Below are 144,179 nucleotides of genomic sequence, written 5' to 3'. Positions count from 1 at the left end.
GTTATATGGAGGCCTTAAAATATAGGGCCACCCGATGTTTAAATTTTGGTTTAAGATAAATTTCCTTCTATGTGACTCCACATTATTCATGTATCCTTGGCAAAGTCATTGCTGCCTCAGGATGGAACTAACACTTTTCTTAGAAACCAATGCTGGCCCAGAACAGGATTTAAAAACAAGAAGCTTTGATATTACCTTATAGTTCCTATAATGGAAATAAATCCTGAACCAGAAAATCCAGCAAGAGACTAGTTCCATAGTTATCAAGGCATCGCCCAGGTGTCTAGGTGTCCCTTACTAGACACCTATCTCTTTATCTCCTATTCCTACGTAACAAAACATGATAAACAAAAAGACATAAAGGCTAACTAAACTACTACCAACCCTTAATAGACCAAAAAATGAGGTTGGGCCGGTTCCGTCTGGGTTTGAGTTTCCAAACACGGTCATAGTGGTCCAACCAGTCAAGTACTATTGAATCACTCCCTCTCCCCCTTCCATTGCTGAGAATTTTATGGCGAAGCAGGGTAGTAACCCTCTTGTAGGAAAAATTAAGCCGCATAGCACAAGTCTGTTAAATCTCTTTTGCAGGATTGCTGAGATCTTTTTTTTTTTTTTAATGTTGACAGGGTCACTTTCCCCTGGTTGATGCCACAACATTCAGCTCTGGTCATTCCACCTGAAGTGCATTGGTTCATTGAAAATGCTTTTAGTTGTATAGGGCTTGTCATTGTAGTAGAGCTCAAAAATGGAATATGAGGGCATTCGGACAATCATCAAAATATATGTTTATGTTTTTCCTTCTTTTTTTCAATCTCTTGGTGCTTTTTAGCACCCACCTTTAATGTATTTTACCATGGCCGAGAAATGGTTTTCAGAAATTCTTGATAATTAAAATAAAACCCACTTGATACCCAAGACATTTTCTATGAGAGTGTTTGTTAAAATTACCCAAAGAGAGAGTAAGGGGGAGAAAACTGGGAAGGACGATCCAAACAGATTTCTCATCCTGGACCACCATGTCAAATAAGCAACCAAAACATTTCTGTTTCTTGCCCAGAAACTGTTCTAAAACCTCTTTGAGAAAGCAGAAATAATATCTTAAACCCTTACTGATTTTTCTAGTCAATGACCACCCATCACAAGTTCAGAGTGGACTCAATGAAATAAAAGTTGCATACTGATTGAAATCCTCCACTTATCAGCAAAAGGAGTACTAATTATTTATTAAACAATGTGAGCTAGATAAAATCCGCATGTTAAATCTCCAGATCTATTTCTTCCAAAAGGGGGGGGGACTTCAAATATAATCAGAGCAAATGAATTGAAAAAAAAGAAGAAAAAAATAAGCATGCATAAATGAAACAGAAAAAGAAACAATGCAAAAGAAAGGACACTTATTGAACAGTTTAGAAGAGAGTCAAGCACGAGCTGGAGCCTCCAGCCTTGCACACCATACAAAAGCTAGATAATGTAAATGAAGTATTAATCAGAAAAATAGTTTTAAGTACAAATTATTCCGTAGTAGATTTATCATTAAACCAAGAATATGTAGTAAATGGACTTAATTCTTAAGATTGGGTGGAAACTATGGATTATTAAGTGCAGAAAATTATTTGAAGGTAGCACTTACTACTTTACGAACAAAGGGTTCCATAATTGTCTGAACAGCATGCATCTTCAGCGCTTCTAACATCAAACTGAAAACATTAAAGAAAAGATTGGTTAAAAACCCAACAAAAAAAAAAAAAACTAGCTACAGCAGGATAGTGCAACAATAGTCTTTTTTAATCATTGGAATAACAAAATCGTCTATTTTCCACCCACTCATATTCACATATACAAAAAAATGGGAATCATGAAAGCATCGTTATCGTCAAAAGGAGTTCATAAATCCTAGTCAAAATAGGCAGACCAGTTATGCACATTACTTATAATTTAAAGCAACAAGCAAGTTCTTCACTCTCATCCATTTATCTATTTATGGACCTGACAATTGGCATTTTATTTTGGGGTAACTTCCCTATGTGATAGAATTGGTTTGATGGCCTTCAGGGCTACAATTTCGCATATTTGGATGAAGTGCAATATAAGAAGATGGACTACCAACTCTAGATCCTTTAGGCAAATTTGGGATTCCATCTCTTTGGATGTTAGCTCCAAATCCTTTCCCCCCTCTCCCTCTTGTGTATACTCCCCAAGGAATAGGCTCATTGTTGCTTCCTAGGGTCTCCCCCTCTCTGTGCTCTCCCCTCCCACTTAGGTGGGTTGGTTAGCCCTATGTATGGTACGATGTCTCTCCTTTCTCCCCGCTGAATTCTGGGGTTTCTTGTATTTTCTCTCTTTGGTAATGAATTTTTATTCACCCCAAAAAAAAAATTGGCATTATATTTCTTTACCCAATAATAAGTAAATAAAATCCAATCATCAAGATTGAAATCATACTGACTCCAGTTTTCACACCAATATTATTGTTATTATTATTGGCAACATGCCAGCGATGAATTCGGAGAGTCTGTTCAGCTTTCCAATACAACCTTCTCATCTACTTTATTCCATGCACAAAATTAGGCAAATCCAAGTCATTTCAGTTTTCAACTCAACGAGAAAACAGGGGGTGAATGGGAAAGCATTCATATTTCACCAACTCACCAAAGATCAGCAAACTTCAACATATTTTAAGATTCTTAACGAGTAGCTAAAGTAGTAGCAAAGCAAAAGGGAAAGCAACAAGTGAACTTATCTCACTTTCTCAAGGAGCGTTGACGCTTCTCCCCGGAGCTGTTGCCTTCTTTTCCATCATCAGGTTGCCTTTTCTGCGACATAATCTAACTTGATAATAAGCTTAATTAGGTGGCGATGATAATTAAATCCAAATAATTCACCCCTCCCACTCCCACCTCCACACAGAACTGAGCAACAACAGCAGCAGAGAGGAGGAGGAGGAAGAAGAAGACAGGACAACTAATGAATGAATGGGGAAATGCAAACAAAGATGAGGAGGAGCAAGAAGGAATCATAATCATAAATAGAAATTAATGGGTAAGTGACAAAACCTTGCCATCCGTCCATGTCCCGCCCCCACTTTGGCTACGTTGGAACATTCTGAGACGAATATTATGAATTTGTATACAGACAAAGAAGGATCGTCACGGACGGGACCGAAGGACGAACTCTACAGAGGTGAAATTTTAGAAGAGAGTTATTGATTATTGAGTTTTAGCAGAGAGAATCACTGAGAGAGAGAGACAAGATGCGATGATGGATTTCGGATCCGAGTGCGGGGCCCCTTCGAAAGCGTCGAAAGCGCGTAAAGCTGTAGGAGAGGATCATATCGACACGTCTTCCGTAGTCCGTGACCCGTCGCATCTTGGCGGGGTTTCAAATGTCATCTAAAGTTCCATTTTGCCCTCATACCTATCACAGAAAAAATAGGGCCAATTGGCCCAATTCTACTCTAGACTCTAGAACCGTTATGGCTTCCTTATGGACCTTACTTTATAAGTTTAAGGGTGTCAATCGGGCAGTTCGATTTGTTATTTTTGATGTGAGTTTTAGGGAATCGAACCCGAACTGTTAAGGATATTTCGGTTCGAGTTATTTGGGTTGGTTCGGTTTGAAAATCATATATGGACTGCTTTTCGAGAGGAATTAGCCAGGGTTCGAGGGTTTTGGTTCAATCCTATCAGTTAGGTTCATTAATGGTCTGTCGGTTTAATCCAAACCGAGCCAAAATCGAATGGCACGCATAACCATAAACCAAGTCTGGCCCGATATGGGCTCGATTCGGATTGGATCGGGCTCAATTGGGTCGCATTTGGGCTGGTTTCAATCGGTTCGTTTTAGTCTACGATTCGACACCCCTTAATGGAAAGAAATAGTATTTTTAGTTTCTACACAATCACTGCTATAGAAGCATATCTGCAGGGGATTATTATCCTCTCCAATTCCCTATAGCTTGGCAGTGCGACAGTGTTGATGAGCTTGGACCGTTGGATGTCCGAGCTACCACGTGTCAAACATCCACACTAGCACTGCTGAGCTATAGAGAATTGGAGAGGATAATTTTTCTATCTACAGATGGACTTGATGAAAGGTTATTATTGCCACGAAAATGGCTGAATATGTCAATCGAACCATTGGATGTATAGAGCACTCTCCCTAAATTTGCCACATGTCATAATTTTGAAGTCTCTATTATTTTTATTTTTATTTTTATTTTATTTTTTACTTTTATTTTTTTTTGGTTATAAATAGAAGATCAGAAAATATATTAGACATGGATTAGAAATTAAATATTACAATCTATAGTATTGTTTCCCATCTGCATCATTCAGAACTAATATAGAAACCGCATCAAGGGAGACAATCTACCTGATATAAAATTTATTGCTGAGAGTGCAATATTCTCGACAAGAAATCAGCACAACTATTAATTTCTCGGAAAACATGCATGAAAATACAACTTCTGAAGCCATTCCTCAAGATGAAGAGGATATCATCAACCAAGTCACGAGCAATCAGTTCGACTATCAAGACATTCTCCTCCTTAAGTCCACCAACAATCGCAAACAAGATCTTACTAGTATCATCGAATCGTTATCGTCTACGGTTCCCTAGTGTCTCTCATAAGAGGGGGGTGGGACCAACCCGGGGTACCTAACCAAATACTCTGTCCGGGTGGGGTCCACCCTCCTCTTGTGAGAGGCACTAGGGAACTGCACCGGTCAGGGAACTGCATACGATAAAAATTCTAGTATCATCACGAGCAATAACTCCATCCCTCTTCATCTGAATTCAAAGAATAGGGGTTTCGTCCCATGTCCTTTGTATTTTCCTTCTTATGAGTTTCGTTTAAACTCCAATGTCACCAGTTTCGGAAATTAGCAATTTGCAATAAGGTTGGGTTGGGTCAGGCTTTTTAAAACCCCAGTCCAACCCTTAGTCACCTTAGTTGGATCCAGGCCCAGCCCAACCTTGACTTAGGGCCGGAAAAATCCAACCCTAATCTGCCCTCAAGGTCGGGGTAGGCTGACCCTTATTGGCCCTAGACACTAAACAACCTTAGGCATGAGGAGTACTGATTTGGGCCTTTTGAACTGGCTAAGCCGTCAAATTGGTGGAATGACTATAACTCGCTAACTCAAATAAAGAATTTACCAAGTACAAATACTTATAGAACATCATAGGCTTTGAGATATCATTAGGGGTGTCAATAATGCCCGGTTGGCCCGAACCCGCCCGAATTCGCCCTGAGCCCGGCCCGGACCCGACCCTAATTTCCCAACCCGAAGGGCGGGTTAGGGTTGAGTTTTTGGCTAACCCTTGCAGGGTCGGGTCGGGTCAGGGTTAAGACCCCGGGCTTAGCCCGGCCCGGCCCAGACCCGACCCTGATTTAATTATAAACATTTATATATATGAAAATACCAAAATGCCCACAAAATACCCTAATCCCATATTCCCTATTTCCCTTTTCGTTTTCACTTTTCACCCTTCATTCCTCATCCACGAGAAAGTGAGAAACTGAGAAAGCCGCCGCTCAACTAGCCTTCTTCTTCCTCGGTTCCTCCTTCCCAGATTTGCATCAAGGCAGTTTAGGGAGTACTCACTCAGTAGTTGAACTTTGCATCACTCAGAAAATTTTCGATTCTCATAAGCATCTTTATTTTGTTTTGTTTTGTTTTATGTAGGCTGAGAAAATCACAAAACTTGCAGAAATTGAATCGCCTAATCCGAAACTCATACTTCTTCAAGCTCCGAACCTCGATTAGCCTTCTTCTTCACTCACAGAGGTACGTTCGTTCCCTTCCCTTCTCTATCTCAGTTCATCCTTCTGTGCAATAATTAAACAACTGCAGAAGAAGGGTTCATAAGGTACTGTAATTAAAATTTAGGGCATTCTCTCTCTCTCTCTCTCTCTCGCTCACCCCACACATACACAGAGAAAGTTGAAAAAAAAAAAATTAATACAGAGAAGGGGAATTGAAGTGTGAAATGGGGCTAGACCTTGAAATCCTTTTAGGGCTCTGCTGACCTTCCGAGCACAAGCCTCACAATACATATCAACTTTGAGAACGATCTCCTGAGGCTCTTCAGCTTTCTTCTCCTCTTCTTTCTTTTCTTCTTCTTTCTTCTTCTCTTCTGTGCCTCTTACCTCTTTCTTCTCCTCTTCTTTTTTTCCTTCTTCTTTGTTCTCCTACCATAATGTTAGAGTAAAAAATACCTTCTAGATCAGCCCTTCAATTCTCTAATTACCAACTACATTCAAAACCCAAACAAAAATTATATTCCAGATATCAATAGTGACAAGAAATTTCTGCTCAGAAACTAGTGTAATATACTTACTTCACCCATCTGTACCCAAATAGGGAGCAGCAAACTGTGCTTAAGACTCTCTGCTACCAAATAATTTCTTTGGTGCAAACTGCAAAAGTTGCAGAGCACTACTTAGAAATGCAAAAACCAAAAAAACCCTTCTTAGATGAGTTGGATTAATCAGGGCCAACCCGACCCTATCATGGTCGGGTCGGGCCGGGCCGGGTCAGAGAAAACCCTGGCAGGGTCGGGTCAGGGTTGAGGGTTTCTTGACCCTGCCAGGGTTGGGTCAGGGTCAGGGTTTAGGTTAAGACCTCTAGGGTCAGGGTCAGGGTTTAGGCAGGCCCGGCCCAACCCGACCCATTGACACCCCTAGATATCATATCAGACTTCAATAGAACACTTGAAATTTAAATTAAAAGCCACTGAACAGTGGACACCCATGAAGAAGAAGACAGGGTCGGACTAGGTTCAGCCCAAGGCCTCAACCCTAGCCCAGCCCGACCCTGATTCAGAGTCAGAAATTCTCAACCTTGAACCACCCTCAAGGCCAAGGTATCTCAACCTAGGCCCTGTTTGGGCCAAAGCGATTTCGGGCCGATAGGGCCAAACTTGCACCTCTAAGTCCTTTGTATTTTACTTCTTATGAGTTTGGTTTAAACTCCAATGCCACTTTCAGTCCTATCTTCTTTTAAAGTTGAAAAACCAGGCTTGGGCTTTTATCATGTTATGCGATAGATGATCTCAATGATGGTTACAGATCTGATACTTGCCAGATAAAAACTCCTACTTCCCATGCCTCAGAGATGGGCATTCTTTGATAAAATTGAGTATTTTCTCTTTTTCCCCTTCATTTGACAAGGAAAGTTGTTACTACGAGACCAATGTTAAACCAAACCATGACATAGAGATATCACAGCTCACAGGAGTTTAACTCAATTTTCCATTTTCTTCATTTTTATTTTTTTTTTGCCGTTCTTTTTTATTTTATTTGCTATTTCTTGAATTCACCTCAATTATACAACATAAAACGCCCAAAAATTAAGAAACATTTTAAATGCGTTTATAACGTGTTTGTCATTTTTTAGTGAAAAATGGCAATTTTTAAAAAATATATTTAAAAAAATAATATTATACATACTTATAATTAGTAAATCAAATATTAATATAAATAATAAAGGGTGAGTCTGTTTGTAACCAAGCAGACTTTGTAACTGGACATTATATGCCCTTTAAATATAGTTGAATCCGGTTTCAATAGACGGGCAAATAAAGTAATTTCACACTTTTCAAGTATCGGGTTGTTTAAATATGTTAAATCCATTTACTTAAAGATTTACCAAAAAAAATTACTTAAAGGGTAGAATAGGCCCCTACCGCCTAAATCCCAACTCAATATTGTTTGATCGAATAAACTCGCCGGAGCGATCCCTCCCCTTGGCCACCATGGATTCAGGTAAGAAGAATAGAAGAAACATTACCCAAATTATCGTTTGTTTCGATCACCAACTGCTATTTCTTTTCTCATTTTCTATTCCACTTTTTCAGAGCTTGTGATCAAGTTTTTACCTCTGAAGGTCCTCAACTCTCACGTTTTTTTTTGTGTGTTAAATTTATATACCCCATTGAGGAGACTCTTTAGTAGCCTATTTTGCTAAAGTAAACAAACGTACAGTTGAGTTGGTAATGCGATGGAACCACCAGTTCTTGCAATCTCAAACAAGGTTTTGTGGGTTCAATCGTCCTCCCATTGTTGATAAATCGTCCAATGGACGTCTGAAATCCGAATCAATAACAACATAGGCCCTCAGATACAAAGAAAATGATGATACCTAGTTCGAGGTTATCGAAGAAATCGGCGAAGAGGATCAATAATGGAAGAGACCATTGATCTACCATAGTAGTTGCATGCGTTGTTACTATCGGTGAACCACCACTACCACTGCTAATTATGTTGAAAGCATGAGCAGAAGAAACATGTAAAATACTAAAATCTCGAGGCTGCTCGCTGTTAATTATGTAGACTAGGTGAAATTGAGTGCTTGCATACTCAAAAATCTGAATCTTTCTAAACTCGAAACCTATTGGATCGGCTGAATTTATTTATTTCTTTCTGCTTCTCTAGTGGTGCAGGGAGATTTCAGTCTATTGATTTTCCCATCTTCCTTTTATTACATATCTTCTCTGCAAGTTTATGCAAACTTACAGGGAAAATCTGCCAGTTGTGGAAGTTGTCTAAGCTTGAAATGGAGAGTAATAGGAAAATTTCTCTCACCGATATCATTCCTTGGGAGCTCTCAAAGGTGCCTTCTACAACAGACGCCGATCTCAGGGAAGGGGTATTTGTAAATGGGGTTGGGACGGGCAGCAAACAGAGGAGGGGGTGGGACCATGGGGGCAGGGGCTAATGGAGTCAAGGAAGGGGTGGGAGACAGAGGAGGTGCTGCAGGGAGTTGTACAGGGATGGGGTGGGAAGAGGGAGAGGGAGTTACAAGAAATATTCCCGCTATTACTGGCGACTCCAGCAAGCTATTTACCCTCTATGCTATGTATATGACATTAAAAATACCTTAATGCCCATACAATAGAAACTCTTTAACATTTTTTTCTATCATTTATCAAAAGTGAAATGACAATTTAATCCCTAATGTGCCAAGAACAATGAATGTCTATTGATGAACATAATAAATGAGAGGTTACATCTGATTTTATAACCACCTTGGTTACAAACAGCTTTTCCCAATATTAGAACATGAGTTGCAGTGTTCGACTCATAATTTATGTTTTTTTTTTCAGTATCTTTTTCAAATGTAAACAATTAAAACTTGTACCATTTTATTTTGACCACACCTTCCGAATTCTAAACCATTTTAAAAACATCATGTTGTACAAAGTTTTTTTTTTTTTTTTTTTTGGGTTAAAATTCATGGACGCCCCTTGCATTTAGGCTTAATTATACAGATATCCCAAAAACTTTTAATATTTCAAACTTCCCCCTAACGTTTAACACTATTAACTTATAACTTGTAATGTCCATTTTAATCCTCAAATCTAGTTCTTACCTTCGTTCACTTGACCATCAGAAACCCTAACCTTTCTTCAAGTCGCCGAAGTTATGGTGGGGAGAGGGAGGCGTCAATGCGGAGGAAGGGAGAGGGATTCATGGCGTACCTGAGGTGGGACTCGATGTCGTAGTAGAGGGCTTAATCGACGAGCTCTTGCTTGGAGAAGGAGCTGGCGGCGGAGGCAAGGAGGCAACTGGACCGGAGAACCGACCCTTGAGAATATCTTACAGTAGCAGCGGCGGTAGTTAATCATTCAATGGCTCTCTTTTTTTTATGCAGACGTGGGTATAAATGCATAAGCTTTGGCATTAGTCCTTTCTTCCTTCCTTCAAAGACCTTTCTCTCTCTCTCTCTTCTCCCTCTTTATATCTCCTCTTTGACAGTTCTTTCATACGGTAACATATAACCTGACGGTGAACAATAACTTCAAAGCAGCAGAGGACTATTTGAACAAATCCCAAATTCAACGAAGTGTCAATAAAAGCTTTCAATGGAGAACAGAATGCCAAAAGTACAAGGGAATCGCAAGTGCCATCTCTCTTTCTACTTTTAGTTGGTTATTTCTTTGTTTCATAGCTCGCCTTGTAGCTCTGACTAGGGTTTTCTGGCGGATTTTGAATGCTAGGTTATGATCCTGAAATCAATGCTCTATTTGTTATTTGGATGTTTCGAGGTAATTTCCAGCTCTTGGTTTAAAATGGGTTTATGTTCTTTGGGGCTTTCTAATGTGAAAGTTGGAAGGACCAATTAGTTCAGTATGCACTTTGCAGTGATAGCTCTGAAAATTGCATTAATTTATGTTTTGTGAGTTCAGTGGGTAGGGTTATGCGCAGCGGCGAACCCTGAAATCATTCTGTGGTTGTGGGTTGGATAGAATTTTTTTCCCTCTCAAGCGGATAGGATCGTACTGTTACCTCACATGAGAGCGGGGAAATGATGACTTAACTTTGTCAGGGCAGTGTGTTCAGCCAGGGGATTGTCATTTTGCATCTCTTGAGGGCACAGCACGCATCTGTCCAGAAGCGAACAAGATAGGATAACGATTCAGAGGAGGCATGAGAAATAAGGGTATTATGATGATTTCACCATGTTGTAAGGGTAGTTTTGTCATTTAAAAAATAATTAACCCGATGATGTCATCACTTAACAGTAAACACCTAACGGATCGAATGGATTTAATAGTAATAAATTCATAACATCAATGGGTGGTCCATGAAATATTGAAAGTTTTTGAGAGTGTCTGTGTAATTAATCCTAAATGCAGGAAGTGTCCATGAAATCTTCCCAAATTTTTTTGTTGTTCCAGCTTTAACTATGTATGGTCAAGACCAGTAAATCCCTAGAAAATATTCACATCTACTTTAGACAAGTCTTGGAAACAAGGGTAAGGCTGTGTACATTTGATTCTCCCCAGATCCTGCTAAACACGAGAGTCTTGTGCACTAGGTACAGCCTTTTTTTAGTAGACAAGTAGTGAGAAAACGTTATATTCTTGTTTGCTTATACTTCTATCGTATTAATCCCCAGATGCACATAATGTGAGGGGGTCATCCTGAATTTCAGTGGGGGTTCACAACCATTCTAGGGTCTTACTTTCGCACAAGAGTTTGTTTCCAAGTTTTGAATTCTTTAACCAATAGGTTGTATGGAGCAAGTATAAAAAAGAAAATTTGGATTCTACTTTGAACCTAAATTACTTGAGCTAGGCTTGGGCTCAATTGGTTCAAAAGCTTATCAAGTCCCCATGGGTGTCAGTGTGTAGTTTTCCTTTTACATAAATTTTTCTCATTTGTTTTACAAATGTAGGTTCCATATGGATGATATTTTTATCAAAACACCCAATGTTATAGCATGCAGATTCCTTCCCGAAAAAATAGAAATTATTGTAGAGCATCCTGCCAATAAGGATTTTAATAAACTGAAGGCTTACCCAAGTGATGAAATCAAAGCCTAATTTATTATCAGGAGTAGTATTTTATGTCTGAGAGCATGGCTCCTACACATGCATGAGAGCCAATGGAGAGCATGCGAGGAATCAAGTAAGGCGTTATTTGCACATCTCTTGGGGTGGGGTAGTCATTTTGCCCCCATGTGTCTAGGCGGGGCGTACATTGCAGATCCATAGAGTTCTTTTTCCCTAAAAATTATCAAGTCATGATAACCAGCCAACAAACTCAAGGAGCATGATGGGTACGTGGTGGTTGGATGGGGCTCCTCTGTAGCGCAACATGGTGTGTAGTGCACATCCGACGGCCTGCAGTGCATGGGCAGTAAGCCCAACACCCCACAAGTGTGTTGGGCTGCGTGTCCGAGCATGTAAGACCATCAGATGGTGCGCTACACACCATGTCACGCTACAGTCGACCCAAATCCATGGTGGTTGCCTTGATGGTGGCATTGCAGGTTTCAGTATGGATCACGGTATGTCCTTTTTGAGTATATGGGTTTCCCAGGGGCGGTGAAAGCCCATCTTTGAACTCTCTTTACCACCTTAGAGAGTGCATGAATTATTCAAGTTGTACTGATTAATGGATGAATCATTTGTGTTGAGATGTGAGTTATATAATTTATATTTTCATATCGATTTGTTAAGGTTCTTGATGCTTATACTTAAGTAGCTATCTCCATTTAAAACCTTATACTTTTTGAGACCATAATGTTAGATTATTTTAAAATTTTTTGGTACCACCAAGAAGAAGGGACTGAGTTTCCCTCCACCCATGGTGAATGGGAAGTGGCGGGTGGGAGTGTGAAAGGGTATTTTGGAATATATTAAAACCCTAAGATGGTATGAATCATGTTCTATGGATGGGGGCATGGTTTGAGGTATCGGATCGGATCGGCTGATTTTGGCCGGATCATATCGGTATCGGCTGAGACCAATCCTGATACCGATCTGATTCTGCTGTATGAACAGTGATAAAAATATAAAAAATATTTTTTTTATAAGAAAACAGAGACAAAAGTGTCATATTTGCTCGAGTTTGGGCAATCCTGATCCGTATTGGCCGATCTGATCTGATCCAACCGATACCGAGATCACGAACAAAAAAGGTAAGATTGGTAACGAATCGGCCCAAAACTAGGCCGATCAGATTGAGATTTTGATTTTTAAAGCCCAGGTCTCAAGTCTCAATCATGCATTTAAATATATAATCCCTACAAACATAAAGGGACAAGCCTCTACATTTTCCGGAATAGAGGACAAGTACGGTCCAATAGAGTAATAAAAAAAGACCATTAATGATAGCCCAGGGAGGTAGGTGGCTTAGCCAGAGCAATATCACACAAATGTATTGCATTTTGGGACCACAAAGTCAGAAAATCTTAAATTTTCTTGGCACCACAAAGAAGAAATTCGTGGGAAAATGACAACTTTTATGGCCCACCTACCCAAGCCCATGAATGAGAGAGGCCGGAGCAAGGTTCAAAATCCAGGTATCGAACTCAGGATCGGTCATGGCCGAAATCTTTCTGGATCGGGATTGGATCAGTCCAAATCGATTAGGATCGGTCAAAAAACCCCCCCAAATAATTTTTTAATGGATCGGGTCATGTATCGGTCAAAGTTGGTGGGTAATATGTTCTCAGAATCGGATCAGTCAATTTTATCTAGATCAAGTCGGTCAAAATCGATTGGTATCGGTTAACATCGGTCGATATGGATCAAGGTAATATAAAAAACTTTAAAACTTTAAAAAAATAAAAAATTATTCATTTGGATCGGATCAGATCGACCGATCCAACTAAGTTGGGCGATCCAATCAACGACCCAGTCAAACCTTGTTGTATCGATCAAATCTCAGGATCAACCTCAACCTCAACCGATCCAATCCAACCAATATCGGCCGATCCGATCCGATACCTCAAACCATGGGCCGGAGGGGTTAATAATTGGGCCAAAGTTAACCACCGGTGGATAACTTGTAGGGTTGACTATAAACCACCCTTGCCATTCCATGTTAATGGATGATGATGATGATGGGTTAGCTGTCATCATGTAAGGCATGACATCAGACTGTCCTAACTGCTACCTCAAAAGAATGGATAGAATCCTCCAGAAATCAGAATCCAACCCTGTGACCTCAGGAATATCCTTCTTTGAGTACTCTCCAAATATGAAGGATGATGGGCTGTGAACTATCTGAAATATAATCCACCTACAGAGGCCCAGGCCCAAAATAAGTCTGTAGAGTTGGACTGGACCAATGGAGCTAAGCATGTGCTGTCATACATGATACACCTCATGTGAGAAGCAGAGAATCTCACATGCACTCAGTTCAGGTGACAGTAGTCAAGTTCCAGTGACAATTTAACTAATATTTATTTGGGAGAAAAACGCCATCTTGTTGCACCAGACATGCCGCCCATGTGCCTTTGCACAGCAGTGCACAAAATGACTGACCCCCGATCATTTCAAGGGTTCAACGGATCAAAGGGGTGTGGTAGTCATTTCATGTATCTCTATGTTTAAACGTAAAGACAATGTGTGCTGTGCGATTAGGTGATATTTTTTTTTTTTGGTATAAAAGTATAATCACACAAACCACATACCAATCTCAAAAGGTTAATCAATTTTTAGGACCATGGAATGACGGATATGTATAACACACACCCGATATGGACCACCGGATGAGTTCTCTTTCCCTTTTTGTTAACTTAAATCCGCCTTGTTTATCTTATTGATAACATCTTCCATACATCATATAAACAACGAATTTGAATCAAAATAACCAGACTCCAGAGAAGTTACCCATCAGCTTATCGAGCTCTCAATCCAATTATTACTTTTTTATTAAATATGTTATAAACTCATAATCAAGATCTTAGATCCCTTACTCCAAGCAAAACAAGACCGAAAGCTTTCTGAAATTAGGAATTCAAAATATCAAATACAGAAATCTCTCTCTGGTCCGTGGGTTAATGAGCAAGGAAGGACAAGAAAACGCAGTCTCCAAGAAGATTTGAAAAGAGATAATATAAAGATGACATAGATTGATTGTATTTTTCAATAGACATAGTGATGAAGGCGAGTAGTGTTACCTTCCCCAATACTGGCCACACAACACTGTCACAAACTGCCATACTGCCAAGCCAACTCAACACTCGACCAGCCATGTGTAAGCTCCAAAGCTGTAAAGCTGGCACCGACACTTGAACTCACCATCCCAATGCTTTGGTCCTCTGCTCTCTCTCTCGTTATCCTTCTATAAATACCACACTCCATCAATGAGTTCTTCAACACTGTGAGGTGTGAATTTTTTTTCACTCTAGAAATTAAACTTGTCTTTGTCTGGGTTTTGCTGCTTCTTTCTAAGATGGCCTGGAAAACTCTCATCTTCCTCATTGCATCCTTTCTTTTGTTCGCAACAACAGTAAGCCACTCCCTCTTCTATAGATTTTGCCTTTTTTAAGTTCCTGATGGCTCAAACGCATGATTTACTATTTGGGTTTTGTAGGCTTCATCTAATGAAGAGGAGATCTTGTTGGAGGTAATTTTAACTTTATAAAGAGATGCATTGCTCTATTTTCCTCCTTCTGTAGTGGGTTTTTTTTTATTTATTTATTTTCTCTCTGTTTTACTTCTTTATGATCCGCCTATGTTTTTCATAGCATCACAAGAGCAAGAGCTCTCATGGAGAATGCCTATGAAAATGGGTATGAAAAGGTGTATGAGTTTTCTGTGTTTTCTTTGTTACATAGACTGTAGCAAAGGCACCCGTCAAGGCACCTGCACCTGCACCAACACCAGTCAAGGCCCCACCACCAATTCTTCCACCGGTGAGTACTACAGAGTGTCCACGTCTGTGTGGAGTGAGGTGTTCGCTGCATTCGAGGAAGAGGCACTGCACAAGAGTTTGTATGACTTGCTGCCAACGCTGCAAATGTGTTCCACCAGGCACCTACGGTAACAAGGAGATGTGCGGCAAGTGCTACACTGATATGACAACCCACGGCAACCGCCCCAAGTGCCCTTGAAGCTTTCCAAACTTATTCCCAACTACATTAATGTCTGATAATGGGTTTTTTTGGCTTTGCTACTTCTTAAATTCACCTTCTTTTATGTTCTAGAATTTGGTAGGAAGATTAAAATAGTTAGCGATCGAGTTGCCTGCTTCATGACCGGCCAGTGTGTGTTTGGTAGTTTGGTTCACAACTCGTGATCTACATTGGTTCGATGTACCACCTTAAATGCGTACAAAATGTCTTCTTTGTAGTTACCATATAGTCTCTTATATCTTGATGCCAAAAATTATTTTCCAGTTGCACAAAAACTCCCAAAGCGAAACCACTCTATCTTATCTCGGATCTCAAGTATCATATTTTCTCTCCGTGGGCGTCAAATCCGAATCGAAATTGAAATTGAATCGATTCGTTTACTTTGAAATCGTGAAATCGTTTAATAAATTATTTATTTTGGTTTTAAAATTGAGGTAATCATTTAAACCAACTATTAATTGTGTAAAATTAATTAATAATTATATAATAAATTAAGTCATTCATGTTTATAATAAACAAGGAAAGTAGTTTGTACGCCAACCACTCATGGAAGCAATTATAGTAAGGGACTCCATTGTAGTTACAACAGAGTGGTGTAGCACATATCCAACGGCCTATAGTGTCTAGGCATGTAGCCCAATACGATTTTTTTTTTTTCATTCCTCTGCACGTATCAACCGGTGAATGTATATGTGAGAGGCCATCACATTTTAATTTTGTTTTCATAAAAATCCTTCCTTCCCTTATAAATGGTAAAAATAGAATAAAAGTATAAAAATATGGTAAAAATAGAATAAAAGTATAAAAATATGGCTCTCATATGTACGTTCACCTGATTGCACATGTTATGGTCTATTCTCGTTCAACATCTTGTTTACGTGTTGGGCTACGTGTCCAAACATTATGAGTTCCGATATTAGCTACAAACCCCATCGCGGTACAGTAGACCCAAATCCCACCCTCATCTCCAGATATTCGGGATCTTGCATGTAATAAACGTTGCACACATAAATATCTATGGGCCTACGAGGGCTCTACCGAGAAAATAGAGAGCCCAGTCTCTTAAAAGCTAAAGACAGCTTTCTCTTCTTTTCAGGGGTTTGCCAGGTTGGGATGCACTAAGTCACTAACCACTTGTCCACTCTTTTTTACAGCTTTAGCTCTGATCTGAATCACTGTTTTTTGCTCTGATTCGTGCCACGCAAGTCAGTGGTAAATGGTAATCCATCCAAGCTTTTCTAAATTTTTATCGTCCTCTGCCGTGGCCTGTCTGTCTTATGACCCAGCTGGCACCAACCCCATGTGGACCAATAAGCTGGCGAGGTTGGCTCGCAAAAGGTAGCCAGATAAATTTTTTGCCCCTGATTCTTCTTGAGAAATAGATTTTTTTGATCATGTTACTCTGTCCCTATTGTGCAATCGATACAGTATCAATATGGTATCAAAATTAATAAGGTGCAAGTATAGATCGCCCGATATGAGAGGGTATTAAGTTGATTTTGAGTTTGAAATTTGATCAATTTATAAATCCAAACCATTTTCTACATATTCAATTGTTGAAATAGCTACATCACCTTTTTCATATGGCATAAATAGCTATGAAGATGAGAGATTTTTCTTGGGACTGGGCTCCTCCACAAGGTAGGGGTGAGCTGCACATCTTGTGGCGCGATAGCATAACTCCTCAAGTGGACAAGCTCTCCTTTGGATGGCTTGGATCAAGCTCGAAATCTAGATATCAAAATTCAAAAATCCTCTTGTACATCATATGTGCACCACGATCAGCTTTCCTGATTCGATCCAGATCGTCCAAAGGGGAGCTTGTCTATGAGCTACAGTGTCATGCCACAAGATGTGCAATGCACCCCCGCTGTTGTAGAGGAGCCCAATCCTTTTTCGAATTAGGATCACATGTACGTGAACATGCAAGTACAACTTACAACCATTTAGATGGAATCCACCCTATATGGGTCCCACAGAGGAGATTGCATCTGAGCCGTTATCATACATGAACGTGATCGCACCTCTCCTTTTGGATTTTTACCCACTACTTTTATGAAACCTTTAGGCTTTTACCCAAGGGTGTCTGTTTGTTAATCAAGCAGGTTTCAAACAGACTTTGTAACCGGATTATTTTATTCTTCATAAAATATTGTAGCAGTATAATAAAGAGTCTAATAATGTAATTTTGCAGAGTGAGAGCTGAGAGGTGGGGATGAGGCGGCGAGGGAGAGTGGTCCGTGGAATTGCAGAGGGATAGGAGAGGCCGAGAGGGGAGGAAACCTTACTGGAGCCGTTCTTCCAAGAGAGAGAGAGAGAAGACACATGTAATCGTGCAACTACCAAAGAGGCAGGTCGAGGGCTCTTGCAGTAGGGGTTTGTAGGAAATCTATGTTTCCTGATGATTAATCTGATTAAATATTGTATTCCTTGTACTTGAGAGCGATCGAAGAGCTCTTCATTGTGATTGCCCGCCTCTGCGCTCTTCGTCTAGGTAATCCATAAACCTCAGGGGCTTCGAGTGGAGTAACCCACTGCCAGCACCAGCAATCAGATGGTCAGCAAGGCAAGAATGCAAATGCTATGAATTTTATGGCAATCGGAATCCCCCCATTTCAATTACAAACCAGACTAAAATACCAATTGTTAATACTTTTAAAACTGGAGAGAGGTTGATTCCATGAGTTAGAAACCCAGAATAAAAATTATAGATAGTTCAATTCAAACAAAACCCAACGTGATTTCACCAAATCAACAATTATTTTTCAAGAGATGGAGAAGGCGTCAATGACTCTTGTTGAATTGGGTTCCTTTTTGTGAGGGATTGGAGAAATCCTTGCGATGAAATTGTTCTTTGCACCCTTGTTCTTGAATACTCTAATAAGCATGTCGATGGATTTCTTTCAGATGAGAGAGGGTAATGGATAGTAAGGAAAACTGAGAAGATGCAAGTTTTTTTTTTCCTTCTTGTGACGAGATAAACCAGAGAAGGATGCAGAGTACCCTTTGAGATGACAAGCCCTAAACCCCAATCTGGGTGGGGCGGGGAGTTACAGTGTAACACTATAGCTGAGGAATGTAGAAGAGAAGAGACAGAGGAAGAGAAGTACAAGAGAGAGAGAGAGGGAGAGAGAGAGAGAGAGAGAAGTAGAAGACGAGAATGAGAAAGAGAAATTACTATTCATATCATTCATGTGACCTTAGCCTATCTTATATAGCCATGTAAGGCCCTATTACAAACCGTTACAACCACTTCCCATACACAAAGTGCTGCTCTTACACGTAATCCTTAAGTGCAAGTGGTTGTCTCCTTGGCCTACTACTCCTGCGAATGACTGGTGTCATAGATAACTCCCTAGACAGCTCAGCCACTCCACCTGTCTCCATGATATCACCTGCTGGGTCCATACGTGTCATGACATTGCTATCCCCATCCGTGAGAACCTTGTCCTCAAGGTTCAAAGAGGGATATAGCCGTTGTAACACAGAAACGTCCTCCCACGAAGTCTCCTCGAGAGGTAAACCAGACCACTGAATCAAAGCCTGACGAACCCACTTGCCCTGACGAGAGAGACGACGGACGTTAAGGATCGCTGCTGGGGTGGGTTCCGGCGCAGGGAGTAGCAGGGGAGATGACGACGAAGGATCCGATGGCCCAATGCATTTCTTGAGCACAGAGATATGAAACACAGGGTGGATTCGCGCCGCAGCAGGCAGGTCGAGTTTATAGGCCACCTTACCCACGCGTTTCAGTATACGAAAGGGACCAAAGAACCGGCGTCCCAATTTTTGGTTAAGGCGCAAAGCTGCAGAATGTTGCCGGTATGGTTGCAGTTTAACAAAGACTAAATCATCTACTTCAAACTGCAGATCCGTCCTCCTTCTGTCGGCCTGATGCTTCATATAGGCCTGGGCACGAGATAGGTTGTGCTTGAGCTGATGAAGTATGTTATCACGATCCAAAAGCTCACGGTCTAACGCTTCGTTAGGGGAGGTACCAGGAAGATAATGAACAATAGCAGGAGGGAGCCGGCCATATAGAGCTTGAAAGGGGGGCATACCGATGGCTGTGTGAAGAGAAGTATTGTACCAGTACTCTGCCCAAGGAAGGAAACGTACCCATTGCTTGGGTTCGTCCAAAACAAAACCCCTGAGATACATTTCGAGACATCTATTTAAAGCCTCCGATTGACCATCGGACTGAGGGTGGTAAGCGCTGCTCATCGCCAAGGTCGTTCCCTGTAACCGAAACAATTCGCGCCAAAACGAGCTAGTAAAGAGGGGTCGTGGACCAAGCCAGAGTAGATGGCGACCAATTCAGGGTGGTTCTGTACTTCGGCCTTCAATTGGGAGAGGAAATCGAAGGTGGGCATGGAGAACCCAAAGAACTCCACGGGGGAACGAGACAGAGCATCAGCCACAACGTTATCTCTGCCCGGTTTATAAGAAATGTCGAACACATAGCCCAACAATTTTGAAAGCCACCGCTGTTGTTCTGGGGTCTGGATGACCTGATCATTAAGGTCCTTGAGGCTGCGCTGATCCGTGCGTATGTGGAACATGCGCCCAAGAAGGTACTGGCGCCATTTAGCTACTGCCTCAGTGATTGCATACATCTCTCGAACATAGGCTGAAGCCAACTGCAACTTAGGGCCCAATTTCTTACTGTAGAAAGCCACTGGGTGGCCATTTTGGGAGAGAACCGCCCCCACTCCGACTCCAGACGCATCGGTTTCGAGGGTAAAGGGGACTGTGAAATCAGGGAGCACGAGGACAGGAGCTGTGGTAATTGCCTTCTGCAATGCTTTAAAGGCAGTTTGGGCAGCTTCGTTCCATTTGAATCCCCCACTGCGAAGTAAGTCGGTCAGCGGCGCTGCAATTTGAGCGTAGTGGCGAATAAAACGCCGGTAGTACCCTGTAAGCCCCAAGAAGCCACGAAGTGCTCGGAGAGTTTGTGGTACTGGCCAGTCTAACATCGCTGCAACCTTGGAGGGATCCATAGTGACCCCCTGATCGGAGACAATATGACCCAAATACTCAATGGAGGATTGGCCAAATGAACATTTCGACATCTTGGCAAACAGGGAGTTGGCATGGAGGAGCTCTAAGACTTGGGTAAGATGACGTAGATGATCCGGCCAAGTGGTGCTGTAGACAAGCAAATCGTCGAAAAAAACCAACACAAATCGACGCAGGAATGGCCTGAAAATATCGTTCATGGTAGCCTGGAATGTTGCTGGAGCGTTGGTGAGGCCGAACGGCATGACCAAAAATTCGAAGTGGCCATCGTGAGTGCGGAAAGCTGTCTTGTGGATGTCATCGGGTTGGATGCGTATCTGATGATACCCTGACCGCAGGTCTAATTTGGAAAAAATCTTTGCTCCATGCAGTTCGTCCAGAAGTTCATCCACCGTGGGGAGAGGAAATCGATCTTTAATGGTCACCGAGTTTAATGCTCTGTAATCTACACAGAAGCGCCAGGTTCCATCCTTCTTCTTAACGAGGAGAACTGGCGAAGAAAATGGGCTATTGCTGGGTCTTATGATCCCATCCTCCAACATTGATCCCACTAAGCGCTCGATCTCTGTTTTTTGAAAGTGAGGGTAACAGTACGGCTTTACATTCACCGGTAGAGAACCGGGTTGCAGCGGAATGGCATGATCCTGGACTCGGTGGGGGGGCAACCCATGAGGAATCTCAAACACAGAGGCAAAAGATTCCAACAGCTGTTGAAGAGCAGGGTTGTCACATTGGAGCGAAGGAGCCGCTGCATATTGCACTTCCAGTTGAAACATCGCCACATAGGAACCAGTGTCAACAATACGCCGCAGATGTTGATACTGGAGCGGTGGTTGAGACTGGGGGGTTTCTCCCTTGAGAATAATCCTCATACCATCAGACACAAATTCAAGAGTTAAGTTCTGATAATAAAAAATAACAGGGCCCAAACTGGCCAACCACTGAACACCAAGGACCAATTCAGCCCCAAACAATGGTAAGACATAAGCATCAATGGTCACAGTATGGTTCAAGAGTTGAACCTGTAGTTGTTTTATCTCACCTTCGCTGGATAAGCGATCCCCATTGCCCACAAGAACGCCAACCCTGGGTGATGCCTCGATTGCTAAGCCCAAATGGCGCGCGACACGGCTCTGAAAAAAATTATGAGTGCTGCCGCCGTCGACGAGAACCTGGATGGGGCAACCAGCAATGAATCCGGTGAAGCGGATCGTTGTGGGAGAAGAATACCCTGCTAAAGCATGATAAGAGAGCTCAGAATGGAAGGTGGGATCCGGATCCGGTGAATCGGGGGGGTCATCAGGCTCTGGAGCAACGTCATTGATGACCATATCCTCATAATCCATAATAAAGAGTTGACGTGTTTTACAGCGATGGCCAGCAACAAATCGTTCGTCGCAATTGTAACAAAGGCCCCTCTCACGACGGCTCTGCATCTCGGCGGGGGTGAGACGACGAATCGGTAGACGAACAGAATTTCGGGCCGTGGAAGGTGAGGTATGCGACGCCGTGGGGGGTGCCGGCAAGGCTAATGGCCGTTGTGGTCCCATGGTAGGGGTGATACGCTGGAAGGAACGGCGACACTCAGAGAGTTTCGTCTCCTGGAGACGAGCAAGAGCAATGGCCTGAGTCAAGGAAGTGGGGCGAAAGGCCAACACCTCATTTCGGATATCGGGGCGGAGTCCAGAAATAAAACAACTAACGAGAAAAGTGGTCGGAAGGTTGGTGGTGCGATTCGCGAGTGCTTTGAATTGGGACTGAAACTCAGATACAGAGGCAGTTTGGGTGAGTTTGGCGAGAGCACCCTGATGATCTTCAAACTCAGAGGGCCCAAATCGGATCTCCAGAGCTTGGGTGAAAGCCGGCCACGTGGAAAACTGGCCGCTGCGGAACATCCACTGAAACCATTGCAACGCACGACCGTCCATATGGAAGGAGGAGATCAGGAGACGGTGATCCTCGGCCGTGTGATGAAAGTCGAAGAACCTTTCAGCTTTGAATATCCAACCCAAGGGATCGTTGCCATCAAACCGAGGGAAATCGAGTTTGACTGTGCGAGTTTGGATCTGGGGTGGAGGAGTGGAAATGGGCTGAAATGGGGGAGCAGGGGGAATGGGAAGGAGACCATCGGAAGGCCGCGACTCACCGGCGGAGCCAAATTCCGGTGGTGAAAACCGAAGAATCTGCTCGATGCGACCGTCCATGACCGTAAAACGGGAAACCATCTCAGACATGGTCTTCTGCTGGTTCTCGAAGGCAGCCTGCAACGAGTTCAGACGCTCACCATGGGAAGTGTAGGAGTCTTGCAGGGTCTTGATATTCTCATCGAGTTGGCGCAAACGAGTCCCTTCAGCCATGGAAAGCGAAACGAAAGCACCAATGTAACACTATAGCTGAGGAATGTAGAAGAGAAGAGACAGAGGAAGAGAAGTACAAGAGAGAGAGAGAGAGAAGTAGAAGACGAGAATGAGAAAGAGAAATTACTATTCCTATCATTCATGTGACCTTAGCCTATCTTATATAGCCATGTCAGGCCCTATTACAAACCGTTACAACCACTTCCCATACACAAAGTGCTGCTCTTACACGTAATCCTTAAGTGCAAGTGGTTGTCTCCTTGGCCTACTACTCCTGCGAATGACTGGTGTCATAGATAACTCCCTAGACAGCTCAGCCACTCCACCTGTCTCCATGATATCACCTGCTGGGTCCATACGTGTCATGACATACAGGGGAAGGGTGGGGTTCAGGCGGAGGGGCTGAAGGGGAAGAGAGACATGGTAGACACGTGGGGGTGGGGGACTGGAGAGCAAAAGGGGAGCCTCGCCGCAGCTAGAGCAGGAGAGGTAAAGGAGGAGACGAGAATTAAAATTCCAAAAATCACCTCATTAAAAAAGGATCTAAGTGATGTGGTTAAGGGCAAAAATGAAAAATCACCTCATTAAAAAAGGATCTAAGTGATGTGATTAAGGGCAAAAATGAAAGGTTACAAGAATCTATTGTAACCGGTTTGGTTAGAAACAGCTTTCCCCTTTACCCAAAAGAAAATCAAATTTTTTTCTTGGGGTATGAAAGAAAATCAATCTTAAGATTGAAAAAATAAATGATGTGACATAGTGCCGTAATGGCGAGAATATAGTAAAGCTAATTGGAAGTACGTCGAGCCGTGGATTTGAATCCATTGTTTTCTAAGTGGATGAGTTCATTGTAACCTGTAAATGGAAGGTGAAATCAAGGTTCTAAAATTCAGGTTTCGATAAGGTTTCGATCAGCCAGAAATCAAGTCCATCTCAATTTTGATCACATCTCGATTGTAATCTGGGATTTTTTTCTATTGATGGAAAAATCAAGGTTACGACCTCAAAACAAGATTTTTTAGGTTTGATTTTTGTCTATTTTTTCCATTTTAAACACAATCCATGAATAACATTCATCAAAGAATCACTGAAAATAGTACTTGTGGTTATTAACCGAAGTTTACTAACGTACGCGCTGATACAATACTGTTACTAAAATAGTATTATAAATTTATAATTAGTTCAAATAATTATAAAGTACTTAAACCATGAATAATACATTGAATCTAAATAAAACATTAAGATGCCCCTCTTCAATTCCATGCGAAATTTCTTGGTGGGTATAATCCACGAGCAGCGTACCATTGAAGATTGGGAAGCCGTTCCTCCGAATGCACAACATACATATCCTATGACATATTTTGGGACCAATTGGTCTGATAGTCCATTACCGATTGAAAAAAGAAAAGCACAGGGTTGAAATTTAATGTCAAACTCTTTATTGATCTCTCTAGTCCACCTAAGAAGCTTTTTATCATACAAGAAAATGCCTCCATAAAAACTACTCTCCTCCTTGAAATGATCTTCTTTTCAAGATCTATGAACCAAAAAAAAAAAGCAAAATCAATAAAACAACACAGCATACAATTTGAACAATTACTGTGGAAAAGAATAGAATAAAATGAAAGGAATACCAAGAACAACTTCATTTCTCCTAAATATTTCTTCATCAGATCCTTTTCTCCATTTTGAACCAAAAATTTTTGGAAGGATGGACGACTTTGGCCCATAATGGAATTTTAACTAAAAGAAAAAAATAAATAAGGAGAAGAAGATGCAAAAAATAAAGAATTGGAGAAGAAGATAGGAATAGAAGATAAGGCTGTGTAGTATGGTTCTGCACCTAAAAGTAAAGATGCTTGGTCTGTGAATTATATGCATCATGTTCAGTTCAGCTAAAACCAAGGAAAAAGCATGTTGTTTGGTCATGGTTTCGACCGTTTCGATATGCTTTCGATCGAAACCGTCGATTTCAATCGAAACCAGACCAAAACACTCGAAACCAGACCAAGTTAAGGGATTTTTAAAAGTTTCAGTCCAACTCGTCTCGGAACCTGTCGAAACCGAGACAACTCGACGGTTTCAACAGGTTTTGGTCGAGTTCTTGATCACTGGGTGGAATACTAACTTTGTACGGTCTCTCTTTCCTAGTAGTAAGGGTGTCAAACGGTGTGGTTCTGATTTGGTGCACATTTTGCAAAGTAGAAATCAAAATTGCACCGAATAAGAATCATCCAAAATCTGAATCATTTTATATGTGGTGCGATTTTAGCGGTTTCTATTCGATTTTCGTTATCCGATTTACATTCGATTTGTAATTTCGGTTTCATCTTTATACCATTTAATTCTATTTTTCATATCATTGTTAATGTGGGAGAAATTATATTGTTTCATACACATTTAGTTTCGGCAAAGTTCACTTAGACATGATAGTTGCAATGATAATTTTAAGTGATTACTCAAAACCACGAAATACCGTAAGGGAAGCCAACTTGAGGACATCACCAATCCATACCTACTCAATTCATTTACAAAATCCACTAAGACATGCTCTTTGTAATGATATTTTAGACTGATTACTAAAACCTTTCGTACCTTCATGAATTTGGCGCTCAAACTGAAATTAAAAAAAATCTAAGGAGTCATAATATTTTTGAGTGCCTAATCTCATTCTTAAATAAATCAGAATATTTTTTATCTTGGTTTTCTATCCGGTTTCTATTCGGTTAATCAACAATTATTCGGTTTTGAATCAAACCAAACCGGTAATTGTCTAAATGGGTCTCGTGCTTGTTTGTTAATATGAAATTGTGCGAAGTCTTTTTTTTTTGTTTTCTTTCTGGGTAAAGAAATTGAGCTAAGTCATACCATTGGTCATTCTATTCGGAGGCCTGGTCCGCTTGGACCACAATGAGACTAATAACTGAGCTTGGAATGGCCTATTCTCCGTTAAGACCACTTATCATCTTTTTTCCAATCAGAAGGACCAGCGAGCTTCTCTCCATGCATCCACATCACACAGACATACCTAGGAGGATATTCATCCAGTTGTATGGAAGCATATCTGGAATAGTAAGATTTTACCAAAAGTCAAGTCCTTCTTATGGAACTTATGTGCCCAAGGATCGGCTTCAAGTGAAAACATTCTTAAGCGAAAACTGCCGATCGACCCAAGTTGCAAACGATGTGGTAAAGCGGTTGAACCAGCGATCATTTTCTCTTGGAGTGTTGCTTTGCAAAGGCCACATGGTTCGGCAGCGACCTATCCTTCATTGTTTCTTTTGATAATTCTCCAAGTTTATCTCAGCTATTGCCCATTTAGGATCGGTTTAACATCCCATCCAATAAAAACGGCGCTGAGGTTCTAAGCCTATTTTCTTTCATATGGTGGCAGCTTTGGCTTGCAAGAAACTATCTTGTCTTTAATCAAAGAAATTGCAAGGAAGTGTCCACCAAAGCCCAACATCTCTTCGAAGAATACAAATCTTATAGCTATCTTGTCTGGACCCTCCGACCCTATTCCTTTATCTATTCGGAGAATTGTGGAGGATATCCATACTTTAGTTGCGCATTTTTTCAATTTACTTTTCTTCTAATATTTCTAGAGATGTAAATAAGGTTGATCACTCTCTAGTTAGGAAGGCATTGTCTATGACAAGTAAGACAATGTGGCCCAATTCCATTCTTTGGCTTCTTGTTCTCTATAATCAGGATGCGTCGAGCTGCTCTGCCCTGGTTTTGAATGAATTTATCCTTACCAATAAATAAATAATAATAATGCTGCAAATTTGTCTCCAAATTACCTATTAAAAGATCTCATCAGACGTGCATTCACTCATGGGCTTAAAATAATTACATAGGATTGAGAGATGGTGGTATAGAATTACTGACAAATATTATAATCAAACAATTACATCCCCTCCCTGTACTTTGCCCAATTACAATTTTCTCCCCACTATTTTAAATCATTACACTCTTTCACTACAGTTTATAATCTATTACAAGTATACCCAGGTTGTTAGTGTCAGTCTGTTAAGTCGTGACTTGAGCAAGGAATAAAAATTTTAATCCCCAAGATAACCTTGGGTGCATGTAATATGACCCTTTTACCCTTAGAATAAAAAACGATGAGAAAGCATCATTTCATCTTCTTCTTCCTACTCCTAACCTCTAATTGTCGGTGATGAAACCAATTCCCACGGCCTGATGAAGGACTAAGCCGAGAGAAAGGAATATCACGGAATCTCATTTGAAGACCTGCAAAGACTCATGGGTCATGTCATCTTCTTCTTCCTCCTTAATCCTACTTCATCTGTTTCCATAGATTTGAAAAGCTATATTATCCGACCCAATTATAAAATATGATCAAATAATAGTTTTATAAATAATATTTTACAATTCTAAAATATCCTCATTAGTTCATAATATATTACATGTTATTAAATAATAAATTAATAAAAGAAAAAAAATTCATGAAGACATCTATGTAATTTCAAATAGGACTATTTTATTTTGTTTGGCAGAAATATAGGATCCTTTTATAAGAAAAAGAGTCCTACAAGAATCTCAAACAAAGAACCAAATAGTTCAAATTCATGAAAAGCAAAATACTAAATCAGATTTATCTATCTATAGATTTTTCAATACAAAAGTAAAAAGAAAAAAACATACCTTTCGGAGATATGAATTTAAATTACTTTGTTGAATGAGTTGAAGAAGATGATTTAAACCTCTCTTAGTAAATTGTAGAAGAAAGATTGTAGATGATCATAATTTGATGAAACCACTAGAATTTTCAAGGATCTCACAAACAATCAAGGTGTTCACCCCAGCTGGACAGGTATACCATAACTCGGTATTTTGAGCTTTCAAAAGATCCCCTTGCCTGTGTGACTTTGAGATATTTATATCTCTAAGGTAGAGATGAAGACCAGCCATAAAGTCCAAACCTAGGTGAGATGCTAGTCCCCTAATATCCATATGCAGAATGCCTCTTGAGCTTACCTTAACAATTACCAAAAATGTCCCCAAACAAAATAGAGACAAAAAATACAAAACTGCATTTACCGAAAAATAAATCAAAATTGGTTTTGCAAAGATAGAAAATAAATAATATTTTATATCAATAAATAAAAACAATTTTCACAAAATCATTTTGATAATAAAACCTTTTAAATTGACAGTTTGTAGGTACGCGTACACTTCCGTAATTGTCAAGTCACTAGCAATAGAATATTAGTCACAAAGATCAACATTCAACGTACACGAGATCTTTCCATGGATGGACTCCACAGACGTTATGTGTACTGACCATCAAGAGACTAGTCCTCATGTCTCCCATAGTTTGAGCAATTTTGACTTGCACCCCTTAAACCTATTACATTCCAACAATGCATACATAAACATGTAATACATCATGATAGATGCGGTCAAGCCAAGGACTACGAAGTGGTTCATCCGAATGATCATCCAAAACACCGGCCACTAGTCAAGTAGACCAAAAACTATGGTACCAATTTAATTAATTTTACAAATCACAAAATATAAATGCCACATGAGACATACCACAAAATGAGAATATAGAAATATCCAATAAAATACAAAAATTATACAAAATAAATTTGTATTGGACCACACAATTCTAACACCTTCAACATCAACCCTAGTGGGTTGTGGCATCAATTCTTCAACATCAACCTTAATCAAGTTTTCATCTTCTTCAGTTCTTTTCCGCTCAATCAGACAATTAAGGATGTAAATGGACACTTGAAAATTTATATCAAATTTGTATTTGTATCTGTTGAATATTTGTATTCAAAACATCAGTTTTCAAAAATTATTTGTATCTATTACCGAAAAAAAAAAACTATTCAAATCCTTTCGAAAGCTAATCGAATACGAATTGGATGTTCTGAATGTTGAGAGTCCAATATACAATTGGCAATATACGATTCATAATTAATAATTAAATCTCTATTTTTATTTTTTTTTTGGATAAAATAATTAAATCCCTAGTTTTTCTTGTTACGTTTACCTTCTGGCTCATTGGCTGATATGAGTAAGAGACTAAGAGGGTATGAGTAAGAGGGTAACCAAAGCCTTCACACGACCATGGCCAATTGGAACAGTGTTTTCCAGTCTGTCCTTAAAAATGGAAGGCGTTACAACTTACAAGTCGGCATGGATTAACTCCTATCGTACAAGTTTGGCCCGAGTTTTCCTAAAAAACAATTAAGTGTTTGGACTGTTTTACCCCTAATTTGTATCGTTTTACCAAGGGATCAAGGTTTTAGTAATTGGTATCAGGATAAGTCGATATCGATCTGATATCAATCCGGATTGCCCCATATCGATTGGATCAGACAAACTTACTCCTGTTTACTTTTACAAACATTAAAAAAAAAGTTAACATTTTTTCCCTTGGTCCATACTGATCCATTGATATGGGATCGATCAGGAATTGATATCGGTCTCTATCGACACCAATACGAATTGGCCAATTTGATATTGACTCTTTAAATCAAGATCAAAGGTTAACAATACCAATACAAACGATCCGATACCAATACCGAAACTTCAAAACATGTTGTATGTATTTTTTTGGTTAAATTAAATGTAGGGATGTAAATGGATCGGATGTAATCGGATCTGGATATTCCCTAGCCGAATACGGATATCTCTAAACGGATTCGGATGCAGATTGAATTTGAATTTTTGACCATCTGTTTACATCTCTGTCTTGTGTAACCCAGACCTTCCCCTCCACCTAACGGATACAATTCACTCTCAATCCATATATCTTAGATCATGATTCTCTTTTCCTTATATTCTAGAACTTATTGAATCTTCAAAAACCCTCAAGATCATTATTTACTTAGTTTTTTTTTTATTAAGTATTTGAATTTTTTTTGAATAGATGTTTATCAGAGTATTCCATTTTCTTTTTTGGGTATATCTCTAAACGGGTCGGATTAATCAATTTTTTTTTTCCTGAATATCTCTACACAAATATTGATATCCCTAGACAGATACGGATGCGGATAGAATTTGAATTTTCGGTTATCCATTACATCCTTAAAATTATTCGTACGTAATGTTGAAAGAAGAAGTATCTACATCTATTGAAGTTTCAGTGTGTATGCAAGCTTCAACACGGTTCAACGAAAGTCGTCGAATGAGTAAACCATTTTTTATTTATTAGGCGAAAACGAAAGATTCTATTTTGAATTTGTTTTGTAAAAGCTGGGAAGCTTCGCTGCGGTTCAATGGCGTACTGAGAGGGAGATGGAGCCCCACTGGCCTCGAAGACCTTGACTTTTCGGAAATTTTTTTTTTATCTCTCGACCAGAGAGAGAGAGAGAGAGCTTCAGCCTCAGAACAAAGCTAACCTCCTCTTCCTCCTTATATCTCTCTGTAAACTTCTTCTTCTTCTTCTTCTAGCTCTTCTTGGGTAATATCAGTTGTATCGAGCCAAGAGATCGAGAGATGAGTCAACCCAATCAAGAGAATGCGTAAGTGAAGTTCGTTCTTTGTCTCTTCTGGCTCAATCTCATCTCATTAATCACTCCGATGATCACCAATTAAGATGCGAGAGATAGAGAGAGAGTACTTTTTGTTGATTTAAACCCCAACTCTTTTCTGTTTCTGATGCACAGGTTTAGCTGTGGATCTGAATTAGGAGATGTGGTGTTGGGTTCTGGTCTGCTCCACTGTTCGTTGCCTGTCATTCAACAACTAAACGATGATTCCACGAAGATCATAAAAACGACCTCTTCATCATCACTATCTGTTGCATACAAAATTTGCGATGGTTATGAAAACAAGTACCAAATTATAGCTTTTGGCATCGGAGTTGGAGGGGAAGTATCATCGGAGCTGTCCCCAACTTTGGAACAAAATCCCTCTGAGTTTAATTTCCTTCAAATTAAAAACGACCCTTTCTCTATCAACGAAGAGGCCCTCTCACTCTTCCGCTCCCTCCGTCAAGATGAAGACCTCTTCCAACTGGTACCTCTCTCTGTCTCTGTCTCTGTCTCTCCTTTGATCATCAAATTCTAAGTAAAACTATTATATATTTTGTAATTTCTTTTTGTGTGTTTGGAAATTATGCAGTTAAAGAACCCAACGAAGCCATTGATTATCACGGGACACTCTATAGGAGGATGGATTGCGTCACTCTTCTGCTTATGGTTGCTTGACAAAATCAAACCATCAAACCCTAACTTCCCCATTTGTATCACATTCGGATCTCCCCTCCTCGGTGACGATGGTCTCTGCAGAGCAATTCACAATCTCTCCGGATGGAAATCTCGGTTCCTGCACGTTGTCTCCTATGGCGACCTCATCCCTCGTACCTTCCTCTCATCCACCGAAAACATTTACAAACCTTTTGGTACTTTCCTCATTTGTTCATCTTCATCATCGGCTTGTGCTTGTTTCAACGACCCTGTTTCAGTCGTCGATGTGTTGGCGGCTACTAGTGCGTCGCCTCAGATGCCCAATATCCTGGATTATGGGAAGCTATTGGAAGATCTTAACGATCAGATGATTGTCTCCAAGGGAGTTTCGGAGCTATGGGGGTCAAGAGGCGATCCACTTCGAGCCGGGATAATACTTCAACTGGACGCAATAGGAGTTCAAAGAAACCAGGTAACCCTACTCCCTTCATCCATGAAACAATTACTATTTCAATTTAATACGTATTTAAATTACTGGTTTTCCATCATTAAGCAGTTCTGCTTCCAAGTTCCAAATTCCATTCTGGGTAATCCCCATTCTTTTATTCTGGATAATCATCCTATTAGTCCATTCGAGGAAACAGATTATGGTTTCAATGATCCGTTGCGCTCGAATTTCATTTGATCACCGAATTGAATCGGTATCTCTGCTAGATAGATCTCTGGCAGAACTGCCTGAAAGTCCACCCCCCCCTATTAATCTGGCACCAAAACCCCTGTTTGACATTAATATCTAAATTAGGAGAACATGGAAGACACATTGATTACAGACATGGAGAGATGGGAAAGAAAAAATTACCGGGGCAATATGCAGCGAATCTCCGAAGCTGACAAGAAACTGAATGATATGAAGATAAACATGGCCAATCTTGAGTGGTACAAGAAGATCTCCTCGACTGATTTGCCCATGGGCTATTATGACTGCTATAAGAACAAGCCGTTCCCAAGGGACATATACGTTGTAAAGTTTAAGAAAGCCCTCAGGAAATACTGGGAAGATGTGGTGAACGAAGCAGAGACGAAGCCCCAGAAGCAAGGGGTTCCTCCCTTGCCCATACGCCTGCTCTACGCAGGAACAAACTACAGGAGAATGGTTGAACCTCTTGATATTGCAGAATATTACAAGGAACTGAAGGAAGATAAGATTAGTTACCGCATGAAAGGAAGGTCTAAGCATTATGAATTGTTGGAGACATGGCTGGAGGAGAATGAGAAAGCTGGAGAGCATCAGAGGAGATCAGGCAAAAGGGACATTGCTGCTACTTTAACAGAAGATTCTTGCTTCTGGGCAGAGGTGGAAGAAGCTATGATTTGGACCAAATCATTGAAGAATGGAGAAGCTGTGGGGAAAGCAGAAGAATCACTTATAGAACAGCTGAATAACTTTGAAGAGTATGTGATAGGCTTGATTAATAACTTGGCGGTGTCCCTCGAGATTTTTTTGAAGGAGAGTACCTTCATGCAATGGTGGAAAGAGTATGAAAAAATTCCAAAACGTAATCGTAGTTCAGGTCTCGCAAACTACATGGAGAATGGACGTTACCAAAAGTATAAGTGATTCATGTATTTGGCATTCACTCTCCTATATTGTTCCACTTCTCAAGTCTTTTTTTTTTTCCACTTCTTTCCCCTTGTAGATCTTATGTAGAAATTCTAGTGAAGTATATCTAATTGTGTTTTGTTCATTTTGGGTGTAATTATGCTGTTTTATGTAGAAAATTTTTCTCTATAAAATCTGAAAGTCAATGCAATCAAAGGAACAGATGGATTCCAAAAAAATAACCTGTGATCTGCACGAGAATCAGGTATATGGGATGCACTCTCAACCCCATTTCCTCCCCCTGGGAATAAGAATTTCAGCTGGACAGACTTTCAATTACATTGCACTTACAAGTTTTCCTTATTCATTACTCTGCACAAGAAGGATCATTGATTTTGTTTTCCTTTATATTTGATGCTTATGCTTCTTGTAGAGTATCTGAATGAGGACAGATTTATCCAACGAAAAGATGGAAATGACAAAAAATTATAAACCTATAGGAATGGAATTTTGTTAGAAACAATTTCAACACTTCATGGTATGAAACTAGTGCATAAAGGGGACAAACACAGCACAAATGTGCCAGCTTCAATCCATTCTCCAGTGACCACATCCAATGTTGTGCCTTAGAGATTCAAACGACTTCGCATGCTCCATAGCTTACGAAGCGCAAAGATGCAGCTTCATAATATTCTTCTCAAATATTGGCATTTCTCTGGCCAGTCCATCAATGTGCTGAAATCCAAGTTTCTTCTATTGCTCCAATGTTGGCTCCTCTTTCAAACGTTATCTTAAGGAGCATTTTGGACTTTGTCATCCTTCAACTATTGATTCATATCTTGATATCCCTTTTGTGGGCGCTAGACATGACAGGGTTCTTTGCAAGGATCTTATAACTCATGTTAACGCTTGTGTAAGTGTCTGGAAGTAGGGATGTAAAAGAATAGTCGAAATCCGTTTAGCACTATTCGAATCTGTCCGAAAGCTAAATGGATACGGATATAGATAGGCTATAGCTATCCAAAAAGCTATATTTGCATGTAAATGGATAAAATATCCGATCTGAATCCGTGTTCATATCCGTTTAGCACTATTCGAATCCGACCGAAAGCTAATCGGATGCGGATGCGGATATAGCACTATCCAAGCCGAATCCAATCCGTTTACATCCCTAGCTGGAAGTCGAAACTGCTTAGTATAGCTTTGTTAGATCAATTGATTGATGATCCAAATATATTTGGTTTGGATCTTACCTACTTGAATGTATATGGGAGACTGTGGAAGAGAGATCAACAACCAAGCTTTTGATTACAAACACACGAACAATCTTTTTCTTTCTCTAGATATTTTGAAAGGCTTCTCCAAAAAGAACTTCATACCATAAATCCTTGGGAAAAGATGAAATCTCATAGAAAACACAAATACTCGGAGAGCGAGAGAGAGAGAGAGAGTGTGTGTAACTTTGATTTCCAATGTTATGACCTCAGGGTTAGAAGGACTGTATTTATAACCAAAACCCTAAGGCCTCCCCTTTTTCAGACTCACACTAGGAATCGAGAAGAAAAGGGGGGGGGGGGGGGAGAGAGTCAGCCACTTAAGTAACCGGCCCTCTTTCCCCTTGCTCGCAGGTTGGTCATGGCAAGAACATCAACCCTTGGACTGACCCATGAATTCTAATGGTCTGATCGTTCCTGGAAAGTGGCCCTTCAATTTGGTTCAGACGACAAACACATATGGTCGCCTACATCTAAGGGTCTGTTCTCAATTGCTTCAGCTTATCGACTAACCATCGATCCCTTGGCAACCCAAATTAATCCCATATGACATGGCATATTAAAACAGTCCCCAAAGTTTGCTTTTTTCCTTGGGAAACTCTTGCTTAATAGTAGTGGTTTCAATCTCAATGATCATTGCACATTATGCTCCTCTGCTTTTCCCATCTGTTCATATCAAATTTCCTTTTTTCACTGTCCATTCACAAGAGTTATATGGTTTGCTGCCGGCTTCAACTCTATACAGAATCATCTTTTTATTCAAGCTTGGAATTCCTTAACATGAGATAATTAAATTTTGAAGGACGAGGAAAGGATTTGTTGTTAAATAATATTGAGAGAGAGAAAATGGAGTTAAAGATAAAGTAGAAAATAAGAGGTTTGGTGAGGTTAAGAGAGATTTGTGTTTCTTAATTAGTTTTATGAGTTCAATAAAGGGGCCCAACCCGCTCGCGCGCGCTCATCTTTTGACCCGAGGGCGTTTGGGTTTAGTTATGTCGACCGAGGGGGTCGGTCGTTAGATCCCTAGCCGCCGCCCGACCCCCGTATTAATTATAGTATATATAATATTATATATATATATATATATATATATATATATATATATATATATATTATATACTTAATATAAATATTTTCTTGACAAAAAAAAAGAAGAGAATTGTACAGAGATAACTACTAGCTTTGTCATCATCATGAAGTGGGAACCCATAAAAAGAGTAGATCATCTACTATTTTGATCGACCATAAAAAGAGTCACTGACATGATTGTTATTTAGTTGTAGCCCCTATAAGCTTCCAGGCCTATTGAGGGGACACAGCTACAATTGTAGAGAGAGTTTATATACACGCCATTTTTTCAACATATTTATTAGTCAGTCCCATAGGGTGAGATCCTATGTTACAAAAACATGGTCTAATGAGACACGTGGACGGTGCCATAAATCAAGATCAATCCGACCCGGCCCGACCCGCAGGGTCGGGTCAGGTTGAGAGTTTCTTGACCCTCGGGGGTCGGGTCAGGGTCGAGTCGTGGTTAAGGCCTCTAGGATCGGGTCAGGGTTTAGGCAGGCCCGCCCAACCCGACCCATTGACACCCCTGGTTTTATGGTAAAGAATACATTTAGAAAAAGAAAACCCGACAGAAGCAGTTGGAGTGTTGGACAGAGTGTTGGACAGAGTCAAAAGGAACTCACAAAGCAAGCTTTATTAGTTTGTTTGGCTTGAATTTAATATTGTACTTTGTGGGTAAATTAATGAAAAAAATAAAAATTATATTAAAAGAAAAAGGGGAAAGTTTTCATACAGCCGGGTATGTGAGAGGGTGGGAGTTTTTTTTTTTCTTCAAATTTTCTATTTAATTGATTTTTCATTCAACATTTCATCCTCATCGTTCTTCTTCTAACAAATCGATCTGCTTCTGTTCTTCTCCTTCTTTTGCAAGATGCAACCCAACAATGGACACCGTAAAAAGGTTACCGATGAATGGTTTACCATGCATTTCTTAACCAGCGTATTAGGACAACAGTTCCTAATATTGGGGCAAACCATTCATTGGTAACTTATGTAGCTTGTGTTTGTTGAAAAGAGTCCGGATCATGTAGTTATACAAGGACAGCAACTGCTTGAAAAATTAAATATCAAAGCAAGAAAGTGCCAACTGGGTCTTTGATTTATGGGATTGATGTCTTCCATCCTTAAACGGATCGGATTCGGTTCTTTTTCTTAAAAATGGGAGAGATCGATTCGATTTTCGATCATCCGAAGCGGGTGGGTGATACAATTCTCTCAATCTATCTCTTAGATCAGATTCTCTTTCATCATATTCAAACTTTTTTTCAAAACCTAAAATCTTAATTTTTATTATGAATTTTTGAGTTTATTAAATTTTTTGATATCTAAACGAATACGATGCCCTAAATACGAAGAATGATTCATTTGAATCATTTACATCCCTACTTCCATCCTCTTGGTTAAATAGAAATGGGAGATAGAAGAAGTTCTTATTTTACTATTTTAATGACAAAAATAGTAAAGCATAGAAGAAGAATGGTAAGTTAAATAGATTAGCAAGTTCCTAGGTGGAAAAGGAAGGGCAATCTGGATATGTAAAGGGTAAATTACATGTCATGTCCTGGTTTCAAATGAAACTCAAATCACCGTCTGATTTTTTAAAATACTCAAATCACCCCTATATTAGACCCCAATAAGATAAATTAGTATTTACTGTTAATTTTAAGATAAATTACACATCACCCCTTGATTTTTGAAAAAACTTAAATCACTTCCTGATTTAGACCCCAATATGAAAAATTAATCCCTACCATTAGTTTTATGCTATTAAGTGATGATGTCAACCAGTTAGATAAATTTAAATCTTTAAACTACGCTTGATATCCAAACATAGATTTTGAAAGGTAGTATTATAAATTTAATTTTAATATTTTAGTACAAAGGTAAAATAATTCTTTTACGCCAATAACTAATAGTAGACTAACACCGTCACGGCGTCATTGTAGAGGGGGTGATTTGAGTTTTTTTAAAAATCAGGGGGTGATCTGTAATTTACCCTTAATTTTATGCTATTAAATGATGATGTCAGCCAGTTAAATAAATTTAAATCCCTAAACTACCCTTGATCAGTGTAGAGTTACTTTTTTACCCTTGGATGTAACAACCCCAAAACCTATCCTCTTCCCCACACCACTCTCTTCCTCACATGACCTGCAAGTCTATCTCCGCCAGTCCAATCGAGCCATGCATCGAAGAAGAAGATCCCAAAATTGACGCTACTCTATTTTTCTGGGTAGAATTGAGATCCCTTTGCCGAAACGCTACAAGTTTTGGCAACCAAAGAGGGGGATTTAGGGTATGTATTTCAGAACAAAAAATGAAAGAAAAAAAAAACGATGGAATGAAGATGCAACAACGGATTTTCCCCAGCCACTTGTCGATCTCAAGGCTGGAAATATGAAGACCAGTAGTCAGGAATGCAAACCCCACAAACGTTCAATGATATAAAAAGAACTGATATAAACCGCAGCCCAAAAACTGCAAATCTGAAGTAAATAAACCCAGAATTTGTTTGCAATAAAATTAAAATTGGGGTTCAGATGGACACCAAACTAGGATCGAGTGGCCTTCAAGAAAGGGTTAATAATCCCCTAAAAATTGAGATAGATCTTCTGGTCAGATCATAAACAATAGAGGATATCGATCTGGGAAAAAAAAAACTTGAAAACAGAGTATTGCAACCTTGTTTGAAGATTTCTATTAGTACATAATCAGGTGCTCAGACCAGCTTCAAATCTTAATCGAGTAGCCTTACCAAGTAAATGAATAAGTCCCTGAAAGATTGAAAGAGATCTGCTGGCTGGATTGAAATTAATTTCAAAAATCGATGATGCTAGAATACAGTTTCAGAACTTGATAACACCAGCCATAAAACTTGATTCCTGTAGATAAATCTCCATAGAAGGCACAATAGATGTAAGAGCATTGGGTGTAGATAGAAGTTAGGCAGTGGTGCTACAACACTCGAGCAAGAACTTCTTAGACTTTCAAAATCAGTGTTCATCAAAGCAGCAAGACCTGCAAAAGGGCCAAACCAAAGAACAAATCAAAACCCATCAAGGTTGTGTCCATCTCAAACCCTATAAAGGTAAAGACCACTTCCTCTGAGTTCAGGACTAAGGTGCAACAACTCACCGACAGAGATTCTTGTAGGCAGCGACGGCGCCGGGGCGATAGAATGTTCTCGGTCGACGATGGTCTTCAAAGGGTTTGGGTATCTAAAATTGCATTTTTTACAAACGTTGGGTACCTCAATTATCATTATTTATCTTATTTTAACTAAGGTTAAATTTGTTATTTCACTTTTTTGTTTGATTTAAAGTAACACCATTCCTATAGAGGGAGACGGATGAATTTTTAAAAAATACAGGGGATGGGATGAGTTTTATTTGATTTAAAGTAACACCATTACTATAGAGGGGGCCGGATGAATTTTTTGGGGATGAGTTGAGTTTCGTTCGAAAACCAAGGGATGTCGTGTAATTTATTTTATCTAAAAATACGAGGGTAGAAGAAAATGTAAAAATTTAAAAGGCAGGGTAGTAACAGAAAAGAAATTTAAAATAGGATAATTTTAATAAATATAGGCTGAGTGTAGGCCAACTTTTTTTCTCTGACTTCCAAGGATAAACCAAAAGAAATGATGCTTGAGGGGAAATAATATTATCATATAAGGACGTGTTACAATTTACAACCGACACGTACTTAGCATAAACACTGAACCATGGGTGACTGGGTCCCATAAGCATTTCTCACAAGCAACGGATGGGATGTGTCTTTCAAAGCAGGAACAGACCAGTGCCAAACCAAGGGTCTATTGCCGATTGCAACACTCCTGGCCTCCATCATCTCACAAAGAGAGAGAGAGAGAGAGATTATAGGAAATCATCATTATGTGGCATCACTTAATGATGGAAATATCGTTGGGTGGTTCAAGCCTCAAGGTGAAAGGGAAGCACCCGAGGCCCGAGGACCGTCAATTATGGTCTATGGAATTTGCTGCAAAATTCATATCACCCTGTCCTTGAGTCTAAAGACCACCTTCTTTTTATAAAAAAAAAACACCGTTAGGAACCCAAAATCAGCAAAATTGTTTCACCTCTGTTCCCCTGCCACTTCCACCAATAACAAATGTAACCAAACCATGAAGAGAGAGACCTCACTCTCTCTTTGTTAATCTATATATCTCTATATCTCCATCTCTATCTAAATTGTGGCAAGGGAACCCCAAAAATAGACAATGACTCCCTAAAACCACTCTCCTCCACAACAGTGGCAACACTTTCCCCCTACATCTCTTTGGGTAGTTCCTTCCATTCCCATAGCTTTCTATCCGTGAACAGCCCCCAACTCTAACCTTCTTCCCCATAAACAATTCCCCAATCATCCCCCCCCCCCAATACACACACACACACGCATAGGATCTTCTTCTTCTTCTTCTTCTCAATCCGTCTCCCCCATTTCTTTTGAGAACTGAGAGAGGAGGTAAGCACCTCTCATCACTAGTCCTCTCCCTCAAGAGAGAAAAGAAAAGAAAGTGAGATAAAGTAGCACATACACACACCCACCCACAAAAGAGAGAGGAAATGACAATGGTAGGAGCAGCCGCATTGCCCCTATTCATCCTTCTCTTCATCTCATTAACAGAATCAAAGCTCACCACCAACTATTACCAGAAGACTTGCCCTCAAATGGAGCAGATCATTGAAGACATCGTCATCACCAAGCAGATCAACAACCCCTCTACCGCTGCTGGCACCCTCCGCCTCTTCTTTCACGACTGTATGGTCGACGGCTGCGATGCCTCCGTCATCATCACCTCCACCCCCTCCAATAAAGCCGAGCGCGACCACGACCTCAACCTCTCCCTCTCCGGCGACGCTTTCGACGTCATTGTCCGCGCCAAAACCGCCCTCGAACTTTCCTGCCCTGGCATCGTCTCCTGCGCCGACATCCTTGCCCTCACAACCCGCAACCTCGTCAGCATGGTTGGAGGGCCTCGCTACGAAGTCCGCCTCGGCCGTAAAGACGGCTTCGTTTCCCTCGCTTCCCACGCCGACGGTAACCTCTTGCATTCCACCGCCACCGTCTCCGAACAGATCGACCTTCTCGTCTCCAAGGGATTTTCCGTACAGGAAATGGTTGCCCTTATCGGTGCCCACACCATCGGTTTCGCCCACTGCAAGGAGTTTGCACAGCGCATATTCAACTACAGCAAGGACTCCCAGACAGATCCGACCCTGAACCCACGCTTCGCCGTGGGTCTCCGCAACGCCTGCGCCAACTATGAGAAGAATCCCACCATGGCCATCTTCTTCGACATCATCTCCCCCGGTAAGTTCGACAACATGTACTTCCAGAACATGCCGAGGGGGCTGACCCTGCTCCAATCGGACAACGCTTTATTGCTAGACCCTAGAACTAGGCCCTTCGTATTGAAGTATGCCTCCGACCAGGTCGCCTTCTTCAATGATTTCTCCCATGCCATGCAGAAGCTCAGCATCCTTCATGTCAAGACTGGTCATGAGGGAGAGGTCCGTCGCAGATGCGATTCCTTCAACAACATTACGAGTTAGCAGAGATGAGATTGATGAAACTCAGTACAACCATCTACCATCAGAGAGCCTTTTTTTGTGTGATTAATTTCTTTTTTCATTATTTTAGAAATAGGTGATTTTTGCTACTTAATTATATGATTTGTTGGTCTATTGATTGTGATGTGATCAAAGTTTGTAAAAAATAACCCACACAAAAAAGAATTAGTTTGATGCAGATTTCTTCAATTCATATCTTTCCACATTAACATATAGAATTCGAATGCATTTAACGATATGGTTCCTTTTGGTATCAAATATGGTTACTTATACGGTTCCTTACACTATTTTTAATCACTTTGGATCCTCTACTGTGGGCATGCAGCGTAACACAGGCGGGGCTTGGACCCATGAGAGCAGTGTGCTCGAAAAGTAGGTAGGGCGGTAGCCTCCTTGAGTGGCAGGCCCATCTGTCTAGGTGTAGCCTGCGCTGCAGCACTGGGAACATTGTCCCTTTAATCTTATTCCACTATGAAAACGAGAATTGTAGACAAGTGATAGATTTTTCACAAGCCCATTACTGAAGTCTGGGTTCAGCCCACAAAGGCACAAATGCGAAATGCCAAAGAGTAAATTTTGTGGGTAAATGTATATTCTTCGTTCAGTATAAAAGGAGACAATTTGGTTCGATTTAGTACGTACCATATGGTTTTACCTTAGAAACTGATACCTTATCGAATCAGGGAAGATTCCTTTTCTTGATACCAAAACCGCATCAGTTCTTCGATTCAGTTCTAAACGGTCAGTTTCAATTTTGGTGTTTGGCTTCAGCTCTAAATTGAAACCCTCATTCACTGTCGCTAAAGTTTACTCAACTCACCTACGCCTCATCATTTCATTAACACGTATGACCAAGTAATATTTTGCCAACGTTACAAAACCATCACCGAAGACCTTCAAAATATCACTGCTCTTTGAGGCTACTTATTACCGTCGGTAAATACTTATTTATGATTTCATCCGTCAAGTACTTCCACTCGTCCACCTCAAACACTTTTTCATTGGTTCACCAACATTCCACTCCACAACGCACAAAATTACAAATTAATTCTATCACCCAAAATAAAAAGGTGAGGGGGGGGGGGGGGAGAAGCGGCAGATGATATCAGATATCATTAAGAGTTCTAACTCCAAACATCATTGTTGCACCATACCTAGAATGCCTCTCATAAGAGTTCTAACTCCAAACATCATTGTTGCACCATACCTAGAATGCCTCTCATTCTTGGGCACTGTTGTGGCTACATGGCAGGAATCCTGTATGAAAACTTGTTAACCAGACGGCACAACAATTCAGGCTGCTCAATCAACGGTAAAGCTGCTAGATGATCTACACCCAACAGCTCATACACACATTGGTCTTTTATATTTCATAATATTTGGTGATTTGCTGAGAATTGAATGTAAGCATCAGGACCATTCGTATGATCATTCAATGGCTCTCATTTATGGAGATATAATCGTAACTGGGACGCATTCTGATGCAGAAATAACCTTAGTGTAAGAACAACTGAAGATAAAGAATAAAGTAAGAATAATATAACAAGCATTGACATCCTATACAAGCTAAAGTAACGTAGACCGAGCCCTAAAGATTTGTCTCCACCCTATTGACGAAAAATACAGGCTGGGCAAGGAGGGAGTATCAAACTTCCAGCCACAACACCTGCACCCAGAAGATCTGTTGAAGCTTCCCACATTTTTTTTAAAAAAATAAAATAAAACCTAAAAATTGCAGAAATCAGACATTATTAACATTAAAAAGCAAACAATGCAATTGATTTTTGATAGGATGTCTTACAGTATTCAGCAAGGCTTCCTCTTGTCCACCTTTAAGTGGAGATTGAACCATTTCTTCTTTTTCGCCCTATCCCTTGCAGGCTTCTTATCCTTTGCTTGCTGATTTTCCCCTTTAGACTCCTTGAAGGAACCTCTGACCTTGCTACTAAATGAACTTCGCTTTAGAGGTGGAGCAGTTGTGTATGCAGCATGGATTGTGTTCCTTTGCTTAAGAAGCTCATCAATCTAAATATGCAACAAAGCCCAAACCTAAATTTTAGGAGCTCCACTTATCTGAAACCCAGTTTCTAAATCAAAATTGCTAAGACTGTTCATTGACCCATTTGAGGGGCGATAGGGTGATCTGCAGTTGAAGGGTCCAAGCCACAGATGCAGCAGGTTGACGCGACATTTCATATAGTAAAATCTACACTTCAAACATTCTATTGGTGCCTGTCTGCACCTATTTATTCTCACCTAGATTTTAGGGTCTCTAGTCAAGATGTTGAGTAACCTCTAGGAGTAAACAATTACTATGAGTTAGAGCTGTGACTTGACCCTCTTCCTTCAACACTTCTACAAATGAAAACATAAAGAAAATAAAATAAAGGGAGCGGGATCTATACGCTAGCATTGTGTAATGGAATCTTACATGCTAGCATTTTATTGATTGTCGGATCCCTTTAGCCATTCAACCCGTTCAATGTTGCAACACCAGCAGCAGCTCACAACTCAGCATCTCACACTTTTCCCCACCCCACCCCTCCCCCCCCCCCCCCTTGCTGTTGCAACACCAGCAGCAGCTGACCAATACCGTCACCAGCGCCACAACGTCTGCTCTGCACCTTTCATCGTAGACTACCGCCGAGTGGGCCCCTCTGGGCCTCCAGTGAGACGAATCAAGATTATCGTCCTTGCGATCACGAGAAGGGAGCTGGACATAGGGGATCGCAGCTGGGAGTTGCAGCTCTCTCTCTTGTGAAAATTGAGGAGAACATGCAGTGTTCAGTATGTGTAGATTATTTTGAAATAGGGGCAAAAGCCAAGGAGATGCCTTGTAAGCATAGACTTCATATTGGATGTATTCTGCCTGGGCTGGAGCTTCATCGTTCTTGCCCAGTTTGTAGGTTTCAGACGCCGACTGATGAATCCAAGCTTGATTTGGAGGTGTATGGGAAAAGGGATAACATGGTGAAAATTGGTGGTGATCGACGAGGTGAAGAGGAAGTGAGGGTGGAGAAAGAGACCAGCAACAGAGGGGGTGTGGGTTTGCAGTGCCAGGAAGGGGAGATGAGGGGGAGGGAGGGCAGGGGCAGTGGGTTTAGGAGAGAGAGAGAGAGAGGGGGGGTTTAGCAGTGGCGGAAACAATGGGTTGCAACAACGGACAGGTTGAACGGTGAGATGTGGAGAGGATTATTCAAAACTCAATAAGATGCCAACGTGTAAGAATCCATTACATCCCACTAGTATGTACATCATTTTCCCATAAAATAAAATGCAAGTCCCCCCTTACTCAAGTACTTTCATGACCTCGGCTGTTGAGCCTGAACTGCCTGGTTTTGGTGCATCAACAAAACCACCTGCGTCAAACAGTTCCCAGTTCTTCTGGTTGCAGAAAGTCAAAGGTTTGACTTAATTCTTTATATTGAACTGGAAAATGTTCGACCATCCAGTTTCACACAAGTCTAGCCAGCTTTAAAACCATGGAATTAAGACAAAGACCAAGAGATGTAAACTCACCGACTGCATTTCTAGTGCATATCTACTCGTCATCTCTGTGAATTGTGTGAGGACCTATCAAATGGCAATAAAATAATCCCAAATAAACATACAAATTCCTTCAAGATATAAAAAAAAATGCTTATGTGTAAAACCCAAACCTCTCGGTACTCAGTTTCAAATTTAACAAGCTCTGCCCTCTTAGTCAGAATTTCAGCTTCCACAGCCCTTAGTTTTGCCTTTTCTTCTGAAAAAGGTGCAGCACAAAGTGCTTCTATTCTGTAGCTTACACTTTTAAAAAAGTTGTCACCTGAAAACATGTACCAGAATACAGGAAGAGTAATGCTTAAGTCCATCAGGCATTTAGTTCACATATCAAAGGAAGTGGCATGCCCATCTCGACCAAGGAAATCACAGAACTGACCATAGACAGCAAAGACATGGGTGCCAGCTTTCAGTTGAGTAATTTCACATGGATGAAATCCATCCAATTTTTTGAAGAAGGCAGCATCAGGATCCTTTGCATTTGCCATCTGGATCAGAAAGCATGTGATTCGATGAAGGAAACAATAAATGAATAAATGTGTTGAAGATTAAGAGTAAGATAACAAAATAACTTGCAATGCCATTATCTCACCATATGCATTGATTCATCTAACCGGTAAACAGGGAAACCAAGAAAATACATCCCAGCAGATGTGACCTTTCCTGTTTTTGCACTGTCCTCCTACATAATAAAGAAAGTAGTCAATATATGAAAAAATAATAAAGGAAATAAGTAATAATAAAACTATGCCAGCTGAACGTGAAGAAAACTTTAAGTTCATCAACTAGAATCTCCCTATCAAAATGCCAAATATACTGCAGCGTGGAAACAACATATCTTGAATCAGCTTGAATTTTCAAACAAGGATTCTACTCTGTGTTAATTCTTTATCTTAACCCACCTTAGTGAGACCAGAACAAACCATTTACAACAGTAAGGTAATGGTTGGAGGAGCCCAGATGCAAAGCAGTATTAACTTAGAAATGCTGTATAGATGAAGTACGCAGATACAAGAAACATTGAGAGAAAGAAGTTAAAACTGAACTACCATAGTACCATGTGTGCTATGCAACTAGTCTGGATTTCAGAGCCATACATATTTACTCCAATATGTCCATAATTATATCTGTACGTTTTAGATACATAGTAGACTTGCTTGTTCTGTATTCACAATCTATTGCTTTTTTCTTTCTCCTCTCGACCAATTATATAATGCATTTGACCGCATCCTACATGGTTCAAGTTCACTATGACTATAGGTGGCATCAATTCCATTGTATGCCTAGTCAAGGAAAATACTTATTGCACACACAAGACATTGATGAGCATAAAACAGCAGGGCAAGAAAATTTTCCCAACAGGCAGGTCCAATACAATTTACTCATTTGATTAATTGGTCTTAGTCATCCAGTAGATCTTCAACAGGATTACAGGGGGGGGGGGGGGAATCTTTTCTCTTTTTGAAGACTAAAACTGTTAATAGAAGAATGGAAGCAAACAAAGGCTCCAAAAGTCAAAATACACTTTCCACAAAACCAATCCCCAACAATTCTAATGTCACCCTTTTACATGGATAACCTCTCTCCGCTATTGCAGGGTTCCAGAGAGTGTATTTGAGACACCATGACAATCCTAACCTTTGGCATTTTTGCACAAAATGGCAGCTCTCGAAACTTGAACCTGCATCTTCATGCTGGCCACCTGAGCTTTTCACCACTGCAGTATATCAACCAACAGGCTATTCACCAACATTGATACCCAATGGAACAAGATGTTCCTACAAGAAAAAGAAAGAAAAGAATAAAAAGGGGGGGGGGGGGGGAGGGCTTGTCAACGTTCAGCCTTCCCCCAGTCACTGGCCTCTGCCGCATTCTGTTTCCTGTTCAAGATGGACGTAACCCTATCCCTGACCTAGGCATCTCAAGAGTCCACTGAAGATCCTAGACCATCTCTGCAAGGGCAAACATGAGCCAATGATAGCACAAGATAGCTTACTCAGCCTAGCTCAAGGTTCGAAGTTTCTGTATCAACCCAAGTTTCGACTTGGTTCAAAACGAAAATATATCGCAAAACTGTGAAATTTCGACTGAAACCTTAAGTTCCAGATGCAGGTTTCAACTGCTAGTTTTGAGGGCCAAATGGTCCAATTAGTTCCAGAAACCTCTAGGAAACCCTATTTTAAGTCCTCTAAACAGAGTAAAACACTTAGATTGTTTAGAGAAAGAAAAAAAAAAGAAGCCAAAATGACAGTTTGGCTTCAAACCCTACGTTGGTAGTGTATGTACACTGTTGTATACACAAAATTTAGCACTAGAACACACATAATTCAATTAAACAACTAAAATATGCACTAGGAATGAATAGACATAAAACTAGAAACCATTTCATAATTATCAAATGTTATACATTGTTCAGTACAAAGACATGGGAGTAATTTTGTCAAAAAAAATACAAAAACTGAGGTTTTCTAGCAAGTTTCCCTCTTTGGAGTTGAAAATGTCGAAACTAGCGAAATGATACTGAAACTCAAAAAAAATAATCTAAATTTTGCCGAAACTCCGAAATTTGATCGAAACCATGCATTATGTACCGAAGGGTTTGACCAAAACAATACTGAAACCTGAAACATGGTCAAAATTTTGCTCAAACTACGAAATTTCAATTGAAACTTGGTAAGACGCAGGTATCGCACCTGGTTTTGTTTTGACCTTTGTCGAAACCGAAAAATTTCTCAAAATTTCAAACATTGACCTGGCTAGTCCATCCACTAACACAAAAAGGGCATACCTAGTGCACGAGGCTCCCGTCACTGCAAGGTCTGGGGAGGGTCATAATGCATGCAACCTTACCCCCACTTTGTGGAGAGGCCTAACACACAACATGAAAATAGAAAATTCAAGCAGAAGCCTTTGAGCTAGGAACCACACCCAATGCCACAATCTAACAGTTCCCCAATGGATGCTCAAGCCCAAAAGGTGACTTCTAGAGCCTCTACATGGAACTAAACCTCGATCGAAACTGATTGAAATCTCCGAGTTGTTTTGGTTTTGGGTCTGGCCGAAACGAAACTCAAGTAGGCCCAGGGTCGAAACCTGGTGTTGAAACCTCGAAATGAGATCCGGCACATCTCGGTTTCGATCAAGCCCGAAACCGGCCTCAAAACCAAGATTTAGAACCTTGAGCCTCTATAGCAAACTAGAGTATGCCTACAGCTCACCCTATTGCTTGTATGGTGGCATCACAAGAAGCCATAGTAGGTGAGAAAAACACCTCCCCTAATATGCAGGTGATAGCGCATAACCTCAACGGTCACCTAAGGATTTCAAAGAGGAGTCTTCAAACACCAAAACTCTTCAAACGTCTCTCTCCTAGTTTGTAGATAACAAACTCATGTATATCTCTATCTCTTGTAACAGTCACAAAGACGTTCAAGTTGTTCTATAAATACAAACACCCAACACCACCAGATAAGGTGTGAGGGACAATTCAAATCCTATCGTTTTCAAACTCTATCATGGTATCAGCCTGCTAGTTGCTTAGCACACGATCCTCCCTTCTTTCTCTCCTTTCAAATTTCAAAAAAAAAAAAAGAGTCGTCATGGCCACTTCGTCTTCGTGGGCTTCCTCTGCCTCGTCTTCCCTAACCTCTCTTTCTCCATCAACTCCTTTTGGTTTTGGAGGAAATATCTCTCATATCCTCCAGATCAAGCTTGATAAGAATAATTATTTGTTGTGGCGAGCTCAATTCTTACCTCTCTTTCGGCTTCATGGTTATCTCAAATACGTTGATGGAACGTATCCTTGCCCACCCGCCACTATCACGGCAGCACCGACTGCCGACACTACCATTGCTGCCTCCACAACCGTGGCCAATCCAGAATATGTGACATGACAGCAACAAGACCAAATGCTCCTCTGCTGCCTCATTTCTACCCTCACCGAATCAGTTTTCTCTATGGTGGTTGGTTTAAACACCTCTCATGAAGTTTGGAATGCTCTTGAGAAGCATTTTGCGTCCCAATCACAAGCTCGGGTCATGCAACTCGAATTCCAACTTCGATCCCTGAAGAAAGGAACATCCACTGTTGCTGAATATGTTCAACAGGCCAAAACGTTGGCTGCTCATCTTGCTGCCGCGGCACACCCAGTTCCTGATTATCAAATGGTGCTCAGTATATTAAACGGCCTAGGTCCTGAATATGTTCAACAGGCCAAAGAGAGGAATGCTCATAAGGATGAAAGTCCTGATAGAGTCTATAGAAAGGCTAGGTATTTGGTCTCGAGCTGGTGTTCTGCAATCTTAGAATTTAGGGGAGTTAATCCCTTTTGTCTATAGGATTACCGTGACAACTTTGTATGAGTAGGTTTTCTAATGTAATTGGGATGGCAGTTGTTTTAATTTTTGGTGGAGAATGAAGGTAAAGTATCTTTTGTAGTGGGCCTTAAGTCAGCCAGTTCTTTGTTTGTAGCATATCCTGAGTGTGCAGGCTGCTCCTTCGGTTCTTTATTACTGAAATTTTTCTTACCAATTCAAAAAATAAATACTAAAAATACTATGAAAATGCCATAAAATATCACCAACAGTCCCACAAAACCTGAAACCAAAAGCTTGCCTCACCACTGAGACCATGCAACCCCCAAACAGGCATGCTTGCCCCCAGCATTACATCAAACAATAAGGCAGTACCAAACCAAGACCACACTAGACACCCCACTCACCCACCATGGGACACCACAATCATGCCACACAATGACTGTCTCAATGCCGCTATCTCATGAAATGAACTAAAATCCACAGGCACACTTGTCTCAAGTTTGTCCATTATATCTTCATCATTGACCCTCCCTCAACCCATAAAAGTTAAAATCCTATTCCGCAGATTAAGAAAATATGTGGGTACAATACTCAATAGATCTAATTTCCATTAGGAAGATCCCCTCTACCAACATAGCCCACAAAAAATAAAATGGCCATCACAAGTAATATACATGAATGTACCTACCAATGAATATCAACAAACATCTGCCAATGAAAATTCTCATAAATATTGGGTGTTTGATATTAATAATATCAAGTACAAGTATTCATTATATGATAGCAAATAAAAATATTAACCTGGGATTTCATTAATATCTTGATAATTATCAAGTAATATTTGAGAAGGTGACGATCTTATATAATCTCAAAAGTGCTTAGCAAGTATTAGTTCTTAGACTACTAAAAGATGATGTGATATTCTTGCAATACTTCATGTTTTCATTTTATCACAAAGTGGTTACACATTTGGTAGCTCAGTATAACCCAATGTTACATCCAAGAGAACTTCAGTAAACTATTCCAGTTGACAAATAAAGAAACCTATGAAAAATGCTCAGTACCTGTAATGCGAGGCTTAATCCACCATTATCTTCCTGCTCAAAGTACAAAAGCTGCATAAATACCAAGCATTTTAGTAGCAGGACATGGGTGTTCTCTGCAAACTCAACAATGCATGAATCAAAGACCTCAGAAGAAAATTTTGACCAAAAAACAAAGTAAATTGTACATTTCAATGTCAATGAAACAACAGATAATTTAAGTGTGAGAGAGAATTGATTGGATTCATGAACAGCAAGTAATTATGGCCATATAAACAGAAGTATGATATATTTACAGCCTTAGGGCTGATTCTCCCTAGCGAAAGGAGTTCCATGACGAACTCAAGAAATAGGGGGTTTAAATTGCATAAATTGGACCTATGCTCTCACTGTTTGATGCCAAAAAATTGTTTGTTCTTGCATATCCCTACCAGTTTTCCAAATTAATCCACCGGGTACATATAATTCAGAAGAATATGCTTACGCTTTTTTCAATCCAATCGTAGATGTTATGCCAGTCATACCTGTGTTTTTTTTTCTCTCAATCTTGAAGCACTGCCAACACACAATGTTGGTGTCCAATCCAAATTCAGTTCATTAAGTACTACTTTAAACATTGGAAGCTGTTAAGATATAGTCTCGGTTGTGTACTTTATGGGGTTAAGTTGTGAAGGGTATTTTGGGTAGTAGCAGGTGTTTTTACTTAGTGTCGGTGGACTAGCATTATAATCCTTGTTTTACTTATTATAAATGCATCCCCTCACCCACGGTTTGTGTAGGCTGTTCACAACTGAAACCGTGGGCAGTATTCTTATCTTCTCTTCTCTTCTTCGACTAATTTTCCTTCTCTTCTCTCCTTCGACTAATTTTCCTTCTCTTCTCTCTCTCTCTTATTCTAATCTGTTGCTGCTGGTTGTTATTGCTGTAATGCTCTCTTATTCTAATCTGTTGCTGCTGGTTGTTATTGCTGTAATGCTGTGGTATTGTCAAATAAGATCCAGGAATTATCACATTCTTGCCATCTTGAGAGTCCTCTTTGGATTTCTCCATTGTGGTCCACAGCAACAAATGTTGTATTTGTTTTTCTGAAACACTAGTTGATGAGATAATGAAGAACTAAAGTTTCCTGCTGCCATGAAGATCTTCATGCGCCAACAACTGGTGATAGTCTACAATTGAAGCTTGTGGTGCCCAGTTTGATTTTGTAATTGCTTTTGATTTGTTCATCACTTCATCAGATCAACTCAATATTTTAGGGTACTGAAGCCCCTCTGGATAGGTCCTTCAACCATGGTATGAACTTGATCCAAGCTGCTGATGCAAAGTAATTCAAAATCACCTGTTGGCCTGTGATGTCCTGTTTCTGGAATTCTTCTGGCAGCTTTTTCTTCTTGCAATTAATCCAGATCTGTCCATTAGATCTGAATGAGATTTTAGGGCATTAAACCCCCCCCCGATAGGTCCTTCGACCAGAGTTTGAGGCTGGTCTCAACCTCCGATCCGCTGCAATTAAAAATTTTCTATCAAGTCTGCGATACTCTGTTTTCTGCATGTTTTTGGCAGAATCGATTTCTGCCTCTACTTTCTATCTACCATCTGATTCAAGTGAGAGATATTAGGGCATTGTTGCCCCCTTTTGGAAGGTCCATCAACCTTATTTTAATGACAGTCTGACCTTTGGGTCTCCTGCAATTATTAATCACCCAAAATTATGGGTTTTCAAATCCAGATTTGATACTTTTTATTCTGGTTGTTGGCTCTTCATCTGCTGTGGTTTTTGACAGCATCTGGCTCTTCCCTGTGCCATTCTGTTAATCTCAGGTTGACTTATTGGTTGCTTGGTTTTCTTCTATACAGTTATTCTATTTTTATCAGTATGGCAGAATCCAAGCCTCCTGTGGACCATATTAATGTCCAGATAACCTCTATTAAGTTAAACGTGATTCCAATTATCTTCTCTGGGCACAGACTGTTAAAGTCTATAGCATAGCCAAACGAAAGATTGATTATTTGACTAAACCTCCACCTGCTACAACTGCTGCTGAATATAAGGACTGGCAGACTAAGAATGCTACATTACTCTGTTGCCTGTCGAAAAGTCTGGAGCCCTCTGTGGCTGCCAACATAATGTTTCATACCACAACTAAGGGTGTCTGAGATGACCTCCAAGAAAGTTATTCTCAAGATTAAAATATGTCCAGAATATATGACTTGTATAAAAAGTTCTTCAAGCAGAAAGGAAAATCTAACAGCGACTACTACAATGCTCTTAAAGGCATGTGGGAGTACTCATTGTCTACCAGCCTCTCTAGTGACATTGAAGTTTTTAAATCTCAACATACTGAACTTCTAGTTGCAACGTTTCTGTTTTGATTGGACTCTGACCTTCAGCCTTTGTCAAGAGTCAAATATTAGCTGGTGAGAAGATTTCATCTATGATTGAGGCCTACTGCAGGACCCTTGACAAAGGCTGAAGGTCAGAGTCCAATCAAAACAAAACATATAATTTAGGAACATGACATTATCTACTGTACTTCATCAAACTAGCTGCTCTTACACACCTCAACAAAATGGAGTGATGGAAAGGAAAAACCGACATCTGTTACAAATTGCTTGGTCCCTAATGTTCCATATGAGTGTTCCAAAGATTTATTGGGAAGACACTGTTTTGACCACCTGTTATCCGATTACTCAAATGTCATCTTCTGTTCTTCAAAATCAATCCCCCTTTTCCGTTGTTTTTCCTACCAGTTCCTTTATCAGTTTACCACCTCGTATTTTTGGCTGTCAATGTTTTGTTCATAATCTCCGACTTGGACTCGTTAAACTGTCCCCTCATGCTACCAAGTGTCTTTCCTGGGTACTCCCGCACCTCAAAAGGCTACTGGTGTTTTGATCCTGTTAATTGTCAGCAGTTTTCTGTGCTGATGCTATGTTCTTTGAGAATAACCCTATTTTGGTACTCCTGTTGTTTGTGCTGATGTTACTTTCTTCGAGAATACTCCCTATTTTGAGACTAGCTAGTCCCATACCTATTCCTCAGGTCATTCTTCTAACCCCAAATCTATAGGTGTCTCCTTATCAGTTAAAATTCTGAATTCTCCACAGAATGTTCACAGAAATATCAGAACACTAAGTCCTGAATTAAATATGAGAATGAATTAACATGAATGAAATCATTTTATTCTTGAGATCAAGTTGACTCCATTTGCAGCTGACAAGTATTTTAGTTCAACTCCTAAAATGAAGACCAAAACTTTCCCCCTTGTCATACAGAGACTATTGCTGAAGCAAATGTCTTGGGTCCAAAGCTACTAGTTAAGCACACAGGTCTGGGGCAATAACATGCCACTTATCATGATATTAAAGGATTTGGAACAAGAATGAGTAGAATCCACGTTAAAGAAAAAGTTCACAATTTACCCAGAAAATTAGATTCTAAAATATCAAAAAGCTTAAACTGAATATTTTAAATTGTTTGATCCAACTAAAAAAGATACAAATGGAAATCTAAGTTATACAAGTTTCAATGTGATCAGAGGAAAAACAATAATGTGCAACTAGATTGTAAGACATGCCCCAAGGACTTAAAAAGTCTTGACAAACCTTGAATTTGCTTTTATCTGGTGATTGCACTCGACACACAAATCCAGCTTGTGCTTCCTGTTCTGTTATTGTTACAGAATAGAAGTGAGCACACTGTTTCTCAACCTGTAGAAATATGAGAAAGCTTCAAAGGTGTTCACTACATAAAGAAGAAACAATTACGCATCTAAGAAAGAAGATAGCTGACAATAACTCACCTTCTTAACCAAGGGTTTCCCCAACTGAAGTAGATGAATAGTCACCATTCCATTGAGTGCTTCTTCCAAGACAGTTGCTGACACAGTGGTCTTAATTGGCACACCAAGTTTACTAATGTGGAGGACATATACAAACAGAAACAAGTCCATCAATCTATGGCCCTGACTCATAATATCATGGGTATCCCCATAAATGAGAAAGCAAACTTTCTTTTGAATTGAACCTACCTAAAAAGTGCAGCAAACATAGTGTTGACAGCTCCCAAACTCGAAAGATCCAACTCCAAGTCTTGGCTTTCTGATTCAATAGCCTGGATAAGCCATTTACATCAGTTTTCAACCAATTCTTTACGCTAAATCACAAACAAAAGAAATCTAAGCCAAGGCCAATCACATAATGTAATAAAATAAAATACAAAGATATATAAACCAAATAACTGTCACCGATGACTGGAGTCCAAGAACAGTCCGGCATTGTAGAAAAAACATGTGAGTCTGTTTGATTAAATGTATCCACAATAAATATTAAATAGTCTGTATAATTAGAATCCTACTGAATATCTTACCTCAAAACCAGCCATATCATACTGACACCGCTTATCTGGATTGGAAAGAATATTATAGGAAAATGTGACCTCCTTAAACATATCAGCTGCTTTAGGATCATTTGCATTTTTATCAGGATGGTACCTAAAAATGTATGGCCTTAGCATCAGTAAATAATCATCCTTAGAAAAATAGTGGAAGAGTAGAACAGATATGAGCAACTTACTCACAGAACACACAATAGTGGGCTGAGGGGATAATAAGACACTGTACATTACTAACACAGTATGACCAGATTCAATAAGGGCATACCACGAATAGACATACATGAAAATTCCTTTCAATAAGCATTGCCAAGACTGTGAAGGCCCACAATGATATTCAATATTCAATATTACTAAGAAGGATGAAACTGACAATGATATTCAATATTATTCCTTCTCTAACAGAAAACATAGAGGCATGGAACTTAAAAGAGAGGTGCCGTTACTTCACCAAAAATTGCATTGGACCTAAAGACACTTTTGTGGGCCTGTGGGGAAGCCAAGTAAATTAGGGATGGTTTGTATATTCTGACACGGAACTCACTAGGGAAAATGCCACTTTACGGCCCCGTCAGATAAGCTTCCATTGAAGGTCTGAATAGGCCATTTGTAAAGTTTCAGGCTCAAACTCATTCATGTACTCCCCTGTGTATTCACACATCCCCATATATTTCCATGCCCGCCTACGATACTCTAACAACTACTATGGACTGACAGATTTTTGGGCCGGCCAGATATATTTTACCCTTATTATAATTAAGGGAGAAAGAACGCTACCTGGGCGTGCAGTGTGCTGCCCCTGTGCCCAGACACAGGGACGCGCAAAATGACCGCCGCACCCCCATGGAAAGGTGGAAAATCCCAGGGGTGCAGCGGTCATTTTGCACCCCTGTGTCTGGGTGTAGGGGCAGCGCACCGCACATGCCCAGGTAGCGTTCTCTTTCCCTATAATGAATTATTATACTTAAATTAAAGAATGGATTTTCTTATTGACACCCTCTAAGGTGTCAAATAATTTGTAACCTTACTTTTTTATCCGTATAGTATAACACCCTTTTTTCAATGAGGGTAAATCTTGTCATTTCACAAATGTATTCAAAAAATGTGCAAGACAATGACAACTTTTGATAATTGCATAATGATAAGTCACTTCCAAATAATTTCTGAAAACCCTCCTTTACCCGACCTAAAGAAATTTTGTGAATAAAAAAGGGCAATCAAAAGAAGGTATCAAGTTCTAAATACAAGTATAGGGGTCTCATTTAGACAGTCCCATTAAAGAATAATTTATAATCATAAAACAATTACCGATGTAACTAATGTCATTATTATATCATAGTATGCTATTATTATGTTAATTTTATTAATATTATTACCACTATGATTTTATTGTATATACATGAATATATAGTATTACAACATAAATGTAGCACGGTAACAATACAAATAACAAAGCAATATAACAATTATTAGTAAAGGATTTAATATGATACATGTTTTACCTGTAAAGAAGATACTCCCAGTGTTTCTGTTATGATTTCCTATTATTTCATTAAATTATTTAATTTCCCAGATATTAGAAATATATTACATATATTATTTTCGTTTACTGTGTGGTTATATTACTATTTAAAACCCATTATATGGGAAAGCAGAAATAAACTCGAGAAAGAGAGAGAGATGCAGAATTCCAGCAAGAAGAGATGATGGGCTTGTTGTTTTGGGTTTGGTTTAGTTTTTTGGGTCCAACTGAACCTATGGTTCAAGTTTGGTTTAAGCTAGGCTTAATTTGAGTGCCCAATTTGTTATATGGGCCATGGACTTAATACTTTTGAATTTACTATTGTAATGAGCCAATTCTATAAGCACAAATATTAGGGGTATAAATCCTATACAGGATGTTGTAATTTTGGTTTAAGGGTATTTTAGGTATACTTGTAAGGATGTGTCGCCCTAAGGGTATACTTGTAATTTGCTCCTTTTACCTTCTATTATAAATAGAACATGACTGTGCTCTCTAGAGACACAAGTCATTATTTCTCTCCAATCCATTTCATCATGGTATCAGAGCGGGAACCAATCTTGGGATCCCCGCCCTAGGACCTTACCCTAAAAGACTTATGACGCCACCGCTGCCACCGCCGCCACAATCATAGTTGTCACGGCGTCACGGCAATCCAAGTCAGTGGAGGGGTGTCACGTTGATATATCGACATGGCGAGCATGTCGACCATGTTTTATTTTTTATTTTCTCTATTTTTATTTCATTTAGTATGCTATAATATGTCCTATAACATCAAAAAATCAACATGAGAGTGTACTACTAATATACTATGGTTTAATTCATGAAAGTGTAATAACTATTAAATCAGTGAATAGTGATGGACTACTGGCTGTAATAACTATTAAATCCCTCCCCCCCTTGTCTCTCAACTCTCCCTGTCTCTGTGTAAGTGTAACTGTGTATGTGTGGGCCTGTGGCTGTGTGCCTGTGTGCAAGGTAAGAAGAAGAAAAAATCAAAAACAAACACCTTCTCTGTGACTGTGCAACCCTGCAACTACAAGGCAAGAAAAAGGAAAAAAAAAAAAACAAAAAACAGAGATAGTTCGGCTGTAATAAATCCCTCCCCCCTTCTGTCTCTCGACTCTCTCCCTGTCTCTGTGTGTGACACTGTGTGTATGTTGTGGGCACTGTGCAGGGCAAGAAGAAGAAAAAAAAAATGCAAGGCAAGAAGTCCCAAGGTCTGCGACTGTAAGCAAGCTAGTTGCAAGGCAAGAAGAAGAAAAAAGAAAAAAAAAAAAAAACCGAGAGGACTATGGTTACAGCACTGACTGGAATAAATCCCTCCCCGCTCTGTCTCTCGACTATGTCCCTGTCTCTGTGACTGTACAAGCAAAGAAGAAAAAAGAAAAAAGAAAAAAAAAAACCGAGAGGAGTCGAGGACTACTAACTGAAATAAATCCCCCCCCTCTGTCTCTCGACTCTCTCCCTGTCTCTGTGTGTGTAAATGTGGCTGTGCAAGGCAAGAGAAAAAATTTTAAAAAAAAACGATACTACTGGCTGTAATCACTACCGGAGGCTGGGAGGAGAAGAACTGAAGAAGAAGAAGAGGCCTGCCTGGGAGGAGGAAGCAAGGCAAGAGAAAAAATAAAAATAAAAACGATACTATTGGCTGTAATCACTACTGGAGGCTGGGAGGAGAAGAACTGAAGAAGAAGAAGACGAGGTCTGCCTGGGAGGAGGAAGAAGATCCAAATTAAAAAAAAAAAAATTCTTACTTGGAGAGTTGGAGTCCTGGAGATTGCCGAAGAACTAGAGAAGTTTGAACTTCGAACTTGTTCGAAGGCTGCCGAGACTCGAGAGTTGCAGGAAGCGAGGAAGTTACCGTTGCCGGAGTCACGATCCCTCTCCTCTCGATTTTCCCTTTTGCGATTTCTATTTCCCCCTATTAGGGTATAAGTTATTATGTTTAATATTTTTAAGTTTTATGATAATGTGTATTGCAGGTGTTACTTTTCAAGTTACACCTCCAATACACATTAACGAAAAAGCATCTAAGTTATTAAATCGTTTTTAAAAAATATATATATATAAACCTGACTTTTATACATTAAATGTTCAAATATCGGTCGACATACCCATATATGGTGCTATGGCGTCCACGGCGACGCCATGGAAGCCATATCGCTCGATATTTATACATATACCATGGCGGACCTCGATATGCCCTTTCCCCCAGCGCCAGGACGCCATGGCGACGCCATGACAACTATGGCCACAATGACGCTGCTCTCTCTCTGCTGCCACTGCTTCACCGGTCTACCGCCTCTCTCCCGCCTCTCCTTTTCCTTCTTCCGCCTTCTTTCTCCTCTCTACCACCCTCTTCACCACCTTAACCAGTGCCTCTTTCTCTCTCTCTCTCTTGCGACTTTTTCTCGCCAGCTTTTCTCGTGACTCCCTTTCTTTCCACCTCCTTCTACAGCCTCCATCTCTTCTCCAGAGGTTCTCTACATGGCCTAACCCTCGGTGGTTCTCTTTTTCCCACCGAGATTCCTTTTTTGCTTGATTTGCTTTCTATGTCATAAACCAGTAGTTTTCGCTAGTGTTTCTCCCTGAGATGCTCCTTTGCTTCAGCCGTTTTTTCAATATTGTCGTGCTGTAGTGAGCATTTGGGATTTTCTTTCAATCAGCATTCATGTCTGACAGAAACAGTACCGTATCTACACCCACTGAAGGAGTGAGTCGCAGCTCTCATAGTGAGTTTACCACATTCCATATTAGCTCCATCAGGTTGGATGGAAGCAACTATTTGATGTGGTCTCGCTCTTGCTTTCTCTCTATTGCTGCTCGTGGCCTCACAGGGTATCTTTTGGGTAATCTTGTGAAGCCGACGACTGCTGGTCCACCATTGGAGAAGTGGCTCTCGGATGACTCCCTTTTCATGTCATTTCTCATCCATTCTATGCAGCCGACTACTGCTCGTGGCTACCTTCTCTTGGACACTGCTGAGAAGAACTGAAAGGTTGCAAAGGAGACTTAGTCCCAGGTTGGAAACACAGACCAGGTATATGAGTTGCACAAGAGGATTCATGGCACCACCCAGAAAGAGATGTCTCATTCCCACTACTACTCCGAGAAACGCAGCATTTGACAGGAACTTGACTTCTTTGAGACCTTTTAGGCTACCTGCTCTATTGACGCTGCTAACTTCAAGAAACGTGAAGATATGATTCACGTTTATGATTTCCTAGCTGGCCTGAATGTGGAGTATGATCACATTCGCTCTCAGGTACTCAGTCGGGACCCTTTTCCTACCCTTGAGCAGTCCGATGCCCTTGTTTAGATTGAGGAAAGCCGACGGACCGCTATGCTTTAGCCTATTTCTCAAGAGAGATCAGCTCTCTATGCTAGCTCAGGTTCTCAGCCCAAGGATACTTCTCTTTGTCCTATTGGCCGCCCTTCCTCTAATCGTGATGATTCTACTCGTGGTTCGGTGAAATGTGAGTATTATGGGAAGGAACGGCACACCAAGAAGTATTGTTGGAAGCTACATGGTCGTCCTACCTCCATTGCTTCACGTGGGCGTGGACGGGGAGGTTCTAATTCAGCTCATGCTCACCACACTGAGGTGATTCCTGCATCTACTGAGGGCCATTTTTCACAATACCAATTCTCTCAGGATGAGATGTTCCCCCTTCTCTATATGATGTTTAGGATGGACGTCGCCTCTTCATCAGCCGTACCTCCATCTATTCTTGCCTCTGCTACCTCGGATTCGACCTCTTCTGCCTCCAACTTTGTGCACTCAGGTATCCCTTTTGTTGGTCAATGTACTTCTGCTTTTGGGTCATCGTGGATAATTGACTCTGGTGCCACGGATCATGTGACTGGTTCTGCTAGTCAGTTCTCTACCTTTATTCCCAGTTCAGGTAAGGAACGTGTTCGAGTTGCTGATGGATCTTTCTTTACCCTTCGTATCTGGAACAGGATCCATTACCCGTTCTACATCCATGTCATTGTCCTTTGTTCTTCATGTGCCCAATTTTTCTATTAATCTTCTTTCCAATAGTAGTATTACTCGGGATTTGAACTATAAAATCACTTTTTCCCCTTCTCATTGGGTGTTTCAGGACTTGTTAACGGGGTAAACGATTGGCTGTGGTAAGCTAGGGCAGTAACCCTACAGCTTCAATTCTTCATCCCCAGGCTCACCAATTGGATTCATCTGCTTCTGCTTCCGATTTATCAAAGAGAATTGCAATACAGAAACAGCCAGTGAAAGGTTCCGTAGCAGTAGTACTACAGGTGAGATGGAGGAAGAAAGGAAAGCTTTCCTAAAATATCTATTATCATTGCCAAGTGCATTCCCTGAGTCGATGCACTCTAAAGGGACCATTGTAACAATTTGTTGATGAAACACGATGGAGTTATTTCCTGTCTTTTTGTAGTTTGCTATGGGAAAACGGCAAATACAACCATGGAAAAGTATAGACGCGACAAGTCCAAACATAAAGGTAAACCGGTGACCCGGTTTGACGTTGTGTCAGAACAGGAGCAAGTGTTGAAAAACAGTCACAATTCACAAATACTTGGATACAAAAATTCTGGTCCATCTCAGCGACATGCAAATTTAAATAAAACTAAGACATTCAGAAAAAAATTGTGACAATACAAGAATCAGAAGTTTCACACTCGCATAAACAAGTATGAAATCAAATCAAAACAAAGTGCTATATGAACAACAGAAACGAACAAGAGGGAGGAAGGTTTTCTACTTTTATTTCATCCAAGTAACTAAAAATTAGCTTACTTGAGAGCCATCCTTCGGTAGGCACTCTTAATTTCCGGATCCGTGGCGGTCCGAGAAACCCCGAGAACCTCATAAGGATCCCTTCGTTGTTGCTTGATAGCCGCATTGTTCTCCGATTTCGGAGAAAACCCGTGAGCTGGCATTTTCCACTCGGAATCAGAAAAGGAGACAGCCTCGTCACAGAAACCCTATTAAAATCACCCTTTACATGATTTTCCACCAGGAATGTCAAAGAGAGACATGGATCTTACAGCAGAAATCGAGCTCTGGATCTCACATTTCCTCACCAATCTATCAAAAAAATCGATTCTTCTGTCTTCGGCACGAGAGAACATGAAACTCAAACCTAACGGAGGGTATTTAGGTGCGAGTGTACGGTGAGAGGAAGAGAGAGAGAGAAGTCTATGAACCTGCGAGTTGAAACTTTGCGAGAGAACGAAGAAGACAAAACAATAAAGCGAGAAATTTGAGGGTGCGTGTGGTATCTTAAAAGGACTCAGTTGATACCAAACGCCTTAGGCGCAGTACGCATGTTTCCTTATCAGAAACACTAGCTGCGTAAGCGTAACACTGTCGACTCTGGCGTAATCGTTATAGATAAGCAAGCGGAGAGCCAAGGAATGTATACTGCGCATCATGCGCATGGAAGAGATACCGACATGGGCAGAATCTATCTTTTTTCTTCCAAAGAATTGGATTTCTGGAAAAGTTGAAAGTTCAAATTTCAAAGAGGGGGGGGGGAAACCCGGTGTTCCACACTTCAACCCCACCAAAATCCAATGTCCCAAACACTGATTACATTTTAATTTATTATATTAAATTGGGCTAATTTTATATTAAATTAATAGGCTTCTCTTACCTTTGCTTGTGGTGATCATCATAAATCTTGAAGTCTTAACCATCACATATTTGATTAATTATAAGGTGGGGCCCATTACTTTGTAGGAGGTGTCAATGATTTCATCTTACTTCCTAATCCATTCAAACATGTTTTAGAAAAAACTTGTTCTTATAATGACATTATAATTAATAACTCAAATATTAAAATAAATTTCCATGCATTAAATGATGGTATTCTTTAAATAAAACATCATGATTGCCTTGTGGTGATCATCATAAATCTTGAAGTCTTAACCATCACATATTTGATTAATTATAAGGTGGGGCCCATTACTTTGTAGGAGGTGTCAATGATTTCATCTTACTTCCTAATCCATTCAAACATGTTTTAGAAAAAACTTGTTCTTATAATGACATTATAATTAATAACTCAAATATTAAAATAAATTTCCATGCATTAAATGATGGTATTCTTTAAATAAAACATCATGATTGCCTTGTGTGTGTATCCATTAAAGACTTTGTTCAAGCAAAAAATGCCCAAGTCAATGAAGGATAATATTAATTACCTTTTTAAGAAAGATTTGATTGTGTTTTATAATGTTTTGATGGGTTATCTTATACATACAAAAAGGATACATGCAGTGTTGTTCAATGTAACAATTTCCTTAAAAGCTCGTTGATATACCCTTCATCATTTATTAATTGTGAGAATCCAAAAAAAAGTTGGGGTGATAACAATGATATTTATAGAAGGGGGGAGTGCAAGATCACGTGTGTGTGGCAGCCAATGAAAACGCATATTGGTATCTCGGGAGTGGAATTTCCGTCTTTCATGGGGATGGGAGCGGTCATCCCCCCCCCCCCAAACGGAGAACATTTTCCCTATTTAGAATTTAGATTCATGAAAATACATTACTAAATACATTATAGGGAAAATGATCCCCATGACGGCAAAGTGGGGATTTCTTCTCATGTCCTCTCGCATAAAGAGCCATAAAGCTCATGCAGACTAACACTTTGATCTCTTGTCTCTTGTCTCCCACCCTTTCATTGATATATCCCACTTTAATGACATTGGAAACTTTTGTCCCAATGTATAGGGAAGTATTTTTTTTTCCATAAGTGTGGCCTATATCAGCATTCCCATGTGCCTATCTCTCTCCTTCTCAAAACAGATCTTTATCGCCCCCAGTACAGCACTGCTGTGCGCATCATGCGGCGCAACAGTGCCCATGTGTGCATGGTGGGGCCCACTATGGACACATGGGCGCTGTTGTGCCCCACAATGCGCACAGCAACGCCGCTTGTACCGGGGGGGGCAATAATTTTCCTCTCAAAACAAGGGAGCCAAGGTGTCTTTTCATTTGAGGAGGAGAGAGATAGACTCATGGGAGACAAAGTTCTTTTCCCCCAACTTATATTTTCATGAATAGTAGATTTGAAGTCTCTTTATGGTGTTGGTCCCAACAAGTTGGATAAGGACGGTGGAGAGGGTGGTGGATTCATCATTCTCCATTAATGTCTTAACTCTTAACCAAACAAGACTTCTTTGGTGAGGGAATTCATCTTATATACTTTTTTTATTTTTTTTTTACATTTAATTTTAGGAAAAAAGATCCCTCCGAGACTGTGTGGTGCTTGCACTCAGACATAGAGGGACGAAATGACAACCCCACCATCTCCCAATGCAAAAATCCCACAGATCGAGCTTTTCTACAGCACAAGGGTGCACCAGACATTTCTGGCATGGCACTTGAGTTCGCCACGTGGACGAGCTCCCATTTGAATGGCGTGGATCGAACTAGCACAACTCTCAAGTCTTGTGGATCACGCTCATATCCATCGCATGTGCACCACACTTAGTTGTGCCAGTTCGATCCACGCTGTCCAAATGAGAGCTCATCCACGTGGTGAGCTCGGGTGTCGTGCCAGAAGATGTTCGGCACACCCCTACACCGTAGAGGAGCTTGATCCAAATCCTACCCTAATTAATGTGTGTGCATGTTCTCATTGGCCTCGGCAGGTGAAAGGGTCTACGTCAGCACTCCCATGTGTCTATCTCTCTCCTCCTCAAAACAAGAGGCAGAAATGTCCTTTCATATAGAAAGACAGAGATAGACTCATGAGAATGCTGGCGTATGCCACACTCCTGGGCAGAGAACTTTCTCTCTTTAAAAAACCATCGGATATGATACCAATTATTATTAAATGCTCAAGGGCCAACCTAACCGCTAACCATGTTTGAACCCTATATATATGTCCATTGATGCTTTATCAGCTCTACCCATTAGGATAAGAGAATCAAAGCTGTCACTTTTTCTGGATAATGATGGACACCTAATCTTATAATTGTTGTGTTAGGTTAAGGACTTTTTCAAAAGACAAAATTAGAAGACTTCTTTTACAATGAAAATATGGCATCTTACAAAGGACCATAGCCACCTTTGGAATTTCTACCTAATAGGTTGAATTCTCAAAGACTTGAGCCATTTAAGCAATGTTTAAGGGGTCTGATGATGCCTTAAATGACTTATAATCAATGACGTAACAATGCCTATTGACATTTATGTGAACATAGTATAAAGTCGAGTATTTCTATCCAAAACATGAAATGTTGATTTGTGTATGAAATCTTTCACCAAAGAAAAACAGTCAAACAATTAAGGGTCAGTGAGTTGACAAAAATAGTCGGTCGAGTGGCTCCTATGCCCAGACATAGGAGCACATGAAAGTACCTCTTGAGCCCCCTCTCCCCGTAAAATAAAAAGCTTTGATGCCCTTGCGTACAATCTCATTGACCCCTGCGCTGGTGCAGGCGGTCATAACCAGACAACAATCTCTTGCCGTAATAAATTATAGAAGGCATAAAGAAGGTTGTCAAGCTGCGTGGAGCCTGTGCGCAAACACATGAGGGTGAAATGATCGCCCATTCCCGTGAATTGAATAATCCTATCCTTATTGGATGCCATAGTATGTACTCTCATTGGCCCCACATTAGTGCAGGGGCCATGCAGCCTGGCAGCAATCCCCCACCCTAGATTGAATATGCAGAATATAAGCACAAGCCATATACAATATGAACCAAACCGAGACCAATACATTGGATGGGTTAGCTTGACTTGAAGGCTCAGACAAGAGCAATGGAGGGCGACCGGGTAACTAATCTATGATAACCTGGGATTATCTTAACAACTAAGAGACAAGGATGTCACACCCATTTTCTAAGTTTTCTTCCTTAATAGTTCTTTCTTGTGGATAATGCAGGCTTAAAAAAGGGGGAATGCAGCTAACCACACTAGCACCATTACCTAAGGCCTTAGGCCTAAGGGTGCAACTCAAGCAAGCTGGGCTGGATCTTTGAAAAACCTAGACCCAGCCCAAAAAAACCTGATATACTTGGGCTGGCTGGGTTGGGTTGAGCCCAAAATGTAACATGAATCCATATACATTCATGTTATTATGTACCCAACCAACAATGGCATATAGGTAACCAAGGGGGAAAGAAAAGGGAAAAAGTTCTCTGAGCCTCTTGCGTAGGCTACACTAGCACCTATGTGTCTCTCTTTTAACATGAAATGACTTCACTGTCTTTTCATGTATGATACCATTTTGTCTCATCTCATTGATGCACTCCTCTACGTCGCTCAGAGAGCCCACTCCAAATAAATATAGGGAAATTTACAAAACACCTCCTGAAAATAGACTGATACTCAGATCACCCTCTCATATTTGAAAATACTCAAATCACCCCCTGTATTAGAACCCTATATTCAAATTAGACTCTACCGTTAGTTAAGGTGAAGTCAACTAGTTAAATTTTTTGAAAACCCTACATTATCCTTGAGAAGAATAAAATTACTATTTTACCCTTAACTCGTGCATTTACAAACAAAATGGCAGTCATCGGTGGTTTACTCCAAGTCATTTCATCTGCTAACCCATGCCGGGACTTCGGTTTCAGCTCGACGCCGATCGTCCTGCTGCTACCCGATCTCGTTGGGTTGTTTGAATTAGTACAGATCTTCAAGTGGTATCCGGCTCCACAGCAAAACTTTCGCCAAGCAGCAGCTTCGTCCCAGTGAGATTATAAGGGTTGTCGCGGGTTCTGACGTCACGCCATTGATCCCTGAATCGACGAAAGATGAATTTGAGTTTCCCCTGGATACTAGCGGTGGAGACGGTTTTGTTGGTGGCGGCGGCGGAGACGGTGGTGGTGGAGACGACGAGAACAGAAGCTGCAACGAAGGCAATAATAACCGGGGGGGGGGGGGGGAGGAGATTCCAACAGAAACGAAAATAACAAGACGATGGCCATGTCAATGTCCCAGAAACTGACACTCGTTTATGCTGCTTTGGTCGGAGAGGGAATATTCCCTCTTCTTCTTCCCCAAATTGCTAAACCGAATGCAGTAACCTGGTTTGACCAGAGATCCGGCATTTGCTGCAAAAGCAATAACCTTATTTATTGGTTTTAAAACAAAACTCATATGCCAAAAGAACATATTTATGAAGCTGGGTTTACCTGGATTTGACCAGAGAAGAATCGCAACTGAAGCAACCAATGGAACAGATTTCTGAAGAACTCGACATGGTGAGGAAGAGAAAGGAGAAGAAGAAGAGAGAGGGTGATTGCAGGTAAAATTCCAAAAGGGTCTTGCACCAAACACAACTTTTAGCTTCTTTTGAGGATGTTTGAGATTTTCAGGGACTGAAACAGTGGGGGAAATGAGGAGTTTAGGGTCGGAGATTGGCTTCACTCTCTCTGTTTCTCTTTTAGCACTTAAAGTTACAGAGGGAAGGGATGAGACGGACCATAGGTTACGAATTAAGATAACAGACGAATGGTTGGATGATAATCAACACTGGCAGGGTCGGAGCGGAGGCGGCAGCGGCGTTTTTGGACCTCCTCAGGGAAGTAGACGCGGCAGCGGCGGTTCTGCCTGGGCGAAGCAGAGGCAGTGGGGTATTCTAGGTTGAAGATGAAGGAAAGGGTAGTATTGTAAATTTAATTCTAATGATTTAGTATAAGGGTAAAATAGTCCTTTTACATTAATAACTAACAGTAGATTGACACCGTTAGTGTAGAGGTGGTGATCTGAGTATTTTCAAATATGAGGGGGTGATCTGAGTATCGACCCATTTCAGGGGCTTTTTCATAAATCTCCCAAAAATATACTAGTATTACACTTACAAAGCTCCTACTTGGGCTGGGGTGGACCTGGTTGAGCCCATGGCTTAACCCAAAGCCAACCCATATCTTTGGTTGGGATTTTTTAAACATTAACTTGGCCCATGAGCTGGAAAAATGGTAAGCCCACCCCAAGCCCAAAACGCAAGCTCAGACTTATGGTGGCCCGGCCTTTTTACATCATGCCTCGAACAACTCCCAACTAGCACTGGGGCCAACACTTGTTATTAACATTATCATTATCTCTATTAAGTTTTGAAACCAATTCATTCAAGTAACGTAAGTGCACGTTCGTTCTCTTTTCCATTGATTATATTGATTTTTGTTTATTGAAAACTGACAAGGGGCAATGATGACTGATCGCCCCACCAAAACCGATAAAAGATTGAAAAACCCACCAACCCGAAATGTTATCATTTTTTTCGGATTTGATTTTTAGGATTGATCTCCTTGTCAATCAGTCTCAGTCTCACCCAAATTGTGTTAAAAACCTCACTCAAGCTCATTGATAAGGATTAAAACTAACCAAATGAAACCCAACTCATGGTTTGAGGTATCAGTCTGGGATCTAATTCACCCAAAATTGGATTAGTATCGATTGAGATCGATCTTGATATGGAAACAGTCTCTCTGAGAAAGCAAAGGTAAGGTTGCACACATTATGATCCGCCCAGACTCTATAGTAGCAGAAACCTTGTTCACTGGGTACGTCCTTTTCTATCAGTTGAAATCGACCTTGAACTGATATCGATCCACTGGTACGGTCAAGAATAAAAAGTATTAAAACTAATTCTTTATTAAAAACAAGGGTAAATGCATCCATTTGACCCGATTCTGTGCGATACCAAAACCAACCTGATACATCGATCCAAGACCGACCTCAAGTTTACGAAACATGCCCCTACTCATTTATCCATCTTCCCCAAACCTCTTTTGAAGGGTAAGGCTAACGGTTTTATTTCAATTAAGCTATGTGGGTAGGCCGGTAGGGTAAGGGATATATACTATTTAGATAAATGTGGAGGGTGCAGGTAAGGTCATTACCTGATTTAATCATACCCTTTTGCAACCCTAATTACCAACTTTGACAAGTACCATATTAAGGAGTCCTATGTATGTTAATTGTCTAACACTCCATCCTACTAAATCATCAGTTCATATAATAAAAAAATAAAATAAAATAAAAAAACGAAACCTCATCACCACAGGAAAAAAAAAAAAAAAATTTAGTTCCCATTTGTTTGGCACATGCAATGCACCACCTCATTTGGATTTCATACCATTTGAAGGAGCAAAACATATTTTATGGTGGACTCATCTCAAGTCAAACACTGTTTTGCTATAGAAAATGCAAAATTGAGGCCTTGCAGGATTCACAAGGGATCTCGTTTCAATTTTTTTTTTTAAAACCTCACTCCTTTTAATTAATTAAACCATATTTCGGTGATTATATTGGTTGATTAGATTAAATGAGAAACTGAGAATATCCATGAAGATGCTTTTACAAAGCCAATATTTAATTATTTCATTTCAATTAACAATAAATCAGAAAGTTAGTATTTACCCTTTTTTTTTTAAATCCTTTGAAGTTGAATCTACTTTTTTTATTAGGATTATATGTTTTTAATTGAATTTTCTTATTTGTTTTGTTCGTCTTAGACTATTAGGTTGCAATTTTATTATTGTAGCTTTGGATCCCTTCATCGTCTTTGTTAAGCCCATGATCGTGCATCATTTATCAAATACCTTATCTTCTTATAAATCGTAGGAAAATTTACAGAACATCTCTTGAAAATGGAATGATATTCAGATCACCCCTTGCATGAGTCTATCTTCTTATAAATTATAGGGAAATGTATGAAACATCCTTTGAAAATGGATTGATACTCAAATCACCCTCTACATGAGAGCCCTATACTCACATTAGTTCCTACCATTAGTTTTACACTATTAAATATATTTAAATCCGTAAACTATCTTGACTAATGTAGAATTACTATTTTACCCTTGAATCTAAAACCCGCAATATCCATCTTCTTCCTCACATAACCTGCAACTTAATCTCCGCCTTTCCAGTCCAGCCATGCATCGGAGAAGAAGAAGTCGTCTTGGGTTTAAATTTCAGGAGACATGCGTACAGGTAATCGAATGCAAAGGTTGATAGCAGAGAATATCATAGTTTTTGATAGGAGCGACTGAATCAACTGCAAAGGTCTTCTCAGATCCAGCCAGAGCTTTGTTAAACTCGAAGATTCCGATCATCAGCGACATTCGAGCGCAACAGAGGAAGAAGAGAAGACACTCAAGCTCCAATCGATCCAGAACAGAGACATTGAAAAACCTTCTCTTTCTTCTCTCTGATCTCTCTTCCTCCCAGATTTTTTCTCTCTCTATGCGATAATCAGAAACCCTTCCTTTTTTGCCCTGCTTTTCTCTCGCTCTCTTTGATTTTTCTCAAAACCCCCTTTGTTCCACTCACTTCTAAAACCTCTTTCTAAAATGATGATTCCCCACCCTATCAATTGGAATCCTAATCACCAAAAGCCATTAGTGACCAGGAAACCAAAAAAAACCAGGATTGCAGGGTACCAGTATGGTATCTAGATCTGCTATGCCTTATTGAACAGCGAAGGATGCCCACAATGGTATCCAGAACAGCAGTAGATAAATTGAAAATAATCTGAGAAGAAATTATTTGAAAGTGCAGGAACTGAAACTGATAGAAGAATCCGAAAATAAAATATGGAGAAGAGAAGAAATTGAAATAAAAAAAAAAACTGTTCAAGCCTCCCACTTAAACTGCAGAGCTGGCCTTGCACCTATCAAATGGCCCAAATGACCATTTTTAAAAGGTTTTTATCGTGTACCGATGCCGCTCCCCGGAGGTGTGGTGTGTATTCTCCTTAGTTGGCCAGGTTTGGATTGCGAGGAAGAAGACGACGGAGAGAGACCTAGAGAGCATGGGCGTGATACGAATGGACCACAGGGTTAGGGCGAAGTAGAGGCGGCGACGGCGGTGTTGCAGGGCAAAGCAGAGGCGGTAGAGTATTTTAGGTTGAAGATGAAGGAAAGGGTAGTATTGTAAATTTAATTCTAAAGTTTTAATACAATGCTAAAATAGTCGTTTTACAACAATAATTAACAGCAGACTAACACCGTTACTGTAGAGGGGGAGATATGAGTATCGGTCCATTTTCAGGAGGTGTTTCATAAATTTCCCTAAATCTTACCTTCCATATTCTTGTATTTCTTTATATTGAAATATCTTTGACGTTTATTAAATACTCATATATATAAATTTACACATACAAATGCACGTGTGGACATATGTCATGGGTAGTATTTTTATTCCTTAATAAATTAATTTCTTACATCTCTGACAAATGAATAAAAAATAATGTAAATTATAAATATTAATACAAATGATCTGTTGAAACTTCATTCCCCAACAATGACAAAATGGGCAAAAAAAGAGAGTATTCATATTTTCAATTAATGAGGGCATTACCGACCATACATTGCATGCGCTTTAGTGGATGCATTGTTGTCATTTCACAATAATATCCTATAAATTTTTGTTTAGATATAAACAATATTAATAGAAATAGTATAAAAATTAAATATAACTATTTATACTTGATGAGAATATAATGAAATAGAGAATGTATAATAGATATAGAACATAAAAATTAAAATAATTATGGATGATGTTAAAATTATAATCAAAATTCGGAACACATAATATCTAAGTGGATACATCAAATTGAATCTTTATCCAATTAACATCCAGATATCAAGATGTACCTGATATCTCTATTCGGATAAATATCCAAATAAACAGATCCGAATAAAAAAATTTCAATTATCCATTAATATCTTTAAATTATAAGTGTGGCAATTGTGATGTACTCTAAAGAAGTTCAAGCCCAATTTTACATAAACCAAGTTTTTTGTGCCTTTGATGGGGGTACTATCTCCACCCTATCCAGGCCAATCTTAATAAGTTTTGGTTGTGCTTGGTATTATTCTTAGAAGTTAATGTAACTAATAAGCGACTTATCTCCTTGACATTGTGGTTGTGTTGGGTTATGCCTGCTTGAGATCTTTACATGCATTCAACTTTAAAAAGAATATATTTTAGTATGAGATTTTCTGATTGACACCCCTCAAAGTGTCAAATAATTTGTAATTTTATTTATTTATCTTTTTAGTATAATATACTCTAATAATTTTTTTTCTAATGAAGGTAAATCCTATCATTTCATATGTATACTCCAAAAATGTATAAAGCAATAACATCTTTTGATAATGATATAATGATCAGTTATTTTCAAATATTTTAATAAAACTTTTGAGAATACGACGAAGGGCAATTAGAAGAAAGTGTCAAGTTCTAAATACAACTATAGAGGTTTCATTTGGACAGTCCAATATACAATTAAATTATATTATTGTTGACAATCTACTAATTTTAGGTATTGGATTTCAATTTTATTTCACCTAATGATCAAAATATATGAACATTTTCCAAATGGAGATACTAATACTTAGTTGGTAAAGCAAAATCTAAGCAAGATTTATAACATGTCATTGTTTCCTTACAACTAATCATTGACCTGATCTTATGACAACCCTCCCCCCCCCTTTAGGAGGGTTGGGGAGAAGAGGGGGTTGGGGGGACAAATTGAAATTTCAACTTCAGCAGGTGCTGCCTCTCATATTTTCTCTCCTTCCTTGCATATAAGTTCTCTATTGACAAACCGTGTGGCACCCCTTTTCGTGCCTCATTGGTTGGGTGTGGGGATTCCATCCCACGATGCGGATGTGGCGATACCTTGGCTTTTAACTAGGTAGAATTGTATGATACAACAATCTTGGCATAATTGCGAATAGGACCTTGTTTGACAACCAAACTTGTTTTTTTTATTTTTTTTTTATTTTAATGAAAATAGAACATCATATATTAACAGGATGACAAATTTGTACAGTGTTCAACGACGCAAGGTACATCATTATTAGTAGTTTGTTTTGTTAAAGATCTAAACCAAGTTAGAAGAGAGGGATTCATCAGGGGTTTGAACATAACATCTTTGGATCGATCCAAAATCTGCAAGAAATATTTTAAAACTTCCAAAGGCCAAGGAGAACGGGATGGAGTTGGAAGAAATCTAGGTAGTGCCGTGTTGGAGCACCAAACTTCTTTCAGTTTCAAACCTCTCGAGATAGCCCAATCAAGACCATTGAAAATAGCAATCATCTCAGGTTCGAGTTCATGATTGTTTTTAATCCAACCTGCAGTCAACAAAATGAAAGTCCATCCAGAACAGCCTATGTCTGTGGAATCAAGCCCTGCGCATAACAAAACAGGAAAACCTATAGTTGGTAAATTAAGCCTAGGAAGATCATGCATAACCTTATTAGTAGACAACATTTCATCCAAATTAAACGAGGGAGAAGCAATATGAAGATCCTTCATCCAAAGTTCAATCCTCCGCAAAACACTGAGAAGATTAGGCTTAATCGAACAGAACACATAATTATTTATAGAATTCCAAATGTAGTAACAAGTTATAATAAAAATAGAGAAAAATCAAATAAGAGAGGGCTTATTAAGCTTGCGACTTAGAAAGGTAGAGATGCAGAATTGTCTCAGAGATGGGAATGAGATGCATTCTGTCCTCAGACCCAAAGGACCAGCTGCCCAGATATGTTTAACCCAGTCACAAGATAGGAGTAAATGCCAGAGGGTCTCATTACAAGTGCCACAGAAAGCACAAGTGGGGTCGACTTGAGTCCATTTTGAAATAGTATCCTTAATTGGAATTCCTGCATTTAATACACGTCAGAAAAACAATTTTAAACTTAGGATGAAGATTGAGTTTCCAAAAAATTTCCACCAAGCGGTTAAAGAAACATCATAAATAGAGGTGCAAGAAAGGAAATAAGCCGCTTTTTTAGTTTTAAAACGACCATCTCTAGCAAGAGTACACCACCATGAGTCAGGAGAATCAAAACAAGGAATATTGAGAATATTAGGTAGATAAGAAGGAATAGAATTCCTAAGTATCTCCTCATTCCAGCATCCAAGAAGATCACACACCCTTTATCCAATCCTAAATTTCAAGCTAAAAGGACTTGGCCCGCATAATACAACAATGTACTTGAAACAAAAAATGTCAAATAGTCAATCAAAAGGTAAGAAAGTTTAAGGGATGAATATGCAAAAGGAAAAGCTATACAACACGGATAATATAGATTAAAATCCTCTCCAATTCCTTGATCGTAGAGTGTGGTGCAGTTCAGGGTTGAAAGGTCGACACCTGATAGGTGCGACATCCAACAGTCCGAGGTCGATTGAGTCAGTTATTTTTTTTTTTTTTCAAGCTTGGCACAGTTGGATGTTATGCCTGCCAGGTGTATGTAGTTTAATATGATACCTCAATGCAAGGATATATGCAGTTTGATATGATACCTACGCCCAAGAGATGAGAATAGTTTCACTAGCATTGCTGAAAGGGTTACAAGTTCTTCCTCATGTTTCTTTGTGTTTATAAATAATTCTCCGTAACCCTAATAAGCCCATAGTTACCAATTTATGGGGAAAACAAAGAGAGTTATAATTTCCAGAAATAACTGGGTAGATTGTAGCTGATCTGACTCATCCGATCAGCCAGAATACAAGACATCAACCCTCAACAGTAACAGCAGTCCTCAAAATTCGAGTAGCAATTAAGCTGCTGTGATGGCAGATGTACCACAGTTTCAAGAATTGGAATCGAATCAGGCGGATCGGATCAGAATTGGCCATCCGATCTTTGCATGGAAAAACCCTAAATGCCAAGAATATATTGCTTCCAGGACCGATTCAGGTGGATCAGATCAGAATTGGCTGGGATCGATCCCGATCCCGATTGCCATCTTATTTGAGGTAGCTCAAATTGTGAAGCCTGTTGATGATTAATTTGAAGCTTGAATTACAGGGCTCCTTTGAGGCTTTGCACAAATTGTGAAGCCTGTTGATGATTAATTTGAAGCTTGAATTACGGGGCTCCTTTGAGGCTTTGCACATAATTATTTGCCTTTTCTTGTCACTAACCACAATCATCTTCTGAGAAACAAAATGGTTCTCTTTAAACTGGAAAACTAGATTCTTTATTTTCTTTAAACTGGAAATTAGAATTACTAATCCAAGAAGATTGATAGGACTTAACAGTAAAATAGAGCAAGAAATACCTGCATGTGGAGATGAATCACACATTGGTTTTTCATCTCCCAGGCAACTAATCAGAGAAAAAAAATGAAGAAGAACCAGAACTTAGCCAAAAAAAAGTACTTTAGAACTCTTTAAGAATAAATTTTCATTGGTAAGCCATGCTAGTATAGATGAAAATAAAGAACCAAAGGAGAGAAAAGGTATCAATTATCAGAAAATACATTTAAGACTTTGATTATGCTAAAATAATTGTACAGTACATTGCAGTTGGCTTTAATAGGCCATACCTATACTACCCTAACATGAAACTATACTGTGACTGATCAGAGCTGTATTTCTGGATATCATCTGGCTTGTATCAAGTGAAGAACAGATTTTCAGAAACTTCTAAGCATTTAAAGCACGGGATCCAGACCCTTACAGCTTCTCTTGGAAATAGGAAATGGTGAAGGCTTGATCAAGGGAGGTCTTTTCTTGATAGAACTGTTTGTGGGTGTTAAGGTGAACATACAAGTATCTTGTGGGACAGGAACAAGAGAAGGTAAAGCATATGATTTTGTGAGAGGAGCACCATTAAGGTAAGAGTTTTGGTCAAAGGGATTGAAACTGATTTGGTTCTCATCAAAAAGTGTAAACTCAGGTATACAGGAAGAAGGATCATAGAACCATGGAGGTGGTAGATGGAAACTGAAACCATGGTGGTTCTGAAAAGGTTGAAAGTAACAAGCAAGGCTTGCCTTTCTTGCTTGGAGTTGTTGTCTTTTCTTCTTCAATCTCTCCTTTTTATGGGCATTTTGGTGACCACCCAGTGCTTGTGAGTTTGCAAATTCTTTGAAACAAAATTGGCACTCAAACTTCTTGTCATCCATGTTAGGCACTTGACTCTTCTCCTTCACAGATTTCTGCCAAGGCAAAACTGTATTTGAAGAGCTTGCACTTTCATCTCCTTCCTCAGACACTCTAGATGATCGACCATCATTTGTGTAGGGATCCACCTCAAAACCAAATAACCTGAGCTTCTTCTCTTCAACATGGAAGCCTTCTCCTCCACCCCATCTAGGGGAGAGGGTAGTCTCAGCAACACCTTGTGCCACCACATTTCTCTCCATTTCTTCTCAAAACAAGAAGTTTAAAGTGTCTAGTAGAAACAATACACCTATTAGTTGTTTGGTCTCTTTGTAATTTATAGTGAGATCACAAGTGTTCAAGATCCACTGCACCCAAAAACAAGATAAGTCTATTATAATAATGAACAGTAGAAATGTAATTAGTCAATAAAAGGTGATGGGGAAAGGGTTAAAAATCAAAAAAAGGATCAAATGGAAGGAGCCCTCAAGCAGTATTGGTTTAAACTTTTCATTATTATAGTGGATATGGTTTAAGCTATCCCTATCAAAGGGGATTCAGTGTGTTTTCTTAAGAGGAACCCATGGTCTATGAACACTTTGATTATCAATGTTTTACATGCAATAATAATACCAACTTGGGCATTTAAAACCAATATAATTAGTAATTAGAAACAAAGATTCCATGCTTTAAGAGGACAGCATGATATTAGATTTACTTCGACCCTGAAAGTCAAAATTAGTGGGGATGCAATCCCCTGGAAGTAGCTCAACTTTGCTGAGGATGATTTAAAAAAACAAAAAAAAAACAGAATACAAATCTCTCTAATTGTACTTAATGGAATATTAAATTTTAATTTTCTTGACCAACTAATGAGCAAGTGGGTTTATGTCTTGTCCTCAACCTTAACTTTTGATTACCATATAAAATGTTATCAAGTATCATAATTGTGAGGTTACCCAATCCCATCTGCAACAGGTTTCAATAGGCTAACTACATGATATAGATATTCTATTTTGTTTATAAGTACTGTACTGATGTTGTTATCTGGCACCAGACACAAGCATCTGAAAATAAAATCCATGAAACTGTCAAAGTTTACTCTGTTTTGTGAAGGCTCTTCAAATTTGGAGGGAGTAGTTGCCAAAACAGAGGAATATTAGAAGTGGGTAATGAGGTAAGCATATATACTAATGAGGGTCTTCAATAAGATCTGAGCATATCTTCTTAGAGCAGGAAAACCTATATTTTATAATTAAAAGCATAGGTTTACAGCTGAATCCAATCTTCAACTTCTATTATTGAATAAGTTAGCAAAGCATTTGGGTTGGAAGTTTGTTCGAATTGGACCCCACTCTTGTAACTTTGGGGACATGTTAGAAACTATTTTGATTTGTATTATTATTCCCTTGTCCCATGATTTTCTAATGGTGGACTTCTCCAACCAATGGTTCTCTCTCTTTCTCTTTTTCCCCATTCCCTGATCCATTCTTATAGCTTTCTTGCTTAGCAAGAAGCCCAAGTAGGCATGTTAACTCTTTTTAAGTATTCGCCATCTTTACATGTGAAATGAAATGAGGCCATCTAATAGAGAGTCGGATCATGGTGATCGGGTGGGTGGGTGGGTGGGTGGGTGACTGATTGATTTAATCTCCACTTGGTGTAGGTTGGGTAGAGGATGGTCCCTACCCATCAGCCACCTTAATAGGTCATTTTATTATATATATATATATATATATATATATATGTTCTTTCCTTCTGGAAACAAAAACAAAGCATTTGTGAATTGACTCAAGAGGTAAACCATTAAATATTTGTTCAATTATTTTATACATTAGTTTCTAGACCTAGTTTTTCTTCACCATAGATGAAAAGAGAATCTTCTCACCATGAAGTATAACATGGAGAAAGATACTTTCAACTTTGTGTAATAGGGGGTGGGAGTTAATGGTATATAAAAACGCGAACCTAAATCGATGTAGAAAAGAATAGATATCACAAACAAACAATCACACAATATACAAGGATTTACATGGTTCAACAAGATCGCTTACGTCCATAATGAGATGAGATTTACTTTACTAACAATGGAGAATAGGGTTACAATCGCACGTTCTCACACCTCTCTTAAATTGATTACAGAGAAAGAACCCTCGCTACAAATATATAGCGCAACCCCTACGATCTCTTTACGACCCTTCATAATCAACCCACTAATGCAAGCCACAGAGTCCATTCACAGAGTAACATCACCGGTTGTGAAGGAAATCTTCCCTCTTGACAAATGAAGAAAACTTAATCCTTTATTATTTTTTTTATGGGAAAATATTTTCTAAGACGCCAAGGAAGGTATGCTAGCACTCTCTCTCTCTCTCATCCTCACATTAAATGACCTTGCTGCCCTCCTATGTACAAAACCGTTACTAGACACCTTATTGGTGCACTCCTCTATGTCGCTTGCTCAAAGAACCCTGTTCCTTTTTTTTATTTTTTAAATCTGTGCTGCAACAGTATTTTGATAGAGGGCTTGGTTGGCCAAAGGAAGTTCTTCGCTGATTAGCCCCTTTCTTTCAAGCTTCCCATACATCTACTACCGGGGTGATAAATAGACAGTTCAGATAAAATTTCAATTAATATGGTAGCCGTTTGTTGTCTGTTGAGATGCTTTATGCCTTCTCCCTGTCAGCATGTATGGAAAGCCAACTGATGGCTTCATTTTCAGATAAACCTGAATAAGTGCAATTAAGAGGGTATAAGTTCAATTCTCCTTTTAGGGCCTACCTATAAACAAAAAAAGTAAAGTCATGTACAGGCAAGATCTCATAGTATATCTGCAGGTGGTGGAGTTCCCATATAAATAAGCATCTAAAATTCTCAATGAGCAATAGAAAAATTATATAGTAGGAAATGTAAAGTAACGTTCAGGCAAACCAACATTCTGAAATAAAGACAGGGTAGGTAACTCACTGTGCAAGGTATCAAGTGTCAATACAAAAAAAGAATAAGTTGAAAAGCTACTGGATTGCGATGTCGCAATCTCACTTCTCAATGGAATATTCACAATTACAGTTCTAATATGGTTGGTGAGGCATCCCAGCTACTTTACAATTACAGGTACAAAAGAGGGAATCCTTTGAGCAGCATATCCATATTAAGTAGAGAACTGAAATTTAACAAATGTGAAAGATGCTTGTTTACATATCTCGAGTTACCATATTAAATAGCTGGTGTTTGAACATTGTGTTGACATAGCCAATACTTTTAGTTGTTTACATTACAGCATTTTCAATAAAGGATTGCAGGACACAAGGTATCAAAAGCTATGACCAACTATATGTAAGAGTAGCTGCCAATCTGATCAATATTCTTTTTACCAGCTCTATCTATAAGGCACTTTATTTTCTAGACTCCTAGAATCTGAGAGGAAACACTAAGATCAAAGCACAAGCAATCTCAATGAGTAAAATCTATCACCTTACCGAAATGGGCTAATATAAAACAGACAATACTGGAAAGTCCTTTGGCATCTCGGAAACTTGCCAAAAACTGTTCATATGTAAATTATTTGGTTATACTTTCATGGTTTTATATTTTTGTGCTCTTGGGTCCAACACGGCAAGTAACTACGGTGGAAGGTCATAGAAATTAACAACAACAACAACAGCAACTCAGCCTTATCCCAACTAAATGGGGTCGGCTACATGGAAGGTCATAAGAATTAACATCGTAACGTTACAATGCAAACCTCCATTGTATCCAACTTTCCCTCGACTGCAGTTCAGGAAATCTAAACAGGATCCAAATGCACAATGTGTTGTTTGAAGTTTGAACCAAACAATTGATATTACAAACTAATCTGTTACGGATAAGTAGGTTATCTCAAACTGCTTTTGGAGTTTTGAGCATTGACCTTGAGGTTTTTTAAAAGGTGTGAAGATTCCGAGGCATCTCATGCTTTTGGGGGGCTTTAGGGATGATCAAAGGGTTTCTCTCAATTTAACTTTATCTCCTTGATTTCAAACCTTAAGCAGCTTTAGGGCCTTACTGAGAGTAGAACTTTCTATTCCTCTACTGGTAAAAGCGGATTCCTCCAATGCCCTCCCAGTTACTGAAGCAGGCAATTCACATGTCCTAAGAGATTAAGTGCAGGCAACTAGAGTGTCCCTTTCATCTCCTTCCCCAGACACTCTAGATGATCGACCATCATTTGGGAACACAAGTCGAGTGGCAACACAGGTTCATTTTTTGTGTTCCAGCGGATGAACCGATTATTTGGAATAAAATGGAACAAAAACAAGAAACAAAAATAAAAGTGTTCTTTTTTCCAGAAACACTTTGAAAGAAACAAAAAACACAACCCCTGACTCAAGGCTCATCTTTGATTTACCCGATACCAAGAGGAGAGACTGAGAGAGTCACCTTCCCAGATTGCAGCGTTGAGACACCACCTATTTGCATGCCTTCTGCTCCGGTACTTTTCTGTTTACAGGGTTCTGCAAAGTTGCTCAATCCAAACACTTCTGCTTCTTACTTTATTCAGACCAAATGCATTTCTACCCTGCAGAAGTGTTCCCCGAGAATCCCCTCCCCCCCGGCCCCCCCCCCCCAAAAAAAAAAAAAAAAAAAATTCTGGTTCAGAAATACTCCCGTGGAAAAGAAGCGTTTGTCAGATGAGACCTTATCTCTCCCCAAAATAGTTGGGATAAGGCTATTTGGATGATTATGGTCCTATCCAATAGACAGTTGAAGCAAAATCACTTTGATCATCTTGTCTAGACCATATACTTTTTTACAACATTTATTAAATGGTGAAGGAAAAAGAAGGAAGCAAAGAGTGACTTTATGTTAAGAATTTCATACTACTTTTACATGCTGGCATTAATCAAATATAGAAATTCATATCTTTGAAATTATTTTACAGAAATATTGACTTATTTGATATTCCAAAATTAGAAACTAACATTACATTAATTTTAAAAAAAGGGCCCCTTATAAGTAAATTTGGGGATGCGAAAAATATGTCACAAGATGTATTAGTGGATAATTCAGTTTGGAGATTGGGGATATAAAAACAGGAAGCACATAAAAAATCAGCATATAAACAGGGAAAATAGCTTAAATACTCATCAATAAAAATCATATCCAAAAAGAATTGTATAGACCCATTCCCTGATATATAAATACCTCTCTTAAGTCCTTTCAAAAGCATTGTAGAATTTGTGACATGACAAAACTTCCCTCTAAACACCGCCTGTCTTTGTCATAAAAATCCTTAAAAATCAAGTTTTTGGTGGATTCCAAAACAAAAAAAGGTGGGTTCGCATCCTCTATCCTTCATTGTTTTCTTTCTGTTCTATCAAACTTAGTAGGTCAGTCAATCATTCTTTCAATATCCCGCAATACTCTTTTTTTGTTACTTTTCCAGCTAGTTTTAGTTGACCACATCTCTTAATCTACTGATGTGGTCGAGTTCAAATTCCATATGTCAGTTCCTGTCAACAATCTCTATTGAATTCTGTTCTCGAAATCTGAGTAAATTGCTTAGAATTCAAGTTCTAGTAACCTAGCTGCTTTCCTAGTGGAGTGACCTGTGTGCCTTCATCTGAACTCATATTTCTGAGATCTTTTGCAGACAGAAATCACCTTTCCAGAAGAGCACTTGACCTGAGTTTCAGGTCTTCCTGATCTGCCTATCTCGAGTCATTAATTTCTCCTACAGTTCTCAAAATCTGGTTTATCAGTTCTAGTTAATATTATCCTCTCTTTATTTTTTTCCTGGTTAATCCTCTGTGTTAGATATCCACCAGCACATCCTTTCTCTTGAGTTCCACTGTTGTTCTTGAGAGATTTGATTTTCTATCATTGCCCTTCTATTAATAACGTCAATGAGGCCACAGGACAAGTCTTCAGGAGCCTTTCAGGCCCATAGGGGTGGGGAATCCTGTTAGAACAGAACTTTCTCTTATAATGGGTTTGGAGTTTCCTATGAGAGGGTTTTGATAACATTATGGTGCAAGGAGACTTAACGACTATTCTGTTTGAATATCAACAACTAAGGATAGCCCATCGAGTATTGTTCATACTTCATATCATCAGATGCATCAAGTCCTTGGCCTCCCAAGTGAACTGCCCATTGCATTGGAAGCCTAGGACTGTGAACAACATGGCAGATCAGCTAGCTAGGCAAAGGGGAGATAGACAACCTTCGGGAAGTTCCCTACCCTTGGAAGGCTAGTCCCTAGTTCCATGTATTTGTATTTCGTTTTCATCTGTTTGTTTCTTGGCCACCTTGAGAAGCCTATGCTTATTCTGGTTAATAAACTTATCTTATCTTGCACTGATTTCCTAATTGTATACATTATGACGGGGACTTCAGAAAAGAGATATCCTACTCAGCTCAACCAATGCTTATCACCACTACTTGAGATTTGGTTTGGACTATAAACAATATAATACTACAACATAATAGGAATTACCACAATATGATCACAAAATCATAACCACAGTACCCAACTATAAATAGAACATTCAGCACCTGGTGCAACACAGAACTAATAGGCATTTAGGATCAGTCCCAATGAAGATAATAATCCTCACATAAAATTATAGGACACCAACAGACACAGAACTTTTAACTTCATACATGATCTTAATCTCAAATTATAGTCTATCCTAAAAAAATTTAAACTAATTAACTTACCTCCCAAAAGTCCTGCAGAGAAAATTATAGGAATCCTTCTTTGGCATCCAAATCATTCTCTTATAATAGTTCTTGTTTGTAGACTATTCTTGAAGTCCTAACTGTCTATGTACAAGCCAACTCTCCCCCCCCCCCCCCCCCAAATATCATGCAAACAACATCTAGAAACAAAAGTTATGAAACCAACCCACAGAATAATATCCCTAAGGACCACCTTTAAGCCCGGAGGTTTAATCCCATCTTCAGTCCTCATGATCTTCTTCTCTTTCATTCCCCATGTTCTGTATTTAGGTAGGTTCTCCGAATCACAATTGGGTTTACTAACCATTATTTGGGAATGCAATTTGATGATGGATGATATGATGGCCAATTTGTAGGTCATTTGACAGTGAAATCATATGCTTATGTCCAACTCCCATAGATGTGATCAGACTTCTGAACCTTAAAAAATAAAAAAAAAATTCAAGGAGCAACGCTACACAAGGGGTTAAGCTTATCTATAATACAATACAGACTCTTCTATATTCACCCCAAAAAAAAGACTTTTGTGGATGACTCCCATTACTAGGTTTTCGAAGTTCGGAAAAGCAGTAGAACCCCCACTTTTCAGATGAAACAAGCTCTTCTGCATGCTTCATGCAACCACAGCCCAATTTCCATGACAATTTTATCATATAGGGTTTCCATCTTTCAAAGATACCCAGATGAAATTCCCATTCCTTACGGTAAAGATGCATTTATGAATATGGAATTTGGGTTTTCCATCTTTCAAAGATACCCAGATGAAATTCTCATTCTCTACGGTAAAGATGCATTTATGAATATGGAATTTGGGTTTTCCATCTTTCAAAGATACCCAGATGAAATTCTCATTCTCTACGGTAAAGATGCATTTATGAATATGGAATTTGGGAATCTCTTTTACAAAATTGATGTTACTTGTTCTGTAATAGAGGACCCTGAAAGCTCAAGACAGAGCACCTGATCATGTTGATAACAGAAGAAGATCTTCCTTTATGCCGATAATACAGAAGCTCTGATGTCAGCCAAGCATCCGTCACTATCAATAGTAGCTCCACATTTTTGGTTTAACAGCACAGAAGTTTCAATAGTTTCATCCATACTTTATCCCATTCAGCAGAAATAGCAGACTTAAGAACGTGAGAATCATTAATACCCAAACAGAAGTTAAAGAAAGAAAAATTATCGTTTTTAAATTTACCGTCTTGGGTCCAATTCCTTTGCAACGACAGAGATCGGCCTTGATTTCGTCAACTGACATGTCCCTCAAGTACTCCAGGCATAGTTACCATTCTTCTGAAGCTTTTGTTCCAGTTAAACCACCATATTGTATGGCACCCTCTATATATGTTGATTCATCAGCATGAACCTTCAGGGAAAGAACCAAAAAACTTTCATAAATGTTAGAACTTAGAAGTGCCGGAAAGCGCGTTTAAGAGAAGCGAAAACCCTTCTGCAGTTAGCATCAGTGGTGTTCTGCGAAAGAAGAATGCTGAAGAGACCATTCAACACGGTTTTCATCTTCCTCTTCGTCCCGTAGCTCCGATTTCATCGAGGGGAGCAATAGCGTTAGTAGAGGAGCGGAGAAGGAGAAGGAGAAGAACCAGAGTCAGTAGTAGGGTGGGGCGTCAAAACTTGGCCCGAACCGTAAAACCGACCGTAACCGACCAAAACAAGCGGATCGAATTGGACTGGTTTTGGATTGCGGTATGATGGGGATCAGCTGAAAATCAGACCATACAAAACTTCTCGATGTCCAAACTAAAAACCAAACAGAATGAAATAGATAAAAAATCATTTAGTATGAGGATATAAATATGTGAATTAATTTTAATATAAATTGCAATATTAGTATTATAAGGAAATTGTTCCAAATCAATGAATATGAATTTATGAATAACTAAATTGATTTGTAACAATGCTTCCATTGATCTCCTTAGACAGTTAAATGAATGATTCGATGTAGAGTTCATTTTGTAATTTTAATATTAATTGTATTCTCATTGATTAATTGTCTTCCTTTACAATGACAAACAATGTTTTTGCTATAAACTCTATTTATCTATGGGTTTCAATATTAGTTATCGTGCTTTTTACAATTTATTCCTCTTTGCTCCGATTACAATATGAACACATCAAATAAAATTCCCAGTTCTTGATTGTTTATTTGTTTAACTTGGGGAAGACGATTTAAAATGTTTTTATTGAATCTTTCTTCATTATATTGTGGTTCAAGCAAAAAAAAAAACTAAACTAAATCGATATTAGCTTGATATTGAAAAATCGAAATAAACCGAAACCAACAAAAATTAAAGTTTCTTAAAGGTTCGGTTTTGGTCCACTCATTCCTAGATCGAAACCAATTCAATCCGACCGAAACTAGCCGAACTGGCTGACACCACTCATCTAAATATTTAGTTTAATCAGAATTGGTTTCAATGTGGTAATGGTGAATCCGATGAAGTTTGTCCAGGATTGTGGCTCCTACACCAAGATAGAGGGCCCATAAAATGATTGCCCCACCCCCATGAAAGATACAAATCCCACCCCTATTGATGTTCATGCACATACTTCCATTGGCTCTCGTGCTGGCGCAAGGGCCACGCTCTCGGACTAAGAACTCTCTCCCATAACCATTTTCATTTAATAAAAAAACTCAAAGGCAATTGTAAAACACAAAATTTTTTATTTTATTTTATTTTTTTTGTTTGGTAAAGAGAAATCTATTGAGAAACTCGCGAACAACACGCGGGAGGGGAATTACAAAACTCCATAATCCCCGGAGTGAAATGCGGCCAAGCTGTTATACACGAGATTGACGAGGTAGGACAACTGCTAAACCATTAGCAATTTAGCATTCCTAGAAATAGACTCGAAAGAACAAGATTTAAAGTAAGAAGCCAGCCAAGTAATGTCTTGAATAATCAACTGAATGATCAATACAAAGGGCTATTTTTTTATTTTTTTTTGGATTAAGAGCTTGTATAATAGTTGGGGGGGGGATTAGGGGATGGGGATAGGCCCCAAGATGGTTTGAACTCATGACCTCTTATTTGAGGAGTTGGTCTTTTGCCAACTGAGCTGACCCCTTGGGGTAATACAAAGGGCTATTCCTTCAAGCATGCCACATCTGATTGACTCACATCTGCCAAGTCAGCTTTCAATGATCATTGTAAAACACAAATAGATGCATATTGGAATAAGATTTCATGTAAATTGCTCTCGAGCCAAGTTGGGTTTAGCCCCATACCTCAACCCTAACCTAATCGGGTGGAAACTTCAATTATGATTTCTCAACTTTAGGCCAGCCCAGGGGGCAGAAAAATCCAGCCCAAGCCTGGAAAAAGTTGGACGGCTTTAAATTTTCGGCCTCCAATCATACAACTGATATAAGGAACATATTTTACTTATGGGAATTATAGAGGGTGGGCATTGGGGCAACGGTAAAGTATTCCATTGCGACCTAATGATCACAGCTTCGTGTCAGGAAAATAGCTTCTTTGTAATGCGGGGTAAGACTATATACATTATGACCCTCCTCAAACCTTGCAGTTGTGGGAGCCGCTAACATTTTAACTCCTAGATAGATTTTGAAGGACCTAGTTAAACCACCACTCTCTACCTTTTCTAAAGCTCTCCCTCCACCCTCTTTATTTCAATCGTTTATGATTTATCTCCAACACCTAATGACTATGGTTTCAAAAATAAGAATGGGATTGATTAAATCGTCTAATTCAGATGGGTATCAGTCGTGATTGATTCTACCGATCCTTGTTGATTCTACATTGTTTTCAACCGATTCAGGTCAATTTTGGCTGCTTTGAATCATTGTTGATTCGGATTGAAATCAACACTAATCGATTTAGATCAAACTCGGCATTGACCGATTCAATCCTTGGTTTCGCCTTTCAAAACGTTGCTAATGACCCAATTGCAAACAAAATTTGATTTTTTTTTTCAACATTAAATAACATATGGGAAATCAAATTGACCTAAAAATAGAGCTGTGCATAAATGATGACATTGACAGTATTAAATCTGGGGTTTACCCAAAAAAAAAAAAGCCTATTAAATCTGGGCCAATTTGGGGCCCTTCAAATATAGATTACCACTTGACCTCCTACTTCAGGAATCCTATGTAAACTAGCCCTGGCCCATTGTGCATATTAGGCTTAATTTTAGAAGAGTTTGCATCTAGTTCTCCTATAGTTTATGTGATTGTTGAATCTGTATAGCGGCATTGGTGGGTGGGAGGTAAGGGTGCCAACGGGTCGGGTTCAGTCAGTTTTGGGCGGTCTTAATCGATACCCATTAATTGAAGGCCACACATCGTTTTTCCACCTGTTTAGGTAATCATGCCTTATAGGGTAGGTCATGAATCGGGCTTTAAATGGGCTAATTGACTAATCAAACTATAATCGAGATAAATAGGATTACATGGACTAAATGGGCTAATGATCGATTAGTGGGTCAGTCACAATACTCGATCATTTCAATCGGTTGATCGTTGAGCCACTACCTTGCACCTAGAAAGCTCGATTATTAATTGATTGGTGTTTGACCTCGATATATTTAATATTTACTTGAGCCGATTTCAAGGTTCAATTCATCGGTTCAAATCGGACTACCGGTGCTGGCCAACTTTTGATACCCTAGTGGGAGACACACTCCCTTGCAAATTAGTCCACAAAGCCAGCAGCAGAGTTGTGTGTGGTTGGACAAATCTCCCATTTTGGATTCCTAATGAATGGTTAATCAAGTATCATGTACTTTCAGTTTTGCGTAAGTAAGAAACAATGAAGATTATGTCTCAACTCATCAATGGTGGTTTTGACTTGTTGGATGAATGAACTTTGCTGACTTCAATTATTATAAACATATAACACAAATGCAGAACCAGATGCTTTAAAGTAAATGAACAATGAGAAGGAAAAGGAGAACAAGATGCCATTAAAACTTTTGATAGGTATAAAACTAAAAGGTACCCTACCCACCCAAATTGTATTAATCCCACACCCCATCTAGACTGCTAGGAGATTCTTCACAGCCTTTAACAACACTTTGCATTCCCTCTCTTTATCCATCCACACTTGTATTTTGGAGGAGATAGAGAAGACCCTTTATAGCTCAAATGCACTGTCACACCCCTTTGAAACTTTGCCATATGATATTCCCTACCTACTCTCTTGCATAGAAAGGAAAAGAGAAAAAGGTGAAATATTTTCCTTTTTTCAAACGTCACAAAGCATTTATTCTGTTGTGTGAACATGTCGTCGACAAATGATATGTTGATCCACAGTAAAATATACAGAAGATATAATCTAGATTAATCACATGTCAAATTTTGGAGTCCAGTTCAATCAAATATCTTATTGTATTAGTCTACTTCTAAACATTATCATGTGTTAGAGAGTTGATGTATACCATGGCTTAGGTTGTGGGCTGCCTTCAAAGGGTCATTAATAGTTTGTTGAGCTCAAGAGCTTAAGACGTGGAGATTGTATATCTTTGTTTTCCTTTAACTTGTTAGTGATTAGGTTATTAGAGTTACAGGATTAATTCTTTGTGAACATAGAGAGATGTGAGGAAGAGAGCGTGTAAGTCTTTTCCCCATTCCTAGTGAAGATTGAAGACTGCTTTCATCTCATCGTGGATGTAGACACCTTGTTGAACCACATCTATTATTGCCTTGTGGTTGTTTAAATGTTTTTCTTTCCGTTACATTTTCTACATTGTGTATAGGTTTTTGTTTCTTCACCATGCACTCAAAGGTTTAAAAAATTGGGATTGGATCCTGGTTAAAGCAGTTTAAACCGATCCTGATTGATTTAGAATTGATCAAGGTTTTAGGAATTGGTCTCGAATTGACCGTATCTGGTGATATCGAACTGATAGCGATACGATACGTGGCCAATATCAGATTGATGATATACTATGAACAAAGCGTAAAATGGTCAAAATAACCGTTGGCATTGGTACCTTTGAGGATTAAACTGTTCGATAGGACCAATACCATGGTTCAGGGTATCGGTAGAAGGTCAGGCAATAGGCATTAGCATTGGCGAATACTAATATTGATATTGATCTGATATAGGTCATTGACACGGTACTGACAAGGATAAAAATGAAAAAAGGAGAGTATGTTATCAGTGTCTTTGAGGGCAAAATTGTCTTATATGACCGTTATAGGCTGATACAAGTTACAATATCGATAAGGTGTCGAATACAGTATCGGGCCAATACCTGATCCAATACCTTGAACTAAAACCCTGAAATAAATTCCGTTGGGTCAATTGAGTCTGAAACCCTGATGCATTCTCTCGATCATGCTTTGAGGAATCTGTGTCGGATCGACTGATACCGATTCTAGACCGATCCCATATTGGTGGATCTGTATGGTCTGGGGTAAAAATGTAAAATATGTATATATATATTTCAAAGGAAACAAGGGTAAATCTATCCGATACTGATACCGATTACCAAAGCCCTGCTCCAGATTTAAATAGAAAAAACTATGAATCAACTTTCTTAAACAAACACCAATAAATACCCAAAAATAGAAAAATAATTTATTTACATCTCAGATACGAGTGGGAGTGCAAAAACCATTCTCGTCACTCGTGATGTAGGAATCAAAGTGAAAACCTAAACTCAGACGAGTTGGCAACCGATGCATTCTTTCCACAAACGAATCGGCGACGAGTCCGACTCAGAGTCCGCAAGTCCAACATTTCCTCCCAGTCCACTTCCTCCTCTTCCTCATCGTCTTCGTCTCTCCCACTCCCTCTCATCATCTCTAATATCCTCTTAGCCTTCTCCTTAGCTCGTTCACTCCCTCTCACTTCCACATCTCTCAACACCTCCGCCGCTCCAGCCTCCTTCGCCATCCCTTTAAACCTCAAACTCCCTTGACTCAACGCGTACAACGCCACAACGCAGTTCTCCCGAGTTGGTTCCGAGTTCAACTCGTTCTTCCTCAAAATCCCTACGAAGCACTCCACCGCGTTTGAATCGAGTAATGCAGTGCGGCCTTCCACACACGCCGCTAAATTGCAGAGTATTAGTAGAGACCTGCTTGCCAGGTCCCCTCCTTTCGCCATGGCTAGCAGTGTTGGCACAGAACCAAGCTTCACAATCTTGGAGCGATTGCTCTGAACCAGCGAGAGGTGGTACAGAGCAAGCGCCGAGTCGTGCCGAGACCGCTCGCTCTCCGACCGGAGCATGTGTAGCAGCGGTGGCAACGCACCTAATACGCCTATCGCCATCTTGTTCTCATCGTCAAGCGCGAGGCTGAAGAGGGCACCCGCCGCGTGTTCCTGTGCTTCAGAGAATCCTCCCTTTAACACATCGATCAACGGTGGAACGATCCCTGCTCTTACGATCTTCACCTTGTTGATCTTCTCCAACGATAGATTCACCAACGATGCCACTGCGTTTATCTGGATGGAAGAGTAGCGTGTGGTCATGAGAGATTTTAGCCCCGAAAGCAACCGAGGGGTACAGAGTGAAACCCTCATATCTTCGTTGGTTCGGGTGATCTTTCTCAGTGAGATCACGGCTTCCTCTTGCTCGAAAACTTGTAAGCTCTTGAGCTTGACTACGATCTCCTCCTCTTCCGGCGACATTGGGTTCAGAGTCTCGTCTACAATATTGTCGAGCGACGACGAAGAATATGAGTAACAAGAGGGACGCGTTGCGAATGGTAAAGGCGTGCTGGGAGTCGCCGTATTCACCGATTCCTCGGAGCTAGTGTAGAAGTGAGTCGGCCTCCGATTTAGGTCGGTCGCTGCGTAAGAAAATTTCATTGTAGGCTTCTCCGCTACTCCTTTGAGCAACTCATCGTTTTCATTCTCCGACACCGATATCTTTCTGTTCTCTTCATCTTGCTCTGTCTTGCCTTTAGTGGGTGCTTTCTCTTCCTGTGGCGGAATTAATGCACGGACAAGCTTCTCCGCCGAGCTGAGCTCTGGAGGTGTCGGCCGTTCGACGCCATTGGCGCCACACCAGTTGAGAATGGTCAATTTAATGGCGACATTTGGGATCACAGTAGAAAAATTGGGTTTCGAGCCGTCGGGGAGTACCAGTGTAAAACCCAAATCTTTACAAACCTGAACGCAGATGCGCTCAAGTGTATGACCCGAGGCAACAATCACTGGATCCGCCATTAATGATTCAGAAATCGGACAGACAAATTCCTTAGGTGGCTGTTTCTTTTCGGGTTTCAACGCAGTGGGCGAAGACCGGTGGAAAGAGATCTTCCACCTGTGCTTGCCGCTCCCCATCTCAGTACCTCCCCCTAATCTCTTCTATACTCTTCGAGAATCTCAGAAATAGACGAAATTCTGGTCTGGTTCTTCGTGGAACCCATGAAATGGGAAAAAAGAGGATTTTATTCTGCACCCTGACGAGGCACGTTACTTTGGACCGGGTCTTTGGTCTCTGTAGTTACAGGTTTGCCGAGATTGCGATAATAGAAAGAAGAAGAAGAAGAAGAAGCTCCAGGGCTGCTCCGTGTTGCTTTCTCTCTAAGAATTTCGATAGCCCAAAACAAAACAGAAAGAGATTACGTCGAGTGAGTGACTAATCGAGACTCGAGAGTGAGTGGGGGACCAATTTTTTACTGAACATGGTGGGTTTAGAGTTCAGACTTTGGAATCTATGATGATTCATTTTTTTAGTTCCAGAATTACCCTTGATTTTCTGAAATTATAATAAACATGACATGGAAAAGCGAGGTAGTAAATGTAGTATATCGAGCACCGTCAGGCGGGGTGGTTGCATCTTGTCCCGTTATGGGGCCCAGTCAGTTCAGGTTTGGGCTTGGGAGTTGGGACTTGGGAGTTGTTCCTGTGTCCCGAATGAGATAAAAATAGTCCCTAAACTATTTATAATTGTAGTTAGTTCACGTTTCTTAGAGGTTAAGTGTTCATGTTATTTTATCCATTCTTATTATCTTTAGGAAAAAGTGTCCCTTTTCCCACCACCCCAGTGTTCCCCTCGCACATAAATTTTTTAGGGATGGGGTTTGCTTCCAGGCTGTGTGGCCCTTATGCCTCGCTGGACCAATGGGATTGCATATGGGCATTAAAGGGAGGAGTGAAATGGTCATTTTATTACCCTATATTGGAGGGTGTAGGGAAAGTTAAAGAAGAGATAATAAGAAGTTCCATGACCATGAAATAGTTTATGGGGTTGGTCGGAGAAGACATATATGTATCTTTGTTGTTAAACCAAACTTCTTTAATGTTGAAATGCATAATGTTTGTATGTCTCACATCCTGCAAAATTCCAAATAATTTGGCCTTTAGGCTGTTGGCGGAAGGTAAACACTCTACAACTACTAAAACAATATGTCCATCGAACAAAATGCTAACAGCTCATCCAAAAGAGTTTAGGCTTGGGTTAGATGCTACTACGCAAATTAAAATAGGATAACCTAGCATGGGGTTGGGGGGAATTCAACATAATAGGAGAAGGTAAAGAGAAGAAATATTACATATATCATCTTGTGAAGATTGAAAGGGTGACAAATATTTATGTCCGATAACCATTTAAGAATTGGCTTGATAACTTAAGTAGGATCAGCCTTAGCTGATTTTTAACAATCTTGTTTCTATCATGCCATATAAAATAACATGTAACAATAAAAACAGGAAAAAAAAAATTTTCAAAATTGTTTATCAAGAGCAGCCGAAGAAAACAGAGAAACACATAGATATACCAATGAGCAACTAAATAGAAACTCAGTTCTTAATCCCAGAGACCCTGCAACCCAAATACGTTTAGTCCAATCATACGAGAGAAAGAGGTGCCAGGTGGATTCAACACAAGAACCACAAAAAAACACAAGTAAGCTCGATCGAGATCCATTTGGAGAGAGTCGCTTTGACTAGAATTCCTACATTTAAAACACGTCAAACTAACAGTTTAAACTTAGGATGCAATTTGAATTTCCAAAGAAAATGCCACCACTTAGAGAAATGAGAATCATGGCATGACCGAATTTGAGTCCTAAGATATTTGGCAGCCAAATGAGTTGAGAAGTAGTTATCCCAAGATAAGGAACATCACCATCTATCCTCACCTCCTGAAATAGAGATCTTAAGAATTTCTTCAACAAAAACAGGTGTAAATAATTTAAACTTAGGATGTAATTTAAGTTTTCAAAGAAAACGCCACCAGTTTGAGAAATAGTTTTTCTTTTCTTATTCTAATCATGTGGATTCTATATGGATGATATCATTCTTTGTTCCCTCTTTCTTTCTCTGGTCTCTCATTCTTATATGGGAAAAGTCCCTCTGAACTTGAGGTGCAGGAATGCTACACATGTTAGATTTCTTTATTATGTGTTCTTTCTCTTCAAAAAACAGAAGAATAGAAATGTAATGTATGTGAAAAGACGTAACCTACACCTCATGTTCAAAGAACCCTTTCCCTTCTTATATAAATGACCATAGAGGGAGAGGTTTTTATTTTATTTTATTTTTTTTAATGTTGCTGGTATGGGAATAATCTCGCAAACCACATCAATAGCCGTGCATCTGTTTTTTTTTACAACTTCTTTCCACCGGAGTTACAGAACAAATCCATGACATGAAAGGGTGAAATGACTGCCCCATCCCCCAAAGAGTTTAGGCTTGGGTTAGATGTTACTGCGCAAATCAAAATACGATAACTTATCATGGGGTTGGGGATCAACATAATAGGAGAAGGTAAAGCAGAAGAAATATTACATATATCATCTTGTGAAGATTGGAAGGGGGACAATTATTTAAGTCCGATAACCATTTAAGAATTAGGTTGATAACTGAAGTAGGATCAGCCTTAGCTGATTTTTTAACAACCTTGTTTTTTCATGCCATATAAAATAACATGTAATAATAAAAACAGAAAAAAAAAAAAAAAAAAAGAAAACAAATTCAAGATTGTTTTTCAACAGCCACCGAAGAAAACAGAGAAACACATAGATAAACCAGTGAGAAACTTTTGTGTGATTACACTTTCATCAAAAAAAAAAAAAAAAAAAAACCCAGTGAAAAACTAGATAGAAACTCATTTCTTAATCCCAGAGGGCCTGCAACCCAAATACGCTTAGTTCAATCATACAAGAGAAAGAGGTGCTAGGTGGATTCAACACAAGAACCACAAAGAACACAAGTAGGCTCGATCAAGATCCATTTGGAGAGATTTGTTTTGACTGGAATTCCTGCATTTAAAACACGCCAAAAGAACAGTTTAAACTTATGATGCAATTTGAATTTCCAAAAAAAATGCCCCCACTTAGAGAAATGAGAATCATGGCATGGCCAAATTTAAGTCCTAAGATATTTGGCAGCCAGACGAGTTGAGAAGTGGTTATCCCCAGATAAGAAACACCACCATCTATCCTCACCTCCTAAGATAGAGATCTTAATAATTTCTTCAACAAAAACAGGTGGAAATAGTTTAAACTTAGAATGTAATTTGAGTTTCCAAAGAAAATGCCATCACTTTGAGAAATAGTTTTTCTCCTCTGATTCTAGTCATGTGGATTCTATGTGGATGATATCGTTCTTTGTTCCCTCTTTCTTTCTCTGATCTCTCATTCTTATATGGGAAAAGTCCCTCCGAACTTGAGGTGCAGGAAATGCTACACTCGTTAGATTTCTTTATTATGTTTTCTTTCTCTTCAAAAAACATGAATAGAAATGTAATGTGAAACGACGTAACCTACACCTCGTGTTCAAAGAACCCTTTCCCTTCTTATATAAATGACCACAGGGGGAGAGGTTTTTTTTTCTAATGTTGCTGGTATGGGAATAATCTCGCACACATCAATGGCCATGCATCTATTTCTTTTTACAACTTCTTTCCACCGTACTTACAGAACAACTCCATGACATGATGGGGTGAAATGACTACCCCATCCCCAACGAATGGTGGAAATCTCACTCCTATTGGTGCTTTCATGCACACTTCTATTGCTTCACGGACAGAAAACTCTTCCCCTAAAGATTCATTAGCAAGGTTTTGGACTAGCTTATACAATAAGAACTGCATCCTTATGTCATGCTATGAGATAAAAGCTAGGAATTATTTTAAGGAATTAATGGAAAATAGTAGAATATCTACTATCATCACGCTCGTCACTTGAGCATATGGCCACGCTCCAAGAGGAGGAACATGACATGTGGCACAAACATTACTCTTAATGAATGTGCAATGATAGTTTAGTTGATTTGAGTTGCACACTTGCACTCAGAAATTAGAATCAAGCAATGATAGTTTATAGTTGAGTTGATTCTAGAAATTAGAATCAAGGATGAGAGGTGGTTGTTGATGTTTATCTACTTTTCTTGCACTAAGCCTTATTCTTTTCAAACTCAAGCATTAACCGGATCTATACACAGATATCAAACTCTTCTTTCATCCTAAACCCACAGGTAAAATTGGGCTTTATGATCCTTCCATTGAATTGTCCTTAGAAAACTTAAGTGGGACCATTTCATTAGTGCTTTAGCTTAATTTTCTCCTCTATTCCCCATTTAAACCCAAGTATTGTTTCACATGTCAGCACAATTTTAGGAATCAAAATCAGATTGATAATAATTGGGATCTGTTGCGGGGAAGTCCGAGCTGCTGTCCACCTGGCCGAGCTAATCTGCTTAGGTAAACAATACGAGACAGAAGAGTGCTGGCCTGAGTTGATTAGTACACTCCGATGCCTAAGTTAGACCTCTACAACAGATAAATTCTCAAATTCAAAGAGTTTGAAAGTGAGAGAGAGTCCCCTTTACCTGGGAGATACATCACTATTTATAAGTTAAAATTATTAGATTGGTATGAGAATCATTCGTTTGTGTACAATAATTCAAGTCTTGCATAATCCTAGGTGTCATTCGTTAGTTTTGACATATGTCGGGTTGGGAGTCACGAAGAAAGCATGACCTTGACCAAGCTAGATGTTTGTTTAGGTTAGTTGACCGTACTGAGTTAGGTATTGGAGCCTTAAGTCTGATCTGAGTAGACTCGGCTGACCCGAGTGGACTCAGCGACTAGTCTGTTACGCCTTGTCTGCCTGCTCATCACTAGGTCAGTGGGTCTGCCTTGTTTTTGCTAATTAGTTTTCTACACTTTCTCATGGTCCGACCCGGGTTCTTTATTCGGTTCGGCTATGGGTCGACCCTCAACGTGTCATCTATTGATTGGCTAATCTCTATTATGGTTCATCAGAATCGGAATTGGTCTAGTCTGATTCCAATTCTGATCCATTTCTAGTTCTTCATGTGGGTCATATTGCCACGAAAATACGAGTGAGGTAAACCTGTACACATATAGCCAAGATAAAAAAGGCCAAAGAGATGATCAGAGTGGGCTCCAAGGGACTCTTCGATGCCTAAATCAGACTTTCGGGAAACAACACTTAAAGTGGAGCAAAAAGAGTATTAGGCTTAAAATTGTATGAATTCACCTGTCGCACTTTGAATACTATTCATCGTATGTTTTGAGTTCACATAAGCCTGAGGTTCACGTAGTCCTTAGTCCATGCATATTACGTACACTTGAGTTTGAGCTGGAACTAATGAACTGAATTTGTCTTTACTCACAGCTGGCATCATGGAGAGTCCCAGGTTGTTTAGCCATGTCGAAAGTCTTGGTCATGAGTGGCATGAGGAATTCGATCTCAACGATGTTCTTATGGCTTTTGAACCAATCACGTGTTGGGCTTGCTTACGTGGTTTAGGCTGGAGTCCCTATCACATGACACCTGTCATTGGTGAGCTAATATTCCGTATATTAGGTCACATACGAAGCACTCACACATTATAGAAACCCCATGTTAATCGTTACCAAGGTTTTAAAACTCGGAATCCGGAAAGGAATTGGTTGGAGAAGATTTGGATCCAAATCAGCTTGAACCAATTTAGGAATCAAGAATCTAAGCTATTTAATGGTGAAAATTGAATCAATCCAGGAATCGAGAATCAGCTGATGAATCAAACTGGTTCAAGATGGATTATAAAGAAAATGACTACGAATTGATCGATCCAATTTGATTCAAGAAGCAACGATTAGGAGCGATGGAAATTGAGATCAATGTCAGCCAATTATTCTACTCCAAGTCAGCATATTCATCCATTCAATTCCTGATTTTTAAAACCTTGGTTGTTATACCTTTTTACTCTAAGGGGTCAGCTCAGTTGGCAAAAGACCAACTCCTCAAATAAGAGGTCATGAGTTCAAACCATAGTTAGTAAATACGCATATTATACGCATACCCGAACGTTTCGATGAAAAAAATGCCGTATTACGTATAATACTTTAGAGTCGGGTAAATAGGCACATTTTAAGGGTTGTCATATGATACTCGAATGAAACGCATATAATACACGTATAATACGTATATATATATATTAAAAAAAAAAAAAACTAAAATCTATCTTAACCGTTAAACCAATTAATTCCTAATACTAACCGTTAGATTAAAAAAAAAACCTAAAATCTACCAAACCCTCGTCTCTTCTCTAGCGGAAAACCAAACCTCTAGCAGCTAGTTCCCCTTCTCCATTCCTCTCTGTCTCTTCTTCCTCTTCTTGAGTTCTGCCGGCGATTGTAGCGGTGGTTCTTTAGTTCGTCAAGATGGCGATTGCAACGGTGCACTTAAAGCAACAACTCTTAAGGTATTTTTTTGAAACCTTTTCCCTTCCATTCTTAAGATGTTTACAATAACACGAGGCAACTCGTTCGGTTTTTTTAAAGAAACTCAACCAAACGAAACATATAAAATCTGTGAGAACTCAAAGCTTTTCTTAGCCAAAAACTCCATTGATGTAGTTTAGAACCATACATTCTTTCTATTTTTGATGGTCAAAGAGACAGACTCTGGGATTTATTAAAGTCCAAATCCCATGAAGCATGAAATAAACTCATATTTAGTTAATATTTAATAACAAAACTCAATTCAACAGTAGAACTGAAACCTGAAATTAAAAATTGCAAATAGAATCTAAAACTACAGAAGAAATTAGAAAAAATGTGTTTGGATTATAAGCCTTGCTTCGTACAACATTTTACATTGTAACCTTTTATGTCCAACCAGGTAGCCTTAATGATGCAGGTATGAAAATATTCATTTTAATTCCTCACACATTATTGTTCCAATATTTGTTTCATTGCTGCTCAGATAATTAAATATTAGATCAAAGTACTTTTAAGTTTGAAATGCATCTTAGTTGTCACAGAGAAAATAAATATAAACTCAGAAAATTTTCAATGCCTAACGCATCAGCAATCAGTTACTTTGTCGATAACATATAGGATAACACAATAGATGATTGCCTTTGACATGTTTTGTTACTACTTAAGCTCATAAGTTGTTTAAGTCATACATACTTTGCTCCCCAATCATGTCATCAATCAGTTCCATGCAGATCACACCAATCAAACTATATATTTAGGCATATCAGTAAATGCTATTATTGTGTTTATTAGGTGTACATGTTTGTTGCATAGTGAATATGTCTATATTTTTGCTCCCGACTTTTTACAGAATAAACGTATTAAAAACGTATCGTATTGTCATAGCATATTATTGCATTGGATTTTTTGAAAAGTATTATTATCGCATAGTTTGTTTGACTATCATACGTATTCGTTCCCGTATTAATGTCATTCCCACACTTACTAACTCTGAAGTTCAACCCACCTTGGGGCTCCCCCCCCCCCCACCAATGATCAAGCTCTCCAATTCCCAAAAAGACAAAAAAAACCCTTAATTGTTACAGACTTGCGGTCTTGGATATAAGAATCAGATCGTCCATGGTTATATGTCTCTAAGGCCATGTTTGAAAGTCAAGAAAAAAGAAGATTCAAAATTTTTTTTTAATTTGAAGAAAGAGATAGGCACATAATTTAATCATTGTATCATCATATTTTTTTATCTTATTATATTTTTCTTTTCTTGAATTCCAAACATAGCCTAAACACTAAAGAGAGATTATGCAAGACAGAAAAATAAATGAGAAAGAAAGATGATCGGGACCCATACCAGTGCATGAGGGAGAATGTTGTCTGAAATGGGGTAATTTTATAATAGAATTACAACTTAGGTTACCGAGGAAGCACGAGGGGATTTTCTTTGAAAAAAGAAAAAGTGATCGTTGAACGTTCCACATTGCAATAGTGCAATCCACCAAACACTGCTCTATTATTGACATGTGTATATCTAATTGCCACTAAATAATAGAGACCGTCCAAAGTCTCCAAATCCAAATTCAAATTAAAATTTTTTTTTTTTTATTTCTTGTCAGAATTTTCTTTCGTGTGCTTCTTTTTATTTTTTCGAAATGACAACATACTTCAACCTCGACATTTGGTGAGGAGAGTGAAGCGTGGGGGCCGGGGGTGAACCAAGTTGGGGGGTCAACGTTAAGTTTCACATCATGCGGGATTAGGTAATCCAAGTGTGGGACCAGCGAGAATAGCAACTAGGGGTGCAAGAGGATCGGATTGGACCAGTTTTTTAAAATCCTAGTCCTATCCTGAGTTCTTTTAGCTGGGTCTTGCCGTGACCCAACTCTAACTTAGGACTTGGAAAATCTAACTCTGACCTGACCTTAGGGTTGGATTGGACTGATCTTGATTGATACTGATTATAGACGGAGGGGGGGGAGGGAAAGATGCATGGATTGAATTGAATTGAACTGGATTGATGAGACATTATCAATTTTACATAAAATAACCTTATAATAAAATATATTCACTCATTATCTTTATATATAATATATTATATAACAAAATATGTGTGATATTTAAAGTTTATAATATATATAATATATTAATATATATATTTTATAGTATAACTTAAAACAGGATTGGGTTGGGCCGGGTCAGGCTCAACCTGAGACGTCAACCTTGGTCCGACCCGATCCTAACTCAAGGCCAAAAATTTTTAGTTCTGACTCACCCTTAGTGCCAAGTATCTCAGCCCAGACCCTGTTCGGGCTCAGGACGACCAGGGTGAGTTTTGGCTGACAGGCCCAAAATTGCACCCCTAATGGCAACCCACTCGATCATCATTGTTGCTCCATTCCTTAGTTGTTAAAAGGTGACCCTTTTAAGATCATCACTGGTTTGGTTTGGTTTGATTTGATTTGATATGATGTTGATCTTTAATTGGTGGGTCCTCTCAGTTCCATCGTGGGATTGTGACCCTGTTGATAGGGTACTCTCCACCTGCTTTGTTGTTGTTGTTCCATTTGGGTTCTTTTCTCTTTTATCATCCGGAAGAGGCCTGGATGATTCTTTATCTCCTTCTAATGTCATATATAATATATGCCCAAGAGACCGCTGTTTAGGTGTGTAGTGCTTGGACACAATGTGGGTCAATGAGAATATACGTAGGGAGATTAGTTGGAATGGGATTTTTTCATTGGATTTGTTTGTTTTTGAGATAAGAAGAATTTATTAACGGTAGAATAAAGTTCCACAAAAGTCAGCATACAAAGAAAGGTCAATAAAAGGAGGAGAATCCCGCCAAGAAAGTTCAGATTGTAAATAGGAACCCAATGAAGCTAAACCGTCAGCCACAACATTTGCTTGCTTAAGAGTGTGGTTGTAAACCTGTTCAGACGATTGAGAGAAGACCCAACAATCGTTGACTCTGGACACGATTTTCCAAGGAATGCATGGCTAGAGTTGTGCCTTTGAGAATGTTAATAATCAAGAGATTGTCCCTCTCTATGATTTTTTCGTTCATTTGAGGTTGAAGGGAAAAAATACACAATCCTGTGTTTGGGTGCAACAACCATATGATCAATTATCGTTCTTTTTCCAATAATATATAATATGATAACAAATGTAGAAGGTTAATATAGACTTTAGAAGCATTAGAGGTACAAAAAAACACCCAATGTCATATCATATATTAAGAAGAGCACACAAACATACTAATATGCACATAATCATGTGTTTTACATAATCATTGCCTTAAAGAAAGACAGAGGATGAGCTTCTAGCTCAGTGGCAGGCTTCCACCCAGTGGGAGGTGATGTAATTCCAAGGAGTTAAGTGTCGACTCTTAACCACCCCCTCCCACTTTCTTGACAATAGTAGTAGTAGTAGTAGTTGTAGGTAGTTATCGATAAGTGGGCCTAGTGCCCCTTGATTGGCCCCTCATGGGTCCTTCTTTGGGTCCAATGTGGACCTTGCTAAAAATAAAATGTCAGAAAAAAAGTGCCTTTGCCTTCTTTCTTATATAAATCAAATCAAACCAAAACAAAGTGTTGTGTGTGTGTGTGTGTGTGTGTGTGTGTGTGTGTGTGTGAGAGAGAGAGAGAGAGAGAGAGAGTATGGTTTTAGATATCAGTATTACACCGACATGCATTGTATCGGTATGAATATTGATACCAACAATATCAATATTGTTTGTATAACCCATATCGGATGGTTTTGCCCCTAAAGATACCGAGACTGCACCCTTTTTTGTACATTTTGCCCCTATCTACACTGTGTCAGTGATTCATATTGAATCAATATTGGCATTAGTATCAGTGTTGGCCAAAAGGCCGATACCAAACCGATGCCTAAAAAGGAAATCCCGCTCTCCATGATGTTTGAATGCATACTCCCATTGCCCTCGCGTTAATGTAGGGGGGATACACGACCAAATAGCATTTTCTTGTCCAAAACTTAATCATTACTTTCTCATTAGTTTTTTTTTTTTTTATGATTTTTTGAATTTTTTTTTCATGTGAAAACAATTTTATAGATAAACAAAGAATAACAAAACCTACACATGTACTTAATTTTGAATGCCAATTGAATTATATAATGTGACAACAATAACCTATTTAAATTCAAACACATTTTTTCATCATTTCCTTACATTTACAAACAAAAAATTCCATCGTGTCACCGTGGCTTGTAGTAAGGTAAGGTCTCTAACTGTTAATGAAAACTCGAGATCAAATCCCACCTCACGTGGAATGGTTGGGTTGAGGAATTATCTTTGAACAAAAAAAATAAAAAACAAAAATTTCATCCTCTTGTGGGTGATGGTGTATTCTACACAGCACATGAAGTAGCAAGAGATTAAGTGGTTGCTCATAGAAGTATTAGTCAAAACATAAGCTCAGTGTATTATGTATAGAGGATGAACCTCATCACCAGGGGACTTTACAAGGCCTTTTTTTTAATTTTATTTATTTATTTATAAATTTCCATGGAACACTAACACTACATTTGTTTCAAATAGAAAATAAAAATTACTAAGAATTGTTTTGAATGTTGGGTGATTAGAACAGATATTTGTCAAATGGGAGATTAGTTAGGATCAAACTTATGTAAAAGTAGGTCCCTTGGTACTCTAAATTATTTATCGAGTTTGGATTCAATGGGAGCTGGCCATGTGGAAATAATTAAAGAACACATGAATGAATAAAAGTACAAGGAAAAGATGACAATATATGAAGGTGGTAAATGATTAAGTATTGCTATGAAATAAAAATTATGGTTAATACAATGTCCTTGCTCGGATTCGGCTCCTCTCCTTGGAGGGCATTACCCAATGAGTGCCCAATGAGGCATCCAAAGGCTGAGCTGTGTCGTACACATCCCGATAGCTAACTGAGTGTGTGCCAGGATGTGTGCGACACAGTCCTGCCGTTGGATGCCTCATTGGGCGATGCCCTCCAAGGAAAGGAGCCCAATCTGTCCTTTTTCAGTGGTTGGATTTGCCAAAGGATGCTTCCATGTGACACATTAGATGATATATATCCTGGATGGAACAACCACAAGCGAATAATTACCAAATTGATCTTTTGGGGAAAAACAGTACAAGGAGAGGTTTTGTGTATGGTCGTCCATGATTGTGCATCAAACTGTTGGATGTGGGTGAAGGACTGTATATCATGCACGATCGTGCTTATCTTATGATTTAATGTGTACCATGCACGGCCATGTACATAATAACCTTTTGTTAAAAATTATTATCATGATTAATGATACAAATTGCAACCCATGGAGGACATCAACATCATATGATTGTTTCACATCACCATTGATGAACTGGGTTAAGAAATCTAGTTGTTTTTATTGTTCAAGAATGTGAAATCGACCTAAAATGCATTTCAAAAATGCATACCAAACACAACCTTAAATCCTACAAATGTAGCCAAAAGATAGTTTAACACTACGAATGTTTAGTTAAGCCCATTTATTCAGAACAGGCCAACGTCCCCTAATTCGGGCCTTAATACTATAGGCCCAACTTGCAACATCGTCCGCCAAGGTCCACTTGCGAAAGCCTTTGTAAACCGTTGATTTGGAATAACTATATTTCATCATAACATCACACCGTCGTTCCGGCATTTTCGTCCCTAGGACCCAAAGCCCAATTGCAGAATATCCGAGAGAGTTCCAGATGTATCAGAAGATCTAATCTAATCAAAGTCCAACAGCTAACGCTTTTCCGTTTCGCGATGTCTTGAAACCCAAGCAAACAGAAACGTATAAAAACCAGAGAAGCTCTTACGAGAGGAAGATATTATCATTAACATTTTTCTCAAGGTTCTCAACTTCTCTTTGGATATCTTCTGCATTTCGTATATTCTCTAGAGAAAGCTATAATCATGGCCGGAGGAACGGAAGCTTTTCCAGATTTGGGAAAACACTGTCAACACGAAGATTGCCATCAACTTGATTTCCTTCCCTTCAAGTGCGACGGATGTCGAAAGGTAATTCAACTTCAAACCCAGGAAATAGATTTTGATTCATTTGAAAATTTTCTTTTAAAATTCGATGTTAAATTGGGGATTGGGCATGTATTGTACACAGGTATTCTGTTTGGAGCACAAATCCTACAAATCCCACGAATGCCCGAAATCTGATCTTAAGAGCAGGAAAGTAGTGGTTTGCGAAAACTGCTCTGTTTCGATAGAGACGACGGGGAGCAAAGAGGAAGATGAGAAGGTTGTCTTGGAGAGACATGAGAAGTCCGGAGACTGCTACCCATCAAAGAAGAAGAAACCCAAGTGCCCTGTGAAACGATGCAAGGAGATACTGACGTTTTCCAACACCAACACCTGTAGAATCTGTCAGCAAAAGGTGTGCCTCAAGCATCGGTTCCCCACCGACCACATCTGTAGAAAGGCGGTCCCTACGGCTGCCGCCCCTGGCACTAACAAGTTCTTACTTGCCCTGGCCACCAGGAAGGTTACCAATTGCGGGGCAAGCACTGGTTCCTCTAGTGCTAATTCTGCTCCCCCATCTGTAAAAGCCTATTGAGTTGCAAATAAGATGAAAGAGACCATGTATATCTTTACTTGATTGAGTTCGATAGTTAACCCCAAGAGCAAGAGGGGTGGATTATTTCCATTATCTGTAGAAGCCAATTGAGTTGCAATTAGATATCTAGATGAGATGATATTGTTTCTCACTATTTGTGTGTGGATATGGTTTGTTGGAAATTATTTAGTCCCACATCGGTTACGGTGAGAGAAGAATAGGTACGGGAAGGCTATAAAAACTTAAGGGTAACATAAACAGCAACATCTTTGCGCTTGGGGCAATGACGCAGCTAGTGAGGTATTAACCGAGGCGCGTCAATTGCTGGTTGAAAACTATTTCCAAACCCCCTCTTTGGCCTGGGTTCAGCCCACGGCCATCGAGAATTTCTGAAAGAGATCCCTCTAAACAAGGGTAAAGCTCTACAATACTTGGTTCCTAAATTTTTTTGTAAGAAAGGTGGGCGACCAACGGTACCTTGGGGCTGGAATTGAAGGATGTTAACCTAGGTTATAGGTTTGGAGTGAATTTTATTCTGACGGCTACTGTAGAACCATTTCCATACCCATTCCAAGTTTTTCCAAATTAAGAGCTGAAGATGCTTGTGCTGTGCGTAGCATGGTTTCAAGATCATTAAATAATCTGATTGTTCACAGACCCAGACCCTAGAAAATTTCTGGTTTTGGATCTAAAGCGTGGCCCAACCGTAGACAATCTAAAGAACCTTTTTCAGAACCTACTTAAACCAAGCATTCTTCTGGCTAAATCCACTCTCGTGTTCCTAAATTTACATTGGAGCTATAAATAATGCAATGCAGGAGCTTTACTCAAAGGGATTTCAGTAGATTATTATTTTGGGGAGCTATAACGATGGATCAAGGACTTAAAAGTCCAAAAAATCAGAGGTCATAGACTAACAATCGGAGTTCTCTGCCCTCCCCTTTTACCATAAAAACCTGAGTTGTCAAGAACTGAATTTTTTTTCTGCTGTTTAGATAATAATGCTAATGAATGACATAAGGAGAAGACTTGCTCTCGATGATAAAACAAACGAGGAAACCATATCTACACATCTTTGATAAAGCTACAAATTCCACTGTCGTCCCCAAAAATCAATTAACGAATCTAATTTTTTCATCCTAGATTTTAAAGGAAAAGGGGGAAAAACTTGGTGCAACAAGGTACAATAACATTTGCTCATTGTACATCTACACATAATTTGCTTCAGATCTATCAACAGGGATTCAACACTATTTAGCTCTTTAAGCTCCACCGGAGATGGAAGGATTCAATGCTCTGTCCCTCAGTCGACTCATTGGTACTTCCACCAATATTCAAAAGAAAAGTCAATGTTGAGTAATCTGCTGATATGAAAGGCTCTTGCTATGGTCACCAATCATAGAAAGAATGTGGCTTTGTATGTGTTGCAATTGAAGTTTTACTAGTCAAGGCTGTCGTTTGGAAGGTGGCATGACAGCAAGAAGAATCTTCTTTCTTGGACCCTGCAATAACAGCCCTCTTAGGAATAGAACAGTAACTCGTATCAAAGCAAGAATGAATACAAATTATTTTATGACAGCAACTGGTTAAGTCCTAGAGGCCAGTAACATATTCTTTCCGGAATACTTGCATGGAGCATTAAATTTATCAAGCATTTCCACCACCATAAATAGAAAGATAAAAGAAAAGGAAAAGAATACAAAAAGTGGTTGGAACCCTTAAAAAGAAAAACAGGGTTTCCCACACTGCTCTTTTGGGTGTTGGGGGGGGAGGGGGGAGAGGAAATCTCCCACGCCACACCAATCGCAGTGATTAAATAGTTTCGTCAACAGGAGCCCACTTGGTAAAAGAGGAGTGTGTCAGTGCAAGGCCCACATGGTCAGGATGTGAGAGAGCATGGAAAAGCATCCCCATACTGCCTCCATGGGTATCTTTTTCCAACAAAAAGAAAAAAAAAAGGGAAAGAAAGAAATGGGTGGTTCAAGCCATCAATAGTATCCATTATTTTGTTCATCATACTAAGAAAGAAATGAGTGGTGGTTCAAGCCATCTATAGTATCCATCATTTTGTTCATCATACTTCTCCTTCCACCCTCTTCCCCCAGTCCCCACCCTTTTTCCTTTTCAGTGAACACCTTTAAAAACTAAAAAGGATGGGGAGTTGCTGGTTTGCAGGGAACTATCTTAAAATAGAGGTGAATCAGCAAAAAGTGTGCAATCTGCTACCATACAAGATCATGAAGTGAAGAAGAATATTCTATTTATGTTCTGAAATCTCAACAAGATGAAATGCGGGTTTCTTATAGCCTGAAATGTCATAAACTCCAACAGGAAATAAGCTTTTCTCGGTTCATCAATAATGGGATTTCTGGCCGCATACTGCCATTCCTGAGCTTCAAGGAAAACTTGAATTTGTTTCAACTATTAGGAACTAGTAGAAACTAAATACAGTACTATGACCTTCAAAGGTGTCATAGGCATGGAAGAGGCCATAAGCCCAAGAGAGTAACAACATGGGTGTCATTGATGCAGATGCATGGCTGAATAGGCCTGACCCAGGCCGAGAAGAACCAGGTCCCAACCTGGGTTATGGTCTATTAGGATATTTAGGGTATTATTTTTAATGGTTATTTTGTAATTTGAATCATTTTTATGCTTGTTAGCCAGAATCGTAGGAGTTGGGAGTTAAATTTGTTTCCAAGTTCAATACGGATAGGAGATTAGAAGTACTTATTTACATGCATGTAACCGATTATTAATCAGATTGATTGAATAAAAATTTCTGAGTTCTGTGAAAGTGTTGCATAATTGCTTGCTGCCAACTGACGCCTTCCTCCATTGATTCAATTCTGAAACTCTTTTCTAGGTGTGTTCTCCCAACACCCTCTGCTCTAAATTTCCTTTTATGTTTCTTCTTCTTTCTACTCTCTTCCTTCTGTATGAACCTCAAAGCCTTATCCCCAGTCCCTGTTTCAGGGTGGTACCATGGTACTTGCAGCCTCCAGAAGGAATAGAGTAGAAAGAAGAAGAAACATAAAAGGAAATTTAGAGCAGAGGGTGGTGGGAGAACACACCTAGAAAAGAGTTTCAGAATTGAATCAATGGAGGAAGGCGTCAGTTGGCAGCAAGCAATTATGCAACACTTTCACAAAACTCAGAAATTTTTATTCAATCAATCTGGTTAATAATCGGTGACATGCATGTCAATAAGTACTTCTAATCTTCTAATCTCCTATCCGTATCCGGAAATTGGAAACAAATTTAACTCGAATTCCAACTCCAACTCCTACGATTCTGGCTAACAAGCCTAAAAATGATTCAAATTACAAAATAACCATTAAAACTAATGGTTAGAAAGGCAAAATCTATGGCCAAACCGAGAGTTTTGTGAAGTGTCGCATAATTGCTTGCTGCCAACTGACGCCTTCCTCCATTGATTTCGAACTCCTTGGTGTTCCATCGGTTTGACCTAAGATTTCGGCTGTAGGTTGCCCTTCCTTGGGCTAAGGGTGTCAATCTGGAACCGAAACAGTATACTGAAACCGAAACCGCCCGCGTGAAATCGTACCAAACTGCACCATTGCAAAAACGGTACGGTATGATCAAACGGTATTGACCACGGTACGGTACGGTAACGGTTTTTACGGTCATACCGTCGGTATGTACCGAAACCATACCATTTTACCGAATTTGTACCATAACCGTTCCGTTTTGGGGTGTAAACATGTAAAAATGAAAAATAAAAGAGCATACACCATACGGTGATACACTAAATACTAATACCTAAAGGCTAAAAGCCTAAAGCTAAAAGCCTAAAATCGAATTTCATACCGTTTTGTTAAAACCGAATTTCATACCGTTTTGCATACCGTTAATATACCATACCATAGCGGTACGGTAACGATATTGAAAATAGGACTCCTAAACGGTATGGTACGGTAACGGTATTAAGTACCTATTTTTTGTACCGTATTACTGAAACCGTACCGGTTGACACCCTTACCTTGGGCAACGTAATTCCTAGGATCTTACGTCCAAAGTCCACCTCTGTTGTGAGTTATCCGTCTGCAATCACATCTGATTCTGCAACCACCACCTGGGTTAGTTTCAGAGTTTGTTTTATTGATTCCAGACTGTTGGATCGGGTGGTGGTGGAGTTGAATCAAGAGTCTTGAGGATTTGGAAGCCCCTTAAAATTCACTGTTTTGAGTTCAAACTGATGACATATCTTACTTAGAATCCAATCGACTCACCCCTGAGGTAGGGGATGATGGCTTACTTCCAATATTTACACATAGGGCACTATTCCTGTTAATTTACTCCAAAACCCCTATTCCTTTATATTTTGTTCTAATTTATCCTCAGTCCTGAAATTTCAGATTGATCCTTCCCTTTAATTTTTTATTTAATTCAGTCCTGAGTTCTGTTTGCTTCCCAAAAGGGTCCTAAACTGTTTTGAATTTACAAAACTGCCACTACTCCTTTACATTTGGACTTTTTCACTTCAGTGGGCCCATAACGACCTACATCAGGGTTTTGGAACCCTAGGTTGTATTCTGGATAGAGTAACTCTCCACAATGAATTCTGTTTGCTTTGCAAAAGGGTCCTAAACTGTTCTGAAATTTATGAAACTGCCACTACTTTATATTTGGACTTTTTTCACTTCAGTGGGCCCATAACGACCTCCATCAGGGTTTTGGAACCCTAGGTTGCATTAGTTATAGAGTAACTCTCCACAATCTCAGTAATGTTGCAAATGAGATTCAGATGGCATCCATGGCCACCAACAATAGTGCCTAGAGAACCTCCCGATATATTTATAATTCACAACGCAAAAATGAAGTCCCTTTGGCTTCATATGGTTGGATGTAAAATGCTTCAATAAGAAAAGACAAAGCATAACATAAAATATCTACATTACAGATAGTAGTTGCAATGTGAAGTAAAATTTCTGCATTGTCATATTTTTTTTATAATAAAATTGATGTAGATCGAAATATGAAGAAAAAAAGACCAAAACACTGTTTATGGTACTGTTCACATGAACAGTGTCACAGCCCATATTTGCCTTGTGGGCCCATCAAGTGGAGAAAGATTCTATCCTAATGCTGCCATAGTTTAGTTTCTATTTTCAGTTTTACAAAGTATATATTATTTCATTTAGGTAGCTTCTAATTTCAGCTTGTTTCAGTTTGTTACTATTTTTGTTTTCTTCTCCAGAATAGGAGTTTCTATTTTGATGTATGGCAGCTAGATTTTATAGGAAGTTTCTATTTTGGTTGTAACTTGTAAGCCACTTGGTAGCACACTTTTTATTTTCACTGTTTCTATTTTGGAAACAACCTTTGAGTCTATAAAATGTATTGCCCTTAGAGGCCTCCACGCAATTTAATGAATGAAATTTTTTATTATTAAAAAAAAAAACAATGAAGTTGCAATTTGCTTGCTTGAGATCTGAGAGAGATCTTTGTTTCAACAGCTGAGATAGCTGTGGGTGAGAGGCCCAGGGCTGAGATAGCCTACCCTATCTTCAACTTTTCCTTCTTTTTTTTATTTTTTATTATTATCATTGTGTGATGTGACTTGCTACAAGTCCTGCGATCAAAGAGTAAATCTGTTGCTGAACAAAGAGATTGATCTACTATTCTGTCCAGCAATTGAATATCAATTCTCAGCATCAATTCTGACCTATCATCAATCCTACTGTAGAGTGGTTCTTACTTGAACTGACTTCTACATTATACAATTTGGTGGAAAAGTGAAGAAAAATTTAATTACTATATTCAGTAAGTTGACATAGTCACATAATAATGTCGTTAACAATTAGAATAAGTTTCTCAGATTAGGTCATTACTACCATAATTACATCATATTGCATTAAAATGGCTTCTATGTCGCATATAAGCATAATTATATTAAAATATCATTTCTATATTACATAGTCATATACTACACACCTAGGGCATCTAAGCGACGCCTTGTCGCCATGAGAAGTATTGAGAACTATGGTTGTGAGAAGGCACTCATGATGGGCTGTGAAGTGGAGTTTTCTCTAAATGAGTTATCATTTTAAAAATTGATATCGAAATTTAAGTTTGAAAGACAAATGAAATAGAAAATTCCAAAAACATCATACAAGCAGAAAGAATGCTATATAACGTAAACAAACACAAATAGGATTACATCCAAAAATAGAATATAAAGATAATTATATCATAAAATTTATTGTTAGTAAAGACGAGGAATTGAGAATGTAATACCATGGGTATTCCCAGCTCTTTGAGGTCATTGTCCCCCATCTGCCTCAATGCAGTCATGTCTACCTGTAGATTAAAATATATTTAATGGCAGCAACAACTGAAAAGCACACACATACAGTAGTTCGCATACTGCAACATCAGCAGACATCGCAAAAAATTGTCCATACTTTGGTTCTAACCAATATATGGATCAGGGGCTACAGAAAAACCAAAAAGTGCAGTCTTCACATGCCCTAATAACCAGCCACATGTTTCAAAATGATAAGATCAAGGTTCATGGTCAGACTGGCTCCTTTTAAGAGAACAATTAGGTAAAAATCAACTTGAAAGATTACCCTAAACATTTTTTTCCTGCATTCAGTTGAACAGCTAAAAAGTTAATTTCAATTGGTTCTCTTTTTTTTCCTTTTTTTTTGTGGGGGGACCTGGGGGGGGGGGGGTTGTACTAATTTCAGTGGAGTTTCTACGAGCACTGAAAAGTGGGAAAACAAAAACTGACAGAACATCTATCGAAAAAGGAGGGAAATGAGAAATAAGACAATTCATTTGAATCCGATTCAACAAAGAAAATAATTTCTTTAAGATGGGTACAAATGGGTGTAGGACAGCCAAGAGTAACCTGAATCTTCGATCAAACAGCAAAACAGCAGAAGGGGGGTGGGGAATCAAATAGAAGTAGAAGAAACAAAAAGGAGATGATGAAGATAAGGAGGACCTGGACAATCACTCTCATGGTTTCTGTAGCACACTTTAAAATTGAGAATAATTCCCCAAATCAACAAGGGTGTGGTTGGATTGTTTATTTGAATACCATTGGAATCATAATGCATAGTTATTTTAATATCAATGTACTAGAAATTCTATAAATTAAAATTCTACAAGTTGGATGATGTACAAGATTTCATCACAATACAAAAGCGAATTACAATATCCCTCTGTACGAGGTTTAGAAGCAAGTGAATTCATTATTCGTATAACAGGAACAGTTTGGTCACTGTTTAGAAAAAAACAGTGGGCCCCATAATGAAGTAGAAGTACAATGGTGGACATGCAATCTGAATCGTACCTCAATGCATTTCACATCAGTATAAAAGGATTGTGTTGGGGTGAAATATTATGCTTTACAATATCCAAGAATCACAAGATACAACCCCTAGCCTGGACTTTTGAATACCACAAAATTGCGTCGAGTTTTCATGAATCTTCCAATATCCATGAGCTTGGTGCGCCCATGTAGAAAACGAAACCTAACACAATGCAGAAAAGAATGGAAATCGCAAACAATAATCAGACAATGAACACAAGGATTTACGTGGTTCGGCAAGATTGCCCACGTCCACGGTGAGATGAGATCTGTTTCACTATCAATGGAGAATAGGGTTACAGCTGCTCGTCCTCACACCTCTCTCAAATTGCGTTACAGATAAAGAACCCTCGCTACATATTTATAGCGAAACCCTATATAGGAATTTTACCAAAATATCCATATAGTCCTTGAAGCCTTCGGCTTCTTGACGGGCCTTCGGAATGACAGAATCAACCCACAAACCAAGCGACAGAATTTAAGACATCGTACCCCCAACAATCCAAACACCTGATATTTGAATATTGGCTTGGTACTGTGATTCCAAGCCTCAAATATCTAAGATCCAAATAGACGTGAAAGTAAATACTACATCAACATAAATTGAATTACAATGGATATCAATATATTATTGGACTCCTAGCCAAACTACAACTCAAAATTAGAAATTTGCTCACAGGCAGCCACCATGTTAGTAGTGCAGGCACAACTTTTCGAGTCTCACAGAACTGTAAAAATTACACTTGCACCCAAAAATCAAGAGGAAGCAATACCATCGTAACATAAATATATATGACTACTCCAGTTCAGTTGCCTGCCATATAAATAGAAGTAAAATGCCATAGGCCTCCCAAACAATTTGTAGTAATATCAGTACAGTTCCCCCCCCCCCCCCTTTGAATTTTTGCTGCTGTGGAATCCAAGTGAAGGCTAAGGTGGATTCCTCAGTGGAAGAGGGGATTCTCTTCACAGGTTTTGGTGGAATCCAAAAACCACTGCAGGTGGATTCCTGCCCTGTTATCCCATCTATCTTTCTAATCTGTTTATCCTATTTGAACAGGCCAGATTTATCCATTCTTCTGCTACATGTGGCACCTTGTTTTACCCTTCAAGCTTTGTTTATGTTCTATTTCATGGCCCACTAGTTGCAGGTCTGTTTTACTTCAGCTTAGCATACTACTTTCTTCTTTGATATCCTCTGGAATTCTGTTATTAATTTTGATTTACAGTAGCTAGAGTCATAGTTTCAAAACTGCTGCCTGTTTCCTATTGGTACTAGGAATAGCCTGAGCAGGGCAGATTTGTCTGTTTTCTGAGATACTTTGCAAACTGCTCTACAAGGCGGGAACTACTAGAGCACACCCAGTGCACGAGACTCCCACCACTGAGGGGTGGAAAATCAGGATCATTCTTCGTTGTTTGCTCTGTGACAAAAGTTCAAGGCTCATCCGCTCATCAGGAATCAACAACAATAATAATAATATAGCCTTATCCCAACTAAATGGGGTCGCCCATATGCATCCTTGCTCTCCAATCAGTTCCATTCGATGTCATACCTGGTACGAGGCCTACGCTATGCATGTCTTTCCTCACCACTTCTCCACTGGTTAATTTAGGCCTGCCCCTAGCTCTTTTAGTACCTTCAATCTGAATCAGATCACTCCTTCAAACTGGAGCATCCCAATAACTTCGTTCAACATGGTCGTGTAACCTTAAACGACTCTAACGTAATTTATCATGAATCGGGGCTAATCCCAACTCAGCTCTAATCTGGTAATTCCTTACTTTATCCTTCCTAGTCTTGCTACACATCCATCTCAAAATCCTCATCTCTACTACACTTAGTTTATCTATATGCTGCTTCTCAACTGCCCAACATTCCGCACCATACATCATAGCCGGCCAAATGACAGTGCTATAAAATTTTCCTTTAAGCTTTAAACGGATACGCCAATCACACAGCACTCCGGACGCACCTCTCCATTTCATCTATCCTATTTTAATCCTCTGGGCAATATCATCCTCTATATCCCCTTCTTTACTTACGATCAAGCCCAGGTATCTAAAATAGTCATTTGGTAGAATCTCCTTCTCATCCAAATTCACCACTTCATTTACTGTCCTAGTGTGGCTAAAGTTACACACCAATACACCATATATTCTGTCTTTGTTCTACTTAATTGAAGACCTTTTGATTCCATTGTTGATCTCCATAACCCCAACTTGGCATTAATCTCTGCTTTTATCTCATCCACCAAAACGGTATCACCAGCAAAAAGCATACACCAAGGGACCTCATCTTGTATGCCTCTGGTTAAATCATCCATGATTAGCGCAAATAGAAAAGGGCTTAAGACTGATCCTTGACGTAACCCCATAGTAATTGGGAATTTACTACCTTGACCCATAGTACTTACGCTAGTCACCACACCATCATATATATATTTAATTATGTCAACATATTCACATGACACCTTCTCTTCTCTAGGATATGCCAGATCAACTCTCTAGGGACTCTGTCGAAAGATTTTTCTAGGTCAATAAAAACCACATGGAGATCCTTCTTGTCCTCTCTATATCTTTCCATGAGTTTCCTAAGTAAGAAAATAGCTTCCATTGTGGATCTTCCTAACATAAAATCAGATTGGTTCTCAGAAATAGTAGTTTCCCTCAAGTAGGTTTCAATAACCCTCTCCTATATCTTCACCTTTTGTTCATTACTTTTATGCCTCTTTAGTTATTGCAGCACTAAATATCACCCTTATTTTTGAAAATCGGCACCACAAAGCTTCTCCTCCATTAATCTGGCATTTTCTTTGTACTCATAATCCTTTTAAACAGCTTGGTTAGCCAAGATAAACCACAAATTCATAAATTCTTCCATAGTTCTATTGGAACCCCGTCTAGGCCTGGGGCCTTGCTTACTTTCAACTTTCTTAATGTTTCTTTTACTTCTAACACCCTAATTTTGGGTATTCATGTACACCGTGTGGTGTTAAGATGAGTAGTGCAACCTTCTGGGTGCCATAAGTCGAGGGATCTTCATTAAATAGGTTGCAGAAATACTTTTTCCATCTCTCCTTAATGTGTTCATCCCTTATTAGTACTATACCATCATCACCTTTAATACATCTAAGATGGTCCAAATCTCTACTCATCCTTCCTCTCATTTTAACTATCTTATAGATCCATCCTTTGTGTTCATATTATTATAAAGATCCTCATATTTCTTTGCCCTTGCTTTCCCCCCGATCTTCTTGATTTCATTTCTGGCAAATTTATACCTCTTTAGATCTTCTACCTCATTAGTCATTTGCCAAGTCATAAAACTGGCTTTCTTAGTCATAATGGCTGCCTGAACCTCATCATCCCACCACCACATCTCCCTAGGGGCATGACGTTTACCTTTCGATTCCCCCAGTATCTGGTTAGCAATTTTCTGGGGGTATAGGGGCAGCGAGGGTAGGAGCGTCGAGGTGGAGTCAAGGCTGGGGTGCAGGATGAGAAGAGATAACGAGAGAGGGTCGGGATTGGTGGGAAACACTTAGAAATCCGACCGTTGCTCCCTATTTTGTTACTGTACCTCCTACGGTGATGGGGTTGTGTTAGGAACTTGGGTAGAACTCATCCTTAAAAGCTTTCCGTTAAGGAGAGGGTGCCCAAGTACCTATAAGGCTCCACATCGGGCGTTTTCCGATGTAGGATTATTGCTCTCGCGTGGAACCCCAACAAGTTGGGGATAGGGAGAGGGTCAATGATGGTGCGATTGTGCGAGGGAGTCGGAGATGGGTGGAAGGGAGAGGGGACGTAAAAGTCGAGGTGGATGGTAGGGAGAGGGCGTAGAGAGATTTTCAGGGATGGGAATGATTTGGGGGGGAGATAGTTGAGGGGAGAGATGATCCCTAGGGCAAGATGGAAAAGGGGAAAGGGATGGGGAGGTGGAAAGTGAGAGAGTGAAGTGAGAAATAAAGTCGGGGGTGGGAGTGGATAGAGGGTGTTGAAAGAGATAAAGACGGGGATGGGGTTACCTGAGTTATTTCGCAGGTTCTCTTCTCTTCGAATATACAGTCGTAGCACTAAGCTCTAACAAATTTTTACAAATCGCAGCTAAATACTAGTAAGTTACTTTAGGGTTAAACAAAAACTGGCTTCCAGTCCCAACTCGGAACTACCAAACAGTCCGCCCAGAGGTTAAAATCTTGCAGCTTAAATCAAACACAGAGCAAATTAGAATATATTACCCAATAGCTAGATAGAGTTCTGGAGGTTATTTACTATATTGAGTGTCGAATAATGCGATCCTAGGGTTCAAAAACCTTGTTTGGGTCACTTATGGGCCCGCCAAAGTATTAAACAATTCAAATATGAGATGAGATGTAATGGAAACTCTGTAATTAAATGGTAGTATGGGTATTGAATATGAAGGAAAATATAATCTGGACCTAATGGGAAATAAATTTTGAAGAAGGCTGTTCTAGAAATTCAAACAAATATAGGGAAAAAATAGAAGAGACCTATGAAGCAAAGGAACTTTCATCAAATATTAAAGAATCTGACCTTCCTTATAATTTTTAAGAATATATCTTCTTCTTCAACCCACGGTAGAGGAAAGGACCAGTGGAGACCTAAACTGCTATCAAGTGAGAGAACTCACTCAACTTACCTTTTTTCAACCTGAAATTTCAGGCGAAGGTTCTTCACTACCAGGCCTTTTGAATGCAACTAGTTTTCCACCCAAACAACAACCAGAAACAAGTTAAGACTTTCAAAAGATAAACAAGGAGGAGTGAACAGTAACAGCCTTGAAATGGGTTCAGATCTCTCTAACCACAACTTGTTTAGCCTCAAACTTTACAAGCTGAGTCGCCTTAGGGTAAGAAACAAGTTCCCAAAGTTTCTGCCCCAAAGGATGAGATACGGGTGAGTTCTAACTATTTCTTCTAAATTCCAAGGCACCGGTAACAGCAGGTATGAAAGAGCATTAATATATAGAGAAGAAAAAAAGAATGAGGGCGAGAACAGGATAACAGAAATTTAAAAAATTTAAAGAAGAGATTTTAGATCAAAGAAGAAGCTGAGGAGGAAACCACACCTGCAAGACCTGTGCACACAGCTCTGGGCAGCACACGGTAATTCTTTCATTCAATTCCATTCAAAATCCAACAAAGAATCATTGGGTACAAGCTGCTATAAAGAAGCAAACTAAAGTCCTAATCCAATCCTAAAACTGAAACAGTAATTGACTCTAACTTGTACTCTATCTACGACTCCATCAACAAGAATACAATAAAATTACAAAATAACTCAAACTCAACTTTACCAACCCTTATCATTAACCAACTCCAACAAGATAAAGTTAAAATTAAAATGTACATAAATAACCCTAATTAAACCAACACCTAACTACATCAGTGAGTGTGATTAGGAGTCCTTTTATGAGTCAATTTAGGAACTTTAGAAGGTCTTATATATGTAAATACATTCTGTCACTCCCCATCAACTGTAGATGATTTGAGTAAAGAAGGAAATTATTTTTAAGAATTTTAGTGCTGTTGAGCAATGCATGTGGGATTGGTATCCCATACCGGATTTCTTCTCTTCTCTTCTGGTCTTTTCTTCTCTCCTCCTCCTCCCAAGTAGACATCTCTCTCCCTCCCTTTCCACCGATCTGATTTCTTCCCTTAACAATGCAGTTACTCCCTTTATCTCAGATCTGATCACAGATTTAATCACTGGGTTTGCTTGCATCTGAGATCCGTATTCTGGATTTTCAAATTTCATTAGATGCAGTCTATATTCTTATGCTTAGACTCCTCACCATTCTTGTCTTAATTGGGCCTACTACTTGCAGCATAGATCTCTAGCCTACCTGTCCAACATCTGTAAGACACCTATGTTTACCCAATAATTGAATTGGGATTGGATAATTATCTAATAAATCTCTTCGTAATTAATAAACTTCAGAATAGACTAGAGCAGCTAGGGCATCAACAGTCATCAACTAGGCCTTTTCATATCATATATTTACCAATTGGCTTGCATACTAATCGGGCAGTCTTGCTACAAGATCAACTAGCACCAAATCATCAGTTCATTAGGTATCAACTATTAGTCATGCATTTTGTTAATAAGAAAAGAAAAGCAAAAATTCTCCCACCACATGTACTTTATTATTTGAATAGTCATCCATTTGTCATATTTCCTCTTTAACATATCGATTGGATTGAACAAATAAAGGTCCTTTAAGCTATTCTACCGGGATGTGGGTGCATATATCGGAGTCTAACACGAACACAGAAGAATTTTTTTTTCAAATTTTAAATATATTATTAGTGATGCAGATCACATCCCATGGAAGAAAATTTTTCGGATATGGGTTTAGTTTAGGTTTTTGGGTCAAGTTGAACTCACGGTTCAATAAGTTAGGCCCAAACTTAAATCCCCAACAGGTTATATGGGTCATGGGCTAAGTAATTTGAGTTTTCTATTGTAACAGGCCCATTCTATAAGACCCAAATATTAGGGATTTAAGGTCTATACGGGATTAAGTAGTTAGTTTCTATTTTATAATAGTTTTTAAGTTGTAATGGTAGTTACTTCTAGGCTAAGTTAGTATTGCTACTTAGTTGTTTCCTTTTTCTTGGACTTTCCAATTCTTGAGAGCTGCCATATTGTAAAGGATCTCTTTCTATTTAGAAGAGTTTCCTATTTTTTGATGTAGCTATAAAGCCCAATAAATAAAGAGAGAGGGAGGGGGAATGCTGCCCATTGATTTTGGCTATTGTTTTTTTTTCTTCTGGGGGATGGGTACGCCCCAAGGGGAGTTGAACTCATGACCTCCTAATTGTGAGGTGTTGGTCCTTACCAACTGAGCTGCGTTACTGTTAGTTGCATTATGGTCTTATTCTATAGTCTATCCTCCTTGTGGGTAGGTTTAACTTCTTTCTGTTTTAGTAAAATAACCCAATCAATTTGGTGTGCCAGTTCAACTTAACATTCTCCATCTCCGTATCAATCTCAGCTTTGAACGGTGCATCCATCGATGACTTCGGAATGCCTTCGTTAACCTCCACTTCAACTCTATTGCCAAGTTCCTTAATCACGATCTCACCGTCCACTGTTTCAACCTAGTCATCACCAGTTGCTCAAATCTCTTCAACATTAACCTTAACTTCAAGTTCCTGTTCTTTGATTGGTGCTTTCCTCTCTTCAAATGCCTGGTTGGATATACACTAAACTTGGATCGAATGTAGAGGGGAAGGAGTAGAACAACAAACTAAAAATTGAAGATCATCTGACCATGGGTTAGAGAGGAATGCAAGTCTAAAGTTCTGTTGCACAGAATGGACAGAATAGAAAGATGAAATCAAGTCACGGTTGACAGTATATGGTTGCTGGAATTTCTGCAGAACAATGAAGATGAACTAGAAGAAGGGAAGAAGGGGATATGATCAAGGCTTCACCATCTATGGCCTGCGGTGGGTTTCAATACCCTCCCAATCCAAGGATTCACCACCTTGGGTTGCACCTGTTTCACCTCAAGAGCTACTCTCAGCATCACCATCAAAGAGAAAGATTCAATTGAACAATAGCCAAAATCTGTGGGCAGCATGCCACCCCCCCTACTTATTGTACTTGATGGCTACATCAAAAATAATAGGAAACTCTTCTAAATAGAAAGAGATCCTTTACAATATGGTAACACTCAAGGATTGGAAAGTCTAAGAAAAAGGAAACAAATAAGTAGCACTACTAACTTAGCCTAGAAGTAACTACCATTACAACTTAAAAACTACCATAAAAAAGAAACGAACTACTTAATCCCATATAGGCTTTAAATCCCTAATATTTGGGCTTATAAAATTGGACTGTTACAATAGAAAACTCAAAATTACTTTGCTCATTACCCAAATAACCCATTGGAGACTTAAATTTGGGCCTAACTTGTTGAACCGTGGGTTCAACTTGATCCAAAAAGCTGAACCAAACCCAAATCCGAAAATTATTCTTCCACAGGATGCGACATGCATCAACTAGTTAATTTCACCACTAAAATATAAGTTAATAAGCATTATTAGATGAATCGAATTAAATATAAAAGTAACAAGTCTCAAAAGTGAAACATCTAATATATGTTTTATTACAAAAATGAAAGTCTCCCAAATAGGGCTTTAATCAGTTCTGTGGACCCTCCTTGGTCTATTACATAATACATGTGGTGGCACGTAGGAAACCATAACTCCGATTACAGAAATTAGGGCTCAATGCCTAAGGAAAAATTAGGGCAGAATAGAGTTTGGTTGGGAGACATTTGATTACTCACAAGCCAGGTCTCTGCAGGGGATGAAACTCTGGTCAAAGGATGGTACTGATGGGGCCAAACAGAAGCTGAAGTCTGAAGGAAGCCTGAGGATATTCGCAGAGTGGAGTTTGGTTGGGAGACATTTGATTACTCACAAACCAGGTCTCTGCAGGGGATGAAACTCTGGTCAAAGGATGGTACTGATGGGGCCAAACAGAAGATGTGGTGGAGGGCCAGTTAGGAGAAGGGAAGATTTCAGAGAAGAAACCTTGTAGGAGGAGGGAACATCGCATGAGAAAAAAGGTTTTTTTTTTTTTTTTTTTTTGGGGGAGAGAAGGATCACACAAACACTGAAGCCACGCAGACACTCTCAAACACTTCACTGTTTCATTCTTCAAATCTGAGTTCTAATTGCACGGTTACATGTACTTAAACAAAAAAGAAACCCAACATATAAAGGAAACCTACTCTAATTTGGAAACTCAATATAATTAGGAAAATAAATCCTAGTAGCTATCTCCTACTTAAGCTATCAAAATAAGAGATTGCATGTTAATCCCAAAATAGAAATAAATAAAAATCTTAAATCCTAAAATATCCTAGGAGTCAAAGACTAAAATTGGACCCGGTTCATCTCAGTCTGGATACCCAAATGGGTTTGGATCGGTCCAAGGTAGTGCACCTGCATCAATTCCCTCGGAGTTGAGAAAAACTCGACCACGAGTTTTGTGCAACCATAGAAATAAAAGCACTCAAATGGGGGCTATCGGCTCCTTGTCTGCAACTTGAAGAAAATCCAAAATATGAAGCTTTGGGGTTGCATCCATATCTAGAAAATCATGGGGGAGAACAAACTCATGATGGGGAATAGCTTTCACAACACTGGCTTCCGTCTTTACCTGTTCCACGATCTTTTTGCCTTCTGTTGCCACTATTTGCTGTTTTGGTTGAGGCTGTATCACTGGTGTTGCCTCTGTTGGCTTGGAACAAAAGCCATCAACTAACCCATGAAGAATACTCAAATCAAGGAGTTAGTGGCAAAACAGTAAATCAATGGGGATTTATAAGAGGATGACAGAATTGTAATTTATTGGAATCTTAAAGGATTACTAAGGAAACCAAAGAGAGGATATGTAATAAGAATTAATGGGTAGGGAGATACTTGGAACAATTCAAAAATACAGGAGAAAAAGAGATAAGAAAGGAAGTCAAGGGTATTTTAGGAAACTAAAGAAATCAAAATAAGAAATAAACTGAAATCGTGGGTGGGATGGGTGGGGACCATAGTCGACTTGGAAAACCAGCAGGGTTTTGGGTTCACAGAGTTCTTCCTCATGTGACATCTGCGGAGAATATAGCGGAAATCTCGGAGTAAGGAATTCGAGTCGAAGCAGGCTGGGAAGTTCGACTTCCAATTGGATTTTGGTCTATGATTGCACCAAGGAGACTGCGATGCGGGGAAGCCGACTAATCTGGAGGGAGGACTTCGAACCAGGTATGCAAATTTCTCTTTTTTTCTCGTTTTTTTAATGCTGTCTCTCGCTCTCTTCTCTTCTTCACTCTCTTTTTTTTGTATGCTGGTGGAACCTTGGGCGAGAGGGGGGGTTAGATTGAGGCAAGGGGAAGAATAAAAAGGGATGGATGGAGGTTGTCGCTGGGAATCGACAGTGGGGTTTTTTTTTTTTTTTGGATTCTCTATCACAGCGGGGAAGAAGGGAAAGGGAAATTGGGGTGTCGGGAAGGTTGGGATTTCAGTGGATTCGAAGGAGAGGAGTGGGGAGATGGAGGGTGATACACAGAAATCTTTTTTTTTTTTTTTGGCTGGTATCCGCAGAACAGTAACAGGAAAGGGAGGATAAGGAAGAAGAAGAATGAGATGAGAGAGACTGACAAGGAGGGAGATGGGGATCTTCGGCTCTGATACCAAATTGGTGGAGGGCCGGTTAGGAGAAGGGAAGATTTCAGAGAAGAGACCCTGTAGGGGGAGGGAAAACCGCATGAGAAGAAAGGTGTTGGGGGGGGGAATAGAAGGATCACACAAACACCGAAGCCACGCAGGCACTCTCAAACACTTCACTATTCATTCTTCAAATCTGAGTTCTAATTGCACAGTTCCGTGTACTCAAACAAAAAAGAAACCCAACATAAAAAGGAAACCTACTCTAATTTGGAAACTCAATATAATTAGGAAAATAAATCCTTGTAGCTATCTCCTACTTAACCTATCAAAATAAGAGATTGCATGTTAATCCCAAAATAGAAATAAATAAAAATCTTAAATCCTAAAATATCCTAGGAGCCAAAGACTCAAATTGGACCCGGTTCATCTCAGTCTGGATACCCAAATGGGTTTGGATCGGTCCAAGGTAGTGCACCTGCATCAAGCTGAAATCTGAAGGAAGCCTGAGGATATCGCAGAGTGCAGTGGGACTGAGAACAAGGTTGCAGCCAGAACAGGGGATGTAAGCCATGTGGGTATGTTTGGAGATCTGGAAACAGGAAATATGGGTATGGTTTAACTGGGAATAATGGAAGAAGCTTCATCGCAAACAGAACATAACAGAGGATGATATAAGAAGTTGTAGGACACCAGAAATAGAGCATCCGCTGGGTTGCAAAAGGTTAGCAAAACTGACCTGATAAACTTCGGAACAGAACTGAAACAGGAGAAAAAGGTTTAGAAGACTGGAATACAGGAATCCACCTGTAGTGCGCAGGGAATCCACCCTTAGAGCTTGAGGAATCCACCCCAATTCTAGAGGAATCCACCTCTAATACTCATTGAATCCACACTAAGAACAACAGATTCAATTCATTACTCAAAACCCAGTATGTTATACAGTTCATATAGCCCTACATTTATTGAATAATTGACTTCCTAAATTTCTATTTCTAATGACGACGATATTCTAGAACTTTTCCAAAATTCCCTACACTAGATGACTAACAAAACAGAAAAATATAAGTGTACTAGAAACTACTTGACTGAAAAACAGAAACTACATATATACCAAATCTTCTAAAAGCCCAAAATAGAAACTAAGATGCACCAAATCACGCACAGATTCACTAACCCACAATATGGGCTTAAATTATTGGCCCATTTACCATTAAAACAGAAGATTACTTAGCCCCATAACCCATACAACCAATTGGGCACTCAACATTAAGCCTTTTCAGGCCCAAACAAGTTGGGCTACTCCCATATGAGGTTGTTCACTTTCCTATCCTTGAGCAGAAAATATTTTGATGTTTATGGTTCTCAACGAATAAGGATGACCTCAGGCCCTCCTTGCTAAACAAGCAATAACAAACTTGTCTCCAGAGATATCAGGTCAGAAATATCTCAGAAAGGTAAACTGCATGACACTTACTTCCTCAGCCTGAAAGAGGATAGCATATTTCCCCAGACCCAGTGAATGCAAAAGGCTGCCGACAGTATGTGGTTCCTCGCCCTACACAAAAGTCAATATAAAGTCAACCATAAATAAACCAGTTCAAATGATAAAGGAACGATAGTAGCTCTAAAATTTATCAACAAACTAATGAAATTGTAACATGCCAGTGTTCAGTTTCATTGAATTAGACCATCCAGAGATCAAAAGCAACTACATAGTTCTATTCATAAAAGGGACCAATCAAAGGGTCAAAAGCAACCAAATGGCAGTTTCAGGAGGTAGCAATATTGATCCATCAACATATAAACAACTCGGAACCAGAATGCACAAGACTCCATGCGGCACTAACATTTACTTATTTTGCAATCATTTATATGTTTTGTTGTTGGTAAAATTGCCAAGAAGTGTAATCCTAAACTGTTAATGTTAAGGATGTGCAGGTTCATCATATCTGTATGTTAGATAAGGAATGTGAGTCAGACCTTATCTTTCATACCTTATTTATCTTGTAATCACATCTATAAATAAACAATGCCTTTGTCATTCTGGACAAGCCAGACAATTCTTCTCAACATTTCTTCTTCTTCTGCTCAACTTGGTGTCAGAGCCCAAATACTTTCGGGTATTTTTTTTCTTTCTCGCTAAGGAGAGCTCAGCCTTCGGCCTCCCAATACTAAGCATGGCCAACTAAAACGTGCCGCCTCCACTGACCTACTAACCCGCAATGGCATCACCACCCGCTATCACTAACCACCAGGACCTCCGGCCCTCTCCTTTCTCTCACTAGGGCTTCAAGCCCACCTCCGATTACCACTGGAACCCTTGCTAGGGTTCCCAGCACAACCGCTGCCAGCTTGGGGCTTCTCAGCCCTCCCCTACCTGCGTTGAGCCTCCCAGGCTCACTTCTACCTCCGTAGGGCCTCTAGGCCCCTTTCCGCCGTCGCGTAGGACCCCCAAGCCCCTCTCTATCTTCATGCATGGCCTCTAGGACCCCTCCGCCATCGCACAGGGCCTCCCAGCCGCTCTCCACCTTTGAAAAGGGCCTCCAGGCCCCTGCCGCCTTCACGTAGGGCCTGGTTGCCTTCAACAAGCCCTCATAGGCCCCGCTGCACTATGTCGGGCTTTCCAGGGCCCCTGTCGCCTCCAACAGGGCCGCCTAGGCCCCTCGCTGTCTCTCATAGGGCCCTCCAAGGCCCCTACCGCCATCGCTAGGGCCTCCCAAGCACGTCTCTGTCTTGCGCAAGGACTCCCATGCCATCTGCCACCATCGTCGAGTCTTCTAGGCTCTCTGCCAACTTCACCGGGGCATTCTAGGCTCTCTGCTACATTTGCCAGGTCTTCCAGGCACATTATTATACTCTCCACGCATGCTCCTCTATCAGTGAGTGTTTCTTCCCCCCTTGAATTGTTGATATTACTTATCTCTATGACAAAAAGTAGTGCAACCTCCACTGGAGGAATAGAGGGTAATGTGGTGGGTCGTCTTGGACTCTTGGTTCCCATGGCCATAACCCTTCTCTCCAGATAGGCCCTACAAAGCTCAATGGGACTAATTATCTCACCTAGTCTAGTGCATGCCTTCTCATTATTCAATGGCATAATTTTTGGGGGTATTTAAATGGTGACACCCCTAAGCCTATTGAGCCCATTGCAGCCAGCATTTGGTTGACTAATGATGCTCTCATTATGTCCTTGTTGAACTCTACGGAGCATACAATCAGCCCCAGTTTTGTTCTTTTGAACTCTGCCAAGGAACTATGGAATGTTGTCAAACAAACTTGTGCACAACCAAATAATTATGCTCAAATATATAAACTTCGTCGTCAGATCCGTGAGACCACCCAGAAGGAGGTCTCCCTCCTTGCTTACAATACACCCATTGGCAACAGTTGAACTTTTATCAACCTATTCCCATGGCTTGTACCGTTGATGCTAGTCCCTTCCAGAAGGAGCGTGAGATGGAATGGGTGTAAGATTTTCTCACGAGATTGAATCCGGAGTATGACCAGATCAGAGTATAGGTCCTTGGGAGATACTTTTCCCACACTACTCTAGGCTTAAAATTGGTATAGCATGAGGAACAGCGCAGGTCTGTTATGATGCCCTCTGCCCCCCCCCCCCCACTCATTCAACACTTGTTCTACACAACAACCTCTTCCTTCTTTGGACACTAGGCCACTACTGCAAAAGAACTAGTTAAGTGTGATTATTGTGGTCGCCTTCGCCATACTAGAGAGACTTGTTGGAAGCTTCATGGTCGCCCTAAGGGAAGGCGTGGTGGGAAACAAGGGTCCCCTCGCCCTCAGGCTCATCTATCAGAAGCCACCACTGATCGTTTTGCCTCTACTACAACTTCCCCATTTTCCTCGGACCAAATGGTTGCTCTCCAACGTCTGCCGACTCAACTTGGTACTGCATCCTCTACCACGGCTTCTTCTACTAAACCTGCCTCCAACCTTGCCCACTCAGTTATATTTCATGTTTTTTCTCCGCTTAGTCCTTACTGGCTCCTCGATTCTGGTGCCTCTAACCATATGACCAACTGCTTAGACATGTTTTTCGTACCTATCTCCGTTGTTTGAGAAAGGACAAGTCCGAGTTGCTAATGGGTATTATATACTATTTCTAGTAAAGGTTCGGTTTCATGCTAACCTACCATGTCTTTATCTTCTATTATGCATATTCCTAATCTTTGTGCAAATTTACTTTCCATTTATCGTCTCATTGTCAACCTTAATTATTATGTTCACTTTTACTCTACTCATTGTGTTTTTCAAGATCTGGCTACACTATTCATTGTGTTTTTCAGGATCTGGCAATAGGAGAAACGATTGGATATGGTAGGATGCATGATGGGCTATATTAGTTGGACCCGGCTCTCTCTGGTATACCTCCTCCGATTACGGACTAACGGCCAAGGTACTAAAACTTGAGTCTCGGTACCAACTCGACTCTTGGAAAAACCGAGACGAGTCAAGATCTCGCCGAGTTGGTGCATTTTTTTTTTTTCAACTCGAAGCCTCAACTTTGGGTCAACCCGAGATCCGAGATCTCGCCGAGATATGTTGAGTATTGTCCAATTAGGTAAGGTATTTAAGTGGTAGGTGGGTTAAAATAATGGGTCGAAACCGAGATCCAACTGAGATCCGAGATCTCGCCAAGATATTGCACTTTTGAGACTCGTAGGCAGTCTCGTCTCGGCTTTTCCAAAAACCAAGAAACTCGGCGAGATCTCGCGAGTTCTCGAACTATGCTTACGGCCCACACCCTTCGTGTTGACAGTGCCCTTACCCAATTACATCAGTGGCATCGACATCTTAGTCATCCTTCTTTTCGTGTCTTGGGTTATTTATTTTCGTCTTTAATAAAACATTGTACTCTGGACAAGTTTGCTTGCAACATCTATAACTCGCTAAGCATACTCAGTCCTATTTTCCAAGTGACAATAAAAATAATATTCCTTGTTCTATTATTCACTCTGACTTGTGGGATCCTACCAGATCATTGCTCAGGGTGGGTTTCAATGGTTCATTACTTTTATTGACAATTGTACCTGTCTAACTCATAGTTGTCATGACGTCGCCATGGCCCCGCCATGGCGTCCTGGCGTTGGAGAAACTGGCATATCGACCTTCGACATGGCAAATGTATAAATATCGCCCGATATGGCGTACATGGCGTCGCCATGGATGCCATATCACGATATATGGGCATATCGGTCGATATAAGTGTAAAAAACTTGGGTTTAAAATTTTTTTTTTTTAAACCATTTAAATTCTTAAAATGCTTTTTCCTTCATTTGTGTTGGTCACATTAACATTAAAAATTAAAACCATTAAAGATTAAACAGTACACTTTAGTAGTATTCCCTAAATCCCTAATTGGAATTGAAATTTGGGGATTTTAGAAATCGCAAAGTTTGTCAAGACAGAAGAGAGACTTCGTGAGACGTCTGGAGACTGAAGGAGTCAAGAAGATGAAGAGGTGAGAAGAAGAAGAAGAACTGAAGCTGCATGTTTGCAACTCTCGGCAAGTTCGAACCCCTCGGGCAACCTCCAGGTAAGTAATTTTTATTTTTTATTTATTTGGTTCTTCTTCTTCTTCTCCAATCTCCTCCCGAGCCTCCATGAGTGCGACTCGATCCTTCTTCTTCTTCTTCTTATTCTTCTTCTTCTTCTTCTTGATCTTCTCACTTCTTCGCCTTCTTCACTTCCAACTTTCTCCGTCGTTCTTCTTCTTCTTCTTAACTTCTTCTTCTTGTTCTTCTTGCCTTGCAATTGCGGTTTGCACACGTGTGAGACCTCTCAGTTTTTTTTTTTTTTTCCATTTTTCTTTTTCTTGCCTTGCGATTGCGAGCTTGCTTACGATCGCAGACCTCTCGTTTTTTTTTTTTTTTTTCTTCTTGCCTTGCGATTGCGAGCTTGCACACAATCATAGACCTCTCGGTTTTTGTTTCTTCTTCTTGCCTTGCGATTGCGAGGCTTGCACATAGAAAGAGAAGGTGTTTTTTTTTATCTTCTTCTTGCCCTGCACACAGCCACACATACACAATTACACACACGGAGACAGGGAGAGAGTCGAGAGACAGAATGGGGGGTTGGAGGGATTTATTACAGCCAGTAGTTCTCTCAGTTTTTTATTTTCCCCTTCTTCTTGCCTTGCAGTTGCAGGCTTGCACAGTCACAGAGATGGTGTTTTTTTATATTTTTTCTTCTTCTTACCTTGCACACAGGCACACAGGCACACATACATAGTTATTTGATAGGCTAATCTATGTTTTCATACTTTCATGTACACTAATGGATATTACACTTTCATGAATTAAACCATAGTATATTAGTGGTACACTTTCATGCTGATTTTTTATGTTATAGGATATATACTATAGCATACTAAATGACATTAAAAATAGAGAAAATAAAAAATAAAACATGGTCGACATGCTCACCATGGCAACACCATGGTGGGCGACATGTCGATATATCGACGTGACACCCCTCCACCGACTTGGATCGCCGTGACGCCGTGAAAACTATGGTCTGACTTGGGTCTATCTTCTTCGGACCAAATTTAAAGCCTTTTCCTATTTCCGATCTTTTCACACCATGATTTGGACACAATTCAATGCCCAAGTTTGGGTTTTGCGGAGCGATAATGAGACTGAGTACATTGAAGACCAATTTCTCCATTATCTAGACGAACACAGTATCTTGTCTCAAAACTCGTGTCCGTACCCCTGAGTAGAATGGTATCCCCAAACGGAAAAATAGACACCTTGAAGTCACCCATTCCTTAATGCTTACCACGCATGTTCCTCAATGCTACCAGGGCGATGCAATTGTTACTACGGCCTTTCTCATCAATCGAGTCCCTTCTATCGCTCAGGACTTAAAAAACCCTGTCAGTCTCCTTCCAGACCCTACTATAGCCTCTCATCTCCCTCCCAGGGTTTTCGGCTATGTCTGCTTTGGCCATAACTCTCCTCCCACTCGTTCCAAATTGGATCCAAGAGCTCTTCGATGCATCTTCCTTGGGTATTCATCCTCCCAGAAAGGTTACAAGTGTTATCACCCCCCCCCCTTCCCATCGATTGTTCATCACTAAGGATGTTGCGTTCTATGAAGTTGAGCCTTACTACCAGTCTTCCCTTCAAGAGGAGCTAGAGAGATCTGACAAGGGTAACCTTCTAACTTACTCTCGGCGAAAGGTGACACAACCCACCACTAGCCCGCTATGTCTACCTACACTCCCTGATCCAGGTCTACCGCCAAGTAATCTTTCCCCTTATGATGATCCTCTTATTGTTGACGATGATCTTCCTATTGCTGATGGTAATCTTCATATTGCTACTAGGAAGGGAGTTAGAACTTGCACCCAACATCCTATCTCTAACTTTGTCTCGTATGAATCATTATCTTTTTGTCCTACCATGCATTTGATTCTTCTTTGTCCTCTATGTCTATCCCGCAGGGTTGGAAAGAAGCTGTCACAGATCCTAAATGAAGGATGCTATGGTAGAGGAAATACGGGCCTTGAAGAAGAATCATACTTGGGATCTTGTTCCGTGACCTAAAAGGAAGAAATTTGTAAGATGTAAATGGCTGTTCATTGTATAACAGAAGGCAAATGGAACCATTAAGAGATACAAGGTCAGGCAATTTGCCAAGGGTTTTACTCAGACCTATGGCATTGATTATTAGGACACTTTTACTCCTATTGCCAAAATGAACTCTGTCCGTGCATTGCTCTCCTGTGTTGCAAACCTTGGATGGAATCTCCAACAGTTGAACGTCAAAAATGTTTTTTTGTAATGGTCCTCTGGAAGAGGAGGTTTACATGGATATTCCTCCTAGCTTTACATCATCATTTACAACTGGTAAGTGTGTCGGTTACGAAAATTCCTATATGGCCTAAAGCAATCACCTCAGGCTTGGTTCAACAGATTTCAAAAGGCTATGCACAAGTTTGGATACAAGCAAAGTAATGCTAATCACACCTTGTTTGTCAAGCACAAGGGAAGCTTACTGCGCTTATCGTCAACATAGATGATACTGAAATTCCTATGTTGAAGACTCAGTTGGCTACGGAGTTTGAAACTAAGGACTTAGGACCCCTCAAATAATTCCTAGGGATTGAGGTTGCCCAATCTGACAAGGGTATTTTCATTTCCCAAAGAAAGTATGTCCTATATGTTCTTTGTGAGACAGGTATGCTTGGCTGTAAACCAGTTGATTCTCTTATTGAGGTGAATTACCAACTCAACTACAAAGGGGGAGATTCAGTTAATAAGGAGTGCTATCAGCGTCTCATAGGAAGATTGATATATCTCTCTCTCTCATACTCTGCCAGATATTGCTTATACCGTAGGGGTTGTTAGCCAGTTCTTATATGACCCACAGAACTCTCATCTTGAGACTGTATATCGCATCCTGCGGTATTTTAAATTAGCACCAAGGAATGATATCTTATTTTCCAAGAAATGACATCTTATTTTCCAAGAATGATCATTTGAAGCTAGAATCTTTTACTGATGTTGACTAGGCTGGTTCTGTTGATGATCGGCATTCTACTTCAGATTACTGCATATTCCTTGGCAGGAATCTAGTTACATGGTGTAGCAAGAAACAATCAGTGGAATCCCAATCTAGTGTTGAAGCTGAGTACCATGTTATGGCACAAGGTGTATGTGAACTCATATGGCTCAAAGGGTTGCTTGGTGATCCAGGAGTAACCTTTGAATACCCTATGCGACTCTAGTACAATAATAAGGCAGCAATCAGTATAGGCCATAACCCAGTCCAGCATGATGGAACCAAGCATATAGAGATTGACAAACATTTCATCAAGGAAAAACTTGAGCAAGGCACAATTTGCATCCCGTTTGTCACCTCCGAGAACTAGCTGGCTGATGTATTCACTAAGGGTCTAACTTCTAAGTCATTCCATCCTATTGTATTCAAGTTGGGCATGCGGGACATCTATGCACCAACTTGAGGGGGAGTGTTAATGTTAAGGATGTCCAGGTTCATTGTAACTGAATGTTAGATAAGGCATGTGAGTCAGCCCTTATCTTTCATACCTTATTTATCTTGTAATCACATCTATAAATAAACAAGGCCTCTGTCATTCTAGACAAGCCAGACAATTCTTCTCAACCTTTCTTCTTCTTCTCAACTTAAACACAAGAAGCAAATATAAAGAAAACATTTCATTGACACCATCTATCACCAATAACAATTAATACAATACAAATTCTTAAGTATTAAGTTTTTATTTCTCTGAACAGAAATGTATCTTGCAAATACATTTTAAACCTGTATGGGTTTTCTTATACCAACAATATTATCATTAGTCAGATGGGTTCCAATTCCATCCAGGAAATAAATGGTGATATAACCATGAGTACAATGAATTACCAATTAATACCTTTATAAACACATACAGTTCCTAAAACCAGCAGTGCTTCAGAGCTAATTCTATATCTATATTATTCTGCATGAATGACCTTTTCTTAAACAACATTCATCACAGAGACTGGCATACAAGGAAGATTGCTTAAGGTGGGAACAAGTACCCAGGAGTTCACATCTAACTAATGGTTCACGAATTTAGCAAAAGTATATTGTTCCAATTACAAACGGACCAAAACTATACACTTCTCCCTCTTTCCGGAACAATGTTGAACCACAGCTATTATTTCAGGAATTTAAATTGTTAGAAATGAGTAATCATGCCCTGACACTTGTGTCTGACCATCTTCTTCAAGAGAGTTTGGGTGGGGGAGGGGAGGGGGAATATGTATATAGTCTAACTTTTACACGAGGAATTACTCATTTCGGCAAGAGTAATAGCATCCCAGTTTCTATCAAGTTAATAAAGAATGTAATTATCATGAACTGGTAACAATACCAAAACCCACTCATCTAACTATCTAAGCACAATAATGCAGCCGTGTAAAATGCCTCTCCTAAATAAACCATTCCATTGTGGATGCACATAAAACTGAGAGCAACAGAAAGGAAGTGCTACCGTATACGAAGCCTTCTGCATGATGCCACTTGGAGGAGGGAGTCGTGCAACAGGTTTTGCAGGATCAAGAGCTACGCTAGGTTTTGTCATATAATGTATAGGACCTGTAGATCTGGAAGTATTGAGAATATCTTTGCCCATATAAAGTGGTCTAGAGGCATCCACAGGTCTCATTGATGGCCCCTGCCGGATATCACCCATGCTCCGTGGAGGAGAGAGACCCCTAGAAGTCCCTAAAATTCTTTCAGGGGATCTCCGTCTCAATCCATCCAAAGTCCATGATGAGTAGGATTTTCTCAATGAGTCCATACGGAGCAAATCATCTGCACTCCTTGTCGGGGGAATACGCCTCACAAGGCCGTTGGCCTTTGGGTCAGGCATACGTTGATATGAATGAGTAGCCGCCATTGCTGACTGTTCTGTTCTAGACAGCTTTTGACGGAGATCCATGTTATGTCCTTCGTTCTCACTCCTACTGCCCCTAGACATGTTCTTCCGCATCAGCTTAAATCGCAAGTCATCTCTGCCGATTCGACCATCTTTGATCATTCACATAGAAGAGAGTCAGCATGAGGAAAAAACGTTTGAGGGGGAAATGCAATGATAATGCTACACTAACAAAATGAGAATGAGTTTGCTTTTTACCATCCATATCATGATCACTCGGACTCCACTTTTTACTCTCTCTCCTTTGTCTACAGAACACAATTAACTCATTAATCTCAAGATGAAATAAAAGATAAAAGTTGATTTAGCCACAAACAAAAGTAAATACTTAAGAACGTCAGTTAAACTAATAATGGAAACCACAAATGGAAGAACAAACGGAAGTCCAGAAAGTCAAACACACCGTTTACTTTTGGATTGGTTCCCATATAGCGATGGATTCTCCACATTACTACCCAGTCTCTCCCTTATCGATCGCTTACCCCCGGAAGGTCGAACTTGATCAGAACGACCACTATCCAATCCCTGTCCCGGCCTCTTTACAACCTTAAAAACATGAATGACACCTTTATTAGGGGAAAAAAAATCAAATAATCAATAATGAACTGAAATAACTGTTGAGAATCGAAATATAGATTATAGTCAACAACCAAAACCTAATCGAGCCTTCAACAAAAAATTATTAGCTAAAACAAAAATAAAGAAATAAAAACTTAGTTTCAGCAAGAAGGATAATGAAAATGAGGTACCTGACCACTACGCCCCAGGGTTATCGTGACCTGTGGCCTCGACATTTCTCTCTGCGCTACAAAACGGTCGAGTTTCAGGAGCTTCGAACCCTATGTAAGTAAGTCAGCTTAAAGAATCACAACAACTAATGAAATCAGAAACGAAACTTCACCATCTTCAAATCGAATCAAACTGAAACCCTAACCAAAGCCTCATCACAGAACAGAAGAAAAGAATCAAAAAACGAAAGAGACTGAGTGGTTCGTGTGGAGAAGAAAGGACACGCCCACCCCGCTTTTCCTATTTCAATACCAAAAAATCTCTAATTAGGTATAACAAAATTATTTTCAGGCTTCAGCCATAAACAAGGGAACGGACAATCTGAGGAAGAAAAAGAGAAAGAGAGAGAGAGAGATCGCACAAAGAAGCCCAGCATTCCCAGCGAGGGTCCTTTGAGGAAGGGAGAACACCTTGCTCGGCGGTGTAACCCCTCGGATCCACTTCAATTGGAAAAGACCTAAGTACCCACAACTATGAAGATCTTAAATGTGAAAGTGGAAGGGTATTATCGTCAAAAATAGATTGGGAAAATATCTCAGACTCAAATGTGGATATCTGATGTGACGGAGTACGAATGGTGGAATCGTTTGATTGTTGTCTTTCGTCGTCATTGAGAAAGGACGACAACAATCATTCGAATCGGTCGGATTCAGAATCAATGATCCGATTTCAATCCTTAAACTTTTTTTTTTTTTGGAAGAATCCTTAAACCATGAGTAGGATCGATTCAGATTGGATTGAGATGATTTGGAAATTGATTGGATTTGATAATTGAACCTTAGAAAATTAAATGAAGGTGAATTATTATTATTGTCAAAATATGGGCCGATTGTTGGATTCCCTCCTCCCCAAACTTCAAATTGTAACACCCATATCTTTTTCTTTTTTTTTTTGGTAAGAGCAACATCAATATCTTGGAGATCAGAATTATACTCTAGTGTCGGACCTCATTGATTCTACCAATAGAACCTGTATAAAAGACTTGTTGCAATCTTTATTTCATTTAGATGATCAGACAGATATTTTGTGAATATAGTTAGCCTTATTTCCCCAGCAAGATCAGCAACTATGGGGGAGGGGCTTCTAATGGCCTACATTCAACTAAATATGCCTATCACCTTCTCTGCAATCTTAGGGATAGAAAAGGATCTTCATCAGCTTCAAGATTTAATAATTGCAGCTACAGAGATATCTCAGATGTGGCATAGAAGAAAATCTGGGGATGCCATACACTTCCAAAGGTTAGAAATTATTTTATGACAGGCATGTGCTAGGGGACTTGCAACCAATGTGAGCTTTCTCGGAGAAAGGTTAGGATTGATGCAACTTGCTTTCAATGTGGAAGAAGTGTTGAAACAGCATATCACATACTACTAAGACTATGCATTTGCTAGAGATGTGTGGTTTGGTTCACAATTATCATTTAGTCCTAACGACGAAAATCCACAATTCTCTCAATTTATTCAAAGTTGGGACAACATTTTCGCAAGAGAGAGGCAAACAGGAAAGGAAGTTACTGACCTTGCATCTTTTATATGTTGTAATATCTCGAAATCACGTAATGAAGACATCTTCAATGGCCGTCAAAGTTCACCATTGGAGGTTATCCAACAGGCTGAAAAGAGGATTTCAAGAATTCTAGCAAGCTCACTCAAAAGCATTGACAGAACCTCTTCAACACCCCTCCTCAACGACTCCTCAAACACAATCTAGCCACATTTGGACTCCCCCACACCCTTCGTTCCATAAACTCAACTCTTATGTTTTTCTCAAAGGCGACAGCAGGTAATTGGTTTTGTCATCCGCTTAAGAAATGGAGCTCCCATATCAGGCATATCAAATCCTACACAGTTCTCCTCAATCTTAAAAGGAGAAACCCTAGCCTTGAGAGAAGGCCTTTTAGAATGCATTTCTGAAGGAGTTGTTAATATTTTGGTAGAGGTGGACAATAGCTCGCTTGTAGAAACTATCAACCTAGCTCAGTCATCAGCCGGTACCCACTGAAATTTTTGGTATTGTTCAAGATATTAAGCATATGGCTTCCTTTTTTCAGAGTTGTGAATTTTTACACATTCCCAGAGAGATTAACAACGTAGCCAACTCCTTGGCCCAGCGGGCAACGTCCTTAGCGTGTAAGACGAAATGGTCATTTCCACTCGCAAGAAACATGGAGAGAAGAGAGAGAAACTTGTGTCTTAAATATTAAAGAGTTTTTTTAGGGAAAACCTTAATCGGACAAACCGATAACCTGCAAAATCAGTAAGAATTAACAAATAAAAATCTGATTTAATTAGAGGGTGTATTTTCTTAACCTAAATTAAATCAATGGTCATTATTATATTGTTCCAATCCGATGATTTAGAGGTTGGTTTCGTGAAAAATACACTACCCATGCAACCAAACCACCTTCTTTCTCCCAAAATTACATTATCAAGTTGATAGAGAATGACTTTAAAATCCCTTAGAAGACAAATTGGATTTCTTTTTTGATTAACGGATAAACAAAATAATTGAATGTCATCATTTCTTACTCCATTATCTGAAAAAGATTCATGTTTGGCTCTGATACTAAATTGATGCACTCATTTATTTTATCTTAATATCCATGACATTTAACTGAAACTCTACATTAGTTTGATTATATTTTTTTAAATTGTTATCTAACCTTCTGAACCACATATGTGCTAGGGGTGTCAACGGGCCGGGTTAGGCTGGGCTTGCACTAAATCCTAACCCAACCCTAGGACCCTTAACCTAAACCCAAGCCCAACCTGGCCCTGCCAGGGCCAACCATACCCTCAACCCAGCCCGACCCTGGCAGGGTTTTCCCAAGCCCGGCCCAGCCCTGTTGGCCATGAATATCTTTGCCCATGAACTTGTGGAACTAACAAAGCCCACTCAGTCTACCCACTTAACAAAGCCCAAGCAATAAAAAAACATAATTTTTCAAAAGGCTGTTATTAGACTTAAACCTTCGCCCAATTGGTCATGGTAGAAGAATTTTAACCGTTGTACCAAGAGCCTTTCTTTGCATATTTTTTAAACATATAGCATATAATATAGGGTCGGGCTGGCCCTGTCAGGATCAAGGCCTCAACCCAGACCCGACCCGGTCCTGCCAGGGCCAATAAAAAACTAAACCCAACCCTGCCCTATATTAAACACAAGCTCGGCCCGGCCCTGTTCGGGCTCAGGGTGGGTTCGGGTTGGCCGGGTTTTTTGACACCCCTAATATGTGCAAAATCATAAACTGAAGTTACACTACTACTAATATGGGCTAAACTGTTTTCTGCTTTTTTATTTATATACCATACATAATTAAAATCACTATTACTCTTACTCATATACTCTGATGTTTGTAAGGATTATAAGAAGGGTGATGCATGTTACAAAAAATAAGAGTGGTGATTCATTAAGAGAACCTAAGGGCTTTCAATGTATGGTTGAACTTTATCTACTTGATCTTTCTCACAAATATAAATTAGAATCTCTCCTAGATTCATTTATATATGTAGGTTAAACGGGTGTGAAAGTTTGATAGCATTACCTTTCGGAATGCTTTAACACCTTCTCCAACAACTTTGCCTTGACCCTTTCACTATACGACAAATAAAGGGAAGAAATAAAAAACTCAAAGATTCATTAGATGCAAAATGCCTAAAAATAACATGTACATACATAATTTTAATACCTTATTGTTGGAGCTATTTTTTGGGTGGGTCCCACGTCATTGGTGGGACCATACGCCATTAAAAGGACTATTGTGCGAAGAGCCACGTCAGCAACCTTGAAGGGGATAAGGTGGACCCTGTCAAAGGTTGTTGAGAGAATCACTCCCATTAAGGGGCATCTCCTACGTCCAAGGAGGAGGAAACGAAGGCCACCACCACCACGTCAGTATGGGCCTAGGAAGGAATAACAGAATCCGCTCAGGAGGAGGCCAAGTGGGAGGAAGGGAGTAGGGTTTGAAGGCCACTACAAAGAAGTGCAGCCGCCACTACCAGATAAGGATTACTATAAAAGGGGCCTACAGGGACTGTCACAGAGAAAGGACACACAATCTCAACTCTTGGCATTTATCTTTAAAAGTTCTTTTGCTTTGTTTACTAGTTTCCTGCTTTAGTTTACTTCTTAGCGTTCTTGAGAGGGTGTACTTGCCACATCAGTAGGCCAATCATTGGAGGAGAGGATCGAGAAGTTTGTTCGCTCCAGGAGGTTTGGTCTTACTTGTAACCGATTGGTGTACTTTTTCATTATTAATTTAGTCACTTTATCTTGCATGTGAGTCAATTCCCTTCTTGTTCAGTCTTTCGCATTTCTGGTAGACCTCATTGAGACTGTTATCCATAAAGTCTAACCCAAAGGTCCTTAGAGATAACTCAGGCACGAGGGAACCCTACACTCCCTGGTTGATAGTCAGATAGGCCACAACCCCAGTCCGTTTGAACCTGCGTCAAAGGTTCTGGCACGCCCTGCATCCATCCTAGCCCGGGTCATTTTGTGAGAGTGTGGAAATATCCTCACCAACACTTATGCTACTCTTTTTTATATGACACTGACGCTCTGATGTCAAACTGCAATACACATGGATCTTAAGTAAAAAGAGAATAATAAAAAAAGGTTTGAGAGAGAAATAGAAATTTCATATTGTGATTTTAACGTTTCTTTCCAACGGTCAAAGTAAAATTCAAAAAAGTGGCAACGTTTCTTTTGGTCACGTCTTTTTCCTTTTCAATTGTTCTTCTCAAGAAATGTGACTTTTAAAGGTTTTATTGGGAGGTTGCTTTGAGAAGGTGTCACTCCTCTATTTATAGGAGTAGTCCCCTCATTTGTTAAAATGATTTTGCTTTTGGTCTCAAGCATATTTGTAGTATATTTTGCTCCAAATCTATTTTTCTATTGTTTAACTTTTTGTGAGTTTTTTTTTATTGAGTGTTAAACACTATTTTGTTTACCAACGTGGTCATCAAGTCAAATGCAAGGACTCTTGGGCAGACTTGTAAAGGTTGTTGTATCTTGGGAGATTGATTTGCAAGTAAACTCAGTATGCACCTATAGGGGGAAAATACAATCTTAAGGAGAGTGGTAACTTATTGGCACACCTTAATCTTGTTTGTTTATACCTTTGATGTACGTGGTAGTGATCCAAAGACTGACTCTTCAAGTGTGACGTCGTTTAAAGAATTATTTGTCATAAGATCCTATAGTCTTGTTATATTCTACACATATATTGAACACTTAAAAGACTTGCAACAAAGAGAGGAACTTGTACATAAATACTAAAAAAAAAGACTTACAATTCACAACTTAAAAACTTCTTCGTACATACAGACTATCTATAGACACATAAGAGAAGAAGAAGAAGAAGGACGTAGGAAAGTAGCGGCGATGGTAATGGAAGAAGGAAGTAGGAAGGTAGTGGAGATGATAGCGGAAGAAGTGCAAAACTTAGTAGAAGAAAAGGAGAAGTGGGAGGAATACTTTAACGTTATTCTAAAACTATTACAACTTTATGACTCGATAACAACGTGATGTCTTCAAATAAAGTTTAAACCCCTTTTATAGACCAAGGGCATACAGTAAAAACAAAAAAAGTGCACAATATAAAGTAATGAATAATAAAAAGTAAATACGTACAATACACGAATCGGTTAAAACTGATCCGGATCCCAATACTGAGTTTTTAAATATTGTTTTTTAGCTTCCAATATTTTGCTTTTCCCAATTGGCACCCACTCCCCTATCTTTTGTTTTGTATTTTGCCTTTGTTTAATGGAGGGGGGATCGTTACGTCATTAGTATATAATAGAATCTCCCACGTCAACATTATTAACTATCGAATGAGAGGGGAAGCATCTTAATCGTTCATAATTGTTGTCGTTGTATCAACACAATCCATACCCTAGCTGTGAACCGATCCCCTTATTTCCTATTAGAATATGCTTGCCGTAGATGAAAATGTCAACCTAAGAGTGAGAATTCAAGAGGAAGATCATACCAATTGTGTCATCTCCATTATAACTGATGCATGAACAACGTCAATGCCACTAATCAAATTTGGTGATACCAGGCTTGATTAGAGGAGAGAACATATGAGCAACAAGATGACATGATTTTCAAGGCTCAATCCAAATTTGAGACTCAATTTGAGTAAAGAACACCAAACCAAATCCAAAAGTTTGCAGAGATTAATAATTCTATTGAACACGAACCAAACAAAGTTCGAGAAGACGCCACAATTCTTATTTGTGGAAGTAGGCATGGAAGAAGCATTGTTACCAGATACGATGCAATTGACTTGAACCACAACGTTGTTGACATTAGGAACTGAAAAGAGATTACGTAATAAAGAGAGGAGGATGAGAGGGTCAAGGGTTGATGAGAGAGAGAGAGAGAGAGAGAGTAGGGGAGTGGGATGCACAAAGGTGAAAATAGTGTGAGAAAATGGAAGAGAGAGATGCAACACAGGAGATGCGTGACAATACAAAAATCCATTTTTACATTTTTAATCTAAACCGTTTGTTCTCACTCATAGTTGGGACAGTGCATTGTAATGTTTAGAGTACTAGTACACATGCATGGACATATATGAGATGCGTGACAATACAAAAATGGTTGTTAAATGAATTAGACCCTAAAATTTGACACGTGGATAACCTAGACCACGTACTATCTATTCAATGGTCGGAATGGACATATCATCTGTCCTCATGACAATATAAATGTTTTGTAACATTTGAAAAAATAACAAGCCTTTTTTATATTAATAATAAGGGAGAGGGTTGGGCATGCTGCTAGCTTTCGGTAAGCTAGCAGCATGCATCAATCACAGGGCTAGACACAGAAGGACAAGAGAGTATTTTTCAAAAGGATGAGAGAGAAAACGACATATGTTGGGCACCATGGCGGTGCACCCAACCTTTTCCCTAATAATAATTGGAGTCAGTTTTCTTCACTTACGGTCAAGGGAATACTTTGGGGTTCGGGTGGTGTGCATTTGGTATCAGAAAATAATACAAGGCAAGATTTTAGTAATCTGTATCGAGATCAATATTGGATCGATGATATGGCTAGCAGGATAATGACACATGGTAGTAAGGTTTTAAAAACAATAAAGGATGCTAAAAATTGGTATCACATCGGCTGATATGATAACATCTTGTACGTATTATTGACTTCATACTATATGTGTAAGAACATTTATGACCCTAGATGGGTGCATTTTTCCTCACCCACGGTGTAGAAAAACTTTCTCCACAATGATTCATCTTTTTTTTTTAAAGGAAAAGGGCGAAGCACACTGACTGTGTATTGTGAGCTAGCACCCACAGTTGCTATCTCCTCTCTTCCCCTCTTGACCCCCTCCTGACTCCTGTATGATGCCCCACGCCCCCATTGGTGTCACCCACTTGCTTACTGCATGTGGGCGGTGTGCCTATCCCTCTCCCTTTTTTAAATATTTAATGTTAACAACTTTTCTAATTCCCATCCAACGAAATGATTATAAATATGGGAAAAGGCTGGGCACACGGCTAGAGTGTCGAACATGTATTATCCTCTCTCCTCTCCCTTCAAAAAAGCCCATCTGTCCTCCCGTTTCCAACCCTATGATTGGTGTATTCCGCTAGCTTTCCAAAAGTTGGCGGCATACCCATCCTTTCCCTCATAAATATAGTGGGTTATAGGTCCGTTAGATTTTAGATAGATTGTCGTAGGGATGTCAATTCTAAGCTTGCACCGGTAGGACAGTGATGGGTACCTGACTGAGCCCCACACATTTAAGGACTGACATGTTTAAGCCCATTTATGAACCATTTGTTTTACCCCAATTGCCCTTTAAAGTCTCTATTTCATCCCAAATATATCATTTATTAATCTCCTCATTTAATTTATCTTCTCGCATTGCATTACATAGATTATATATAAAGGACTATGGGTCGAATAAAAACATATAACTAATAATTAAATTTGAAAGCACTATGAAGTTGATGTCCAAGAAATAAACGGAACACATAATCAAGGACATTTATATTGTTCAAAATGGCATCATATGTATGTCCATTGATAATGCACTGAGATTTACTTATTTAGCCATTGGCCCAGTGAAGAACATTCTTTCAAGTAAATTTTTGTTTCATCCTAATGATTTGAATCTCATTAGGAGCTATATGGATCAAATTTGCGTAGTCCTATCTTAGTCCATTTAGTATGAGCTTGTTTAGTACAAGCCCAATTATAGACCAATACCCAACTGATGGTTTATAAAAGACTAGTACCCGACTGATGATTTATAAATAGGATTAGGACCATGCCAAGCCCATAAGGACCAATTACTTAAATGAGCGGTCACGATGGTAATCCTAAAGTAGGGAGACCGATTAGACCCGATTGAAACCGGCCTAGACCGACCAATCAACACCCTTAGATTAGTAGATCACCGGTGGCAGTGGTTCAGAGCGTATTGCATTCTCGTTATAGTCGATTTAATTAACGACGCACGACCTTAAACTAAGGTTTTAATTCATTTCATTTCAACGAGAGAGAGAGAGAGAGAGAGAGAGAGAGATTGGTGAGCTTTGTGCTTTGGCTTAAAAGTGGATCAGATTAGTAACCAAATGACTCTTCAGTCTTGAGGCATGCTGCTACAGTTGCCAGCTTCACGAGCTTTATCTGCTTCAAGTCGTTCCTACCATATAATCTGGCGAAAGGTAAGAACTAGTTGAAAATGTGTATGATACTTGTATTCTGGATGTGAGAAAACCAATGCGTTTTGGATGTTTATTTCTATGATTCGCTTCTTCCATATAACTTTCATACTTGTTACAATTTTATATTTTGTTGGTTGGAATTGCTCCTTGCAATGTTGCATCTGTTTTTTTCTAAATCAATCACGTTGGCAACTCTGAGTAGAGCATAAAAGAATTTAGTTTATTTATGTATCTCCATTCCAAGGATCATGTAACATTCAGTCTTCAAAAGTAAGGGATGGATTTCAATTGGATTCCAATCTGATTGTTGATAGCTACATAATTCAATGACGTGCATTCACTCTTTCTAAATTGTTCTCCTCGTAAATTTAACTGTTTGTTGATGATTGAAGCATTTGAACTTTGAAAAATCACAATCTGCAATTTAAAGGTGCATTTTTGTTTGAAGTTACTTGGCGCATTCAATTGATATCCACATGTGAAATGGATGAAGGAGGTTTGGAATAAAAAGCGGGTTTTCTACAGAATATAACATGCTTGTGTTAGAAATACTTTGGGTTTTCCATGAAACCCTATGAGAATTCCATATAAAAAATTAGAATACAATGTAATGAAACGTGGAGAAGAGAAACGATGTGTACCTTGCACATAAGCATGTTGAAGAAGACCTCGTAGAGCTTCAAAACTAGTAATGAATACAATCAAATCCTTTGGTTTGGATCTTCCATAATCTTCTTCTCCCACTTACGCCTCTCAAATTCTTGATGGGAAGAACAGAGGATGAGACTACAAGGATCTTAACCGTGTATTTATAATACAAAACCTTCATCCTTGTCCACCCTGCAATGGAAAGGACTAGAATACCCCCATTAACCTTAAAGTGGTCCGAAAGTGGGTTTATGCCCATGGACCCACACCCATAGACAGGATATACTTAATTAAGCACGCAACAAATCTAATAGCTTGTTCCTGATAGAAAGTGTCATAGAGGGGGTGAGAGGAGAAAAGAAAATTGCAAGAATCTTTTTTCCTAAGAGAAGGGGGGAGGGTTGGAGGAGAAAATTGAAGAAGGATTTCCCCTTTCCTTTAAAATGCATACCTTATCAAAGCTCTGTCTGTACAAGTAAAGAAAAATGAAGAGAACTGACATTAATTAATTAATTTATTTTTTGATAGGTAACTGAAAATAATTTAAAGAAGAAGGTGGAATTTTTGCAATAATGTGTATAACTAACTAAAAATCTTTCTCCATATTGTTATTAAGCTTTTCAAATAGATTTTAGCCCTATCACATTTCCCATTCAAATCCAAGTATTTTGATTAAAAAGTGAAGTGAAATAATAAGTTTCTTGAGTTGAGTACACAATCATGGTTGATAATGATTAGAAAAGTTTGTATCAAATTTTTTTTTTAGACTTTATTTCTTTTCCCTTCAGTTTGCTTCCAACCAGAGGTACTGTACAAGAAGTTGGGAACCCAAGAAAGAGCAAGGGTGGAACTATCCCTCATATGGAAATATTGTTAGTACAGATCAATATTTAAGGGATACAAAATATTTTTTTTACAGCTATTAGATTTGTATGTTCTGTGGTGCCATAGTTTTTGACACTTACTCTTGCACCTTAAATGTGAGATTGATCATCTTGTTAGTAATAATTTATTTGCTTACTGAGTACAGTTTCATATACTTGGTCATTTTAAATGAAATAAGGTTGTAGCTTTCTTCCTGACTAAGGTAATTCCTCAACTCTGAATCCTTGTTATCTCTAATATCAGAGATGAGATATTTGTAGCTTATCTACAGTGCAGAGAACCAAAAAAGTGCAAATTATCTCTAGAAATATGGGGTTCCTCGCAACCTTATGTTGTGTTATGTGGTTTGCAATAACCTATACTGCACTTTTATTTGTCTTCTTTATGAAGATTACTAATTGCTTTTCTTGAGAAGGACTTATAATGTTGTTGTTGCTGCTATGATATTTTGGACTGCGCGATTGGTATTCTCTGTCGCTTATTTTATTTATTGTTGTCTAAATTTATTTGACTCTAAGGATTTTCTCATTCTTGCTGATGATTGGTGTGCTTGAATTGGTATTGCTACCAGAATGAAGTTCTCTCTATGCTCACTGGTGTTTACAAATGATATATATGTTCAAATATGGTTTTGCTGTTAACATCTATTGTTGCTGTTCCAAGCTAGAGCCTTAATTTTGATATATGTATACTCCAGTTTGAAGAGAGTGTTAAGCGTATAGTAGGGGGGTGGGTCCTTGTTATATCGTTATTAAGAATAAATCTAAAAAAAATATGAAGCCCATGGCCCATGACCCATATAACCCATTGGGCATTCAAGATTAAACCTAACTTGACCCAAGAAAGTGAACCAAACCCAAAGCAATATGCCCATCTTTGATTCTTGCTGAAATATAATTTTGCATCATGCTAGCTTGACTAGGAACTTTAAAGATGCAATTTGCAAAACATTCTAATGCAAGGCTACTGGAGTTACCCAAGTCGGTAGAATACTTATTGATTTCTTTTACCGTTGTTGCTGTTATCCTTCAATTTCGATTCTTTCTTTCATGATGTGGGTTCTCTGTATGCAGATCATTTCCTTGGAAGAAATCAGGGATGTAGCAGTGAAAATGTAACCAACAGATCTTGCATACAGGGAGACCCTGTTTCATAAGAACAGTGTCAGGGAGCAGGCAGGTCTTGAAACCAGAGAGAGGAAATGGGTTATTGTTGAGGCGGCTTCTGCTGTTTATCAAACAGGCAATGGGCTATAAAAACAAAAATGGGAACCCATTTCGCTTATAAAAGGCAACTTTGTTCAACGATCATTGTAAGCCTGCCTGGTCAGGGAACCTAAGAGGAGAAAAATTCTGTAAGCATAGGAAAGAGAGCATCAAAATAGTTCATGAGGTCAACATGGATTGGATGATGAGTCTGTGAATGCTTTATGGGAAAGAGAACGTCACCCAGTTGCGAGCAACCCACGCCGCCCCTGTGGCGCATAAAATGACCAACACACCCCCTGAAACCCCGAAAATGACATGGTGTGCGGTGATCATTTTGCGTGGCCCTGTGTCAAGGCGCAAGAGCACATTATGCTCGTTACATGCTTCCTAGCACAATGTGCTCGTTACATGCTTCCTACTAGGGGTGTGTAATAGAATCTCACACTCTAGAATCTTATTAACTATCGAATGGGGTTGAAAGCATCTCAACTGTCTATTGTCGCTGCACTGCATGTAGCAACCACGATCCACTGTCCCTGCACAAGGTTTTAAAACTCGGAATAGAGAACAGAATCGGTCAGAGAGAATTTGAATCTGAATCAGAACGGAATCGGGAATCTAAGTTATTGTTTGGTGAAAATTGAATCGGTTTAAGACTCAAGATTCGGCTCACGATTCAAGATGGTTTATAAAGAAAATGATTAAGAATGGATCGATCATATTCTGATTCACCCAATCCAATTCCAATTCCAGAAGCAACGATTAGGAACGATGGAAATGGGGATCGATGTCAGTCGATTCCAATCAGAATAAGCCGATTCTTAAAACCATGCCCCTGCATCTCCCTCCATTGTTGAACGTCTTGACACCCACTCATGGAGCCATTAATGCCCTCCAAAGAAAGTAGGATAGGCGGAGTGAACCTGTGAAAGAGACCCATCAATGGTTTCTAGCATTGTTGCGGATTTAAGAGCGAATTCGAAGGACAAATTGCAATCGAAGCACGCAACCGTAAATTCTGACGACCGTTTGAGTAGAGCATTGTCGCGGATTTGAGGCTGATCTGCGAACGAAAAGTTGCAGTGTTGACCGAGGAGTATCAAAGTACGTCTACACGCCACTCCTGAGCAATGGCCGCATGAGAGAGAAAAGAACTCCCATGTGAGTGACATTTCATTCGTCTGGTTTCAAAGGAAATTAAAGAGTAAAGAACCCATGTGAGTGAATTTTTTTTTTTGGTAAATAGTAGAGATTTATTTGAACATGCAACAACTCAAGGTATTGAGAGCAAACATATCTCTCGCAAGCAAGGAATGAAAAGTGACAAAACTGTCGTGCATGTAATTGACACTGGGAGTCAACCACAGTGTTGATCTCCCTTGGAATGTGAGTGAAATCTTCAAAGTTAAAGAAGAAATATTTGTAATCATTACCCTTCATGATTATATTACTAATTCCATCCAAATCATTCCATATTTGGATATAAAAATTCACTCTATTTTGCACCTAAATTTCTTGAATTTGAAAAAAGTAAAATAAAAATTAGGGAAAAATGTTCTCTACATGGGTGTGCAAGATACGCTAGGCACATGAGGGAATGGGTGAAATGATTGCCTCATCTCGTTGAATGAACGAAATAACACGCCTATCCCGTCCCATGTGTTTGGGTACACCAATGCGCTCCTAGGTAGAGAACATCATCCCTAAACGTTATATCTAAAAAACATCATTACTAAATATGGAAAGAAGTTTAAGTAATTTATACAA

General features: G+C 39.4%; 9 protein-coding genes, 2 long non-coding RNA genes and 1 pseudogene across 20 annotated transcripts in view; 6 read left to right on the top strand and 6 right to left on the bottom strand.

Moving 5' to 3' along the window:
- The window catches only part of LOC122670555 (calmodulin-binding protein 60 A-like), a 10,600-nt gene extending 7,377 nt beyond the window's left edge, over positions 1-3,223 (bottom strand). For 2 of the 6 annotated variants that reach the window (XM_043867483.1, XM_043867484.1), the window contains exons 1-3: positions 3,057-3,223; positions 2,749-2,828; positions 1,634-1,700 (exon numbers count right to left, since the gene is read on the bottom strand). In XM_043867483.1, the coding sequence (XP_043723418.1) occupies positions 1,634-1,700; positions 2,749-2,828; positions 3,057-3,104 (195 nt within the window). In that variant the 5' untranslated portion in view covers positions 3,105-3,223. Of the gene's footprint in view, positions 1-1,633; positions 1,701-2,748; positions 2,940-3,056 lie in introns of those variants that run through there. The other 4 variants (XM_043867487.1, XM_043867488.1, XM_043867485.1 and 1 more) reach the window with 3 other exon arrangements.
- An 11,441-nt stretch (positions 3,224-14,664) lies between these two features.
- LOC122671775 lies at positions 14,665-15,372 on the top strand. Its single transcript, XR_006334392.1, has 2 exons — positions 14,665-14,872; positions 15,084-15,372. It is a non-coding gene; the product is annotated as an uncharacterized LOC122671775 (long non-coding RNA).
- A 4,228-nt stretch (positions 15,373-19,600) lies between these two features.
- On the bottom strand, positions 19,601-22,756 carry LOC122672017. The gene has a single exon (XM_043869525.1). The coding sequence runs from the start codon at positions 22,754-22,756 to the stop codon at positions 19,601-19,603; it is 3,156 nt and encodes a 1,051-aa protein (XP_043725460.1).
- A 7,445-nt stretch (positions 22,757-30,201) lies between these two features.
- On the top strand, positions 30,202-32,588 carry LOC122671374 (senescence-associated carboxylesterase 101-like). The gene is made up of 4 exons (XM_043868544.1): positions 30,202-30,267; positions 30,412-30,763; positions 30,869-31,405; positions 31,736-32,588. Exons 1-4 carry the CDS (start codon positions 30,242-30,244, stop codon positions 32,549-32,551), a joined length of 1,731 nt encoding a protein of 576 aa, XP_043724479.1. The 5' UTR covers positions 30,202-30,241; the 3' UTR covers positions 32,552-32,588.
- A 6,882-nt stretch (positions 32,589-39,470) lies between these two features.
- LOC122672016 (peroxidase 41-like) lies at positions 39,471-40,477 on the top strand. Its single transcript, XM_043869524.1, has one exon. It carries the CDS (start codon positions 39,471-39,473, stop codon positions 40,452-40,454), a length of 984 nt encoding a protein of 327 aa, XP_043725459.1. The 3' UTR covers positions 40,455-40,477.
- Positions 40,478-41,689: 1,212 nt separating this feature from the next.
- Positions 41,690-42,354, top strand: LOC122671376. Its single transcript, XR_006334339.1, has 2 exons — positions 41,690-41,934; positions 42,276-42,354. It is a non-coding gene; the product is annotated as an uncharacterized LOC122671376 (long non-coding RNA).
- LOC122671375 (chaperone protein dnaJ 16) lies at positions 41,984-60,438 on the bottom strand. 4 transcript variants are annotated; one of them, XM_043868546.1, is made up of 12 exons: positions 60,079-60,438; positions 53,744-53,867; positions 53,406-53,488; positions 53,178-53,289; positions 52,981-53,085; positions 49,396-49,446; positions 44,608-44,697; positions 44,395-44,503; positions 44,132-44,280; positions 43,992-44,045; positions 42,268-42,497; positions 41,984-42,137 (listed from the first exon to the last, which is right to left on the bottom strand). In XM_043868546.1, exons 1-11 carry the CDS (start codon positions 60,219-60,221, stop codon positions 42,279-42,281), a joined length of 1,239 nt encoding a protein of 412 aa, XP_043724481.1. In that variant the 5' UTR covers positions 60,222-60,438; the 3' UTR covers positions 41,984-42,137; positions 42,268-42,278. The 4 variants fall into 4 exon arrangements, with proteins under 4 accessions (XP_043724481.1, XP_043724482.1, XP_043724483.1 ...); XM_043868547.1 differs by having other exon boundaries at positions 41,984-42,153; positions 42,274-42,497; XM_043868548.1 differs by having other exon boundaries at positions 41,984-42,138; positions 42,274-42,497.
- Positions 60,439-73,514: 13,076 nt separating this feature from the next.
- Positions 73,515-74,556, bottom strand: LOC122672623 (zinc finger protein GIS3-like). Its single transcript, XM_043870083.1, has 2 exons — positions 73,672-74,556; positions 73,515-73,617 (listed from the first exon to the last, which is right to left on the bottom strand). Exon 1 carries the CDS (start codon positions 74,429-74,431, stop codon positions 73,718-73,720), a length of 714 nt encoding a protein of 237 aa, XP_043726018.1. The 5' UTR covers positions 74,432-74,556; the 3' UTR covers positions 73,515-73,617; positions 73,672-73,717.
- A 12,938-nt stretch (positions 74,557-87,494) lies between these two features.
- Positions 87,495-89,262, bottom strand: LOC122672913 (U-box domain-containing protein 40-like). Of its 2 annotated transcripts, XM_043870419.1 has the most exons (2): positions 88,764-89,262; positions 87,495-88,733 (listed from the first exon to the last, which is right to left on the bottom strand). In XM_043870419.1, exons 1-2 carry the CDS (start codon positions 89,169-89,171, stop codon positions 87,522-87,524), a joined length of 1,620 nt encoding a protein of 539 aa, XP_043726354.1. In that variant the 5' UTR covers positions 89,172-89,262; the 3' UTR covers positions 87,495-87,521. The 2 variants fall into 2 exon arrangements, with proteins under 2 accessions (XP_043726354.1, XP_043726352.1); XM_043870417.1 differs by having other exon boundaries at positions 87,495-89,262.
- A 9,933-nt stretch (positions 89,263-99,195) lies between these two features.
- LOC122671896 (zinc finger AN1 domain-containing stress-associated protein 12) lies at positions 99,196-102,184 on the top strand. Its single transcript, XM_043869372.1, has 3 exons — positions 99,196-99,219; positions 101,478-101,603; positions 101,704-102,184. Exons 2-3 carry the CDS (start codon positions 101,499-101,501, stop codon positions 102,151-102,153), a joined length of 555 nt encoding a protein of 184 aa, XP_043725307.1. The 5' UTR covers positions 99,196-99,219; positions 101,478-101,498; the 3' UTR covers positions 102,154-102,184.
- A 234-nt stretch (positions 102,185-102,418) lies between these two features.
- Positions 102,419-102,559, top strand: LOC122638441 (annotated as a pseudogene).
- Positions 102,560-103,173: 614 nt separating this feature from the next.
- LOC122670471 lies at positions 103,174-131,134 on the bottom strand. The gene is made up of 7 exons (XM_043867358.1): positions 130,924-131,134; positions 130,578-130,720; positions 130,373-130,422; positions 129,728-130,266; positions 121,175-121,255; positions 108,415-108,477; positions 103,174-103,655 (listed from the first exon to the last, which is right to left on the bottom strand). The coding sequence occupies exons 1-7, from the start codon at positions 130,966-130,968 to the stop codon at positions 103,599-103,601; spliced, it is 978 nt and encodes a 325-aa protein (XP_043723293.1). The 5' UTR covers positions 130,969-131,134; the 3' UTR covers positions 103,174-103,598.
- Between the last annotated feature and the right edge of the window lie 13,045 nt (positions 131,135-144,179).

This window comes from Telopea speciosissima, chromosome 8, assembly GCF_018873765.1.
Source record: "Telopea speciosissima isolate NSW1024214 ecotype Mountain lineage chromosome 8, Tspe_v1, whole genome shotgun sequence".
Classification (NCBI taxonomy): Eukaryota; Viridiplantae; Streptophyta; class Magnoliopsida; order Proteales; family Proteaceae; genus Telopea; species Telopea speciosissima.
The sequence above is the reverse complement of the archived record's forward strand: the minus strand, read 5'-3'. Positions and strand labels throughout refer to the sequence as shown.

Bases quoted from the DNA above. Each gene is read 5' to 3' on its own strand.
- LOC122672017 (XM_043869525.1), bottom strand. From the start codon at position 22,756: ATGGCTGAAGGGACTCGTTTGCGCCAACTCGATGAGAATATCAAGACC.
- LOC122671374 (XM_043868544.1), top strand. From the start codon at position 30,242: ATGAGTCAACCCAATCAAGAGAATGC. The intron at 30,268-30,411 runs GTAAGTGAAGTT...TCTGATGCACAG, and splicing joins CAACCCAATCAAGAGAATGC to GTTTAGCTGTGGATCTGAAT. The intron at 31,406-31,735 runs GTAACCCTACTC...TATCTAAATTAG, and splicing joins TAGGAGTTCAAAGAAACCAG to GAGAACATGGAAGACACATT.
- LOC122672016 (XM_043869524.1), top strand. From the start codon at position 39,471: ATGGTAGGAGCAGCCGCATTGCCCCTATTCATCCTTCTCTTCATCTCA.
- LOC122671375 (XM_043868546.1), bottom strand. From the start codon at position 60,221: ATGCCAGCTCACGGGTTTTCTCCGAAATCGGAGAACAATGCGGCTATC. The intron at 44,698-49,395 runs GTACTGAGCATT...TTTATTATGTAG, and splicing joins GATTAAGCCTCGCATTACAG to GAGGACAGTGCAAAAACAGG. The intron at 44,046-44,131 runs GTTTGGGTTTTA...GCCATTTGATAG, and splicing joins TTGAAACTGAGTACCGAGAG to GTCCTCACACAATTCACAGA.
- LOC122672623 (XM_043870083.1), bottom strand. From the start codon at position 74,431: ATGGAGAGAAATGTGGTGGCACAAGGTGTTGCTGAGACTACCCTCTCC.
- LOC122672913 (XM_043870417.1), bottom strand. From the start codon at position 89,171: ATGGGGAGCGGCAAGCACAGGTGGAAGATCTCTTTCCACCGGTCTTCG.
- LOC122671896 (XM_043869372.1), top strand. From the start codon at position 101,499: ATGGCCGGAGGAACGGAAGCTTTTCCAGATTTGGGAAAACACTGTCAA. The intron at 101,604-101,703 runs GTAATTCAACTT...TATTGTACACAG, and splicing joins AGTGCGACGGATGTCGAAAG to GTATTCTGTTTGGAGCACAA.
- LOC122670471 (XM_043867358.1), bottom strand. From the start codon at position 130,968: ATGTCGAGGCCACAGGTCACGATAACCCTGGGGCGTAGTGGTCAG. The intron at 130,267-130,372 runs GTAAAAAGCAAA...GAATGATCAAAG, and splicing joins GAGTGATCATGATATGGATG to ATGGTCGAATCGGCAGAGAT. The intron at 108,478-121,174 runs GTAAGTGTCATG...TTTAATCTACAG, and splicing joins TCCTCTTTCAGGCTGAGGAA to GTAGACATGACTGCATTGAG.